This window comes from Equus quagga, chromosome 8 (assembly GCF_021613505.1).
Source record: "Equus quagga isolate Etosha38 chromosome 8, UCLA_HA_Equagga_1.0, whole genome shotgun sequence".
Classification (NCBI taxonomy): Eukaryota; Metazoa; Chordata; class Mammalia; order Perissodactyla; family Equidae; genus Equus; species Equus quagga.
The window spans coordinates 115,468,639-115,612,817 of NC_060274.1; the positions used below are offsets into that span (position 1 = coordinate 115,468,639).

A 144,179-nucleotide genomic window follows, 5' to 3' on the forward strand; every position below is an offset into this window, starting at 1 on the left:
CAGGTACCCTAAGATCACATCAAATATGGACATGTACCCTGGCCTGGAGATTTGATTTGTGTCAGACAAGTCTGTTCAGATGTGGTAAGAGATTCAGGGCAAGACTGCACCTAGGATGGTGACGGTGTGATGGGGGAAGGGGATCAAGCAAGGGAAACAGCACAGGCTTATAAGGGCTAGAATACCAGGCTGACTACAAGGAAGTTAATTAAGGATGAGGTAGAAAAGGGTAAGAAGATGGCGACTTTATCTCAGGTATAAGGAATGATCCTAATTCTTGCACCTGGACACAAGGTGCGCTTGAGAGAAGCAAGATTGGTTTGATGCTGCATTTCTTATTATTGAATCAGATCATCTTAAATCACTATGAGAGGACGGTTCACAAAGCCCATGTTGGGACTAAGTTGGCTTGTCAAGATGACATGATTCATGCTAATAGGAATGGAGGGCATAGGCGGAGAACCAGGAAGTTTATGACACCTGGTCTGCTCTGTAAATCTGCTTCACTCTCTGGGAATATCTACTCTAGATGACATTAGGCTCCCAAACCGTGAAGCAAATGTGTTATTAAGTCAGACATCCTTGGACCACAAAGAAAATAATAAGGCAACAGTGATAGAAGAAGAGAAAAAGAAATAATCAAGACAGAATATGACTAGGTGGCCAGAGGCAAAATGTATGACAGATCTGAATGGCCTTCGTTATTTCTCAGTTGGAAAATTCCAGTAACTTCCTAAGTTGTCTCCCCATCTTAAGTGCTTCACTGTTCAAATGTATCTTATAAACCACTTCCAGATAACAGACCGAAATTCTTCAAGTGTAAACATTGTTACTCACTTCGGTCTTATACTAAAAAATAACTCTTCATCGCTCCTTTCCTTTGCATTCAAATTTCTGTACAATATGGTTCAACCGTGTCAATGCTTACATCCTAGTATTGCTACTTTTTAATAGTTTAATATTAAACATAATTAAAATCTAATACTTTCCTACTTCATTTTTAATATTTCCTTTTTATTTCTGACAAGTGTTCCCTTCTTTAAAGACTTGCTCTACTTTATTTCCGTGTGATTTTGGTGGGATGTCAATTTGAAGATTATGGACTTTTGACAATGGGGGTGCCATGTGGCCCAAGTTAGGCCAACGAGAGTCCCTTTACCAGGAGGAATGTCCCTAGATTGCGAGGACACAGAGGGACCAAAAGTGATTGGAACTGTTGGGAACTCCTGGGGTGCACAGATGCTCAGAGCATTTATGCATTTTATCTTTCTTAATGTCCCTCTGATGTTCTATCCTTCCCTAGGCTCTTCTACTCAATTATTTGAGCTACTTATTATCTTTTCAAGACATTCCTTTGTGCTGACACACACACACACACACACACACTTCAGTTTAGGAATAGTAATTTCTATTGCTTGTACCCAAAGAACACTAAATGATGCAGAAATTAGTAAAAAAGCACAGAGGAGGCTGCTGGGAGAGAGTAGGGCACAGACCCTCAGAGATGATGGAGTATGTGGAATTAATTATCTAGCTAAAATGTCATAAAAAACAATGGGACTGGCATTAATATTCTAAGATGGGAAATTAAGATTCCATGGTATATAGTGGATGGCTGGTAAGTAAGGTTATGGACTGGGCTACATGGGACACTAAGGGTGACACTTGGAGGAACTGGTGGCTTTTGCAATAGACGTGGATAAACTGAACTGAGGGAATTACAACCTCAAATGTTAAAATTTTCACTTTAAGGCATGGACTAAACTCCAGAGTCTTCTTTTCACCATGCCCCAAGCATCTCTTTTACTAGTTGTCATAGAACTGAGATCGATGAAAACCAAACTCAGAGATGGATCATTTAGATTGCTAAATTAGATCAGGTCAGGTGAGAACTTTGCCACATATCTTACATGAATCTTTAAGAAAATAATGGGATATGAGCTGTTCAGCACTAATATTAGTAAGGATTTGAAGAAACCTGAACCACCAAAGTTCTTGCCAACATTCCTACTTTGCCTCTCTTGATTGAGGAAGCAGTGTCTCTCACAGGAGACATCAAATGATTCCTCTGGTGCCCAAACCTCTGTGGCACTGACCTCATTTCCAATTACTCTGATGATCTCGTACTCCTTTTCCTCTGCTGGAAACTCCTACCTTAGAGCTTTTGCACTCACTGCCCTTGCTGCTCTCTCTGCCTATAACGTTCTCCCTCTGGGTCACCACATGGCTTGCTCCCTCGCCTCCTTCAGGCTTTCACTGGCTTGAATGTTGTTACCTTCTTGGGAGGCCTTCTCCGACCATTGTATTTAAAACTGCAACACTTGCACAATACCATGCATTGCCCTTCACTGTTTTATTTTTCTTTATTGAACTTATCATCATTTAATATATATTTTACTTTTTTGTGTACTTTGTCCCCAAACATAACCCCCAGTGAGCCTCCTGGGATTCACTCCCTGTGTAGTCCCCTCCTCCAGCATCTGGGCTGGCCCTATGACTCATTTTAACCACTAGAATGTGGCAGAAATGATGCTGGGCCCATTCCAAACCTAAGCCTTAAGAAGACTTGGTGGCTTCCAGCTTTGTGCTTTGGAGAGTTCTCTGCTGCCATGTGAAAGGGCTGGTTACTCTGCTGTAGACACTGGAGAGAGAGACAATGCCGTGTAGAAAGAGTGACGCCTTGAGACTACATGGAGAGAGAAAGAGGCCTTGCCATCCATTGTCCCACTTGAATCCAATTTTCCAGGTATTTCCCCTAAGAAGTCAGACACGTGAGTGAGCCACGTTTGACATCCCAGGCCCTCAAGCTAATATCACATGAAGCAAAAGGACCAGACTGATGAGCTCAGTCAACCCACAGGGAGAGTGAAGAGATAATAAAATAGCCATTTGAAGCCTTTAGGTGTTTTGTCATACAGTGATATATAGTCATTGTGTTCATTGTCTGTGTCCCCAGCAGAAGGGTAAATTCCATCAAAACAGGGATTTTGTTTTCTTTTTTCTTTGCTGCATCCCTAGCATCCATAACAGTGCTGAGCACTTAATAACCATGCTGTGTGAAGGAATGCACAAGGTAGGTAATGAATTGAAAGGAGTCATAGCCTATGGGGTGAAATGTATAATCAGAATTTGAAAGGGGAAATATATTCAAAGAGATTTTCAGGAATTAATTAATCTATATTAATCTATACAATTAACGTCAAATGGTATTTGTTCAAATAGACTTTAGAGGTGCACTTCCTAGGAGAATGGATTCTTCTTTTGAATATGGTCGAATTTCTTGATCAGGATGCAATCGCCAGAAAGTCCGAATCCAATTTTCCAGCACTGGTTAAGTTTCCTAGTTTAATTAATACAAACCTAAACCAAACGCTGCCCAAAGAAAATTACCTCTGATGGCAAGACATGTTTCAGCTTGACATAGAGGGAAAGAAGTTGGAGGCTTCAGAAATGCTGAGTTAGAGCAATTATACACGCTTGCCCACTCTCCTGACCACATCCCAGAACAGATCCCTGATAGCTCTCTCTTCATCCTTGCTACAAGATAGTAGATTGGCAAATCTTGAAATCAATTGGTAAGAATTTTAATTATTAGCTATTGCCACCTTCCAAGTGTACAAATTTTGGATTTAGTCTAAAATTCATATTACTTATTGCAAGCATCTCAGTCTGTTGGTCATTTGTAGTGACTGGAGTATTTGTGTAATTCTTCAAGAATCTCATAAACTAAGATACTTGAAGATTTGTTTGTCCTGTGTTTGATGGATCTGACAGTCGAAAGACCAAGGGAAAAAATCATTCTCTGTGATTATTTTAGTTTATGTAACATCCGTATCTCCACGAAGAGCAAGTTGAGCGTCTGCATCCGGATCGCTCTATCTGTAGGTCTCCAAGGCATCTGTCTGGTCCCAGGACTCCAAGGATATGGCGTCAGGAGTTTCCATGCTTTCATTCGCTAATGTGAAGTTTGTGGCTTCCATGCACATTTTCAAAGAACAAAAGAAGACGTGGTGATAATCTAGATCTATAACCTCCTTAGCCAACCCCTGAGTAACAACAGAGTAGTTAATGGATATGTGCATAAGAAATACGTCAAACAATGTTCTGCCTGTTGAGGTTTTGCCCTTTAAAAGAAAATTCACTTTACAGAAATTAGATATTGAGAGCTAAGTGTTCTTTATTTTTCTTTTTAAATTAAAAAAACCAAACATATGTAGGTCTGCATTCCTTTGTGTTGAAATATTCTTTAACTACATTATTGTCCTTGTGACCCTAACGGTATTGAGCATTTTACTTTACTTTCGGTGCCTTGCTTGGAAAAGTCAAAGATTGGGTGGAATAGAAACAGCAGGGGAGGCAATGGATTTCTAAAATTATGATATGTTTCTCTCTGACTAAAATGTTCCATCTCTTTTATTTCTAGGGGAATTAGAGTCCATGCAAGTTTGAGGTCGGCATTACTTGCTGGCTGCTCAGAATGACATTATGCCGCTTTCTCCTTGTGTAAATATATTCCAAGACTCTGTATCTTCTTGGAAAAATAGGTTGAAATGCTTGATAGACCTGAAGCAGGTATTGTCTGCTGTTAAGGTTTCTAGACACAAGAAGAAAGTGTCCTTTCACTTTGTGTCTGTCTGATTGTGGCAGCCAAGACTGAATGGGGCTACAGGAGGAAAACATGGTAATACAGGGGAAAACATGGAGAGAAGTTTTGCAACTCAGAAATAACCTTGTAGACAGTGAAGAGGCTGTTTTACACCAAAGAAGAATCTAAAATTTGAGTTGACCTGAGAAGTGTTGGAAAATTGTTTCCCTACGCCCTCGCCTTCTGATTAATTCCACTTTTAAAAGCTTAAGAGTTAAAACTAACTAAATTAAAAGCAAGCCAGAAAAATAAAAAAGGAGATTGAATGCTTTGATATTCTTCTTCCAAGGATGTTGATGTTATTTTTGGAGAAGATTAATGGGAAGAAAGCCCTTTGCTCCACTCCATTAGAAAATCTCATGACTAAAGGTTGATAAAGTTCTAATTTTTATGTTTGGGAACTATTTTAAAATCATCATTTTGTGAAAGATAGCATTTTCTATTGCCTCATTCAGTGCCTCTTACAGCATATTTACCTCTGTTTTTCATTTAAAGAAGTTACAAAACAATTAATTTAAGAACTTTCAGAATTATGGAGCCAAGAGTTATATATTATGGAAAAAGATGTGTGTCTTATTCTTAAATATTTATCTTCTCAATGAGAAAAGGACTGTAATCTTTCTTTCCTTTAATATGACTCTGTACAGTAAAGGACCCACAAATAAAGTTACTTAATTTTGTTATACCCATGCCTTCTCACCCACACAATTTAATTGAACTTAATTTGATAAATATTCAGAGCATCAAATTCTGTTTGGAGTTCTACTCCTACAGAGTTAATAAGACGTTAGGATGTCATTCCAGGAATATATGAAGTTAAAATATCTTTGTCCAAGATCCTCTTCTTGATAGCATGTATGTATAATGAGTTGACAGCATTCATATATTCAGGATAAATCAGAAAGTCTACCGGGGTACAGGTGTGGAGGATGCAATCACTGAGCTGAACAAGGACACTGACCGGTCACTGAAGGATTGTTTTTGCTTGGGTTTTGGCGAGCCTCCTCTGTGCCCTCCTAATTGTTGGAAGGAAGGCTTGTCTTCACTCTAAGGCCATTTAAGGAAACACAGCTGACTTCTTTACATTTCCCTCTCTGTCCTCAAGGGTTAATGAACTTTAGAGTAAAGTTCATAAAACTCAGAACATTTGGAAAGAGAGAGTTTGCTAGGCCACACTATAATACTGATGATGGTCTGTTTTCTCCTGTTTGTGAGAATCAGTGATTTTTGAAGCTTGTCCTTTTGTATTTATGTTTTCCATACTTTAGTGAGATTTAGCAAGATGTTTAAAGCTGGGCCAGGGGTTAGAATAATTCTCGAGACTCAGAGGAAGTTTAATTTCATAACCTATGCAACAGAGATTAGCATTCCAACCCTTGCTTTCACAGAGAATCAGGGAGTTATATAGTTTGTTAGGAATCATTGTCAACAAGGCAGAGAGCCCCTGGCTTCCTGCCATGCCCTGTGAATAAAGGGGCATGCCACGATTATTTACAGGACTGTTTTTCCTTTGGGAGATTTTGTTATACTTCACCTTGGCTCATTATTGATTCATGGGCTGCTATTTTGGCTAAATGATGATGGAGGAGCAATATTAGGTGAGAGGCTAACAAAATTTGCTGCAGACTCTCACCATCCCTATTCTTACGGGACTCTGCTGTCAAAAGACCCGCTCGAGACAATGCCTTTCTTTCATTTCCTCCATCCATCCCCGTGAGTACTTTTTTCCTATTAGGGTCTGCTTATAAAAGGACTGCATTCACTATTCATGTTTCTGCCATTTGCACTGTACAAGGTACTCTGCTTTATTAAGCACCAGTCCATAAAATGTTCAGTGTATGTGCCCAGAAGTCCATTCCTTTTTCTACTACTCCCCCCGGCAGCTGGCTTTGATTTAGTGGGGAGATATGGACCCCCTCCACATTCCTAGCTCAAGTGGAGTCTTTGACTAGGTGGTAAAAACAGTTTAGCTTTGAAGACGCTTTGATTGCATCATTAGACCAGTTTGCAATTTTATGGCTAGCCCAGCATATGTTAAAACCACCATTTCTGAATATGTACTCAGATTTGTGTTGATAGATGGGTGTTTGTTTTTGAGTCTTATCACTTTAAAATTAGAGATGGCTGTTTCAAGAGAAATACTTTGAAGCTAATCTCAGCTGATTTCTGAGACGTTATTTCTCTGAATAATGGAAGCTTAGTCTTGTTTACTTAAACACTGTGCTTAGAGCCCAGCAGATAAGGGAGTTGTACAGATAGCCTTTGGCACTCATGCAATAGATAAGAGAGTAGGAATTCTTGGTTTACAGAAACCAAGCACAAACTACCATTTTGCATTCTGTCACTCTGATCTTGATTTGCACTGTGCAAGCCCAGACTTACACAATATAAGAGGAGCATTTTCTTAATTACTAGCCTACTAGACTGCTTTGGGACTAATCCATAGACTACTTTGAGACTTTCGTTCAATTCAGTAGCATAGTCTAACCTACTAAATATTGATAGAAAGTTAAAAATATATAGGTAGAGACATATAGATATCTATATCTACCTCTACATTTATCTATATCTAAATAAAATCCTCTGTAACATTTGTAGCCAAGAGTGACTAAATTAGTTGGTATGATAAATTCTCACTGCTAACAGGTTGATGGGGGGAGTGTAGGTGACAAACGCAGGTGGGTTATAATATAAATTATTACACACAAAAGCACCCTTTTTTCAGCATCACCTTGATTTATTTTCCTAATCATTTTTTCCTCAGATGGAAAAATAATTTCATCAAGAAAACAAATGTTTCTGCCAAAGTGAAAGAATTTCATGTTTTAATGATTTTTTTTTTAAAAAAAAGTCAACATGGAACTAGGGCATGCTCTGCTTCCCTCCCCCTATTTTGCTGACTACAATTTTTTTAAAAATCCATTGGCAGAAAACAAGATGTTTTCCTCAAATAGGATGATTATAATTTTATTGCTGCTTTGTTTAGTATATACTTTTCTCAATTGGGAAAAAAAGTCTAGAGAAAAAAATTACCTAAGAAGAGAAGTTGTTTACATGGTCATAACATTTAAATTGCTGCCAAAAGAAAAAAGTGTAAAAAAAAAAAGATTTTAAATGTAAAATATCACATAACTTCAAAAAACTTACCTCAATTTTCTACCATTTATCATGTACTATAAGTCAACTGTCTAAATAGGATTACAGTCCTTATTATAAGCCCCTAGTGGTACTATGGTATACATTTAAAAAATGCTACTACAAAAATTTTCTTTTCTTTTTGTTTCTGCCTATTGTGTACTTAAGCTATAGATAATTTTGAATAAAAAGCCTACGGTAGGTATAAATGCAATAGTTAACTGATCTTGCTTGCTGACGTCCTTTTCATGTTCCACAGAAGGTGGCATCTTTTAGTCCAGCATCTTCTCCTGTTTCTTGCCTTCCTTTTTCTTCTTCTTAGATTCTGCTGTGATTGAAAATAGAAGAAAGAGAGAAAAAAAGCATCACATTAGTAAGCTATGGTGGGAGAGGGATCCACTTTCCTCTTAACTGGCCAGGAATGAAACGATGAGATGGAAAGACAAGGGGTGTGTTTGTGTGTGTGTGTGCGCACACGTGCACAGGCACACACGCGCTTGTGCCTGCTTTTGCCAGGAGAGTGCCTGTGAGAATAAGCAAGAGTAATACAGTCTACCTCCATGTGAATACCTGTAAATGTCTCTCATCTTATTGGTTGCCCCCATTTGATATACAAAATACTGTCTGGGGGTCCTACTTAGAAAATAGAAACGCAGCTGGCGTCTCTGAGAGAATAAGCCAGGTCATTGCTCAGTGGAGAGCTACAGAAGCTTTGCTTAGCCCCTCACTCCCCACATTCCCTTTCCATGGGACTGTTGGGAAGCATTTTTTCTGACAATTTCACAGTGCGTCCACTCCCGATTTTCCCTCTGCTTATGTATTGGCCAGCTATTCATATACGAAGGACCAACTATCAACCATATGGAGCTTTGACCCTGTAGGGACTCCTAGTCTTGGATGAAGCAAATGGAATGCACCAACCTGGGCTGAACCATGTAAGTAAAGCCATGAAAATTTAAATCAAAAGACTCCATCCTTTTCCATTCAATCATCTTGCCATCTCCCTTTTCCTAAGCATAGGAGAATGCAGTTTAGGATAGGATAGGATATGTCAACTTTGGCTCCAAAGATGAGAATGGTAGTAATTACTGGGCTAGCACTGAAAAAGATGCTGCTAAATGTTTCTAACATCCTTTCCTCATCTGGTCCACAGTAGTGGCAGAAATGTATGGGTTAGGTACCTAGCAATGGAGCCTGACTACTGGAGCTTAAATCCTGGCTCCATCACTAAGATACGGTGAAACTCTGGGAAAGTTAATTCATGTATTTTTGTCTCAGATTCCTCACTTGTGAATAGGAATCTGACTAGTACCACTTCACAGGGTTAATATCCAAATTAAATGAGTTGTATAAAATCCACTGAGAACAGAATATGGCACAATGGCAGGTGCTCAATAAAGGTTAGCAGTTATCATTAGTGTGATAATAGACTAAGAACAAGAGGTCATATCTCTGTATAATTAATATTCTTCATCATCATATATTGTCTGAGGAGGTCATTGAATGTGTAAGAAACAGGACTACCAGGACAAAAACAGTGGCCAGCAGGGATTAGGTCATTGTTCATTGGATCATAGGGCCTGAGTCCAAGAGGGCCCTAAAGCTTATGATGAGAGGCCACGTGATGCCAACCACAAATGTTGTACAAATCCTAGCTTATACTTAAGCAGAGCTTGAACCTTGTCCATTCTTATCCTTACCACCTCTTCAGAAAAGTCTAAAGTCCATTATATACTAGACAAAGTAGTTTTTCTGTACAAAGTAATTGTTCTAAGCCTCTTTTACTAAAGCTTCAAGCTTCACACACAATTAGATCAGGGGTTGCTAAAATCCTGCTAAATTGCTGCTCACAGGTATTCATTTTGTTCATGCCTATCCTCAGATTTCCCCCTTTCTATACTGAAAAGACTTAATCTTTCACCCTCTTTATTTTTGCTTGTCATTATAAATGTGTCCTTCTCATGAGCTTTGAAAGTGAGATGACCAGAACTTCCAAGTTCAAAGATACCTAGAAGGTCAAAGAAGGTTTTCTGTTTAATTTCTAAACAAATAGTCAGTGTCTGAACATTTAGTAATTCCTAGTCTTGGGCTGACATTTTAAGCAGAAGCTGTATATTAGGATGGTATCATCAAGGAATAATCTAGAGTGTCAACTGGGATCTAATTCTGGTTTCTCTTGTCTCAGTTTCTCCAAATCCCTTACTGGGGAAGCCTCAGTAATTTGTAATCCTCTACCTTTCCAATAGAGTGGATATTTATGACAGTGATTTACATATTTTGGCTAGCATGTCCTTATTTCATACATAAATCTGAATGGCTGTTATACTAATTAGGGGTTTGTATACATTTATTTCATAAAACTTGAAGTTATTCTGAATATTGGGCACTATTTGATCTAGCGAATGTAGGTTGTCCATTTCAGGGAACACTTTGCGAATGGGAATCTCTCCCCAATTCTCCGTGGTAAAGGCAAGAGAACATCCTCTCTCTACCTGAGCCTGACCTTTATTTTATATTCATTAATTAACCACTTGATAAAAATGTCAAGAAGTCAACCAATTGTTCATTTAATCTTAACACCGTCAATCAATTTAGTTTTTGACATAACTGGCAAGTCTTCATGGCATTCCTTTGAGGCACTTCAGACCTTAAGTCCACTTTGGGTTCAAGATAAACAGAAAAATGAGACGTTTTCAGTAAAAAGCAGTGGTAAGAAGGAAGAATTTGAATTTGCATGAAATAAATTTTATTTCTCACATAACTAAGGGTTCAGATTTTTGAGAATAAAGAAGAAAATTGGGTCGGTGATATTGCTTCTAATCAAAAATAATTTTTTACTGACTTTTATGTATATATTACTGAGACTAAATGGGCTTTGTCACTATTTGTCTCTGTGGCCTCAAAAATTTATGAACGACCTCTCAAACTTTGCCCAGCCTACATGAGGGCTTTTAAATAGTATTATGGAATCTATGATCAGGAAAGAACGTAGTCCAACTATGTAATCAATGAAGAAATAAAGGCCAAAAGAGGGTCAGTGATTCCTCAAGATCTACAATGATCCAGCAGTAGAATCAGATGGCAGGCCATTCCCTGACTCTGTCTGACCTCTTCACCCAACATAGCACTGCCTCCGTTAATCATCACATCCGTAGTAAATGCCTATTCATCTTATTTTGTGCTTATATCTTGTCCATTGTTCAAATCACCTCCTTTTATTTGAGTCTCTACACTTACGCTTATTTCAAGTCCCCAAGCACATCCTTCTTTTTCTCTCCTAGTCTTTGGCCTTCAAACTCACTCTTCATACGATCAATCCCACACTTCCACTACCACCTCAATCTTCTTAATGCCTACTGTCTTTCAGGTACCAGTTTTGATACCACCTCTAGTTTGTTGACCTTTCGGTCTGAGTAGAAGCCTTTTCCCTTTATTCCCCTATCAGAGCACTTATCTCTTAATATCATCATTGCCACCAAAGTATAAGCTGTGAGAGGGCAGAATGTCTACTCACTGTCATATCCCTAGCCCATGGCATAGTGCCTAGTGCATTATATATTTATGTGTGTGTGTGTGTGTGTGTATATATATATATGCAGTGATTAGTAGATCTTTAGTGAAATAAATAAATCTGTAGCACAGCAAGAATACGTGCTTCACTGGCCCACCATGAACCAATCTTCCTTATGGTGGTTCCTTGAGTTTTCCTTGGTTATTTCCACCTCAGCCTTTACACGTAATGGCCTTTCTACCTGAATGCTTTTACTCCTACTATTTCAACTTTGCTTAGTCAATATCTACTCACCCTTAAGAGCTTAGCTTCAATTTCACTTCCTCAAGGAAGCCTTCCCAGAACTTCCAGACTAAGCAAATTCACCCACAGTTAGATACTTCCATTGTGTCTCTCATTGCTCTTACCAAAGTTAGAATTGAACTGCTAATTTTGTACCTAGTTATTTAATATGCATTTCCCCTTTCATATGAGGGTAGAGACTGCATCTATCTTTTGCATCTGTGTCTTCAGTGCTTTGTATATGATAAGTGCTCCTGAAATACTTGTTGCATGAAGAGTGAAGAAATGAACACTTGAATGGGAAATGGAAAGAGTCAGCAGATTAATATATAGAAAAATAGTATTTGCCAAGGAAAGTAAAGAGTGTAAATTCAATCAGAAGCTTGCAATATTTCAGTTCTTCTTTAAACAAAAATATTTTGTGAAGAATCAAATTACAAACATATATACATGAAATTTATCCAAATTTCTCAATACTTATTCTTGTCTTTAAAGTAGAAGCCTGAATTAACTCTGCAGGTAAAAGTAATGTCCCATTTTAGTAGCCTTTCAAGGTTACAGTGAGAGAAATCTTTACTATGAGCATGAGGGTCACGAATTGGCCTGGAGCAGAGCTCTAACTTGGTAAAGCAAAGTGCTTTGTAATAGAGGCATACAGCAGCTACTCCCAAAGATTTTAAGGGCCAGTATGATCACTGTCCTTATGTGAAACAGTAGGACACCTTAGTTCACACTGAAAAGAGCCCAGTCAAGGGAAGGAAGTATACACATGCCACACATCAAATAACACCCCAGGTTCCGCGTCACTCTTCCCCACCTGGATTGAGGCTGTGAAGCAGAAAGGAATGCAAACAGGAAATGGGCCATTGCCAAAATGTGAGAGTAAAGGGCACCTGCCTGAAAAGTGACTTATTCTTTTCTTTTGCATGATCCCTGCCAGGACATCACTGCACTGGAAACTCACAGTAGTGCCCTTGGGGTGTTTCAGCTTCCTGGGTTTACAAACCTTCTCCCTTCTCTTTGGCCAGTTTTTGAGTTGATGGAGGATAGTACTCATCTCTCTCAGGGTAGGAATGTAAAACTTTGTATTATTTGAAAAGAAACAGGTTGTTTTGTTTAAGATATGTTTGAAAGTATTCAGAAATTCTTAAAAGTTTCAGAAAGTCCTAAGACTTTCCTAAAAAGAAATACTCTAGAAAGGATTCGGGCTCCTCACATAGCTATGAGTCATAGCTCTTGGAGCGCCATCTTTACTGTATTCTTTGCAGAAAATTCAAAATTTAGCCAAGAAAATTCTTTCAATGCATAGCAACTACTGATAGTAAAGAGGAGAGGTAGTGAGAAGAATCCATAAGAATTAAGAGGAGCCATGCTACAATAAATTCTGAGCCCATATACTGTTTTATTCTGAATAGAAAACAAAACCCTGATGGACACTGAAGTCATAAGTGACACCGTGGCCTTTTGTTTAGTAAGGTTATGGGGAAACAATGAAGTTCTTTTAGAATGGTACTGGGAACCAAGTCTTCACCTAGAGAATTGGTTCTAATCAATGTCTGCCATTTAGTGGCTCTGTGATCTTGAGAAAATCAATTATTCCACATCTGTTTCCTGTAAACTGAGAATAATAAAATCGAATATCTCCTCCTCAGAGGGCCATTGTGAATATCACGTGAGACTACGACCTCTAAGATTGCATTTTACTACTACTGTTCAGAAAACATTCATTTAGCAAATATACACCCTATACCCACTATTTATCAGGGTCTGCTCTACATGCTGGGATGTAATGGCTAACAAGACACAATTCTGCTCTCACAGAGTTTACATTACAAGTAATGTTTTCAGGATTGCTCTATGTGAGGGGCTTTCAAAATTGTAAAACACTCTAAAAGTATATGTTTATATTAAAGATGACGGGTATGTGGCAGCTGTTTTTATAGTTTCAATGCCTATTTCTCTTTCTGCGAGTTACTATGACATCACTGATGCATGTTACTAGGGACAAAAAGTATGCCTATAGCCAATTTAGCATGAAGGAAACAGAGAGCTTTTCCTCTCTGAGTTATTTCGTTCTTCTTTAAAAAATATTAGTTACTTTTCTGGTTTTAAAAGCAACATAGGCTCATATAGAAAATTAAAAAAGTATATACATGTTTTAACAGAAATTACTCATAGTTTCACAATCTAGAAATAACACTTTTAACAGCAGGTTTTATTTATGTTTCCTTTCTATGAATAGATATAATATATACTTTAACTAGGAACATATTCACAGTCGATCAAGTATATTCTACTAAAAATTCTGTTGTATTATTTTCCATGCCGTCACATATACTTTGAAACATGACCCGGTAGTATTCCTTCCTGTCATTCCAGTCCTTATATTTTATAATCTTTCTTCCTTTGTTGGTCGGTTGGCATGCTCTCACTTTTTGTTATTATAAATAATGATGCAATGTGTGTTTTTGCAGACAAATCGTTGTATATTTGTCTTGCCTCAGTATAGATTATTAGAAGAGGATCTGCTGAATCAAAGGGCAGGACATTTTTAAAGCTCTAGATATGTACTGGCAAATTTCTTTCTTGAAAGGAAGTACTAATTTAAATTTTTATCAGCAACTTAGATGAGACCCTATCACAGCAAACTTGCTCTTGAAAGGCAAATGATCAAATGGCATGAATCAACTCTTCCTCATCTATTGAGAAGCCCTTCAGGAATAGGATTGCCATGTAGTTAGTACAAGTAAACATCCATTTCAATATTAGGGAAATCTGGGGGAAATGGGATTAGTAGTGGGCCTTGAAAGAAATACATCAATTTAAGAGTTTTTCAAAGACCTGTAGGGGAGATACTAGTCCAAGAAGTAGAAGAGTTGAGAATTTTGGAATAAGTTTATCTCATTTTCTTAACAAAATTTCTTGATTTGATTCCTTTTTTTTACAGATGGCCTGCTGTGTACACAGAAAACATAAAAAGGATTTAGAGATGAAATGATTGAGAGGAGCCCAGATTTTAACCAAAGTGAGTCAACTTTTGTTTGCTACCGACTTAAACAAAGTGGCTTTGGGCCATTAAACCAATGGGAAGAACTATTGATTAGAGTAGGAATAAGAGATTTGCACCTTAAGAGGTAGAATTCATATATGAGGAAGCGAAGCTATGGACACTCAGAAATGGACACAGCAGATTCAGAGGTCAAGAGTGCCAGCCAGTCAGCGATAGCTGGAGGCGTGCCATAGAGACCACTAAAGTTAACCTCTGGAGACTCCTTCAATAAATCATGAGAACCCAGTGAAGGAAAAGGATGATATCACTGTCAAAGAGTACTGTCACAATGTAAATATGTCCAAAAGCCTGAGTACCACCCAGCTGCCTTTAATGCTCCATGAACCTATTTAAAGGAATTCACCTGTGCTGAAGAATTAGCTGCCCAGTCACCTGTAAATATCTGATCCTTCTTACTATGCCAGCTATGCCTCAGAACTGATAATAAGGCTTATTTAACTCAATGTACAACTCATGATCCACCCAGAATCCAGGTACTAGTTGGCTAGGCTTCCTGACATGGCACCATTCATTAAATTTTTCAATATTTCAGTTTAAATTGGGGTAGCAGGTATTAAGTGGCACAAGAGAAGATGAAATTTCTATTTAAAAATCAAAAGTATAATCTTTTAAAAGTTTTCTTAATATATCATTCTCAGATATGGTTCAGTTCAATGTCTATGTAATAATTTTGTTGTTTCTTCTGTGACTTCTTATTTTGTAATAAGCACTTACTTCATTTTGGACATTTTGCTTCTTTTATGGACTCAATGCATTTACTGCTAGGATTATGTGTGGAACACATACATACATACATACACACATACGTATGACTGCCCCTCAGTGCTGCCCACATGCTGATATCTGGTCTTTCCTTACTGTCCACCTTCATTTTTGCTCATCAGCTTTCTGTTTCATAACAGAATACCTAGTACTCTCTCTCAACTATCTGCCCTTCTACACATTTGCTTTCCAACATCAAGTAGATGTGAATGAAAGAGTATGCATCTGTGTCTAGACACAGACTAAACATGTCTTGTGCCCGGCCCTTTGGGGAACCTCTATTTTACCCCCATATACTTTGAGAGGTGACTCAGCCCTTAACTGCATTGCCTCAAAAATGAAAGCTCAGCTATGAAGGCTAGTGAGTAATGTAGATTTAACTGAAGGTTTAGTGGAGGAAATGAGGTAATTATTTCACCAACCACACAGAGCAAGTTTGATAGACGTCCCTAAACGTGTCAGTTATTTTCCAAAGCGACTCACCCAGTATCAGTAGGTGAAGCCTTTCTCCCCTCATCCAAAGATTCCTCTCTACAGCCTTTTCAGCCTCTTTTCCTTCCTGTGTCTCCATTTCCCTTTCTTTAGGGGAAGCAATTGAGATATCTCTTAGCTTCTCCAACCCATCAAGAAAGGGACCCTCTTTAGGATGCATTTTCTTTATACCACAGAGTCATGGTGTGTTGGGGTCACTCACTGATCTGACCTACATACTTGTGTATACCAGGTAGAAAATCACCAAGTTAAACCCCTATTTTTAGCTCAACACATCTACGTCATCCTTATGTTTTAGCTACACCTATTCATTTGTTTGGAAATGTAAAAACAGCTGAACGTTTTTGTGGATTTCTCCTGAGAGTCATGAGAGAGAAGAGCAGTATCAGGAGAGAAGAACAGAATCAGAGGTGCTTCCTCTGCAAGTCTTTTAATCCAGGGCTTTCTCACTTTTGTGTAGTTATGGAAGGAAAATCAGAGGGTGTGTGTGTGTGTGTGTGTGTGTGTATTCAATACTCAGTTGCTAAATACTAAATTTTGTCTTCTTCGCCTTTGGCAAAAAATGTTTTTAAGTACTAAATAAAATTGAAGAAAGGCAAACATGGCTAAAGCAAGTGAAACTCTGAAAGAACGTATAATTTTATGTAGGTAGCTTTGAGAATTATGCCTATGCATTTGTGGGTACAATAATACCTCTGTTAGAGACTCAGCGCATGTCTGTGTGTGTGTGTGTTTGGTTTGACAGTCACTGTGTGCTGTCACACTTGGTGCTACTGCTGGCCCTAACTCCATTCTCATCTTTCTCAAGTTACTTTGAAGAACTCTAGAAGTCAGCTAGAATAGAGTAATATACTAAATGCATGTGCGCGCGCACACACACACACACACACACACAGAGAAAACTGTGAGTGGGGGAATCAATGTTTAGGTTTCTTCTGTTCAGCAAAAGCATCTGCCCCTTCTCAATTTGTAGGCCACTCTCAAGACCTTACAGCTCTTGACAGTGACCTCCCTACTCATGGATTCACTGACTTCTTCCACATCAAAGCAAAAAAGAAGAATATTTATTTCTGATATAATATTTAAATATTTAAAAGCTTGTTTTCTGCAATGATAAGGGCACAGGTATAAAATTTGTCTCATATAAATTATATTGGTAGCCTAAGTCAGAAATGAGATGTATTATTATAAACAACAATAAGTAGTTCCCACTTTACACATCATTATTTTCTATTGTCATAGCTGATGTTTAATATTATACAACTAGTGCTACTAGAAAATCAAAATGTGATTTATGAAAAAAGGGGAAAGCTTGAACTCCAGAATATTTAAAATTTTAGTAAGTACACCTCCATAAATCATTTTTTATTTGCTCCCAAATGGATTCTTCTTTTTGGTTTATATATATATATATATATATATATATATATGTATATATGTATATACATATATATATACATAATCAGTTGTTTTGTGCTGAATTATCTCCCCATCAAAAATTCACGTTGAAGTCCTAACCCCTGTACCTTAGAACACGAACATATTTAGAGATAGGTCCTTACAGAGATAACTATGTTAAAATGAGGTCATATGGGTGGGCCCTAATTCAGTAGTTCTGCTGTCCTCATAAGAAGAGGAAATTTGAACATGGACATTTACAGAGGGAAGATGACTTGCAGACACAGGAGAAGATGGCCATCTACGAGCCAAGAGAACCTAGAACAGATCCTTCCCTCGTGGCCTTCAGAAGGAATCAACCCTGCTGAAAGCTTGCTCTCAGACTTCTCGCCTCTAGACTGTGAGAAAATAAATTTCTGTTGTTTGTCACCCAGTAAACTGATACATCACTGAATTAGATTTCCCAACATCTTTCATATTTGTATATCTTTCAGAGCGCCTTCATTAGTTGTAGAGGTGTAAAATACATGTGAGTTTACAATAGCCAAGACATGGAAGCAACCCAAGTGCCCATCAACTGAGGAATGGATAAAGAAGACGTAGTACATATATATAGATACACAACAGAATACTACTCAGTCATATAAAAGACAAAATCGTCCCATTTGCAACAACATGGATGGACCTTGAGGGTTTTATGTTAAGGTGAAAAACCCAGACAAAGACAAAACCATATGATTTCACTCATATGTGTAAGATAAATAAATACACGGACAAAGACAACAGATTAGTGGTTACCAGAGGGGACAGGGGCGGGAGGGAGAGCAAGCGGGTAAAGGGGCACATATGTATGATAACAAATAAAAACTAGACTATTGGTAGTGAGCACAATGCAATCTATACAGAAACTTATATATAATAATGTACACCTGAAATTACACAATGTTATAAACCAATATGACCTCAATAAAATAATTTAGAAATATACATATGAGTTTATTGTCATTTTTTATTTGTCCCCTAGACTTTTAAATATACATTATTTAAATATGTGACTTTGGTACTATGTAATGTAGGATTTTATGTTCATTAATTGTTTCACAAATGCTTACTGCATCAGTCCTTTCCCCCATCTCCTTGTCCTTGTCCTCCAGATTTCGAACAGTGAGCTCCGTTTCCCCATGTCGTTTCTCCCATCCCCACCACACCCAGCACTCTTGTCTATGCAGCAGCAAAGGTTACATCTAAGGAGATTCCCCTGATCTTCTCTACAATTTTAGACAGTAGCCTTTATAGCAGCTTAATTTATTACTCTTGTGTGTCTGGGAAAAGATCTGAAAATAATTTTTTTCTATTTTCTGTAGAATGAAAATAATTTTCAAAAGCCTTGCAAGAACAAGCGCTGTGAATGCATTAGACCACGTAATGCATGAACAACTCTGGGTCTTGCCTCCTGTGTGCTGAGCAGTAGGACACCAGGAAAATTTTTACCTGCTTCTTACTCTTTGGATCTCTGATATGCTCTTCTAAACACATTGTTTACTCCTCTAGAAAAAACCTTTATTTTTTTCTTTTCCCCAGCTCTGTGCACTGAGCAGCAGCCAGCCCGCTCTGATTTCCCTGTAGGTTCCCGGAGGCTTTGCATCAGTGCAGAGCTGGCTGGAGTCCCGGGGAGGGTGCGAAGCGTCTCCACTGGCAGCGCTTGTTACCAGGACACCAGCGCCTCTGATCCTCGTGAAGCACCAGTGTCTCAATGAATCTTACAGCAGAGAGGAGGCAATCCTGAATCCAGCCTGGGAGGCATCTGGGTGTAACAGGTGCATCGCACTGCTATGTCTTAGTCTCGAGGACCGTAGCCCTTTTAAAGGACCTCAGCTTGATGAATGCAGCACTAGAAATTATCATTTGCTTCAGTGCAACTATTACATAAAAACAAGCTTGAGCCAAAAACTGACAGAACAATATAAATGACCCCAAACATGCTTATATTAATGTTTTAGGATTATCTTGAAACAAAAACCAAAATTATGAATTTCGTTTAGAATACCCAAAGATATCTTGTAGAGTGGTCTCAGTTTGAGAAGGATTGACATAATAGAAGAGAACTCTGGACACAGACTTGGAGTTCAAGTCCTGACTTCAAGTTCAAGCATGACCCCTCACTGGCTGAGTGACCCTGTGCAAGTTGCAACCTTGGTGTCCTTGTTTATAAGATGTGAGCAAATCTCCTAGGGGCTGCCGTGGGGATTAAGTGAGACAATTGCATGCTAAGGGCTTAGTATAATGCCTGTCATATCATAAATAGTCAGTAAATAGGAACTACTTCTATGATTCCCAAGAAATGCTGATGCCAATGGCTGCAACTTAAAACACATGGCAGAAACGCTTAATCCAGAGAAGGTAGAAAGAAGAAATGCAAAAGTTTCACTTGGGAAAAAAGAAGGTCCCTTGACTCAATAACTAATTAGTGTGCACATTGTTCTATCATGCAGGCTTCCTTAAGACTGATTATATAGAGCTGTTTTGTGTGTGAACAGCTAATGAGCCTCTGAGTGTGGAATTTACCAAGGGAGATGAAAGCAGGCACACCGTGTGAAGTAAACCCTACAAATATTTATAGTTCATAGCTCTCGATCTGTCCTGGCAAACAGGACTAAAAATTCTTTAATAAAGATGGGAGTAAAACACCCAGAGGACTCTTCTTCCAGGTGAATACAGTGTGCTTTAACAGTGATTTCTCTGTACATTTTTAAGCCAGTGAATAAATGATGGGTCTTAGTGAGCCAGACCAGGACAATTTAGTTGGACACATCATTCATTCATTCAAGTTAATACTATTCATTGAGTTCCTCTCGTGGACTGGGGACTATGAGATGTGGTAACTTACAAAGGTGAATGATCTGTGGCCCCTGCCCTCGAGAGGTTCAGTGTTGGGAGAGGCGAATTTGCACTTGCTACAGCGGAATGAACGAATGTCTCATCAGAGGAGTCAGCCGTCGGAGAGAAGGCAGCGACTTAATGCCTGGGAAGGGAAGTCTGGCAAGTTTTAACACTGATCTCTTCTAGTCTTTGAACAAAACAAATTTTTTGGAGTCTCAGGGACTTTGCACTTCCCCTCATTTCACTTACAACACTAGTATGGCTAGCTCTGTCTCCATCTTCAAGGCCAACTTCAAAAGTTACCTCTCAAAGAAGCTTTCCCTGGTTACTCTAGCTAACTTAGCTCCCCCCACAGCACCCCCACCAACTCAGTCACTCTAACACTTGGCTCTTTCGTTTTTGAGATGACTTACTCCAATATGTAGTTATCATGTTATTTATTTATTAAAGATTTTACTTTTTTTTTTCCTTTTTCTCCCCAAAGCCCCCCAGTACATAGTTGTGTATTCTTCGTTGTGGGTTCTTCTAGTTGTGGCATGTGGGACGCTGCCTCAGCGTGGCCTGATGAGCAGTGCCATGTCCGCGCCCAGGACTCGAACCAACGAAACACTGGGCCGCCTGCAGCGGAGCGCACGAACTTAACCACTCGGCCACGGGGCCAGCCCCTATTTATTTATTTATTTATTTATTTTTGTCACTATTATTTATTTATGGTGCCTATGGACTATAGCAGTAAGAGGGAAGGAAAGTGGCACCTAGCATACTGCCTGCTCCATTGCAGGCTCTTAATAGATTATATAAATAAATGAATAAATGGGAAACGGTGCCCAAGGACCATATGCTTCTCTCTTTCATAGCATTTGTCATTCTGCACAGTACATTGGCATTTGACCTCTGCTTCTCCTACTGCAGTGTAGGTCCATATAGATCATTAGCTTATCCCTGGTGCTAACTCTAGCATGTAACACCCACTCAGTAAATATTTGCTGAGTGAGCAAGCTAGGTTTTACAGAATGAAATGTATGAAGTATAGAAGAAGAGGAACAGGTTCCAGGTTTCTAGAACCACAGGTGCAGAGATACGGACGTATACAAAATCGTGGCCCATTCAGCCATCTCCAGGAGTTTGGTATGACTGAGGCAGAGCATATGGGTAATATCTGGAGTAAGGATCAGGCAAGGGCCAAATTGGATGATGTATGAGCAGGATGTCCCGCTAAGGAATCAGGATATGATTCTGTTGCTGATGTAAAGCCATGATAAAAGAGGGATTTTAGGAAGAATAAGTTGGTCTGAAATTCATCACATTTCTTAAATAAGAAACTGAGAAACCTGCATTGAATAGATACAGGGGAAGGAGCTGCAGATAGTGCAGGAGATCTACAGTCAGACCGCCTTGTAATTGAGTCCTGGCCCCTCTGCTTATTAGCTGTATACCCTTACCCCCGGCATCTAACCTCTCGAAGACTTAGTCTCCTCATCTGTAAAACTGGGGCTGATAATCGCAACTATTTCACAGAGTCTTTGTGAATATTCAGCGACACAATGTATGAGCAATGTACTAAAATATATGCAAAACATCTAGGCTCACAATAAATATTAACTATAATTACTATCATTGTAATCACCATAATTCTTTTGCCTGAAAAGGTGCTGAAACACCCAGCTCAAGAAATTCATTTGGAAGGAAGGAAATAGTCTTAAAAATACTGCACATTTATCAAGCCTTTTTACCTATATGACTTCATTTTATCTTTACAACAATGCCTGAAGTACTCATTGTAGACTAATTTAAAGGAGACAAAAAATTATCATTCTAGTAAGAAAGGGGCAGAATTAGATCTTGTCACTTCAAGTACATGGATGTATCATGGTATAAGTACATGGATGTATACATGTATCCAAGTATCATGGATGGGAAATAAAATACAGATATTGAAAGTCATTTCCACAGGCAAAATAAAAAAGAAATCAAAATCTTGAGAACAAATTGAATAAGAGAGTTTCGCTCTGATCAAAAGGACAAAATTCCCTCAAGGCACCCCAGGCTGCCTCTTTCTGGTTAAATGCAAGAGCAGAAACCATCAACCCCTTTGGGGGTCCCAGGGGGCAGGGAGCCCATCCCAGGCTAACCTGCAGTGGGATTCAGCCCCTTCACCTCTCTCAACACAGTTCAAAGTCTCTCAGCTTAGCACAGCTCATCCACAGAGTGCTGCCATGCTCATTCCTAAGGGATGTCAGAGCTCAGAAAATAGAAAGAAATGTGGGGGAACTTCTTTTATCTTTAAAAGAACTAACAAAAGAATCTCTTTAGCAGTAGAGAATTGAGAATGCTGGGAATATCACTTGACTGACCCCCTTTCCCATTTAATAATCAGCTGCCAAATGCTGTGCCCCGCACACAACTGAGTCTTGCGCTTAAACAGATGCTGTTCTTTGATCTTTAAAGATGAATTGTCAGACCTAAGAGAGAGCTAGGTAACTGTCCAAAAAAAAGAGCAATGAGATGGCAAAACTTCCAGAAATAGCTGGGAAGAAATAAAAGGAATTGGAGTGATCGTGAGCAGGGAAATATAACAAGGACCTGGTACCAGTAAAGCATGAATTGGTGGACAGGACAGCAGGAGGGATTAACATTTCCCTGGACCACCTGTAACATAGACATCCATCCATGTGCTCCTGCCTCTGCCAGTCCCGGAAACCATTTGAGAAAGTCCTTTAGCCAGACAAATTCAGAGGCTGACATGAATGCCATGCTGGCCTGTCGATATCAAAAGGAGCCTTCACAATACCCCTTATATATCTTGTTTGAAAAGTAACAGCTAATAATTTCCAGATCAACAGTAACTCAAGATTCTAGAATGTAATTCTAGATTCAAGGCGATCATTAGGCCATATCACCTGTGGCACCTGAGAAAATCGCAGCTCATTTAGGGGCCTTCCACACAAGCCCCCACCTCAGTCTCAGCTTAGATTCCACACTCCAGTGATAACTAACAGAAATCTGCCAGTGGACTGCACCTGCTCACACAGATAGGACTGTCCACAGATGAGCCCATCCTGCCAGCCCTGCTTAGCTTGGCCATCTTCTAATTCTACAGTGAACCCAGCCTCCAGGGGACCACTGAGAAACACTTGTGGCTTAGAGAAGAGTTATTTGCCCTCCAAAGGGTTCTCTGCTCTGACCTTTTATACAGTGCTGTCAGCACAGACTGCACATTTCCAACTTTCTCAACTTGTTCACAGCTCAATTATCCCTAAAGATTCTTTTCAAACTGAAAAGACTGTAGTGACTCGACAAAAAATTACTAGTGGCTCCAACAAGAAGAGACCTAACTCTCTCTACAGTGGGGTACTCAGCTGTCCCAATATAAGATTATTGTTGGCAACTTCTCCAAGAAATCTCATCAAGGCCTAATCTAGCCCAAGAGGAGAGAGAGTTAGGTCTAATGACATCCTCCAACACATTCTGACATTCCTGCATACTCCTTGGCAGATTGCTCACTAAATACCAATTCAAGATCCTTTCAGCTTCTCGTCTCATATTTACAGGTAGAGTTTGAAAGGTAAAGACGCATTTCCCAGACTCCCTTGCAGCATGACTTTATATATGACCTTGTTCCCATCAAGCAGGCACACTTATATAAGTCTTAGAGGTAGAAGTGAGCAACCAGAAAAAAGGGCCAAATTTGGGGAGATTCGCTATTTTGGCAGAAGGGAGGTGGAAGTGTCTGATTTTAGGGGACCGCTATGGTGGAGTTTCCAGTGTTCAATTCTTCAAATTATATGTGCTAAGCAGTGGGGAATTTCAGCAGGAAGGTTTCTGTTACATGTGTCCCGTGTGGTGTGATTAGACATTTCTCTTGGATCTGTTGCCTTTTGCCACAATATTGCTAGATCCAAGACAAATCATCTGGCCCTTCTGGAGATTCTGTGAGCTATATAATACCCTCAAATACACCCCTTTGTCTTTAACTAGCTAAAGTAGATCTTGCTGCAGCCAAAAACCCTGACAGAGACAGGATTTTCTTAATTAATAATATTAATTAACACTCTCAATCTCTTTCCTAAGAACTTAAAATCTCAAGTGTTCAACATAATTGCTCACCAATTTATCCCTGCTAGATTCTGGCAGCAATTAAGCAAATTCCAGTTCCAATCTTCCAGTCAGTCAATGGACTTCCCCAGGGCAATCCTGTCCCCATCCCCAGGAAAGCTACATTCCAATTACGCATCTTTCAAGTCTCATGTCTACATAAGAATATCAATATTCTCTCTTCTTCTGGGTATATAATATTCAAGTAGATGACTAAAAGCTCTCCTGAGGTTAAGTGGGGTTCCAACACAAGAGAATCTTTAGATAAGGGTTTCCGACTTGCTATGTAGTATCATCAAAATTGTGGATGAAGACTAGAGCGTAGGGTTTGTGCAAAATTGTACAATAGCAACAGGAAGGACCACTTCTGTACCTCAAGAGGTAACGCTGTTAGACTGGAGTGTGATGAAGTTTAATTTTTAACTAAAGTGAATGGGATATTTAGTAATTTCCCAGAGTTTAGATGGCAACTCTACATATTAAGCATCCTTGCTCCCCAAGCGAGTTTTTTAAATATTTTAGCCTTATTAGTAATGAAGTCACAATGCCATTCTCCAGTCTTTTCTCAATTTAATGCTGGGTGGTCACAGCCTTACCAACAGCTCTAGGTTCCATTCTAAAGTTTCAACAGCATGTTTCCTACACCACAGTGGGTTTCACACAATCCATTCCCATTTCCCAAAACAAAAGAGGCCAGAAGCCAAGCAAAAAAGTTTTATAAAACAAATAAACGGACAAGCGAAACAGAACTGATGATGTGTTTGATGAGGATAATGATGGGAAAAACGGTACTTTCTGGCTATGAGCTCAGTGACTGGACTGAAAAGGCAGAAAAACGACATCAGAAAAGAACAAAACCTGCAACTGATTCTGCTGCCAAACTATAGGATGGACTTGGCTGAATCACCGATTTCCTCCGTCCTCATTTGTTACCTGAGGGTTATATCAGATGACAGGCAAGGTCCTCAGAAGTTCTAACCCTTAATGATTCTAGACATCGAGATTTATCTAATATGGCCAGTTTCATGAGTTTATAATACCCAGAAGCACCCTGGTGCAAGTGAAAAGGAAGCAGGTCTTCCATATCAGCCTGGCTTTGAATTTGAATCCTGGTTTCCACCACTTACAAGCTGTGAAACCTCAGGCAAGTTGATTAACCTCTCTGAGCCTATGCTTTCTCATATATAAAGTACGATAAATAGAATTCACTGTATAGAGTTCCTTTGAAGCTTAAATTAAACCATGTGGAGAGCCTATCACTGTGTCCGATTCAAAATTAGTAAGTTGCCAAGCTCTCTCCGTGCTTTTCATATACTGAGTTAAAATAGGGGAAAGCATTGATGCCTTCCTTATTCTTTCCTGAATAAAGTAAGAAAATAATTTATAATTGTATAACTTTGAGAAAAATTTACTTAAATGACTTTCCTGCAGCTTCCACCAGCCTGCGGTGGATTTAGTGTGTGAAACCTTTTCTCCCTTGAGCATTTACTTATTACACAAATGTTTATTTGGCATCTACTATGTGCTACTCCTTGTTCTAAGCAGAAGGGGTACAGTAAAGAACAAAAGAGGCCAGATCCCTATCGTCTGGAAACTTTGATCCTGTTGGATGTCTTCCAGAACAGATTTAGAAATAGCGTTCTAGAAAATGTCTTCTTCCATTTGAGAGGCATCTTGCATGTCAGTATGGGGCTTTACAAAGCTCACCTTCTCCTGTTTCAGAGGAAAATAAAAACTGTGGAGGCTGGCTTATACCCATATATGATTTAGGTGAGAAATCAGCAGGGTACAAAAGAGAACATGAGTTCACTCTGTCATTTATTAGAAATGTAACCCTGGGCAAACAAATTAACCAGTGTGCCTCAGTCTCCTTCATAATAGTGTCTACTCGCAAGGATATATGGGACTTTAGGAGATAGAAAATGTAAAATACCTAGAACACGGTATGAGAGTGGAAATGGAACAATATTAAGGAGAATACAGATTCTGTTTGTTATTTGATTTCTCCTTGATCAGAAAAATATGAGCCATCTTAAGGTTAGAGACACCTAAAGGGAAAGCTGTAACATCCATTTATGGTTACTTGAGAAAAACGGTACAGAAATATACACAACCCACACATGCCACTTGTTACATTTTACTTAAACCAACAAAAGTAAGTCATGGAAAGTATGTGTGAGTCCCATTAAGAAAATCTGCTATCTGACAGATCTTCCAAGCTCAATTCCTGTGATAACATTTTTCTTTGTGCGGGGCGCCTGGTGCCAAAACGGCATTCATGAAACCCTCCATTGTTGAGAGAGAAAAGATTGGTTAATTTCTACAAAGTATGTTACGCACACAGGGAAGGTTGCATTTTAATGACCTACAAAATGCATAACTGGTAGTGTTGTGAAATAAAGAACTCATTCAGGGTAATCCCATTTCAATTAACTATATACCTCAATTTTTGATCTAGAAAAAAAATTGCAGAATGTCTACCCACTTGAAATATTTTTACCATTTTTCAAGGTGAAAGGCTGAACCAAATTTTATGTGTGTGTGTGTGTGTGTGTGTGTGTGTATAAGATTGGCCCTGAGTTAACATCTGTTAGTAATCTTCCTCATTTTGCTGGGGAAGATGGTCCCTGAGCTAACATTTGTGCCAGTCTTCCTCTATTTTGTATATGGAAGCCGCCAGAGCATGGCTTGATGAGCAGTGTGTAGGTCCGCACCCAGGATCTGAACCTGCGAACCCCAGGTTGCCTAAACAGAGCATCAAATTTAAGCACTATGCCACCGGGCTGGCCCCCTGAACCAAACTTTTAACCTTCATTACACATTGCTAGATGGGAAAATTTAAAAGTGTGAACTATCCATCAGTCCAGTTAAAAAGGTGTCCTCGCTTAATGTGTTTACTGAATATCCTGAGGGGTCTTTCTTAATCATGTCCCCGCTTTGTCTTATTTATTCCAAACTTTTCAACATTTTTCATATTCACTTAGTCACACCACCATCCACCACCTAACCACTCTCCCTTTTTTTCCCCCACCCATTAAGGTGAAGTTTCTCTCACCCATAAGAAAGAACAAAGACAGAGTGTCTGTGTGTGTGCGTGTGTATGGTGTCTGTGAATTTCACACTAGAGCAGTAATTCTCAATTTTGGCTGATATTGAAATCTTTTAAAGGAGCCTTCTAATTTTCAAAACTGCTGATGCTGATTTAGTCGTTCTGGGTTATGCCTGGGCCCTGGGATTTTTGTAAGTTCCCATGAAACATTCTAACGTGCAGTCCATGCTAAAGCATGGAGACTTCTTTAATTCCTTTTCTTTTCCACTCTATATTTACGCTGAATATTTTGGTTCTCTGGCTGGCTTAAAAATAAATTAATTTGAAAACTATATCTTTGAGTTCTTCCAGCTTTGGAAATGTTTCACTAATTTTCATCAGATCTATGTAGTTGTCTCCAGACAAGTGACATTTGCAAAGGTGGCACACTCACTCACTGCACCGACCCCAGGCACATGTCATTCCTTCCAAAAACACTATAACCAGCAGAGATTTCCATAATCTGGAAGGGCAGCCTGCATCCTAGATTTGCCATCTGTCGTCCAGCCTGCTCTTGGCCATCCTGAAGTTGGAGGTAACCATTTCTAAGGACAACTCCATCAGAGGCTGAAGCATTAGGCCTGTGAAATGAGTCCTTTCTGACCATCAGCAGCAATTTCCCTATTTTCATTTATTACACGCTTCATGGTCATTTTTCTGAGTTTCTCCTTACGGTTAATCTGGCTAGTATAAATTTTCAGGTCCATTTCAGAGTTCAGTATGAGCAGAGGCCAGGAAGGTATTTGATTTAGAGATCCCTGAGGCCCACTGCATTAGTTTGCTAGGGCTGCTGTGACACAGAGCAGGTGACTGAAACAAAAGAAATTTGTTTTCTCATAGACATGGAGGCTGGAAGTCTGAGGTCAAGGAGCTGCAGGGTTGGCTTCTTCTGAGGCCTCCCTCCTTAGCTTGCAAATGGCTGCCTTCTCCCTGTGTCCTCACACGGTCTTCCCTCTGTGCCAATCAGTGTTCTCATCTCCTCTTCTCATAAGGACACCAGTCCTATTGGATTAGGGCCCACCCATATGACCTCATTTAACTTCAGTCACCTCTTTGAAGGCCCTATCTCCAAATACTGTCATGTTTTGGGGTACTGGGAGCCAGAACTTCAACCCGTGAATTTTGGGGGGACATAATCCAGCCCACACCACCTATGAATAAAAGAGTTTAATACCCCTTGTCTTCCCTCAGGTGGGATCTTATTTGTATAAAACCGTGACCATGATGCTTGTTTTTGGTTTACTCTCTCCAGCATGAGGAGCAGAGTTTGACTTTCTGGGAATGAATAGAAAGAGAGCTATGCATAATTAATAATTCCATGATAAATATAGTTGGTAAGATAACCTACCTAATAAAATATAAAGGCTCTGAAAGAAGTATAAGAAATACAGAACCTATCAAGTTATGTGGTGGAAAAAGAAAAAAATGTAAAATAACTATACATGTGAAAACTATGTATGTTGGATAATCTAGGAGAGACTGGATTTTAAATTTTCTGCCTCATGAGCTTTGTGAATCTGTTCCTACTTGTTAAGATGTAGTCCCAATTTAGGGCTGAGAATATATAGCCACCATTCAACAACTGTCTTAATTGGCCTGTTTTGCTAAGTTGTTTATTTGTGCTAGGCGACTGTTCCAACGCCCCTATCTGTGCAGGGGACTTCAATTTGAACTCATCAATTGCCTGCTGAAAAGTACTTGTGTGATGCTCAACATACTGGGCTTTTTCATCCCTTTCTTCAGGTAATTCACCAAGATTTCCTTCTGGAAAATTTGAGTTTCCACCTCTGAAGATCCTGCCCAGGTCCATCAGTCCCTTCATATTAAAACTGTGGTGTAATGGCAGGAACTCACCTTGAGGTTTGGGCTTAGTCAGTTTGCCACAGGGCTTGGAGACGGTGACTGTCTTCTGGCAGTCAGCGTTGTGGAGGGCTCGCTTCAGACTTCCGGTTCTGGTCTTCAAGGCCGTATTCAGGTCACATTCTCCCCAGGCCTGGAACTGGTATTTGCATTCCGCTAAAGGTAGGATAGGACCAGACAGAAGTCTTAGAAAGACCCACTTGTAGTGCCATGAAAATAAAGACGTATTTTTGTTTTCAACTCTTTGTATTGAGATAATTGTAGATTTGCATGCAGTTGTAAGAAATAATAGAGATCCCAATATACCCTTCATCCAGTTTCCCTCAATTGTGATATCTTGCATAACTATAGTCCAATGGCACAACCAGGAAAGTGACATGGACACACTCCACGGAACTTATACAGGTTTCACATGGACTCATTTGTGTATGTGGGTATGTGTGTATTTAGTTCTGTGTGACTTTATCCCATGTGGATAGAGTGAACACCACCACCATTAATATACAAAAGAGTTCCAACACAAGAGTCCCTGGGATTATCCTTTTATAGTCATAGCCTGGCCACCTTCCTCCCTTCCATCTCCTTAGCCCCTGGAAATCACTAATGTGTTCTCCATCTCTATAATTTTGTCAGTTTAAGAATATTATATAAATGGAATCATACAGTATGTAACCTTTAAGATTGTTTTTTTTTTTTCACTCAGCCTAAGTTGTGTCTATCAAGTCTGTTCCTTTTTACTGCTGACTAGTATCCCATGGTATGGATGTACTACAGTTTGTTTAACCATTTACTAGTTAAAGGATATCTGGATTGTTTCCAGCTTTTGGCTATTACAAATAAAGCAGCTATATACGTTTGTGTACAGATTTTTATAGGAATATAAGTTTTCATTTCTCTAGGATAAATGCCCAGGAGTCAAACCATTGCATTGTATGGTAAACACAAGTTTAGTTTTGTAAAAAACTGCCATACTCTTTCCCAATGTGGTTGTACCATTTTACATTCCCATCAGCAATGTTTGAATGATAGAGTTTCTCTGCATCCTTTCTCACATTTGGTGTCATTTTTTTATTTTAGCCATTCTGATATGTGTATAGTGTATAGTGATATCTCTTTGGTTTCATTTCCATTCCTCTTGTGGAGAAAAGATGTTAAATATCTTTTCAGGTGTTTGTTTGCCACCTATATATATTCTTTGGTAAAATGTTTGCTCATGTCTGTCCACTTCCTAATTAAATTGTTAGTTTTGAGAGTTCTTTATATATTCTAAATATAAGTCCTTCAAGATATGCTTTTTAAAAGTTTTCATAAGTGGATCTTTAGGGTGCTCATATACAATTTAAGACCAAACATATCTGAATTTCACCATGCCTTTATAGAATTTATCTCCACTCATAAAAAGTACCCCAAAGATTATAGAAAATGAAAAAGATATAGTGTATATATTCATTGTCCTTCTTCACTGTCCTGTAATTTCTGTAGAACAGTGAGAACATTTTGGGCATGATGTCCTATCATGGCTAAGAAGAACAAAAAGTCTAGAATGTGGAAAAAACAGGTAATTTGGGTATTCAGTAGTGGGTTTAAGGTTATAAGCGTTGAAAGATTCCTTCTTAACTAGGTAGATGAGGCCAGCATGAGACTGGCAATGGTCAGTGAGAGAAAAGACTATGAAAAGTGGCTATGACCATCCTCACTGGGTTTGAGAAGTAAATCCGTGAACCAGTATAGAGGGTGGGGAAGGGCCAAAAGACAGAGAGGGCCTGAAAGTAACAGAAAGAGATCTCAGGGAGGGGGAGAATAAATAAGAAAAGTGGAAAGGAAGATAAAAGGAACTTAGAAACAGAAGAAGGAAAGAAAGGAAAGAGAAGATAGATCAATGAACACTGTCAGGAGGGATCAAGGGTCTACTTTACGTCCCTATTGGTAAGGCAGTGTTTCTCAATGAGGGACTATTTTTGACCCCTACAGGACATTTGGTAACATCTGGAGACATTTTTAGTCCTCACAGTTGGTGGAGGCGGGGAATGTTACCTGAAACTACTGGGTAGAAGCCAGAGATGTTGTTAAATATCCTAAATGCACATACTGAAGCTGAGAAACCCTGGAGTTAGGTAAGACGTCTGGTTATCTGATAAATTAAACAGTAGTAACTTCAAAAGTAACTTACTATTTAAATTAAATAGTAGTAACTTCAAAAGACATTTGGTGAAAGAATGCAAGAATTATCTCAGAGTGGAAGATTAAACCAACAGGACAGTAGGGGTGGGACTCACCTCCGAATTGCTTTTTCCAGTTGCAGGGGATCTTACATCTCTGGGTCTTCATGGTTTGTTTACACTCAGCTCCAGTCCGGGTGCCCTCCCGGGTGCCCAGCCCACAATCTCCGCTGGTGGGCACACACACGCTCCACTGCCATTCTCCACAGTCAGACTTCTTCACTTTTTTTTCTGGAAAGAAAGAAGAAAAAATAATTAACATTCAGAAAACTCCTTAAGTCCTAGATGCAACTAAGTTCATTCCTGAGCACCTTTGTAGCAGGTTCTATGCCTTTTACCTCCATCTTCAGTGTCCAATAAATAATAGGAACTTGATAGGTGTTAGCTGAAGGCTTGAATCAATGATTGACCAAGAGAAGGGAGAAAGAAAACTGAGGAAGGAGCTAGAACTAATATTAATGTAACTCCGACTAAGTGCCTGGGGCTGTGCTAAGTAATTTGCTGACATCTCCTTTCAGAAGCGAACATTTCTGTAAAAGACACAATGGTCAAAAACAGTTAAACCTAAAAAATGAGAAAACATTCTATTAGAAGTAGCAGTTGTCAGATTAGCCATTTCAATGCAAGTCCATCTTCCTTGTTCTGTCTTATAGATGGAATGGCATAATGTAAGTGTAGTGGATCACAGATGTAAACAGACTCCACAGCCTCCTTGTGACATTGGGAGTGACATAGAAAATGTGCTTTATCCTCTCTGAGTTTCAGTTTCCTCCTTTGTAAATATAAGATAAAACAAAAATTCCTGCAGAACTATTTTTGAGAAAGAGAGGCAACATAAGTAAAACTACTGATTGCTGGTTGATGTTCTGTACATAGTAGCTGCTAAGATGACCATTATGTTAATGACCACCATCTATATTTCAGGACTTACAGTGGGGGTAAAATCAGAGGAGATGTCATTTAGCTTCCTGTAAATACTTGAAGGAAGGAAGAAAGGGAGGAAGGGAAGGAGGAAGGATAGAAATCAAGTAGTTGGATTGGATGGACAGTAATCAATGAAGAGTCTTGCCTTCATAACCCCACTGCTTACCTGGTTTCTCTTTCTTCCCTGCTTCAGCAGTGCCCACAGCTGCCAAAATGAAAATGAATGCCAAGAAGGCAGCTGCGAATTTTCGACGCTGCTGCAGGTGCTGTTGGGACTGCATTCTAGGAATAAACAGAGAAGCAGAAGAAAGTGGTGTCAACCTAAGTCAGAGGAAGGCTCAGTGAACTCCTTGATGAAGGGCTCAATTTTACACTTTTGGAATACTAGATTTTGGGAAATTTATATCAGTTATCTTGGACAGAAGTCTATCTTTTCTCTCCAACAGCCGCTGAAATAAGTGCTCTTCTGCAAGCAGTCACATACTCACTGACAAAATACAACAGTTCTCCATATAACACTTCACACAACCATTTGCTAAGTACGACTCAAGAATTATGGAAGCAAAAGATTTCTGATGACATGGCTTTGAGCAGACTCCCAAAGTAAATCTTGCTGATAGTGACACTTGGTAATGTCAATAACTGTAGTCATCTTCATAACTCCTGACAATTCCTAGAAACAACCGTGGTGTTGTAGTCCACATGGATAATTTGAGTGGACACAGCGAATGGATTATCTGTGCAAGTATTATGTTTACTGTTAGCTTTAGATGCACCAATAATGACCAACATCTCTGGTTTTTTGTATTGTTTCCCATGATCGTGACCATCTCATCATTGTTGTTTCATTAATCATTGGTCCACTGAAGAGCGAAGCACAAAACAGAAGTAGAGCTAGCACACCTTTGATATATATCAAACACACATAAACTCACACGTCCTGAAAATGCTCTAAATTCTAGGATATAATGAAAAGTCTTTAAACCCACTCATAATCTGAAATTCTCCACATTTGATATGACTCAAAATCTCAAAATAACATTATAAAGACTCCCCTAGAACTTTAAGTCACTTACAAGAGCTGAGTGTCAACATGGTCACCTTGCCAAACACACTTGAGGAAGTCTCAGTCGAAGCGCCAGGACAACCCATTTCCCAATGGCTTCACTATGTCACTAGCTTCAGTAACTCACCTGGCAGTTATTCATCTTCATCTGCTGGGTTCATGATGACTTCATATAAAAAGAACAGTAAGGTTATTAGCTCTGAGGATTTTTTTCCAGAAGTGGTAATAGATTAGTTTAGATATTTTTACATTCTCTTGATTGTAAACAATAAAACCTCTCATATATATAAAGGATTGAGATAATTCTGTTCTGCAACTTCTTTTTCTCAGTCAAAAATATCTAAGAAATGATTTTCTTATTAGTTAATTTATTTCCCTTTCTGTGACATTGGAAATGCTATCCTTTATTGGTGTTTTCTTTTTTAATTGATGACTTTGAATTTCATTGCACAGACGAAGTATATTTTATTTACCAATTAAAATTAATATTTTGGTCATTTGGTTCTTTCATTGAATCCTGATTAGCTACTCACCATCTCTATCACTTACAAAAATCTTATATTGGGTGCTTTGTTCTTCCTCCTAATGCTAAATTTTTATAATTATACCTCACTGATGGTCACACAGGAAAGTTCCTATTGGTTCTTAGACTTTTCCTATGCCTTTCTTTCACTGAGCATGAATGATATGAGAAGGCAGTCTAGACCTACTGATTGGCAAGTCTTCTCACAGTTGAGTACCCTGGTGCATCTATGTGACTACATTTCTTCATCATATATTCAAATATCATTTAAAATTATTAGGTATAAAGTAAACCAAAGTGGAAGTCTTCTGTTGCTTTCTCCAAAGCCCGTCTTAGAACCTAGTAACTCAGTAACTAGCCACTTTGGAGACAGAAATTATTCATTTGAGTTTTCTTTCCTTTCTTTCTTCCTTCCTTCCTTCCTTCCTTCCTTCCTCCCTCCCTCCCTCCCTTCCTTCCTCCCACCCTCCCTCCCTCCCTCACTCTCTTTCTTTCTTTTTTGCTGATGAAGATTGGCCCCAAGCTAACATCTGTGCCAATCTTCCTCTATTTTGTATGAAGCAGAGTGCCAAATTTAACCTCTAGACCACAGGATGGGGCAGCTCCCTCAGTTGAGTTTTCCTAAAGGAGAAGTTAACTTTTCAATTCAGAACCTTTACATTTTCATGCATTCTTTCCAAGTCAGAATTTGCCTTCATCTTTAACAATTACCTACTAAAACCTGAAGTATTTAGATTGTGAATTAGATTATTGTGTGAATTCAGAAATTCCAGCTGAGAAAGCACAGCTCTTGAGAGAACCTGCTGACCAAGCAATGGGGTGATCCTTGTAGAGCCTTGTAACATACACAGCAGGAAGAGAGGTCAGGAGCACCTCAGAACCCACTGAAGCAACACAGCCACCTGGCAGAAATAGAAAGAACTCTCCCTTCCATAAATAACACAGCACAAACACAGAGTTATTAATGGAAAGATGATATCACTGGCTAATTTTAACCTTGGCATTTCTAGTTTTACATTGCTAAACTCTTACTTTTATAATTATTTTTGAAAAGCTTTCTCTTAATCAAGTTAAATGCACTTAGTTTCAAGGAAAAAAATCCCACACAGGCAAGAGTTTCCTAACCATATAAATCTTCTTTTGAGGCATAGAATGGTCTATTAAACAAGTTATCTTAACTGAAGTCTGAGCCAAGCGGAATGAAAAGGAGAAAGGAATCGGGGTGAAATTTGGAGAGTTAGTAGAATGAAAATATACTCTGTCTACTCCTGATACTACTTAGAACAATTCAGAACCTTAAAAAGTGGGTAAATTATGAATTTCAGCTTTTAGATGTTCTACGGAAAAATGCTCACAAGTCCATGTGTACAGGGAGTCACCTGTGTAAAATATGTGATCAGCAACAGGTTAGAATTGGAGCATATCTTTCTTCTCGATCTCTTCTCTCTTTCCTCCTATTTTGCCTGCCATTCTGCTTAAGCCTATATATTGATAGGTTACATTTTTCTGGGTAGAGAAAATGAATAAAGCGTATTTAAAAGAAGAGAGTAAGGAGGTTTAGAAGAGGGATGATTACAATTATCCAAAACTTCAAGTCTGCCCAAACAATACCCAATTAGCATGTTGGTGCCTTACTATTGTAATAAATCCTTAAGTAATTAGTACATGTATAGATAACAGTTCCCTGGCCTGTGGTATCTGCATAATTGATTATTTATTTGTCCTTAGCCTCAAGTAAAGGCAAAAGCTCTGGATATAGTTTCCCCCTGGCTGCTCTCCAGCAGGGTGCTAGATGAGCACAGAGACAAGAACATTGACCTTAAGGAAGTAGTCAGGATCATGACTCATTTTTCACACTGAGGAAAATAAAACAGTGGAAGAAGAAGACTTGCTAAATTGGCTCAGTTCATTTGAATAATTTACTTATTTTCACCCCCTGCTACTGCTATCTTTCCTTGTACCTACCTTGAGAGATTTAACCTTATAGGGCTTAATGGTCAAGTTGAAGACTACGATACATGGGCACTGGTGTCTGGAAATTATTGTTCAGTTATTTCAATCACCAATAAGTCTGAAGCTCAAAGTTTAAAGGAAATTAAAGTTAAACAGACCAACTCAGGGGAAAAGTGTTAATTTACTGAATCTTGATCTCTTCTGTAGAGAAATGGTTGATTAGAAGGAAGAAAGAGCTCTCCTTACCTTTAGTATTTTAATAGGATCTAGGGCTTTTTTTTTTTTTTTTTTTTTTGAGGAAGATTAGCCCTGAGCTAACTACTGCCAGTCCTCCTCTTTTTTTGCTGAGGAAGCATGGCCCTGAGCCAACATCCGTGCCCACCTTCCTCTGCTTTATATGTGGGACGCTTACCACAGCATGGCTTGCCAAGCGATGCCATGTCTGCACCCGGGATCTGAACCGGCGAACCCCAGGCCGCCAAGAAGTGAAACATTCGAACTTAACCGCTGCACCACAGGGCCGGCCCCAATAGGCTCTAGAATTTTTTAAGATAATTAACATCTAGTGTAAACACAAGACAAGGACGTTGAAATATGTCCCTTAGTGATCTTGCTGGAAAGACTAATATGGGAGTTGGAGGCAGAAGCTTTGGCTTAAACTTCAGCTCCACCGTATAATTTTCGGGATGTCCTTGTACAAATCACAATCATTTGCACCTCTGTTTTGACATCTGCAGAGTAGGATTATTTTATAACAACTACTTGAGAGGCTTGTCGTGAAAATGCAAGATGCAGACATAGAGCTAACCCAGAATATTAAGAAATACATTATTAGTTGATGAATAAAGTTAATTCACTCCTACACTAAAGTACTTCTTTTTATTGAGAAATAACAATCATTACACTCTGAACTATCTAATATTATCCAAAAGCAAAAGACAAAATAAAAAACAAAGAAACAGAGAGAGATATGATTGAATTAATATCAACTAAAGATTCGTTCAGCCTTATCGGCACAAACTCATTCTGCCTTTTGACTTCTTGGAAGGTTAAAATAAACTCAAGGATCTTCATCCCCAGTGTTTCCTTGGAGTTTGCTAAAGTCAAGAGGTTCCATCTTGAAAATTAGGAAAATCTGGATGCAATTTAACTTGTACCAGATAAAAAAATAATCTCACTTTGCAGCTGTGTTTTATGCTGATTGTGTGGCGAAACCATTCCACCTTTTTCTTTTTATTTCAAATAAAAAGCACAGGGCCCCATCACCTGGATGCCGCTCAGTAAAATTTTTGCTAATGAAAAATGGCTCCAAAACATGGCACCAAGTCAGAGGAATTAATATTCATCCTAAAATGATGTCTCAGCTTTTTGTTTATGCCATGGGATATGAAATTCACTGAAGAAATTGGACTGCAAACAACAACCAGAATCTAAAGCAGTGTCATACATACGAGAATAATCAGTGAATGATTTGCAGTGCTTCTGCATCATACATTACACATCACTAGACCTTTCTGGATATTTTGTGATCTACTTGCCTAAACTCCTGTGAAATAGTAATTTTTTGACCTTTTAATTGTAAAATAAAACATGAGAGACAAAAAAAAAACACGCAAAGCAATTACATAGCTCAGTGAATTATTATAAGATAAATTATTTTTCCAGTCACATCTGAAGGCTTTACATATTTCTCATCCTAATTATAGCCCCATCCCTCCAAAAGTAACTTATATAGCAATCACTTCTGTGCATTTCTTGAGGGTTTTATTCAAGTGTGCTTCCCTAGAAATGTCTAATTTAAAAGACAGAGATGTCTTTTACATTGCTTTTATTATACAAGTTTGTCCTCCACTCCTTTCTTTCTCTTGCTTTTTACTTTTTCGAAAACCAGGCTGTTTAATCAATAGTATCCCATTTTCTGGATTTTGATGATTGTAAATGCATGACGCAATTCAGCGTTCCTCTGTTCAGCTGCAAATTGGCAGCTGGGTGCAGAGGCTTAACCAGACTCAAGTGCTATTCCTTTGGAAAAACTAGAAGCGGTATTGTGTTCTTTCACCAGGAGTTACATAATATTTGGTCTTTGCTCTTTTGTGATGTTAACAGCCATTGGCACTCCACCATTAGTGATGGGATATTATGGACTGAATGTTTGTGGTCCCCCTCAAATTTATATGTTGAAACTCTACACTTGTCTATGTAATAGTAGTAGGAGGTAGGGCCTTTGGGAGGTAATTAGGATCAGATGAGGTCATGTGGGTGGAGCCTTCATGAATGGGATCAGTATCCTTATGAGGCTCCCCAGAGAGCCTGCTTTTTCTCTCTGCTCTTCATCATGTGAGGATACAATGAGAAGTCAACAGTCTGCAACCCAGAGGATGGTTCTCACCAGAACACGACAATCCTTGCACCCTGATCTTGAACTTCTAGCCTCCAGATCTGTGAGAAATAAGTTTCTGCTATTGACAAGCCACCCAGTCTGTGGTGTTTTTGTTATAGCAGCCTGAGTTTACCAAGACCTAGGGGCTGCAAAATGGTGATATTCTAAATCTATCCTTTCCTTTTCATTTATTATTTGAGATAATTTTAATAACAGATGAGATGTTCCCCTCATCTATTATTTTGTTATGCAGTATACAGTTCATAAGAGCAAGTGGGATAAATGCTTGATTATTTTCCTTTATTTACCTAATTTTCAAGATTATGAATTTGTTGCCCATCATAATTAGAATATGGCCAACAAATTTTTCTTTTGTGTATTATTATAAGCGCATGGATTTATTCATATTGGATGGGTTTTAAGCCATCACATTTTTAACCTTTATTGAAGCTCTAATTGTCCCATCTTTGGCCAATGTAAGCTTCATTCAGTTGGCCGCTGAATTCTTTTGACATGATCCTTGTAATCTTTGACAACATCCTTGCTATCTGGTGTGCCAAGATCTGGTGTGCCAGGTCTATCTTGCACATTTCCTACCCCAGACCTGAAATCAACCATTCCTTCAAGAAGCCTTGTTTGTTTTTAGGGTAAATAATATTTCCAAACTGAAATCTGGACGCTAGGGATGCTCGACATTACTGAGTTGATCCTTATTTCCAGGCCTTTTTCTGTGAGCAGAGCCAAGAAAGAACATAGGGCATGACAGAATTAAATATTAAACAATAAAACTATTGTTTTATCACACTATCTCCTTTGATCATTTGGCATTGATCATTTGATTTATCCCATATTACAGAAACAATAGTCTCAGAATAACAATATTAATACTAAAACCACCAATTATGAATCCTAAAAGCAGTTAAAATTGTTTTATCACACTATCTCCTTTGCCCTCATTTTCGTGGTTGCTCAATATCTATGTCATCAGAAATTTTAGCCATTGTATACTATACCATCTCCCCTTTAATTCTCATTAATCTTTGTTATAGAACCAGCTATATATTTAAGGGTCGCTACAGTCCTTATGTTGACATCTCTCTAAGCATTTTGTTGGTCTGAAACGACTCTCTAGCAGAATTCTTAGAAAAGCTGTGGAAACATTATTACTTGAGTTCTTGAGTGCTGATAACAGATTATCCAGCCCTTTTGTCCTTGAGGGTCAGTTTTGCTGGAATGTAACATTCTTGGCTTACAGCTTTTTTCCCTAAGTATCCAAAATATTATCTTCCATTTTCTTTCATCATAAAGTGTTGCAGTTGGAAAACCTAATAACAATCTAATTTTTTTCTATGTAAGTAAAGTATTATTTTTGCTGAGATGACCAAAGGATCTTTTTTCTTTAAAATGCGATAATTTTCCTAACTTATACTTTGGCATTGTTCATTTGGGGTTGATAACCTCGCATAATCATGGGCTCTTCTAATAGTCAGCTTTAGATCATTTCATTGTTTTTTATTTGAATGAGAGTTTTCAATATAAGTTCTATTACCTTTCCTTGGTTTTCTTCTTCAGGATCTCATTATCTGTGAGTTGATTCTTCCTTGACTATTTTCATTATTTGTGCTTTTATCTCAAATCTTTTTTATCAACATTTTTTAAAAAAATTAAAATAGTCTGTTTTTATCTTCGATTTATCTTAAGGTATTGTGTTTATTCGATCTTGTGTTTCTTCTAGTTTAGTCTTCATTTCTAAACTATTATTTTTATTTCTAATTCTCACATGAGTTCTGTCACCTCATTCCTGAGTTTTTCTAGTTATGATTTATGATTTTCTCTTACATCTCGTATGATTTCCGTGTTTTCTAACTCATTTTAAAATAGTATGTTACAGGGGTTTTTGTCCTGTTTTCTAGTTCTTGAGCATGTTCAGGCATACTTTCCCTGCCTTTAGGGACATTATTCTGCTCCTTATCTTCTATTTCCCTTTTTAATAGTTACTTTATATGAGATTTCACCTCAATACATTTCTCTAGCTCATATTTATAGCTGTTTTACCTTCACAAAATTCCTTCTTCTGTTCTTTCTGTATTATGGTGAAATAAAAAAGCTATCTTTCTGAGATTTCTTGGTTCTGTTTTCCTGTCCTTACTTTTATCTGAACTTTCTGTTTCCTTTGTTTCCATTGTTGCTCTTTTGATCAATTTTGATTTTATTCCCGGGAGTTCATCTTCACTGTGGGTTCCTGTCCTAGAAGGAAGTCCTGGAGGGTCAGCTTGTGTTCTCGAATTCGCTCACCATGATTTACAATGGACATGTATGGGCTGTTTTGGGGTTCTCCCATTGTCAGGTTTGTCAGATGTTCTGTTGCTTCCCTCTGCCTTCTTTTGTTCAGACACCAATAGCCTGTGGATCTTGTAGTTATAATGGTTTACTCCCACCCACTTTTATTTTGAGGTTTGTGGGGAAAACTCTGTCCTGAGTTTTGTTTTAAACATTGTCCCTGGGTTTGGTTTTGCTATCTATCAAGCTGCCCATCCGCTTTTATATGAGGATTCAGGAAGATTCTAAAAACATCCTGACACCTCCTTCCTCTCAAAATCAGCATATTACTTCATTAAACATTTTGATGGCACCTATCTATGCCAGCCATTGGGCCATATTCTTAGGGTGTAACAGTAAGAAGTGATAAGATAGATGATGTTTTTGCTTGTTCTCATGAAGTTTGCACTCCAATAAAGTTTACACTGACAAATAAATAGCCAATTATAATTCACTATTCTCTGATAAGAATTACAAACTGTCAGGAAGTATAAGAGAAGGGCAACCATTTTGCATTTCCCTTTCTTGATTGTTATCTAACTCAAGACAGGGATTCAGTTAAGGCCAAAGATTTAATTTAATAGTAGAAATTCTGTTATGGAGCATTAACTATTAGTCATGTTCCTGATGATTTTAGTCATAGAATTAAATGTCTATCTTCTCTCACTTATCATAAAGGATTTTAATTTAGTTCAAGGGAGATTTATCAGCTTGCATCAGTCAAGAAGGTACTTATTTAGTTAACAAACATTTATAGTAGTTACTATATACAAGGAACTCTTTTAAGTACTTTATAAATATTGACTTTTAATATTAACTGATATCTGAACCATCACAGACAGTATATCCATTTACTCAATTATTCAAAAACTATGTGTATGTAAGAGTTGCATCCTTTGTAGCATAAGTTGTTCTAGGCAATGGAGACAAGGAGTTGAACAAGATAGGCAAGATTGCTGGCCCCATGATGCTTACCTAATAGTAAGCAAGTTAGAAAATAGGATGTAAACAAATAAGTAAACAAATTCACAAACAAGATAATTTCTGATTGTGGCAAATTTTGTGGGAAAAAAAAGATGATGATGTGATAGAGTGAAAGAGTGACCTGAAGAAGACAATTTAGGTAGGGTGCTTACGCATGGCTTCTTTTATAAGGCTGAGAAAGAGCCAGTAAAGTATAATATGTCTTAGTGATAAATATTGTGCATCAGGGGCCCCCAATTACCACTTTTCATTCCTCGTCATTCTCTTCTGAGATGAGATGGTCTTATTTTTGCCTCCAAGCTTTTACAATACTTCTGGAATTCAAGAATTAGCCATCCACTCCTCCTGATTGACCTTGTTCTCTCCACTCCACCACAATCTCTGGATCTCCCTAAGGTTTGACCAACAGCCAACAATATCTCACTCTTATCGGCTCACTGGTAGGCAGCACAGTCAAACCTGAAATCTTGCCAGTTTATAATCTATATTAATATGTGACATCATATTTAACCAAAAAAATACAATCAAAGAAATTATAGTTTTTATGTTTACTTTCCCAAGAAAAATAATGGCCACCATTTATTTAATTTAAACATGACATCACAGAGTGTTTTTTTCTTTTTTTCTAGCCTGGTAATATAGTAGGAAATCCATTTTGTCTAAAAGCATGCAGCCTTTTCACCTCTGCCCACTATTAATCTTTCTAAGGATGTGTAGGTTTCTTGAAAATTGCTTTCTACTTCAAATTCAACTCTAAATACACAAAAGGATTCAGGAATGAGAAAGGAAAAAATAAAACAACGGAATAAATGGATTTGATTTTCCCTTTATAATATGACTGTAGTGTGAAGGTATGTTTATTCAATTATTTTTTGGAGCCAAGTGAGTTCAAAAGGGACTGGGGTTGTTTATATTATTCCTTTCTGCTTTCATACATTATAATCAAAAGTAACTGGAGATCAACTTTTAGAATTTTAGAATTTTCTAATTTCCTCTTAATCCTTTTTATATCTATCTACTGCAACCTGATATAGAAGAACAAGTAACAATTTTAGAGTAGGTTGGACCTGAGTTGGAATCCCAACCCTGGCTAGGTAATGAAGCAGTACATTTAATTTCTCTGAAACTTATTTTCCTCAGTCATAGACATGGGTATAAAATCTGTTGCACAATGTTTTGGGATAAAAGATTGGGCATGAAAAGTAAGCAACACAGTACCTGGCACATGGCCAACCCACTGGACCTTCTCTAAGGATGCTTTCCTAACTCATATTGCAGCTCCCCAACCGCTTCACTTTTAACTGTGCTAAGATAACAAATTGACATTTTGGATGGAATTTTCCTATAACAGAGTGCAAAATACTGAATTTTCACTGGGCAAAAATGGCAATCCACTTCCCTCACAGCTTACTGTACTAGCTTTTAACTCACTTTCCTGCCACCTCTCTTGTTTCCTTCTAATCTTATTCCTCTAAAGTCAAGATGTCTAGAATATCTCAAAACCTTTTTTTCTCACAGGAATCCCTTTCACTCTGTCCTCTCGCCTCCTGTACCCAATCTATATATCTTTAGCCAGAAAGAAGTATTTATAATTCTCTAAGCCCAGAAACATTGTTTTAGTCCACTGATCTTTTGCTCATGCTGTCCCATGCAATTGGAAGTTCTTTCCCAAACCCCTCTACCTGGAAAACCCTTATCACCTTCCAAGGTTTAGTTCAAGGATTTCATCTTCAATGAAGCCTTTGCTGAGGCAATATTCTCCTCTTTATCTTTGGAGGTCATTTTGCTATGCTCATTCCATAGGCTCCCATCATTCACCACCTCTGAATATACAAGTGGCATATAATTGACTCTGTAAACCAGAAAAAATGACATGAGCCTTCTAGACCATTTAGTAACCATTATTTTTTTAGGTCCCTTTAATTTCTCTTCTTTCATTGCCAGAACTAGGAGAGAATAAAAAAGCCGTCCTGAAAGGCAGGCACTGAGAAGTCAATGGAGGTTTCTAAGGTTCCTCTCTAGCTAATTCACTGGCTCCCATTCACCAGTCAAGAAGTAAATTCTCTTCTTAGGAAAACTATCAGCAATACAAGCCATGGATCTTCTGAGGTCCTATTAGAATGACTGGCATTTAGAATGTCCTCTAATGCTGAAGTTCTATCAAAAACCTTTGACATAATAGTATAATCTTCAGTGTGTGCACAGGTGATTGTGATTGTGTTTGTGTATATGTGCCTATAATAGTGTGTGTGTGTACACAAACACTTGTATACATCCAATTTCAGTAATCTACAAGCTCTTTAAGAGATAGAACACTATCTTTTTCTTATGTTCATTTATAAGGTTTAGAACAGTGTTTGACACACAGATGTCACTTGTATATTTGTTATATGAATGAGTAAAATAACAAATAAGGGAAAAAATAGCCTGGTAGCCAATATGATAACTGACAACGCTATCTAAAATAATACCAACTTCATATATCTATGTTCCCTCACCTGGCTTTATTTTTATCTCAGCACAAATTAATGTTGGATTTATAATATGTTTATTTTATTTGTTAATTATCGTCTCTCCCAAGATGGTAGGCCTCTGAAGAACAGCAGTGCTGGCTATTGAAATCTTATTGCAGACTGAAGGTGGGAGAGCATAAGAAATGTAAAAAGACATTCCAGGGGATATGCTGAGCACTGGGTGTTATCTGACATAGTAACTAAAATGCATTTTAATTCATATATTTTTTAACAGCTAAAGAACCTTGATTTTGGAGTAGCGTATTTTTTTATTTAAGTGAATTTCCTCTACCTTGCTTATGAAATGCAAAGTATTGCTGGAGGTAGTTTTCTTCTAAGTTTACAAATACAGAAACGTCAATTAGGCAAATATGCCATTTTTATTTTATCTTTCCACTTCATACATTTACTTAGGAATGGTGATTTCATTTTTTTCCTACATTACATTTGGGAGATATTTGTTCCTATGGGGGATTTAGTAACTTTAATTATATTTTTTCTTATGTATAGTTTACTTTTCTTTCTTTATTTTCACTAGCTCATCTTCAAGTCTTGAAATCCTCATATTGATTTATTCTCTAATGGCTTGATCATTGCCTTAGATTCCTGAAGTCTCACAGAACTAGGCCTTATGTTTATAATGGAATCAGTTGCTAAATCAGCCCTTCACTTTGGCCTTGTTAAGCTGCCTTATTTAAACACTAAGCAGTGAAAAGAATGTGTCCCAAGCACATGACCTCAGGTGCACTCTACTCACAGCACAGAAGTGAATTCAACAACGTGCCATCTTTGATTTTAACCAAGTGCATATCAATTAGATTGATAAAGTAGGGCATTCATTTAATTTTGTATAACTCAATGTTTCAAAAACAGGGAACTTTCAGGGCAAAATATTTTCATGGCATGGTGGCACCTGCTGGAAAAGTGTGATATTTCAGGATATTTTCCTTAGACATCTACTCACCAATTTTTAGAGCACCTACTAAGGGCTGGGTCTATGCTGGGCATGGGAATATGAGAAATGAATTTGATACATCCCTTGCCCTAAAAAAGCTCTCTCTAACTGGGAGAAAAGAGAGAGAAATGAGTATGATGATTTACTATGGTAAATATTACTAAAAAACTTTATACCGACAGCGCTGACTGCACAGGCCCAAGTGATAATTTTGCTTAGCAAGGTTGAGTGAGGCAGAGGGTTGAGGCATATTTTATCTGTTTTGGGGGAAAAAAATAGTCTTCTAAGTAAAGAAAGGAGGGAAGGAAGGGAATTTCAGGCAGAAGGGACCACATTAGCAAACGTGTGGAAATGATGTTTATAATATATTAAGTGACAAAATGTGATTAGAATATAGAGTATACAGTGGCAAGTAGCAATGGACAGACCTCAAAAGGAGAAAAGGAAATGAGTTAGTCCTGGGAGTTCAATAGTTCATACAGAGATCCTTTGCAAAGTACTTTGGTTACTCTTTGGCTTTGTTTTTGTTCATCAGTTTTGTGAATGTTTTAGGTACTTCAGTTTATTTTTGGGTATTTGATTATGATAAAAGTACTGTAATTGGGAGTCAAGCTCTAAGATTCAAAAATTTCACACACGCGTACACGCAAAAGTCCCTCTGATTTTCATTAGAAAAACAAAGTTGGGCTAAAGGAGTGACTTCTAGAGCACTGGTGTTTCCACAGAGAGGCATCAAGGGTGGTCACAAGGTAAGAGGGTCCTGAGCAGGTGCTAGAGCTTCTGCTAGAGCGCTCCTCTTCACTTTCCTTATTGGCTCCCTTGTAAGATTTCATTTGTCAAAAACGAAAAATATATTGAAAAGTCACTGGTCTAGCCAATCTCAAGGTCTATCCTGTTGAGGATATGACAATGATACAAAACAATATTTTTATAAAAAGGTAGAATTGGGCAAATGTCTCAAGTATGGTGCCCTAAATATGGACTATATTTTGAGTGTGCAAAATGCCTTTCCTGTGGTAGGGCAAATAGGAATTTTACAAATGCAGATTTTAACTATTCTATACAACAAAGTTTCACAAGATTTTGTTCTTCTGTCAACAGTCAAACACACAGCCTAACGAGTATAATTACAATTATGAGGAAAATATGACATAAAATCATAAAGCATTAGAAACGAATTTTAATACTGCGGAAAGAGAAGAGGCTTTCGAGTCAGCCAGAATTCTTCCACATTGGCTTCATCACTTATTACAGCTGTGATCTGGACAAAGGAGTCACTCTGTTTTACTCTCAGTATCCTCCTCTATGGAAATTTAGAGTTTATTATGTGGGCTCATAGTTTGTTTGAAGATTACAAGAGATAACAGATATAAAATGCCTGGCATTTTGTCAGGCACACATTAGGTGCTCCCTAGTGGGGGCTCTTGTGGTTCCTTAGAGGAAGACAGTGAAGGCGGAAGAGTGTATATCTTCTTGAAAGGATTCCAGAGGCAGCTTCATAAAGAGGGTGGCAATACCTCCTTTTAAGGGGGTTTGGATTTTGATAAGTGAGTCTAGAATGGAAAGCATTTCCAAGGAAGAAATGGAATAAGCCAAAGTTTCAGGTGAGAAATCAAGAGACCAATTTGAAGTAAGTAGTTCAGTTTGGTAATCAAAGAAGGAAGTGTGGTATAGATAAACCAGAGTTTAGTGACCACCTACTATGTGCATGATAGTAGTCTAGTTTATAAGGGAGACACAGATATGAATTACATTTGATCTCATGAGTCCGACAAGATTATAAACTTGTTATGGAGACCAAGACAATGAGAGTATACACCATATTTTTGTGTGGGATGTAAAAATGCTGTAACTAAAAGCAAAAATATTTATGATAAAAGAGGAGTATCTAATATTCTGCCAAAATCTCTTCTGTGAAGCTAAAAGGATGCTTCTCAACTTTTGGAAGTAAAAATCAAAAGAAAATTGTCCATTCTGGCAAACTGAATTAGTTTGTCAAAGCAAGAGTCTGTAGTATCAAATCATGGATGCATACCCCATGTTGACTGAAAACACAAATCCATACTCATTCAGCCTAGCTCAGTAAGAAACCACATTTAACAAAATCTGTGGATCTCAGCTTCAAATAAAAATGTATTTCTGTCAAGACTACTACCACATTTTCATACTCTTCTAAACAATTCAGGACAGCTTTATTAACTACTGAGTTCAGAGGGCCTCTCACTAAGAACTGGTGACTTTACTTCTTCAGATGAAGTGACTCAGTTAAAAAACATAATTAACAAAACAGGTTTTCATGTTCACTAAGATACTGCTAAGCATATAAAGAGTGTCCCACATTATCATGTATTTGGGCGGAGGCAGAGAATAAATGGTGCATGGTTGTATAAGATAGAGACTTCTCAGGGCAGCTTCGAGCACCAACTCAGAGAAGAAGCTCTTCTACATTTGCCATAAAAGTCAAACCTCTGATGAAAGTGCCACACCTGGGAAGTGAGAATTTTGAAGAGAAACCTAAATTTGTTTATTGGTCTGTTGCAGACTACTAAATTTGAACCAGAAAAGGAACCGAGTACTACTTTTGAGTGCAAAGAAATCACAGAAAATCTTTACCCAGTAAATCTTGATTATATGTGAGAGGCTGTACCAGGTTTCTTAACTTGGTACCTAGAATGACCAATGAAACTGCAAGGAATAGGATTCTATTTACAATTCAATGGAATCACCCCAAACTACCACAACTAAGTGAGTCAGTAATGTTGCAGGACACCAGATCAATGTACAAATATCAATTATATATATATTTGCAAAATATGTATCAGTCGAAGGATTTTTATCGAGAATATGTAAAAAACACTTACAACTCAATAATAAGAAAACACAATAAAATTATGGGCAAAAGACTTGAATATTTTTCAAAGAAGATACACAAATGGCAAACAAGCACATGAAAAGACGTCCAGGATTATTAGGAAAACCTCAATGTGATCCTACTACGTAGCCACTCAACTGACCAAAAGTTAAAGACTGACCATCCTGTGTTAGCAAAGATGTGGAATAATTTTAACTCTCATAATCTGCTGGCTACAACCACTTTAGAAGTCATTTTGGCAGTTTTTTAAGAATTTAAATATACACCAATCATACAACCCAACCACTCTACTAATTAGGTATTTTCCAAAGAGAAATGAATACTGAGGGCCACACAAAGACTTGTACACAAATGTTCATAGCAGCTTTCTTCATTTATAATAGCCAAAACTAGAAATAACCCAAATGCCCATCGATAGATAAATTGATAAGTAAATTGTGGCATATCCATATAATGTTATCCTACTAAGAAAAAAAAGAATTACTGATACATGCAACAACATGTATGAGTTTCAAAATAATTGTGCTGAGTGAAAGAAGTTATTCAAAAAATAATACATACTTTACAATTCTATTTATATGAAACTCTAGAAAAATGTAAAATTCATATAGTGACAAAAAAAGATCAAGATTAATTGAATATGAAATTTAGGGGAATTGGGAGAAGCATGAGAGAAAGATTACGAAGAGGCATGAGAAAATTTTTGGAAGTGATGGACATATTCATTATCTTGATTGTGATGATAGTCTTACAAGTATATACATAAATCAAAACTCATCAAATGGACAGATTAAATATGTGCAGTTTGTGGTATGTCAGTCAAATCCAATAAAGCTTTAAAATAGCAGACATCAAAAAATTATGAAGCAGCACATAATCAAGAGAAACTGTAGTCAGCATAAATAGATTCCAAGATGACACAAACATTGGAGTTAGCTGACAAGAATACTGTAGATATGATAAATATTGTCAAGATTCCTATGATAATATAACAATAAGTGGGGAATCTTAGCAGAAAAATGAAAACATTAAAAAGGGATAAAATGGACATTCCAGAACTGAAAAAAACATACAAAATGTTTGCTGGATGGGTTAATAAACAGCAGAAGAAAGAGTCTTTAAACTTGGAAATAGATCAATAGAAATAATCTAAACTAAAAAATTGAGAAATAAATTGTTTTTCTTTAAATGACTAGTGCGTCAGTGTCCTCTGAGGCAGTATTAAACAGTCTGTCATGCTCTGAGTAGGAGTTCCAGAAGGAGAGAAGAGAATGTGGCACCTAAAGTATTTGAAGAAATAATAATTGAAAATTCTAAAATTTGATTAATACATCAGCCCACAGAAATGAGGAGCTCAGCAAACCCCAAGTATGATAAAGATAAAGAAAGCCTCACATAGGCACTTCATATTCAAATCATTGAAAATAAAATATAACAAACAAACAAATGAAACAATCTTAAAAATCTTAAAAAATGAAACAATCTAAAACTGGAAGGGAAGTACACTGCATAGAGTGGAAAAGCAAGAATGACTGCTCACTTCTGATTTAAACAATGGGAGCAAAAAGACAGTGGAATAACATCTGACAGAAGGAAAAAAACTCACAAACTATAATTCATATATTTCAAAACTGAGGGCAAATAAACACATTCTCATGGAAAAAAATATGAAAGAATTTGGTGCCAGTCAATTTTCTTTACAATAAATTCTAAATGCAGTTGTTCAGAGTGAAGGAAAATATTATATGGTTGTGTTATACTATATATGTGTCTGTATATGTATTATACATGTTAAAATATGTATAATATGAAAAGCTGAAAGCAAAAGGATGGGCAAAGTTATTCCACAAAATCAGTAATCATAATAAAGCTGGTGTGGCTATAGTAGTATTTGTAAATATAGATTTCAAGATGGGGAGAATTAACAAAATAAAGAGGGAAATTTTATAATTAGAAAAGTATCTATTAATCTAGAAGACATTACCAAATGTGTTTGCACATAACAAAACTTCAAAAGACGTGAATCACCCATTGACAAAACTAAAGAAAGAAAGAAACCAATCCAGAATCATAATCTGAGGTTTAAAAAAAAATCTCTCTGATTAATTGATAAAAGTAGAAAAAAAATTCAGTATGAATGAACTTGACTTGATACAAAAACCTGACAAGAACATTACAAGAAATAATAGGCCAATATTCCTAATGAGCATCAACATAAAAATCTTTTAAAATAGTTAGTAAACTAAATCCAACAAATATAAAACAAAAGCTGATAAACCATAACTATTTTCATGGTTTATAAACATCTCGGTGTTTATTCTGGGATGCAAGGTGGTTTTAACAATTGAGTGCCAATCTATTTTACCGCATTAACAGACTACCAGAATAATGAAGAAAAATCATAAGGTCATCTCAACAGATGCAGTAAAAGAATTGAATCAAAACCAACACTACTTCCTGATAAAATTATGATGCACTAAAATTAGAAAACTGCTATTATAGGTTTTTTTGTTTATAGGTATAAAAAAGTTACCTAAGTATGTTTAGAGACTTTAAGGAAAGCTTCCAGAGGAGACTAATTTTGAATTTGGCATCAAATAACAGATTAGGTGAGGAGAAGAAGAACATTCAGGCAAAAGCCTACAGATTTGAATAAGTGTGATATATTCCAGGAGTCAACAATTAGTTAAATATTGCTGGAACATCAGTAAAGAAAGTTGAGAAACAGAAAAGAAACCGAGTGATAGAAGAGACAAATCTTGGTGTTTCTTGCTTGTCATATATAAGGGTCACATGGAAAATGTAGTGATGCTGTATTTTAGGAGATATGAAGAATTTTGAGAAAGGAGGACTATGATCAGCTGTGAATTTTTGAGAAAACACTCAGCAAGCAGTAAGCAGAGTGAATGGAGGACGATGAGGCTGGAGTCAAGGAGGCATAGAGAGGGCCATTTGACATAGTCCAGATGAGACATTACAAAGACTTAAGCTGTGACATTGGAAAGGGTGTGGAGAGAAGAGAAAATGAAAAGTTATTTTAGAGATAAAATTTATTGGACATATCAAATTAATTGAATATATTGTGGAAGGAGAAATCTAGAATATCTCCCAGGTTCTGATCTTCAATCCAGAGAGAGGTTCCAATATAGATAATACGGGTTCACAAATAGTTTCATAAGTAATGCATACTATTATCTATTCTAAGGACAGTATTCTAAGCATCTGCATATATTAAATGTGATTTAATTCTCAGAAAATCTGATTACTTAGGTTCTTTTACTAACCTTAGTTTTCAGATCAGTAACTAAGACTTAACGACCTACCATGACTACGTTTGAGGAAGGTAGTAAGGATCTGTTTGGACATGATGAGTTTGAGGTACTAATAGGACAGTTGAGTTGAAATCGATAGTAGTTATAGATTTGGAAGAGAGCTCTGATCTGGAGTTCAAAATTAAAGTGAAGTCAACATACTCTATTTGAATAAGTAGGATGACTTGGGGTTGCCCAAGGAGACCATTGAGTAAAAAAGACGTAGAGTAAGAATTGAGGAGGTAGGCAAGAGATGAGAATCCTAGTTCTTACTTAAGTGAATTAGGGGGAGCAACAGAGGAGTAAGAGGCAAGCAAAGGGAGATGAATCATGAAAACTAAGCAAACAGGAAATTTCGAGAAGTGAGAAATGATGCATAAGGTCAAATTCTACAAATTCTAGAGCCAAATAGGTGCCCATAGGAATTAGCAATAGGAAGTCACTAGTAACCTTAATGAGGTACATTTAAAGCAAAGAGTTGTTTCAGAAACAATCATTAAGTTAAGAGAACATTAGTTTAGAGACTGTGTCTTGGCCAGTGCATTTCTGTGTGACTTTGCCAAGTTAAGATGTTAGAAAAGCCTAATAGATATTCAACGTGACATAATGAACGGCTTGGAGAACTGGTGCAGTATAATGAAAAACACTCTGTCCAAGAGTCAAGGGACCAAACGCCTGCTGAGGAAGCTGTATGACTCAAAAGGGTGGCAAAGATAATAACTCTTGTCAGAAATAGAATCCCATGGGACCCTTTCAGGTAATTTTGCTTAAAGAGAGGAAGCTTTTACTCCTAAAATAATAAGAAAAATAAGAAAGTACCTCACTGCTTTTGGCTGTGATTCAAGGAGTCCTAGGCATGGATACTATGTGTTTTCATAAAGCTCTAAAGACGACACCCACACTATCTTCCAAACCCCTTGCTGCACAAAGTGCTACTCGAAAAGACCAGCAGCATCAGCATCAGCTGGGGGCTTGCTAGAAATGTAGACTGTCAAGCCCCACCCCAGAACTTCTGAGCTAGAATCTACCTTTTACCAAGCTCAAGATGCCCAGGTGAGCGCCTATGTACATGAAGCTTTGAGAAACGCCTCTTCTAAACCATAATTTCCTTAGGAATAAAAAAATTAAATATTTCTTAGTTGTGTGACTGCTTAATTTATAGACCAATTTCTTCCAATAATTTTAAGGTAGCTTTTAAAGACATATACATTTTAGAAAGATTAAACAATGAAAGTAAAGAAAAAGGCAAAGGGAAAATAAGAGTAGGGAAAGATAATAGCTGTCGTGGATTAAAGAGCCTTGCTCTGGGCTAAGAGCTTTTTCTAACTTTTATCCTCCCAACAACTTTGGAAAGGAGTCAATAAGATTCTAATTTTACAGGTGAGGAAAATACAACTTACCCAGATCACAAAGCGTTAGGAGTAGGGTTTGGACCTAGACTGGTTAAAACCAAATTAGATCTATGCTCTTAACCACAGAGTTGAGTGGTGAGGTTAAAACACAAAATGCCTGTTATGTACTCTTGTATCCTTCCTAAAGATTTATGCTGCATTTGGCTCTACACTTTCTAGAAGCTGATGTGAAGAGAGATTATAAGAACAACATCCATAGAGCCCGTATTTAATTCTCTGTCTATCATAACGTTATCTGTGTGGTAGAAAAGAGCTATCACTATTTTTTTAGAGGAGCTATACATCCTTGTAAAAGTGTGAATTACATAAAACTTCAATAAATTGAAATGTGTACCATGGATTTAAGATCCTATTTCTTAGTTAACAGGTACATAAAGTGTATCCAGAAATTTTTTTAATATTATAGCAATATCTTATACAAACTTTAAACAGATGACTGATAATTTATTATCCTGAACTAGAAAACAAGTGGGGGACAAGCAGTAGCATGGAAGCAGAATATGGGGCCAGGAACTAATCCCACTCCTTCATGGCCATTTGACCCATTGGTCGCTATATTCAGTGTCTAGCACAACAGGCCTTTTGGAGGCCTTCAAAAATTTTTTATGAAAAAAAATGTCTCTGAAACAAGAAAATAGCAAAAATTGAGTTCATGCTTCGTAGTGGCTGCAAAACAAACCATTATGTCAACTTCATAAGTATAATATTTAGCAATGAGAAAATTTACAATACATACTTGAAAAACCATCTTTAGGTTAGGTTTTCCTACTTTGCAGGAATTCTTGAAATATACTTAGTGATAGTCTATAAAAGAATTACTTGAAGGCAAATAATTTCAATTTTCAAAAACAGAGTTACAAATAATTTTTATCCCCCAAAATGTGTGTGTATTGAGATAGATAGATGATAGATCTATATGTATAGATGTGGGTGATATATAGCTCCTGTGAAGATATTAGAAATCCCTGCCCTTAGTATAGGTACCAAAATGGGTGGGGCTGCCTGAGTTCCAGAGCTCCTAGTTTCTCCTGTCTATAGTTGACACCCTATGCTAGGTTAGGATGGAACAGGAAATATCAAAGAGCCTGAAGGCTACCCCCTCTACCCACACACCCAACAAGTGATGTAACATCCCTTCCTACACAGTTCCCAGACTACCAGGAATTGTCCACATGGGTACTAAGCCACTGCAAGGTAAAGATGTAATGTGTATTTTCTTGCTTTAGGCTTGCAAAGGCTAGGTCATTAATGCCCAGTTCCATACCAGGAACAAAGCCCTAGAATAATCAAACAATCGCCCAGGAAGACATTTGGATTGAAGTTAGCCTCTCCTTCAAGAACGGAAGAGCTGAAACTTGCCAGCTTTGATTTGCACGCCTTTCAGCTACTATTTCCAGCCGATTCAGTTCATACAACTCCAGCTTTCATTTAGGGCTGAGCTCATTGACTAAAAAAATAAAGAAGAACAGAAAAAAAAATAAACAAGAAAAGAATTCAAGGAAAGGCTTAATTGATTATTCAGAGTGTTGCTTTGGGAAAGGGGAAAATCTTGTTAGAAGCCTGGCACATTCACTTCATTAGGGACCTAGTGACATCTTCTAAAACCAGAACATTACATCAGGTTAGTCTCAAACATCAAGTGGCCTTATAGTTTGGTAGGGGTACCCTAGCCTCCTCCATTCTGTCTGCCTCATTTTTTGCATTTTCATCATACTTTTAGCAATGATGAAAAGTTTGCTATTAAAAAATATGGTGAAAGAAATGTGACTTATTCGAAATTAGAAACATTAAAATCAGAAATTGTGATTCTGTTTACTCACTTGGCCTCTAAAAGCCCACTTTCTTTTTCTGCTTAAATGGTTATTTTTACCTCATTTCCACCATCCTCCTCTCTCATACACATACTAGTTTCACTCATTCTTCTTTCACCTAATGATTCATTCTATGCAATGTTGGTAAATGAATGTGGACGTGAGCACCAGGTCTCATACAGGTGCATGAGAATCAATTGCTTCTTGCCCCTTCAGAGATTCTCTGAAGTTCTTCTGCATAGTTTCCAGGTCAAAGAAAGAGGTTCTTTAATTTTTTTCTTCCTTTCTGTAGGAGCATCAAATGCCCCACTCAATGAACTTTCTCCTTTCCAGAAATAATTAGCCTGAGGGCTAAAACTACCATGGGAATTTTTAAAAGAGGAACAAAGAGATCAAAATGGTTCAGTCATGCCAAATAAATAGTATTTAGTTGTGTGAGAAAGTGGCTAATAATAGTGATCTTATGGCCATAGAATATCTCGGTTTCAGGAAATTTTCACACATATTCTGAAAACATACCTCTGAGTAAGACAGCGAAGTTTGAATGAGACAATAATATTATGAGGTGAATACACTGCTAGAAAACTACTATTCTGAGAAGTCAACCTGGAGTGATGCCTACAAGAAATTTATGGAAACTTCTCTTTTTAACTCTGTTCTGTAAAAAATTGAACTAATAATTGGAATGGAAACATCAAAAGGATCCTAGTTAAAAGTGCAGGATATTTAAAATTGGGGCAAATATGAAATTACACTGATGATAAATTCAACATTAATTATAATCTCAGTGGACTACAATATTGACTTTAACTAAAATTTAACAATCATAACTGCCAAGTCCTGCATTTGAATGTATTTAAATCAATAACTTAAGTAATTGAAGATAACTTGCTTCACAGTGGTTCACGGGATAAACTGGAGGTTTTATTGGACCACAAGCATAATATACACAAATGGTAAATATGGGTGGAAAAATGAAGCTAATGAGCAAATCAGTACATTCTATTTTTAAGAAGCTCAAATTGTTAGAAATTTCTTCCGTATCTTGAGCTGGAATCTATTCACTATAAATTTCATTTAATTTTTCTTAGAAATAAATAAAGTTGAATTCCTGGCAACTCATACACAGACAATAAGATACAACATTAACTGTGATCATGATATGTCTAATATGACATTGACAGCAGGGAACAACACCCAACAGATTAGAGGTTGTTACCTTGCAGTTGCAAATATTAACTAGATTTAAAGAGTTGCTAACCTAGATCATATTATTTCCTCAAAATCATACAATAACATCCTGTTTTATTAGCATGTAAATCCAGCAACTTCTGTGTCCTATATATCTTTCTACCTCCATGCTTAGCAAAGTACCCAGGCACTTGACAAACACTTATTGAATGAATGAATAAAATTTAAAAGACTGACCAACCAACTCCAATGAAACAATATCATGTGGTTGACACCCTTAGGAAATTAATCATCTTTTGAATCTTACATATAATTCTGCAGGCTTGGTCATTTGGTTTTCAGGTCTGAAGTAAATTAGAAGGAAGAAAATAAATGCTATCATTAAGTATCTTGGTATCAGCATAATAATAAAGGAAAATATGGGAAAATTATTTTTAAAAACTCAAATGTACATATGAGTCATGTAGGGTAGAGTCAAATAACTCCCAACCACTCAGTTTTCCCTGTTTAGAGAACTCAAAGGTTTCACAGCATTGAGACCTGGAAGAGAGCTAAGATCATCGAGGTACACTTATATTTATAAGGCATTATGTGATCACCAACATGGGAAAGTATGCACAATACCTTTATAAGACTACACCTACAAAGTTAGTTAGCTGAAAAAATTAGTACCTAAAGGCATAAACCCTCAGCTCTCTAGAAACACTCCAAACTCTACTATCCATGGTTAACTTGCTTCCTCTGGGATCCCGACAGCCTCAGTTTCATCAAACTTCTAGGAAGCCTCCCTAGCAATTCATGTTAGCTTCCAGCGATTCCTCTTTTCACCTCAATTATCCTAACACCTCAGAATAGAAGAATGAGGACACCATATCCAACTTATGGATATGTGAACCAAATGAACACAAAAGAAGCTAAATCAAGAGAAAGTAGACCAGTCTATTCCTTAAAGGTAAAGATTTTGTTTTTCACTTAATCATTCATTTAGACTGAATAAATTTATAATGTGGATGTGCATGACATGCCAGGCATGAGGCTGGGTGATGCAACTGTAGCAGTTAGGCAATTCTCTTGGGAAAACAGGCACATAAACAAATATTTGGAGGAATATTTTCAGAATGAGTTAAAAATCGTAAAGGTCTGATATTTAAAATACCATATATATGGTACTAAATTTTTTTCTTTAAAGCACTTTTCTTTTTAAAGCACCAGTTAGACTAAATAACTGTTAATTACTCCTCAACCCCAAAATGGTGTGATACTATCTTGTTCAATTCCACAAAATCACTGTGAGGTAACAATGGCAGGCATTTTTAATCTGCAGTTAATAGACTATGAAATTGAAGATTCAATAGATTGCATAATTTACCCCAAACCACACGGCAAGCTAATGGTGAAGCCAGATAAAAAGTTAAATTGATTTGAAACCTAATTAATTATTCTACTTATGTAACGTGTCTAATTCATGTTTTATGATAGGAAATCATCAGCTATCCCATTTCATAGATTGAAATCTCATTCTGGTGTTATGTTTACAAAATAGCATATTGAATAAATGAGGCTTGTTCCCCAAATGGTGGAATATTTGCAATTTTGCTAGTGAGGTTTTTCTGTCTCTTCTCTTGGCATTCCACATGCACAATTTGTGGAGGAATTCACTGCTGATCTACTTACAGTGCTTCTTATAAATAACTGCCGTTTCCACAGGGCTTATGAAAAGAAACTTATGAATTACCAAATCTGATTACTACATGTATTTAAGCTTGTCAGCTATTTTTCGGTTGACACGGAGTTCCTTTCTGCTTAGGGTAGTCAGGATGTGATCTAAGTACAAACAAATGTATATTTTTTCAGAGCATTTTCGAAAGAAAAGTGACCTTAAATTGATCCTTCAGCTCCTAATTCATCAACTAGAATTTATTTGGTGCTGTTATGTACAAGACCCTGTGGACATAAAAAATAAATATAATATATGACCCTTACCTATAAAGAACTTAAACTAAAACTTGAAGGTTTCCATGAAAATTTGAAAGCCTTATACTGTATGTGCTTCTCAAAATGTTTACAGTGCAGTCTACTCTGAAGCCAGAGAGATGAATAAATCTTCTTTTCTTTAGTAAAGTTTTTTCCAGATTATGAAAGGTATATATGATAATTATTATCAACTACTGACTCCCTCCAGAAGACGAACCAGAAAAATCTGTTGACTAAGCAAAGCTAATTTCACTAACCCTACTACAGTGAGGAAGAATATAACCTTGACTGCATCTTAGTGTCTCGGAAGGAGTAGGTCCAGGAGTCACTTGCAGGTTTCGGCAGTCTGGTCTCAAGTGCTTGAAGTTGAATCTTTCAAGGCAGGGAATTGAGTAAAGTTCATAATATAATAGTTGAGCGAGGCGAAGTTCTTAAAGTGAGTCTTGATAAGTGAACTGCTATTTAATAAGCTAATTGCTTACCCAGGTAAGTAATCTATTGTTCTAATAGGAGAGTACTTTGCTCAGATGAATAAACTCTGTGCTTGGATATACTGGCTTTCAGGAATTTTATGAAGCAACAAAGTTATGACTTGGTTTTACAGCCCTATCTTCCTGACCAAATACTTTCTAGAATAATGGGAGGAACTCAGGAGTTCCACTTAGCTTCCTTCTCAGTTTTGTTTCTCACTTCCCAGTTCACTTATATGTTAAATATGATTTGTGATCATTATTCATTCTTTGAAGGGTATTTGATCACATTCCAGGGGCCTCCAATAAAAACAGCACATACATTTCTTATCAAATTATTTATTTACTGTTATTGAAAGCCAAATGTACTTTTCAGTTTTTAAATTTAGCACTGTGATCTAAAAATCAAGCATATATATTTGCGTAGAGATGAAAAGAAACATTTATCTGGAGAAAACAAAATTCTCATTTGGAGTTTGCAAAGATTGGACCTATTGTTCCTGAAGAAAACTAAAAATCTCTGCATTATATTCATTAATAATGATATTATAATGGGATATCACTTTCCCTTCTTTCTCCAAAGGCAGAATCAAGCCTTCTGCTGGATGGTAGATTTAATTTTAAAATTCCAAGAGAAGAAAATAATATCAATCTGAATTTTCTTTGTTTCCCTCCCCACTGAAACAACATTGAGATTAGTATTTATTTTGTGTGTAAATGCAGGTGCTGTACTAAAGGTTTCTACACGCATAATCCTATTCAACAGCCAAGATGACCTTGCAAAACAGGTAGTATTGTCACCATTTTACAGATAGAAAAAAAAAATCAGACAGGTTAAGCACGTTGTCTGACTCAGACAGGCCTTGGTTGAAACAAGATTTGAACTTTGTGCATCAATTTCTACACCCGTTCTCTTAGGACTGCTAAGAGGAGATCAGCAAGGCTGTTACTGTGAAATGAGAACCTGGGTAATGAAATGTGGTCTCCCGGCTCCCTAGAACTCGGACCTATTAGCGACTTTCACACTGGAGGGTCTCTTTTTTCAGAGGGAAAGAGCAGTCTTGTGAATTTTTGGAAGAGAAGAGCCTTGGCTTTGGGGAGTATGGCAAGCAGAATTCTGAGATGTCCCTAAGATTCCCAGCCCGTGATGTATGCATACCTTCTCCTAATTATTCAAGCAAACAATAATCTAAGTGTTACCATAAAAGGACTTCACAGATGCAATTAGGGTCCCAAATCAATCAACGTTAAAATAGGGAGGTTATCTGGGTGAGCCTGACAATCACATGAGGCCACTAAATTAGGGTCATACAATCAGAGACAGGGGAATTATGAGAGGGATTTGACACAAGGGACGTTCTCCTGCTGGCTTTGAGATGGGGGGATCATGTGGCAAGGAAAGTAGATGGCCTCTGGAGTTGACAATGGCCCCCAGCAGAGAGCCAGAAAGGAGAGGGAGACCTCAGTGCTACAACTACAAGCAACTGAACATGACTAACGATCTGAATGAGGCTGGGAGCAGATTCTTGCCCAAAACCTCCAGAAAACAAGCCAACACCTTGATTTCAGTCTAAAGACCCTGAGCACAGAGAGCTCAACCACATCATGTCCGAACTTCTGACCTACAGAACTGTGAGCTTACAAATGGGTATCGTTTTAAGCCACGAAGTTTATAGTAATTTGTCACATGGTAATAAAAAGCAAAAACAAGAGGCTAAACACTTTTATAAAACAAAAATGTTAACCTGAGATTAGGACTTTAGTGGGTACTTCAGTTAGCTTGAAAATGGGGTTGCTTTATCTGTAAATTGTATAATCAGTTTTCTACACACACATTTGCAAGAAAACATCAATGTTTTCATCAAATAAACTGCAGGTCCATCAAATTCCTCTGGTCATCTAATCATGTGAACTTATAAATAATAATAGTAATAATAATATGTAAATGCTTTCGAGTGTTCAGTATACTTCCACATTCATTATATCATTTAAGCCTTATTATAACCCAGTAGAGTAGACAAATAATAATTATTCTTATCCTTCCTTATAGCACAAGAAATGAATACGTAAAAAAGGGCAAGCGACCTACTCAAGATCAACCACAAGAATTTGGGGGCACAATGGGGTGACCAGTAGGTGACAATCAAGTTCTTCTGATTTCTCTCAAAACCACATTTTATTCTCAAGGCTGACTTAAAATATTTTAGCAAAACAAAGGAGTAATGTTCTCTTTTCCTCCTCTCTTCCTATTTTAAGAAATAAAATAATAACTAGATAATTTTATATTTGGAATAATTGCTTTTCTTCCCACATAAAACTTTCCTACCCTTCACACAACATGGGCCATTTAAAAAGATGTTTTAACATTTATTTTTATGTTTTAAAAAAGATTTTTGTTTAAAATTTTTTTTAATGTTTAGAAAAAAACGTTCAAACATTTTGTAAAAGTTTGAACTAAGCTTCAAAATGATTGAAGCTGTAAGATAATGAAAAATTGTCAAAAATGGGATCCATTAAATACATCTATAAAATGGAATTCTATGTAGCCATTAAAATGTGATCAATAGTTATCCACATAAAAAATTCTGATATATGTTTATTCACCTGAGAAGCTGTTGATTCCATTTGTACACTTCAATCCCATTTTGTAAAAAAAATGTACATATGCACATACTAACACATATACTAAACTTTGGACAGAGGTCATCTGTGGAATGCGGAGCATTTTAATTTCCTTTTAATGCTTTTCTAAATTTTCTACATTTCTTGTAAGTATTATATTTTATAGTGTATTTTTACCATCCAAAAATAACACTAAGGTCATTTTTATTTTACAAGATAATTCGATTGAAACTCTCAGTCTAGTGGTATCAAAGCAACATGGTTATTATTAAATATCCAAGAGTCAATATGACAGCTGAGAATTAAATATGGAGCGAGGCTCTCATCTTGAAGATGTCTCCTTGTTCCCATTAATTCAGCTGTGCGCACACCTGTGTCTCTCATGCTCAGCATCAACAGCTGTATGACCAATACCTACAGATCCCTGACTGTTCTTGACCGATTTTGACTGAGCAGCAAGTGCCAATTAATGTTCTCAAGAGCATCCTAGACCTAGCCAGGTACACTGATCAGAGGAATGAGCCGGACGGAAGCTTTATCTCCCCTGACTCCATTTCTTGAAGGCTCCCACTGAAGTAACTTAAAGGGAATTTTCTTCCTTCACTTTCTCCTTCCTAGGCTGTGAAAATGCCAGACTCTTTTAAATCAAGCTTCCAATCAGAATTGCTGAAACCTATAAGTTTCTAGCCAAAGGCAGTGGGATAAAAAGGACTGTGAGTTCTTTTGACACACTTAAAAAGTAGGTGTAACTTGGCCAGGGTTTCAACCGCCCACTCTTACTGAGATTATGGCCTTTGGCATCTCCCTGGAGTGACTCAATGTCTTTCGCTCCTTGTGTCCCTTTGTGTCTGAGGAATAAAACCCACATTCTAATAAAGCATGAGGACCCTTGGATCTTTGGCCTGCCCTGAACCAATGGGAATGCACATGAATTTTGTAGTTATATGTCCATTGCCACCACTGGGAAATAGGCTATTTAGGGTCAAGTGAGTGAGTTTTGGCATTTTGATGGGGATATCTTCAAAAATAGGAAAAAAGAACTAAGCAAAATGTGGACTAAAGCAATATTTTAAAAATTTGCAGAAGAAAAAAACCCTGAATCCTTCGTCCTAAAACATTAGCAAAACAGTTTTAATGTTTAATTACCTTCAATCCTTTACCCACCTTCATATTTATTTTTACATAGTTGCCATCTCATGATACTCACAATTTTGCATTGTTCTTCTCAAAATTTAACAAGCCAAAAGAACTTTTCCATGCTTCCATGTAATGTCTTAACTTTTTCTTTAATGGCCGCATAACTCCTACCAAGTAGATGTACCACAGTTTGATATGCCAATTATTTTTTCCTGTTTTCCCAGTTTCCAAAAATGAAGATTCTTGCCTCAACATTAGGCAAAGGTACGCAGGTAGCAAAGCCATATCATGCAGCCCACTTACCTTAGACTAGCTCTTCCACACGTCACCCCAGGGCTGCCTTCCTTTTCTAGAGCTAGTCCTGGTCCTATAAAAGAGTTAACATAAACTGCGTCTTGTGATGGAGCTAAACAGCAGTTTGTTTAGGCCTAAAACTGCTTAACAGCCAAGTCAGGAGATAAGAGAGAAAAAGAAGAATCCAGAAATAGATGGTTTGGAACCAGCCCCGACTTCCTGACTCATGGGGCTAGAAATCAGTAATTGAAACTGATTCATGCTGATATGACAGGGATTCTTCTACCTCCCAAGCAGTGTAACCATTTACTGGGGAAAAAGCAAAATGCAAGCACCCCTAAATACCTTTACAAGCCATTTATCAGACAATTGATAAAGTTGCTGTGCTAGCGTACTTGACATGCTAGTAACTACTAGCATTTAGTTGTGCGGGGTGCAGAGGGAAGACAGAAATATTTTCTCTTGGGAAGTGAAGCTTTAGATGATTCCACCATGCACAGCACCACGAAGATGGCAAACTGATGTCCTGACCTTACTTTTTGAACTGAATGATTTATTATAGAAATAGAGATCAGGTTAAGAAAGGACAGGACAATGAATCTCAAGTACTATTTTTATTAGGAGTGATTATGGTATCGTGGTTATAATTTTTAAAAAGATTTCATCTTGGCATTTTCAAATGAAATAATAAAATGTCTAGGATTTTCTTGAAAGTACTCAAGGAAAAAAATTTTTGGCATATCACTCAAGCAGAAAATACTGACAGAGCATTAGAAGTGTATCTTGAGTCTGTCCTCATACATGTACCTATATAGTTACATTGCTTTTTGTTTCCTTTTATTTTATTTCCTAGAAAGAAATAATAGTCATTCATATTTAGACCAATTTCAGGTATATAAAGGGCTTCCATATTTTTGGCTTTAGCTGCAAACTGATTTTTTATTATTATTTATTCTAGCCAGAGCTTGAGTGTTAAATACAGCTGCTTAGGACCTAAAGTGGGCTTCTGGTGACCCAAAAAGTATCCTTGTACAAAATTTAACAGTGGACCTCTTCCTCCAGGTGAACACAAGGCCATGGCAGGCCCACTGGGCATGGATTTGACTACCCACCCTCGCCTTGGGTTGGGCGCCCTTGTGCAGGGCACAATTTTGCATCACGTTGCATGACGTGCAACAGTCCTGGTCCTGAACATTTATGTTTCCTTTTTTTTTTATTTAGTCTCTGGCTGCTTTGCTTGGCATCAAGTATCTAGTCAGAAGCCAAATTAGAATCACTTGCTCCGCACCAGGACATCTCCTGCCCCACCAAGAAAGTTTGGCCTGTTAGCAAGTTTCTCTGCCATTTGCTCCAGCCACCAGAAAACAGGCCAAGTTGCAGTTACTGAAAAGCCCATTATCTATTGTGTCTTTAACTTCTCCTCTCAGTGCTTCTAGTTATGTGCCTTTGTGGTATTACGCATTTGTACATTTTGGGAAGGGTGAAGAGACAAATAAAAACATTTGCCATTTCCATTAGCCAAATTATTTAGATTGTTAATGAAGGTAATAGTAATTGTTTTGGTTAAGTAAGTATGGAATTAGGTGTGAATATAATATATCTCTATCTATTTGCTCTATTGTAAGGTGACATAATTTAAATTGGAACTCATGCTTCCAGAGAGTTTGGCAAACAAAAAAAATAATTAATTAAACTTGCCCTGGGTCATACATCTAACAGTTTATGTTGGTGATACAGTCAGTCTTATATCCCCAAAACCCATACCTATCCTTTCTAACACAACAGCCGCTAGCCACATGCAGCTATTGAGCACAGGAATTGTGGGTGGTCTGAAGTGAGATGTGCTGTGAATGTGAAATACACACTAGATTTTAAAGACTTAGGAGGAAAAAAAAAGAATGTAAAAATATCTTAAATATAGTTTTCATTCATTCCATTGATAGTTCACTCATTCATTCAAGAGCTGGGCACTGTGCTAATCATTAAAAATCGAGCAATGAATAAGACAGGCTCAGTCCTGACCCTTGTGGAGTTTAAAGTCTAGTAGATATTACTCAAAGTTGTCTTCCTTGATTGTCTGGCCTTTCGCATGAATGCTCTGTCTGCACTTCTGATACTCTCATACCACCATAGCCCTGTTGCAACGTCAAGGACAGGGATGTGTCCTAGAAGTACATTCCCAACTGCCACCTGGCAAAGGTGCCATTTCTCATTGCTCTAGAGCCTCATTGTTCAATAAAATATAGCCACTTGTGCCAAGTGAACACTTGAAATGTGACTAGTTTGAATTGCGACATGCTCTAAGTGTAAAATACACACTGGATTTTAAAGACAGTATGAAAAAATGAATATAAAGTATCTCATGCATATTTGGTATTGATTACATGGTGAAATGGAAATGTTTTGTATATATTGGATTAAATATATTATATTATTAAATTAATTTTACCTGTTTCTTTTTGCTTTTTTGAATGCGGTTACAAGAAAAAGTAAGATTACATATGTGGCTCACATAATATTTGTATTGGCCAGCACTTCTCTACCCTCATTTTTTCCACTCCACCAGTGCAAATAACCGTACCAGACAGAGCTTTCCCCGCCAGGACGCTGTGGAATAACTGATGGAGGAACTTGAACCTAACTTGGGCACAGTTTCCCCTCTTTTCTTTCCCGTTTGAGGATCTTTCCTGTTTGAGTACCTTGAATAATTAGTGAACATGATTCAAAAGTCTAGGTAGCATGATGCAATGAAGAGGCAGTGGCTATTAATCAGAAAACCTTGGTTCCTTTGATCTTAGAGTTCTCACTTACTGAAAGATCAAGAGCAAATCATGAGATCTTGCAGAATCTCCCTCTAGGTAAAAACATAAAAATAATCTGTTCTCTCTGTTTCAGATAGAATTGTAGTAAGTGAGATAAATATATATATGAAAACACCTGATAAACTGCAAACCATATTGCCGTTATCATTATTTATAATAATGATCATAATAAATATCTCTATAAGCAGTTAAGAAAACTTTTGAGATGTAGAAGATTAAAATACCATAATTTGGGGAAAATTCCAAAAACAACAAAAATTCAATAAAAATATTAAAATACTAATGTTTAAATAGTAAAGTTGACAAAGGAAGAGGTGAGTTAACTGGGGACTTAGAGTGGAAGCATGTAAAAGAGTAGGGACAATTTGGTTTTGGAGTTGACATCTCTATCACTTGCCTGATGCCAAGAGATGACTCTGATATTATTTGCTCTTCCAATGAATACTCTATATATTATATATGCGACTGATTAAAAAAAAACAATAAACTCACCCTACTTATACAGTGGTCTATTGTTTAAGAATTTCTGCAGTAGCAAAAGGTGGGCGGTGGGCCTTGATTTCACACTGCATAAGTTGAAGCTTGTTGAAACAGAGGGCACTTTGTACAATTTCTGGCTTAGCAATACCAGGCACCACACCACTTAGCCCATAATTGCAAACTAGTGAGACACAGAGACACGATTATTTTTCTGGGTATCCGAGCTGGTCCCAACATTCCTGGTCTCCATCAGACCCTGAAAATCAAGGCAGATCCCATGGTCTCAGAAGTCCTACTTTGGCTGTGCTTGTTGTAGTCTGCGAAGCTTGTTGTGGTGTGGAAAATCAACCTGTTTTATGCTTACTTGACTGCACAAAAGATTCAAAAAGTATTTCAAATTGAGCTAATTTAGGTCAGTAAATACATTTTCCAATGTGCATGACAACGAGGTTGACATCATGGGGAAACAAATAGAACTGAAAGAAATGGACTTTGCCTAAAGAAGCTTCCATAAGACATGAACAGATAAATAATGTTGGATAATTTTTTTTAAATAAGGCATGTTATAAAATAGCACATGATTATTTTTTCCAAAGAACCTGTACCATCACTTTCCTGTGGAGTGGCCAGCCAGGTGAGCATAGTTAAGTTTGGTTCACATGTGGTTTTGTGGTATGAAAGGGCATGGGACATTACACATGTGGAGGTCGAAAAGCCACAGAGGACATTTAAATATAGTTAAATATAGTTAAATATAGGACATTTAAGACACAGGGAGTAAACCTGTCTGAATGGAATGGAGGTTTCACATAGAGGCATAGAGAGGAGAGTCTCAGCAGGAAGCAGATGGCATATTCGCGATTTATTGAAAAGAGTTTAATGAATGCATTATTTAAAATGCTGTAAGAAGAATTAAGTGAAATCAAGGGGAAACGTTGAAACATACAAGGCGAGCAACAACAAGGTTTTATCATCTTTAGGTGTGAGGTGGAAAGTGGAAGGCATAATTGTCAGAACCTCGAGACAGCGAGAACTGTAGGAGAAGACAGTCTGAAGAGGATCAACCTCTGGAAATTCACGAATTGCTCATTGGTGAAGGAGAGAGCGAGAAGAACAGGCAATCTAGACTCATTCTTTTCCACTTTTTGATCTCTTGACAGCGTCTCCAATGGCCAAAGCCAACCAGAAGCCAGATGGCAAAAGGATCTGTTGATGTCTACCCAAAAGGCCAGCTTTCTGTTACTCAGAACGGAATAGAGAAGATCGGAAGGGGAGCTGGAGGGGCAGAAAGAACACATCCCAAACAGCTGATAAGTTAGATCGAGGGGATATCATGGGACTAGAAGCTTTCCTATGGTGGGCAGAATGGAAACGTTTATGGGGACTTTTCCTGTCTGACCTACTTATCCTGTCACAGCTTGCTCTGAAACCATTTCCTATTGTCCACATGACAGAGGTGGGTCACACTACAAGGAGCAAAGAAGAACTGCTACAAGTAGCTATTCTACAGACTTCCAACGTGAAATGCCTAAATCAAGGATCAGGGAGCAAGAATAAACAAGAAATAGGTCCACAGGAAACATTAAGAGCATAACGAGAATTCTTAGATATAAAAATATTATTGTTCCTAATCTTGAGTTTTCGACAATCCTGAGATTTGTGTTAATCCAAATTTTGATTGAATTTTGATTAAACTAATCCAAAATCCTGTATTCATTACCTGAGTAAATATGTTTTAGATTTTCTTTTTCCCAACCCGGCCAGACCTTGATCTGAACAGTCTAAAAGCTTACTGAGTCTCTGAGTAGACAGTTAACAGAAAAACGTGTCCCAGTTATTAAATATAGTAGATTCTTTTAATGTGAATTTTTTTTCAAATTTTCTGATCTTTGGATTGATTTTAACATAAAAATGTTGGTAATTAAAGTGTTATAAACCTCTTATGGTAATTCATGTTAATAAATGCATGGCCACTGAGTGGCTGGCTACTGAGACACAGTGACACCCAGTGAAAATTCTGCACACACTCTTGGTGGCTCAGCACACCATATTGAGAACAGATTGTTTTCATAGAAGCCTACTTTATTCCTAACCCTGTTGCCCACAACTATTGTAAAGCAGGACTATTTCCTGCCTTCCTGCCCAAAATAGCAGGAAGCATCCAACTCTTTCAACCCACTTTGCTCATGGCACCGCCTCTCTGTAGGGGTTAGGGTTCACTGCCAGGAATTTCAAAAAAGCTAACTCTGTTTTGGTTTCTTATCCAGAACTTAGCTTGTGAGCAAAGAAATGAAGCAAGATCTGTAGTATATCCAGGGATTCAGAGAAAGGACATGGCTTCAGGCCTGCTTAATATCACCAGGCCAGTGGCAAGACAGCAGCCCTGGCTCTTTTCTAGGTTCATTGTGGGAATCAGTTTCAGGTGAGTCCAGAGGCGAACCTCTGACTAATCAGAAACAATCGGGGAACTCTAGAGAACGTCTTATTAAGTACTAAGAGCAAAGAGAATGTTCACTACCCATGGGATTTAATAAAATGTTGTACTGAGCCTTCCTACATGCCTCCTCTATGGGGTCATGCTATGTACCAGTGGGCATTCACAGCTGGAATATGAGTTATCAACAGGTCCAGCCCTATGTCCAACATTTGGAAAACCTCAGGACATGTTATTCAGGCATTCAAGTGCCCTAAATAGACTACTCTAGTTATAATTGTTAATATTAACTGTGATTTGTTGTTACTGTTGTTGTTTTCTTTTTTAGTTCTGAGCACAACATTAAATGCTTTGTATGCCCTTATCTCCTTTAATCCTTACCATAAATCTGTTGGGAGATGACTGCTAACCCCATTTTACAAATGGGAAAGCTGAGTTTTAAAATGATCAAGCCATTTGGCAAGTTTCACAAGGAACAGAGCAAGGGCCCCAACTAGCAAGTGCTGTACCATCCAGTGCAAAGGGCACCGTGGCATGCCCCTCTCAGAGGCCTCTGAGGGACATGTGACAGCATCATGCAGCACCGAAAGAACTATTCCTGGTGAGAGCACCAAATATGGTGGGCAGTTATCTCTAAATAGGAGGCCGAAATTGTTAATCTTACTGAAAATCATGCTTTGGTATGAAAGACACACCTCCATCAAATGTACAACCTTCGACTTTAGACAGAGACTCTGCCCTGACTCCTCATCCCTGTTTCTACCAATGTGAAAGGGACAAATGTCAAGAAACATTACACTTCTATTTTTAACATCTCTGCTTAAGAATCAGCCCTAAAGAACTAATCTTTTGATCACAGTGATCTGATCATAATGGTCCCCAAATAAAAGGCATTCTTTATCTAAAAGACCAGGGAAGCCCCAAACTCTACCATAGGATCCAAATCTGCAGAAGCCCCTTCATTGAGTCTAAGCTTAAAATCTTTTCTTGGAAGGTCCACACCCTTTTACCCTAAGTCTTGTAGTCCAGACAACATGGGGACCGAAGGCCTGAGGTGACACGACTGCCCCCGTCCAAGGTAGCAATGTCACTTCTCTCTTTAAAACTTGAATCCTTTTGATAGATAGATAGATAGGTAGGTGGGTAGATAGATAGATAGATAGATAGATAGATAGATAGATAGATAGAAAGAACATTGGTATTGCATTGAAATTCACCATCTAAACACTTTTATATCTTTTATCCCATTTGACTCAGAATTTTGTGATCATTGGAGTGGCCCTAGGGCCTAAGGCACAGGTGGTTGATCACAGCAGTATAATTTGAGAAGCATAATATGCATCAACTATTTCCAACAAACTTAAGAATTTTTCCTTATTTCCTTGCACATTCATTCTTATAAACATTTACCAAGTGCTTCGCAGGTGTCAGCCATGGTCCTAGAGATCAGAAGAAACACAGACCAAAACAGCATGGTACTTGCCTTCAAGGAGATCACAACCCGACAGAGAAAACTGACCATAAGCCAACCACAATAGAGAGGATCATGAAAACAGAGGAAAATGAGGCGTCCTGGAAACAGAGAAGAGCAAGGATCTAACTCTTCCTGGGGAGTCAGGAGTGAGTTAGGGAAGGCGTTTCAGAGACAGTAAAGCCAGGTGGACCCTGGAAGGGATGAGCAGGCATTTGCTGATCTAAAGGCAGACACAAAGAGGCACTAGGGTCTGGCAGGCCTACTCAGCGCAGTGGGTGTCCTGACCAACAGGAGGGACTATGGGGGTTTCAAGAAAGCGCTGCAGTAAGAGCACGAAGGCAGATATTCTCTGTGTCTCGGATTATCTTCACAGGGCTTTGATTTCTCCCTGAATTCATCTCACTTCAACCCCAAGGGATCACAACTCTAGCACCACCTCGACCAGCTAAAAGTCCCATTTTCAAAATCCTGTTCTGAATATGGTATAAAGTTTGTTTAACCTATCCCTGCCGTATTAGGGATTAGCACTTTTATATTTTAATTTTTCCACCTGTACCTTAAGCTGAATTCTCACTCATTCACCAATTTTTTTTGTGTTCGTGTGAGGAAGACTGGCCCTGAGCAAACATCTGTCACCAATCCTCCTCTTGTTGCCGAGGAAGACTGGCTCTGAGCTAACATCTGTGCCCATCTTCCTCTATTTTGTATGTGAGATGCTGCCATAGCATGGCTTGATGTGCGGTGCCTTTGTCTGCACCCGGGATTCAAACCTGCGAACTCTGGGCCATCAAAGAGGAGTGTGTGAACTTAACCACTATGCCACTGGGCCAGCCCCTCATTGCCCATTTTTAATGGTGTGCAAACAGACTCTTTAAAGATGTTTTGGATAATTACAAAGGAGTTAGGCCCAGGTTCTAGAGATAAAAAAATAAAAGGGTATTGTACAATATTTGTTAAAAATGTGGCTTTTGGGGCTGGCCTGGCAGTATAGCAGTTAAGTTTGTGCACTCCACTTTGGCAGCCCAGGCTTCACCGGTTCAGATCCCAGGTGCAGACCTATGCACCGCTTATCAAGCCATGCTGTGGTGGGAGGCCCACATATAAAGTAGAGGAAGATGGGCACGGATGTTAGCTCAGGGCCAGTCTTCCTCAGCAAAAAGAGGAGGATTGGCAGCAGATGTTAGCTCAGGGCTAACCTTCCTCAAAAGAAAAAAAAAAATGTGGCTCCTTTAATCAACATCCTCATATAACTAGAGTTTCCTAAACAATATCCTGAAGATTTGCAATATGTGTCAGAGAGAAATGAACCAAGGCAATGTGGGGAATGGAGTAAACACCACTGCAGTTAACGACTGACGTGAGAAAGAAAGCAGGAGGGGGCACACGCTAAGTTATGTGAGGAACTCATGGGTGGTATCAAGAACACTGAAGTGCAGGATGGGGCAGGCTGTTCGTCAGACTGTAAATGCCCACCAATCCGCCAGGAGAGAGACAGCAGTGAGAGTTGCCATAGTGCTGGAGGTGAACCAGCTCACATAAAGATTGGACTGGATGTTTAAAGAAAGGAATAGTGAGCATATTGGTCAATTCACATAGGTAAGGAGTAAATAGAAGGGTCCACAGTTTCTCTGTAGGATGCCAAGAGCAGCTGAGATTTGTGTATATAAAGTCAATAGAAATGTATAGAAAGTGTTCTCTGCACTCTATGCAGAACACTATGTGTAAGAGAAGTGTAAATTTTGGATTTTCATGGAAAAATCCAATGAGCTCCCTGACAGATGCAGAATAAGCAAAACTGTGAACTTAGACTAAAACAAACCAAGAACGCAAACCACTTTCTTGTTCTTTGAGTTCAACAGAAGCATGCTTTGTCCTGTTTGTTTGTTTTTTTGTGTTTTTTAAAAAGATTTTATTTTTCCTTTTTCTCCCAAAGCCCCCAGGTACATAGTTGTGTATTTTTAGTTGCGAGTCCTTCTAGTTGTGTCATGTGGGATGCCGCCTCAGCATGGCTTGATGAGCAGTGCCATGTCTGTGCCCAGGATTCAAACTGGCGAAACCCTGGGCCACTGAAGCGGAGCGCACAAACTCAACCACTCGGCCATGAGGCCAGCCCCTGTTTTCTCTTTTTTAATTAATGTCATAATTAAAAAATATATCTTAGCATTTGAAGATCAAGACCTAACAAAATAGAGGTAACCCTGAAACTCTTTACTCTTGATTGTCAAAAGCCCAGGATAATAATCACAATGTTAATATATGTTCCTTAAGAGTTTTGTAATTTATTATTTTTGTTATTGCTTAATTCTTCAAATAATAAATCTCAAAGGCATTCTTTTTAGAAATAAATATGATAAAAATTATTTCTGTGTAAAATAAAAATTCTCTAGGGATTTAAGAGCAGTCTATATAATAAAGACAGAAAGAAGCCTAATAAGTCCCTACATTTATGCAGTAAATTTCAAGAGGTAACCAATATCGTTGTTGCAGTTATTATAATGAAATATTGTTATGAAGAATGCAATGGTGGGTGCCAGCTTACACTTATTTGGTGCTTTTATAATTTTAAGACATTTGCATTTGAATTATCTCATTTTATTGCCCAAGTAGGTAGCTGGAATATGTAGCACGTGCCATTTAATCATAGGATCCAGTTCCATAAATATCTCAAAATGTCTTATAAAGTTTATCAGTTCAGCTCTGCTCTCCTCACTCTCAATGTAAACTGTCTGCAATCTAGTTCCTTCATAAAACAATAGCTATTACTTATATCGCCTCAAAGAGAAAGGACTTGATGTTCATGTTTATTCATTGTATAGTATTTATTGTAATCATATCAATAAGGCACTGTTTCTATGGGCCAGCTGCATGAGACATGGAAATAGCTTTGTTTTATAACACTCTCTCTGTATTTTTTTTAGTTATAATGGAATTTTGTTGTATATGGCTCTGAGTTCTACTAAATGTTTCAGAGTTTATTTGCAAAACTTATTCCTTTTTCGCTTTCCCTGCGCTATGACAGTAGTTTACCAAACAAGTTGCACATCAGAATTACCAGTTATGGAGCCCAGGAAGAAGAATTTTTAAGTCTCCTGAGTGATTCTGATGAGTTTCAAGATTTTAAAACAACTGTACTATGGAAAGTCCTTTTATTTCATTGTAGACTTATGTCGACTCATTCTATTTTGAGGATTCCATCTGATTATTGTTGTATTATTAGAATGGAAACCTGTTCCCAGACAAAACTAGAAGCCTAATCAGATGAAAACCTCTCTTAGTATGGCTCTCAATTTGAATTAGGCTCATTTGACAGAAACAAATTAATATCCCAGAATATAAAAAAAGTGCTTGAGATATTTGAAAAATTCTTAAATCTCCTTGGTTCATCATTCATCCTTTCCACACACAATTATTGAACACTGCTGAGGTTTGTGCTATGGGCATAAAGACAAATAAAATGGAGACCAAGCCCTTAAAAATGTAGTGGGAAAATTACAGTTTGATTTTGATGTTAATCCATTCCTAATCAAAATTATATTTGAAGTGTTAGAACAGCATACATAAATAAAAAAGCAAGCAGATCTCATTCACTGAAAGTAGAATTTCTTGCAGTTTAGTCATGAGACAATCACTAAGACACTAAAACGGATAAACGTAGAATTTCTTGCACTTTGGCCATGAGACAATCACTAAGACACTAAAACAGATAAACTTAAGTGTGCATCTTATACCCAATAGGACACAAATGGCCTCTTGAGTGGTCTTGCAAAGTCTCTAAGACGTGACAATAAATGTAACATGTAGCATAACCCACCCTCCCAAAAAAAAGCTTTGATGTTGCACAATAGTTTGCCACCTAATTAAATGGTTTTAAAATAAGTTGTCTATAAGGTAGGAAGGCTGTAATCTTCTGTACATAGATTGCACAGTATATACCAGGTCCAACTCTTGGGACGATATGCAGAGTGGTTCAAGGCACAACAGCTCACGTCACCAGACACTATCTTAGAAAGCACTGCACATAATGTTAACTGACCCCAGAGTTTGCATTCCTCCCCTTCTCTCTGATTCTTCCCTACTTTTTTCTCCTCCCTCCCTTTGCTTTGAGCCTTCTGACAGCCAAGTACTCGCACAGTTACTTTGGGTTACAATATGTTATCCCCAGTGGAAATGAGAAGCTTTAATTTAAAAAGTGGCCACTCTTGACCTCTGACCCTGGTGCCTCCCATCCTGCTGCTCCCCTCCATTTTCTGTCTCCATGGAACTGAATAGCCAAGTGGAAAAATGGGAGCAGGCAAACTCTATAGCTATTCACAGACGACCCTGCTCTCCCCTCCCCCCTTAAAAAAAAAGAGAGAGCGAAAGATGAATGAAACTCATTCATCAATAAGCAGGAGATGAAGAAGAAAGCCCCATTGGCTGAAAAGCAAGCCAAGAAGCAGAGAGGGCAGGAGAGGAGGAATGCCAGGGAAAGAAATGAAGAGGAGCAAGGAAGCTAGGATGGAGGGCAAGTTCTGAGTCCTCAGAAATAAAAATTCAGAAGATGAAATGCAGCCTTACACACTTCCCCAAACTGAGGTCTCTCTAACAGGCCAGCTGTTTCAAAAATGAATGCCTATTACTTGTGTTATAGCTTAAAACTAAAGAGTGCACCAACAGGAGAACCAAAGGGAGAAGCCCAGAGCCTTTGGGACTGACCTTCTTGAAGCATCGTGGTGGCTCTGTTTGGAAGCTGGGTGATATGGAACTAGGGCACCTGCTGAGAGATTCAGGAACTGAGAACTCCCATAAAACCCCACACAGATCCAGAGGAAACATTTTTACATGGCAGAAAGCAAGCTATCGCAGATATATTCTTTGGGTTACACATACAGTCAATCTTTATTTCAACAGGCTTGGCTGAGCAATTTGATGCCTCCGAGACCAGACTGCGACATAAGAAAGTGGCCCAAATCAGACTGGTGAAGGGTCTCATAGTCAACCAACTTAATAACAGAACAGAGGACGGCAAACAGAGTATTTCCTGTCAATCTAAGAATGTTAGGTGTGAGAAAAAATCTAAATTAAATTCAGATCAACCTCAAAACTAGGTAGCATTCAGTCACTCAGCCGACTTCACCGTATTTCCTCCTCCCCCGACAAGAGGTAAACATTTCCTAACATATTAATCACGTATTTGAAAATCTGTTTTGCTTTTTCACATAAGTGCTATCTCTGAGATTAGTACTACAAAAAGTTTTCATTCTCTCTGAATCAAAGTAAGCACCACATGCTTCAGATAAAAAAGGCTGGAGCAAGAAGATGTTCTGATGACCTTTCAGTCCATTCCTCTTCCCCAATAGGACATCATCTCCACCTCTACAGCTGCGGAGGAATTGTATTTGCAGGACAAAAAAGTCCTCCTACTTCTTCACTGACATATTCCAGCTACTTTCAAATAGAATTCTAAAACTATTTGGCCAGAAAATTTGGCATTGGTCCTACATATCTGTTTGCACTTTCCCTTTTTTTTCCATCTCTAGTGACACTTCTCTGACTATCTATGTTTTCTAGCACTGTCAGATTTCAACCATAAGAATATGCACGAAGGAGGTGATCTGTTGTGATTGGGAAAAATAAGGATGAGGCTGAGAGTCAAATTGGCAAGTTCACACGAGCTCAAATCATCAAGTGGAAACCTTGTGGACTTCAAGGATACATACTTACTACAGTCAAGGGCAGGGGCCTTGAGCATCTCCAACAGTCACAAAATAGGACGTAGAGATGACTGTGGGAGAATCCCCCATAGAGGAAACCATCAGAGGCTCTATCTTTTGTCCCTGTACTAAGAAGGACAGAGATCAATCTGAGCAAATACTCTTGTGATTACTTACCTCTTCCCTGCACCATTCCCTCACCTCCTCCCCTTAGAATTCTACAGATTCCCATGAAAAGCACTGAAATAGGGACTAGAATGCAGAAGCAAAGTGGATTCAATTCCTTTTGGGCCTCTGCCAGATTCTCATTAGGTCCTGGACATGTGAGCCAATGCTGATTTCCATGGCCGATCTACCCTAAATCTGCCCTTCCTGAAACACTAGCCTTTGTCCTTCCAGTCGCCGTCTCTAAATGGGGATTTGGGTGAGAGCAATACCAAAGGGACCGTCATTATACACCCATTATTATGAAATTGATGGGCTCTAAGTCTTGCTGGCTGAAAGCTCTGACAGGGTGAGATCACATTGGATTGCAGAATCATTGCTTTCCCTGGTAAATCGGGTTACAAATGAGAATTGGAGTTGGGAGGGAGGGTGAGGAGGAGGATAAAGGAAGAGTGTTTTTTCTCAAATTCACCTCACTTCATGCTGGAGTGAGAGGCCATCCATACTCACGAAAGGCTAATTATATAAATCAGATGCCCTGGCTGAGTTTCCAATCCCCCGGGAATAGCGAGAGCTAGGAATAAATGAGGTCTTCTGCAAAATGAAAGAAACCCTTTGAAAAAATGCCAAAGCCAATGGTTATACAGCTTAACTCACAAAATTCTTTTTTATAGAAACAGAAAAATCTGGACCAAGGATAACAAAAATAACTGAGTTTTCATCTCCCAGCAGATTTTGAAACGTACTCTAAATTTATTTACCTCCTTGCTAGTATTTACTAGTCTTTACTTTGCATCCCTAAATATGACAACTCCTAAGACATTTAGATATCTAAAAAACATCCTCAAAATGAAATCTGATGTGTTTTAGGAAGACCACATTTGGGTTAGGATGTGATGATGATAAGCCATTGTTGAGGTAGCCACAGCTAAATGTGGTAGGAAAATCATAGCACTAAGAAACAGGGGCACAGACCTTCAGTTCTGGCTTTGCACTCACCAGCACACAACCCTGGGCACTCACTTCACTTTCCAAGGCCTCAGATTCCTCTATGAAAACAATGGGTTTGACCTACTCTGGCAACTAGCAACTGACTTCCCGTACATGCCACAAGTAGTCAATGCTCAGAGGAAAAACTGAACTTCAATCCAGATATCAATGGTGCACTTGCACTTACTTTGAACAACAGGTTTAAAGTTTGGGTTTTGGTGGATGTTTCCATTTTATTTTCCCCATGGATAGTCTCAGTCTCCATGAAAGTTCACTCCTATTCCTGTCCCAAAACAAGGTACTGCATCCTGCTGGATCCACTGACGTACAGCATCTAAGAGCTATTTCATTCCTGACAGTAGAAGGTCCTTTTTAGAGCAGGGGAAGAAAGGTGCCTGGATTCCCAAATCTGGTACCTGGAAGTCACTCAACACATGCTTGTTAGGAGAAATCATCACATACATTTATGAATGGAAAGGCCACGTAAATATTTTTAAGAATGCCTTTAGCTGGATGGAGGGCTGACTATATTCATAGACTTTTCTTCTCAACAATCCATTTCTTCTAATTTTTATTTCTGACCAGACTAACTAATTAAAATTCATTCTTGTCTGATTAAGAACTCAGACTGAACGTATAAGCATAAGTTGTCAAAACCATAGTAGTACAGAGATGGAACAGATTACTGAGCCCATCTGGTCTACCCCACTTTAATTTTCAGAGGTAAGAGGCTAAGAGAGATGAGATGAGATGTCTTGCTCGAAATCACACATGATTATACATATGGCCTGTGTTGGGGCTGAAATCAGGACCCATTTTTAGGGAACCTAAGCCAATGATGTGTGTGTCTGTGTGTGTGTGTGTATATATATCTATATATGTATATAAATGTATATATACTTAATGTGTATATATATATCTTTAATATATATTTGATGTGGATCATCCAGTTTAGTGTTTTCTGTGTGTAATATGGCTTAAAATTCTGAGATTAGAGTTCATGGTGTGCTTCAACATATATCATCCTGTCTGATGATACCAACAACACTGACCAATAGAAAGCGATGCTGAGTAATTTGCCCAAAGTCACTGATGAAGGGCAGAGCCAGGGCCAGACCTATCTTTGAATGCTGCTGTATAACCCCCTGCACAGCTGCTTCTACTCCTGCCCCTGTTCCATGCCAAGTGGAAGAGAGGACATTACGAGATTTGCTGTGTTCTTTGGAAGTGAGAAACAGCTTCATCTGTTCATGAAATCTCTAAACTATCTAGGATTATATTTTCTGTCCTCCTTCCCCAAAAAGGAGGAGCTATAAGATCCCTACTGAGGGATACACCTATGTCTTAGCAATCCTGCTCCCTCTAACTTGCTTTCTTACAGCCTGTAAAGTCTTTATGCAGTCCAGGAGGAAGAAGAACTTACTGAACCAGTTCATTGTTATTGTTATAACGTTTATGCCCTGAGTCCCCCATGGCTTTGGAGGTCCCCACATTGATTGCTACTCAAAAGTCGTAAATTCCACTCTCTTTTGCTGTGATCTGCTATAGCCACTCTCTCTTGAGGGTTGCATGTGGTCTTGTCTAGCGGCTCAAAGGAAGAAGGGATTTAAGGAAACTGGACTTTCCAGTAGGGAAAAAACATCAATACAGAATTTATTCTTCCATTTCACATCATTACTTCATAGAAATACATACATACTTATGTACATTCATACCAGTGGTGATTAGATTCTCAAATCAGCTGATCAAAACCTATTGAAACCACTAGAGGAATTAGCCATATGCCTTATGGTGGGTTTTTTCATGGTAGGGTATGCCAAGCTGCTGGGGAGTTTTAGGATTCAGAACTTGGTAAGGCAAATTTTTGTTGAAGATATCACAATAGGGATTCCATTGGGGTAATCTGGTCATGATCAATCTATATCCCAAGATAGGTGAGCATTAAAATCTTTGCAGCAAACAGAATGACCAAGGATAAGATGGTCCTGACCTAAACTCCATCTCTCTCCAGCACGTTGGCTTTCAGTAAGTTTCCTGGAACTTAGACACTATTCTAGGGATTGTAAAGATTAGGGAAGAGCAAAAAGGTTTGAATCAACTGGCTAACCCTAAATTTACTGGATTCTCTGAATTGTCTGAGATTAATATTTTGCCACCTAACAAGTTCAAATGGAAATTGTTACCTCTAGACCTAAAAGATTCACTTATTATAGTGTCAATTCAAATGGCCATGTGAAGTTGGAGCTGAAAGAGAAGGTAAAAGGATGGGATCCAAAATAGCCACTGAAATGGATCTTAAGGCAGAGTAAAGAGTGAGAGTTGGATACAATTTCTCTGTGAACTGGATAGTTGGAGTGCCTAAAGAAACTGGTTTATATCATCAATTGGCCATGTCATACAAAGGTAGATGGACCTGGTTTTAAGATACAGGTGGTAATTCTGAAGCTCTAAGAAATCTGTAAAACCTACCAGACATTGCCAACATGGGAGAAGTGTGATGTTTTCTGATTTGAAAGACAGGATATTAACTATCATCTATTTTTGGTACCAGCAGTTTTCAAAGCCAATTTTTAAATTTTACAGTTGTAGTCATTCTCCAGTGAAAATGAATATAAATTGGGATGTGCAGCAACGAGGCAGCCAAATGAATCCATCCATTTCTCTTTGAGGAGTCTCTGCAGTGTACATTTCTCAGGACAGTTTCACTGGAAGGTACTTGACTTGTTTGCTACCAATGACGGACAGCAGGGTAAACGAGCCAGGGAACCACGCAGTGGGATGCCTACTAAAATGAGAAATGGAATATGCTCGAAGATAAACTTTGCCCGGTTGACACTTTGTCTGGGTGGTTTGTTCTGCTTATTTGCTTCCTTTACCTGATGCTTAGTTGCAATCTCCACAGTTTCTGAGCCACCCTCTTTATCGCAGCTTTCAAATTCAGTTTAAATACCTACCTTTTGAAAGACGGCTGCTACTTAATTTTTTTTAACTACACCCCCATTCCTCCCCCATATTTAATGAAAAATAGAAGCTATTAACGCTGGAGAGATTTTCAGCATCTGGTCCAAGGGAAGACAAAATAAGTAAGGTGAAGAGAGGGCCAGAAAATTCTATTTATTTTTTCACAAAAATTTTAAAATATTGAATTTTAAATTGAGTCATACTCTACTTTCAAATAACCTACTATAAAACAAACGTATAAAACACATCAATTATGGAGTGAAGAAATAGTTGATAACAACACTAATTCAACTACTCTTTACCTACTTCACAAGATTATTGTGAAAATCAAATAAAAAAAAGATTGAACATAATGAAAACCATAAACTAATTTCATCCTGTGATACATGTTATTTATACTATGATATTCTTACAAAGTGCTTCCAGGGCTTTTACTGCAGGATTTTAGTAACAATCACTCCTTTCCCTTTTGGTTCCCCATCCACCACCCATCTTGCTGAAGCCCAGTGCCATCCTGACTGCCCTCACACCCCACATTCATCTCCAAAGACATACTTCTTTGAGACTCATCTGACTTCTCTATCATCAAGTCTATACCGTGTATCGGCTTGCTCGACACCCACCCCAACCCTATTCCAGCAAGCAGAAAATGAAAAGCAAAAGCAGAAAGAGAAACAAAACAAAACAGATTTTAAAAAGAAAATTCATTTCTTAGTACATCTTACTGTTGTTTTGCAGGTGATTTAGGGAATTGCCAGTCAGATGCACTCACAAGAGACTTCATGAGCTAAGTCATGAGGGGACAAAGGCAAAGCATATGGTAACTGGTTTGTGGAGGAGGATTGTGGCAGGACAACCTGGTTCTGGAGACAGCAGCTCTGTTAGTTGCCTTGTGATTCAGCCTAGCATCCCGATTCCCTTCCTTCCTGTTCCTGACAGAAATCGTGTGGCGCTAGAGCCAGCTGCTGTGGTGGCAGCTTCCTGAATCTAGGTGTTTTGATGGTGGCAGAGGGAGCAGCTCCCACAGTGACCCAGCTCTGCAGCGTGTTTTTAAGAGTCATTCCCAGAAGTTCATTTAGAATCTATTTTGTCAGCTGTCCCAATAATTGTGGGAACTATCCCCATCCCTTAATCAATCTCTCATTGCTTAAACTAGCCAGAGAGGATTTTGTTGTTTTCGACTAAAAAAAACTTGACTTCACTCTGTCCTTCTTCAAATTCTGTGCTCAGCCAACCCTTCCATAACTGTCAAAGGATGAAATAAATTCATCTAAGATTTTTTATTTCAATTCACACAAATAACTATTCTAAAAATTTGTAAGGCAAGGTCCTCTCTATATCTAGTAAGGTTTGAAATCTAGTGTAGTACAGATGTCCTATCTGTTGAATTGAGAAGCTTCTTTTAATCCAATTAGGAACGCAACAAGAACCTATACCCTCTTTGGAATATAACCTTTTCTCAGCACTGGATGTTCATCATGCACAGGCTTACTGGACTGGGCTAGGTATAGCTTTATTATTCAGTCTCTTTAATCAGCTGCTAGGTGATGAGCAGGAGTTGGGAAATCATATTAGGAAGGCAGAAGGAAGGATCTATTTTGCAGTCACTGCAGGATCACTTTAAGGTACACAACATAGTGAAAATTTTCAGAAGGCTGCATAATACCTTAAAAGATAGAATCCCAAGACCTGCTCTCTAGAATACGGTCTGTACTGAATACTCCATTAACTAAAGCAAGTTCAACAGTATCAAGGCTCATTATTCTTTTCTATAGTTATTGGCCTACTTTGTTCTGTGTATTAGGGCATATGGCAGAGATGAGAATTACCATTGAGGTATCTATGTTGACACAACATAGACACGTATAAAGACATTTGTAGCACAATGCAAAGTGGGCATTGTAGAAGTACGTAAAAAGTTCTGTCAGAATATAGATTCCGTCTCAGGCAATTAGATAGGCTTAGAAATCAAGGACAATTATATATACAAATGTACGGTATACATTACGCCTAACTTTAAGTAATTTCTTAGGTCCAAACCTATCCTTCTTTATGCTGCTTTGTGATGCTCCATATTCATTAGTGTCTTACATTCAGTTACCTAGTTTATAACTTCACACATAGTAAACTAATATTTATTCATTCTCTCTGCTAAAATAACCAGTGTGGTTTATCTCTTAGGTGGTTCTGATTGACACAGAAAGTGATCGCAGGTATGAGATTAGGAACCAGACCCTCATAGATGGCCTTTAGGATTGGCTTGGTTGTGTCCTTAGGTTTGAACACCCTGATGGGCTCCAAGCCAATGGAAAATAGTATGCCAATAATTCTGCAGTGCAATGGCATCACACTTAATCAAATGAACACCTGTGGTTGATTGTGATAAAGTGCCTACTGAAGAAAGTGCCTTGAGAGCCCAGATGGCTGCTGTCCTTGACCATTATGACAGTGATGATGACTATGAGGGCTGTGGTGTGGGCTACATTCTTCTGAGTACTCTGGAGTAATTATTAGAAAGAAGTGAAAAGCTCGAGTCTAAATTCTTATCACAAATCACAGAAGAGAACTCATGCAGCAGCCCTAAAAGGATCTCTTATCTCTTGTAAACTCTGGGCTGATATCGCTGAAAATCAAGCACAACATTTAATTGTGTGTGTTACAGAATTACAAACTATGTTGAAGTTACAACTTCAGCAGCTCTCTCATGTGCAAGTAAGGACATTGTTTGGAAAGTAGAGTTCCTGAAATTTGGAAAGGGGAAATCTAGTTGGACTCAGACAAAACCCAGGCTCCTAAACCTCTGAGTTTCCCTCTAGTACCTATTATTGATAGCCTAACCTCAAGCCACCTGGCAAAACAGAAATGTGGTATGCACTGTCCCCACTCCTACATCACAGGGTAGAGTGCACAAGGATGAGTTTAGAGCTGAGAGGAAAGAGTGTCATATCCGCCACGTACATACAGCTAAATTGTACAGAGTTTGGGAGGTAGCATTATTCACCAGAAAGACCTACTTATACAGTTCTGTGATCTTAAGTAAGTCTCTGCCTCTGTTTCTGCATTTTCATATTTAAAATAAAATATTGGACTAGATGGGTAGTTTCACTTCTGTTTTAAGTAGCAAAAACCTCTTATCAAATAAAACCACATATAAAACTCCAATATATAAAACAGATAAAAACAAGCTGCTCTGATTATATCTTGAACCAAAATGGGGGACCTCTCCTTGCATAATACATCCACCCCAAGGCACCTCTTCAGAATCCTAAGGCTCTTTTGAATATAGTCAGTAAACATCTCAATAGAATAATCTCTTAAGATCCTTCTTACTCTAAAGGTAACTGACTCTGACATCCTCTCTTTGTGTCTAAACCACCTGATCTTAAAGCATAGTCCTCAGACCAACAGCATCACATCACCTGGAGACTTGGTAGAAATGAAAATTCTCAGGGCTCTGAACTCAAACTGTGTCGACTCAACTCTCGTCTCCCCGCTCACTTGCTGTGTACACTTGGAGCAAGGTGCTTACCCTCTGCTTTCATTCCTAGCCCTGGAATTTCCATCTTGAGGGCTTCCTCCATAGTAAGGGAACACAAATCATGTAAAGAAAATCCTTTGGGAGAACAAGCAAGTAGTGTTCCTGAGAAAATCAGAGTGAGGCATTTTCCATGACTAAATATGTCAAGTGACGCAATGGAAGAAAACTTCATAAAGACAGGCCAAGGTCATCTCACATTAATAAGAGGGGGCTCATGTCTTTCAAACAGGAGGGGGCTAATTTCAAAATGACCGATGTCAGATACCAGAGGATCAAGAGAGCCCAAAGGAGAGCAGAAAGCGCTTTCTTTGCTGTAGAAACTGGCTGGGCGATTCAGCAAGAACAATAAGCAAGGGGACTAAAGCCCTCCTGGGGAGCATTGGGTTGCAGAGTAGGCTCCCAAAGCATTACCTTTCCAACAAATTAGCCAGCTGCCAGATTTGGTAAACATCATAAATCTCTAAGAACACGGCTGCACTCACGAGGTAACCCAGGTGTTTGACCCTAGAGGAGGTTGAAATATGCAAGACCAGCACTGCCTGAGCCAAATGGGTCACAGCCGCCCCTCTGCGCTCGAGTTTCCCAGGCCCCTTAGTGGAACTGCTCACAATTAACTGCTTTGTCTGTCACCAAGCCTGCCTCTCTGTCGGACATGGGGTTCCTCTCAGGTTGGTGGTCTCTCTCTCCCTCCCTCTCTTTCTCATTTCCACACACGCATAGCAATCTTAATCAGAAATCACATCAGTCACCTAGAGCTTTCTTGAGACTGTGTTAGCGAATCCATCACTTAGGATGTCAGGATTGATGAAAGAGGCCCTGGATGAGCGTAGAGAGAGCAGAGGCTGGGAATGCAGATTCAGGCTCCTGGTCCTCTCCTCTTCGTCCTGGCCCCCGGATCTGAAGTGATTTTGTTATTCTATCCTTGAATACCCTCAGTTCAAAAGCCAGAATGTGACTTTTAGGTTTCTTCCTGTGTGGTTATTGAGAGTTAAATTTGAATATCAAGAATTTTATAAATGTCCAAGCACCTCCAGAATCATAATTTCTTCTTCAAGCTTTCTAACTGGACAGTGGGCTTGAGAATGTGGGTAAAGAATATGAGAGGAATCCCAGAGGTCCCTAACATGGCAAACGTTACACCCCAAAACTACTGACCACATACAGGGAAGTCCCAACTTTGGGAAATCCAGTTGACTTTGGAACTTTACCAACTTCCTTCTCGTGCATTCTAGAAACTTCAAAATGTTCCAGTCAACAAATGCAGTGACAGATAACCATATGCTGCTTTTCTTTCAGTCTTTGAATTGTATAGGGTCTTCTTGAGAGAATATCTTAATTAAATATGGTGAAATAATTATATGTAGAGCACTCAAGATGTAAATGATGATGCCTTGCAGGGTGTTGTGCCATATTTTTTAAAAAATAGACGTAGACTCTTCCTAGTTTACAGTCTTTGCAGAAAGAAGATGCATCAACTGAGAAGCTGAGTGACGGAGGACATGTGAATCAGGATCGACGTGAGTACCCCGAGAGCTCAGAAGTGGATGCACAGGTCAGATGGAGGGTTTAAAGAAGACTTCCTGGATAAGATGGACTTGAACGTTTCTTCACAAGAAGTTATCTAGTGGCAGGGAGCCCAGTGGAGAGGAAGCTTTGAAAGGGACCAAGAATTTCAGCACCTCATCACTCCCATGCTGGCCCTGATGATAATTCCAGCAATTCCAGAGACTTCAAAGAGGACAAAAGTCAGGTAGAATTCTACAGATTCTTTTATACAGCATTTTATCATATATGGCTTCACATTATATATTAACTTTTTTTTCAAAGATTGGTACCTGAGCTAACAACTGTTGCCAATCTTTTTTTTTTTTTTTTTTGCTTTTTCTCCCCAAATCCCCCCAATACATAGTTGTATATATTTTTTTTAGTTGTGGCATGTGGGACACCACCTCAACATGGCCTGATGAGCAGTGCCACGTCCGCCCCCAGGATCCGAACAGGCGAAACCCTGGGCAGCCAAAGCAGAGCATGTGAACTTAACCACTTGGCCACGGGGCCAGCCCCAAATATTAACTATTTATACTTCAGGCTCATTATAATTTTTGGACAACAAATGGTAGGCTCTAAGTTTCATGTAACTTTGTGTGCCATTTCAGAGACCTGATGCATAAATGTGTGTACTATGAATGAATAAGTGAAGGAAGAGCCACAGGCTTTTTCTGAATTGTGTGCTCTTCCTCTTTCACCTTTCGGGGGTTTGCTTTCATTCACCATGACATTATGATGCTATAAACAAGGCATGGATTTTGGAGTCAGACAACCAGAGTTTAAATCTGGCCTTTGCTAATTACTTGCTGATGACTTTAAGAAATCTCCCTAACCTTTCTGCGACCTCATTTTCCTTTTTTGTAAAATGGGATAATAACACTTCAAATGAAATAAGGCATGTGAAAGCAATAAGCATAGGATTCAATACATAGAATTAACTTTTCTCTCACCAGCACCCGTTTCCTTGTTTGTTCTCTGGCATTTTAGCAACTTGTGTCATTTGTCTCTCCCTTTTTACATTACTAAAGGAGAATCTTTCTGATACATCCATCTACCTACTGACCTACCTATTTCTCCATCCATCAGTCCACCCCACTAATATGAAGCTCTGTATTTCTTCTGATGTTGCATAACTGCCGATGGCTTCAATTCTGGAGTTACACACACAATTGCTTTCAAATCTCACCTCCTAATCCAAAGACCTTGTGCAGTTTACTCAACCACTCTCAGCCTCAATGTTCTCATCTGTAAAATGGCATTGATAAGTTTTCTATACCTTAGAGAATTATTGTGAGGATGAACTGAAGTCATATACACAAACCATTTATCAGAGTTCCTGGCTCAAAAAAATGTTAGATATTACAAAGCTTAGCTTTTTCTCCCTTTCATTTCTTCTCAGGAAGCTTAAGTCTCCAAAGAGGGCATGACTTTAATCCTCACAACCTGAGAGTTCTTTTTGGAGTATTTCTTAAAACTCGACATTGAATCAAGGCACTCCGAGGGACTGAAAGCGAGCATCTCTTTGTCATTTCACCAAGACAGCATCCTCCTCACGTTGCTCACTGTTCTTTTTTGGCCTTTCAGCTTCCTCTGTAGTCATTGAAATGGAAAAATCAGGATTTCTCCCCTGTAGGGTTTTGTTTCTCATTTTATCGGAATCTGACTGAGATCTCAGACTGTCTCTCAGCACCGATGAGGAGAAGGACAAGCTGCCAAGACGTCAGGACCCAGAGGCTGGGCGCAAGGCCTGTGTGATCTTGCTGAAGTAGGCAGGACATGCTGCCTGGTCTCCAGCCTCTCATGTCTTTGCTAGGACTCAGTAACGTAATATTTTTCTACCTTTAAAGTGAGGTTGAAGTGACATCAAAGGGTCAAAGAGAATGTTAAGATGGTCTGGACCATTTTTTCAGTCCATACTCGATACAGCTGCCCTCTTTGATACGCGCCCTGAAAACATATTCCACTAATTAAGAATTCACGTCTGTGTTCCCACGACATTCTAAAACGCAGAAAACAAATCCCTCCCTCTTTCTAGCTCTGAAATTCCCTTGCACACTACATGTACCCTCAATATGTGCTTGCTCGTTTAGAAGACCTAAATATATGCATTTATATTTAAATGACAACCATCGAGCATCCTCAATTTTATTATCATTATCAATTATTATTTCACACTATGGGGGAATAAAATAGTCTTCTTATTTTTTCTTTTCCTACTCATCTTTTACCACAATTTACCCTCACACTCACACACACACACCCCTCCTCCATGCTCACGCTCGCTCCTCGCTTACCTGATAGAGTAACAGCCACCCGTGAGATATAAAATCTTTAAAGAACACTATAATGTCAAATTAAAAATGGAGACTAGATATTCTAACTTTCCTATCCACGTATTGCAATTATAAACTGCATCATTTCATACTTCTAGGATATTTTGCAGTGCTGTCTTGCTCTTAGAGTTTAATACCAGTCCTTTCACTAATAACTATGTATTTATTATAAACATTATGAGCACTTTTACTTTGTCTCAAATTCGAAGCTACGGTTGGGAAAGGTGAAGAAAGAAAAAAAATCTCTGGAAGGTGTTTAGATAGGAGAAAGAGAGCTAAGGCAGGGATCAGGAGTCCTAGAGAAAGAAATATGAAGCCGGACATTGACTAGAGAAAACTTTTATAACACCATGAGGTTTTTGCAAGTTTGCATTGTCCACTTTCTCTTGATTTTCTGACTCTCGCCTGTCAATTGAGTTTCATTCAAACAGCAGTAGCCTTCACAAACCACCACTCTGGCTGCTCTGGTCCCGTAGCTCATTGTCAACCTGCCCCACAGGAGACCTTGTTATTCCTCTTCAGACAGCTTGAGGTGGTGGTTATCCATGCTGCAGAGCAAGCTGGGACGGGGAGAACCCTCTGTGTTATCATTTCTGGCTTTATTTTTCACAGACTCAAAGTAAGCTTTGAGGTAAACTGTATGTGATGTGGCTCCAAAAGGAGGATTCAACAACATACTGTGTCCACAGGTGTCCCATTCAGAGCATCCAAGCTAAGGGACAGTCAAGGAAACAGCACAGCAGCTGGTAGGCCTCCCTTGCTATCGCCAATCTTGTTTCCATGCTCCAGGCGGTGCTGAATTACTTAACACATGCACAGCTAAACAAGCGAAGCAACTCCACATTCACCACTCTCTCTCACCTCCAAACTCTAAGGTTAATACCACTTACTGCACTGGATTCAGGGCAGGCTTTATAACTGCTCACAGCTTGGATAAAAACCAAGAGAGGTTTGTTTTGTAAGAAGGAAATCCTTTAAACAAATACGCTTTGGATTTCTGTTCACCTTTACAACAGTTTTAATCAAACACTTATACAGACTTCTCTCTCTGCATATATATAGATACATATATTTCATTCCTATTCATCTATATACATCTACACTTTCATATTTCACCATCTAAAAAGGTAACCCACTGTCTTTGCTCGTGCCCACGTGCTAACTATAAAATTCATATGGCAACAGTGGCACTATTTCTCTTGTCATTAATAGTGTTTATCGTTGATGCCAAGTTCTGAGATGATAGGTGCTAAAAGATATTTTATATATGGATTTATAATTTCTCTATAACAATGTTATTTTTGCTAGATATTGACTAATGCTTGACTAACTTTTTTTTAATCAACATCAGAATATGGTTTGCTCTTCTTGTCAAAATACTGTTTCATACTCATTTCTCAGTTGAGTGAAGGCCACAGCCTTTGGAATGTAAACTTATGATCAGATTTAAATATATGTAATCAGTAAAAATAAAATATCAGTTAGTGCTGAAGTTATAGAAGAAAAAGTTATCATAGTCTTGAGGTTAAGGTTCTATTTATAAATTTAATATTAGGTTTTTAAAATTTGTTTTACTTAGTACAGGCCATACATGACTAGGATAAGTAAAAGAGTATGTTTTGATTTTCAGAAATATATTGCCCTCCAAGTTACCCAATAAGTTTGGACTTAGTCACTGAAATTGTATGAGATGTTTCACCATTGTTTTATCCCTGCTCAGGGACAGAAATGTGTCTGGTGGGAACTCCACAGGCCTTTCCTGACACCCTCCTTCCCAAACCATCCTTCCTTCGCTCGTACAAGCATAGTCCTCCTCTGTCTCATGACCCTCTCTTCTTTTCCTCAGAACCCTTACCACCGACGGAAATTGTGTCTACTTACTTGGTTCCTCATTTATGGAGAATGAAAGATCAGTGAAAGCACGTGTCTTTCATGTTCTCACCCCTGTGTTCCAGGACTTAGAAGGATAGTATGTGGGCATCTTAGAAATATTTGATGAGTGAACAAATGGAGAGATATTTTCAAGTGGTGACATCTATGCTCTATTTTAAAAATACAAAACGGATAATCTCATGTAGCTATTTTTCAGGAGTGATATATGACAGATATATACAGGCAATCCTCACTTTGCACAGTAGTGTGGTGCCATAAAATGACCATGTAAACTGAAACCATGGTAAGCAACCTTAATGATCAATGGGAAAAATTATTGTTTTTGACCTTTTAAAATTTTTGTCAAATCATTAAAAATGCTCTTACTACCAGTTGTAACTAATATAGGGAAATAAAAAATATAACAAAACTAATATTTATTTAGATACCATAATTTACAACATTAGAAATATTGAGATTTAAAGTATTTCAATTCTTGGTAAAATATCTATCAACAGTACTTTGAACAACTTTCTTTTTCTCATTTTGTAAATTACAATACAGGGGGAGCATCTCTTCCATGCCTTGGTAAATTGTCATGTATCTTTCCAGGTTTGGAGTAGTCTCTGACATTTTATTCTTCACGCTTTCAATGTTGCAAAATATACTCAAGAATCCCATTAAAGTGAGTTTTTTTTGCCAGCATCAATTCCTTTGGGACATCTTCATCCTCTTTGTCTTATCTGCTTCCCTCATTTACGTGACAAGTCTGTCTTCACTCAGTGTCTTTGTCTGCAGACCTACAGTGGCAGCAGTGTCAAGGCTCCCAACTTCAGTTGTTTCTTCTCTAACTCCATTTATTTCATTTGAATTTCACTTCTAGTGTTAAATCACTTCTCATTTCTAGCCTGCACTTTCATCTTTATCAGCCAATTTCCTCTTTTAATTATCCATTTTTGAAAAATGTCATGTGGGTTTATACTGGGACACAAGGAGGCAACAATACTACCTCCTTCACTGTCTGTGCGTAGAGTGAATAACGGATGCAGAGTGACCAATTACGGACAATGATGAAAGAGGTGATGTGACTGGTCACTGATTATAAACCAAATCTGTTATTTATGTAGGGATTTGTGGGCTGAGTAGCTAGCAGTAAAATTTATACTTTATGCAATTACTTACAGTTGATATCCTAAAGTTTGAACCATGTTGGTGCAGGACTGGTGTTAATTAACTGAACTGTGGCAACCGAAATTCATGGATATTGGAACCATGCAAAGCAAAAACTGCCTTTAATTGAAAATTTCACTTCTCTGCCAAACTTTCCTATGACCTCTAAACACCTCTATGTGTGGGAGAAGCTACTTTAGTAACATGGAAAATTGGATTTTTACCCTTGGAAGTCATATATTAAGAACAGAGAGATTATACTTTTCTTAATGTCTTCCCCTGAGAAATAGACAGGAGTAGATTTTTAGTCATCGCAGAGGTCTAGGAAAACAAAATGTTGTCACTGGAAAGTTGCATATTTACATTCACTAGCCAGGATTGGAAATGCTTAAACTGGGCGGCTCTCAAACTTTATCATGTATTAGAATTGCCTGGAGGGCTTATTAAAACAAGATTGCTGGCTCACCCTCAGAGTTTCTGATTTAGTAGGTTTGGGGCGGTACCTGAGAATCTGCATGTCTAACGAGTCTCCAGGTGAAGGTGACACTGCTGAACAAGAACCACATTTTGAGAACCGCTGACTTAAACACAATCAGAAGGGTATTCCATGGGGAGAGAGGAAAGAATCAGGAGACCAAAATCTGACAAGAGCATCGACACTGAATCAAAGCGCTTAAGGGGATATTAGAGATCTTCTAGTTTAGGTTCCTTGCTTTACAATTAAGGAAGTGGAAACCTGCAAAATTCGAGTGGTTTAATTCAAATACAAAGTTAGCCAGTCTTAGAGGCTGGTTTAGAACCTAGAATCTATTTCCAATAACTTCTGGAAGACAGCTGGCATCATAATAGGCCCTATTCTCAATAGGTACACGTGGAATATATTTTACACACACACACACACACACACACACACACACTAGAAAAGAGGTTCTTAAACTTTACTCTCTGTGAAAGTAGTCGTGTGGCCTAGTTAAAAACTAACATTCCTAAACGCCCCTCTAAAGGTTCTGATTTCTCAGGTGGAGCACGGGGCACTTTTAGATCGCAAGCCCATGAGATTCTAACACAGGTGGACCGTTCTTTAAAGCGACAGTGCTCTAGATTCGCGAAGGCTAAACGTCTTAAGCCACAGAAGCTGTTATACATCTGAAAGAATAGAATACTGACTTTTCTTTGAATTTTTTCATAAAACATAACCACAGACTATGAAAACTCCCAAAAATATTCTAGGAGGTAGATGAGGCAACTATCATCCTTCCTTCTTGGAGAAAGCCTGGACAAGCCTCCTCCAATCTTGGAGCCTCCTTTTCCTCATCTGTATAAGAGGTAAAAATATTGAAACTGATCTCATACAATTGTTCTGAGGATAAAATGAGAGAAGATATATGAAAGCCACTTGTGAATAGTAAAATATTACACGGATGTTAGTTGTTAGCTTCATTATCGAAAAGCCTAAACAGAGTATGGTTTTTTAAATATCAGGTGGGTTATCTGCAGATAAAAGAGACAATCGTATGATAATAGGCTCATCCTAGCAGAAGCTTACTGATTGATCAAAGGAAACAGAAGAGGCAAAAACTGCATGAAATCACAAGATTTCATACTCAAAGGCCCCAAATTACCCGGATGAGGACTTGGAGACTAAACTCTAATCTGGAACAATATTAATATAACACATCCTGGGCTAAATGGCTTGCTTAGAAAATATCTTGTCTAATCTCTGTGACCAGGACATTTCCTGCCTCTTCTACTCACAACTGAACTGGGGATTGGAAATGCCACAATTTTGACTTTCTGAGCTCTCTTTTCTTTTAACAAAACCGAAAAAAAGATTTTTAAGGAAGAAAAATTTAAAAGATCCATGTGCCTCGACTCTGCCCTCACTATGAAGGATTCCGCGGAGTTGGATAAAGAAAATACCTAAAAGAAAGGGAGAGTCTTCCTTCCCCAGCAGGGTGTGTGGTGAAGGAGGTGCTGACTCTGGGGAGTTAAGTGCATTACAAAACATCCTCGGGGACAGGAACAAAGAACATAAGAAACTTTCTCCCTTTGTGGGTCCGGCACATTGTTTTTCTCCACATATTTTAATCAATATTAGTGGAACCATAACAATCTGGCTTTCACCGTCACTCTGGTGTTGAGTTTCATGAGTAACGACTTTTTCCACTGGCTGCAGAAGTAATGACTGTATACATGCCTGGCAGAAGCTCATTCATCTGAGCAAAGGAAAATGAGCAGTTTCAAGGAAAGAGTGGGCACCTCAGCATAGTGAATCAGTGGGCATCAAAAACACAGTTACTCAAATTACAGAAGGCTCTTGTAGGCAGACTGATCTCTTTTGTAAGAAGTGGCTTCAAATGGTTCTGTGTACATATGAAATATCTAGGCCTGGTTATAGAGTTTTCTTCAAAGCCGATGCATCCAAGGAAACCTTAAAATAAGGAGCAAAGTAATAAAATGTATTCTCCAGAAAATAAGTGTTAACGTGGTCTTACCTCATTCTAGCAAAAGTATGTTGCGAGACCTCCTGGGGAGGAAAGTACAGTAATGAGCCAGGGAATTTGAGTTTAGATGGCAGCCTGCTTACCACTGACCAAGTGACACATGCCTGAGGCAAATTCTCATCAAACAGCCTCCCCAGACATTGAGGGTGCCCACAAAGTTCAGGAGATCCGAGAAGCTTGCGTTCCGCTCACACTCCGTTGTGAGGAGAATCCTGTCTTTCCACAATTCCTTCAGGCCCAGAACACTTCCCCCAAATCAGCTCTATCTCTAAATTTCTTCTTTTTATCTATGGCACCAGCATTCTCCCAAATTCATCAGCTTTAACATCTCATTGTTCACTCACCCTTCGTGTACCCACTTTCCATCCTAAGGTCTAGATTTCAGATAGCTTTTTATTTTCTTTCGTAGTGTCTCTAGAAAGGATTCTTCCTAACTACAAACTTACACCAAGGCACCAGAAATTCATGCTCTCTTTTTCTTTCTTTCTTTATTTCATTCATTATCGTGCAAAGGATTGGGCTAAGAGTTCCATGGTTAAGTAGGGAAAAGATAGTCATTTAAAGTAACTGTTATATGACAAGAATGAAGTAAGGATTCATACTATTGCCTCTGCCTAGAAGTCCCACTTTCTCCCTTGTCTCGTCAGTCTCTAAACATAGTCAGGAGACACTTTCTCCTGGAAGCTGCCCCGAATCCATTCCCAGTTGAATTAGGTGTCTCTCCTACAGGCTTTCTAAAGTGCTTATCGAAATCATTGCACTGACATTGCACTGATTAGATGTTTATGTGCCCGCCCCCCAACTAGACTGTGAGATTTGAAGACAGTGTTGTATTCATCTCTGTATCCCTAGTACTTAACACAGAGCCCAGCACATTGCGTGCGTGGCATATTTTTGAATGAATGAATGAATAAAAAATTATAAAAGAAAAATCATAGGAAGTTGTGGAATAGAAAAGGGAGTAAGTATTCATTTTAACTAGGGGAATAAAGACGATTTTCATGGAGGAGATGGTGTTTAAGCAAAGCGCTGAAGCGTGAACAGGATTTCCAGAATTTGAAAAGATCAAGTGTTTGTGGGGGAAGGGTGGTACACTGAGGATTACTTTCTAAAATCTAACTGATTCTCTCCATCTCCAATCTGTTACTTCTCTAAGAATAATCTTTCTACAAATAATAATACTCTACAAATAATAATACTCTACAAAATTTTCTTTCTTTCCCTGCTTGTGAGGAACTCTCCATGATTCTTTGCTCACTGACATGACAGAATTCAAGAAGGTTGGCTTGCACTTCAAGGACCTTGCTACTATTACCCAACACTTTTCTTAACTTTCACTCTCCGGCCACCCACTCTCTGCACAAATCAGGTCCATCTGTTCTGTGTCCCCCAATATCTTGCTCGTTTTCATCTCTTTGGTGTTCCTCTTTCTCCATCCTGCACCTGCAATGCTTTCCCCCTGCCTTTCTGCCATATACATTACTGCTCTGTCTTTGAAAATCCTACCCCCCTCATATAGCCTCGCTTTTCCACTTAAACTAGACTGCCTTCTTCCTCTAGATAACTTGATTGAACCACTTGCCTACCATTTATTCATATGCTACACTGTATGGTGTTCTAACCATAAGTCAGCTTTGTCCTGCCTGTGAAGACCCAACTAAGGTACCTACAGGCTAAGATAATAGATTATGTCTTTTTGTAACGTGCACAGTGTTTCAGACAAATATACTATTGATTAACAATTCTCAATAAATTAAACACTCCTCTAAGGATGTATGAGGGCTCATTATTTCAGGCAGATACCTTATTATTCAGCTACCAGGGATGAGGGTGCTTACAACAGATATGGGATTTAATTTAATGAGAAGAAATAAAATTCCACTAGAGTTTGTCTATGTTATGAAATCATTAACTTTTCCTATCTTACGAAATAAAAATTTTCTACTTCCCTCTTTCATTGGTAGAATTATAGTCATGGTTATTTTCACCACTTCCATGTAGCCAAAGTAATGACTTTTTTTTTTCTTTTACTGTGTGACTAGCCCTTTAAGATAGTTACATCTTTTTCACTGTTTTTGCCCTCATAATTGTGTGGCTCCTTCATGCTTTTCAGCCTTCCAGGCTTTGTCCTCATCAAACCACATCAATACCAGTCTCAAATCTTAATCGCTAAAAGACGTGTAGAGGGATAGAGGCTTAGCACTTGACTTCATCACACACACCAAGCTGTGGGGCATGGAGAATCCATCACCCAACCTTTCCCAGCCTCCGTCCATCTGTGCCCCACTGTTGGGTGTCCAAGCTCGACAGTGAATGCTTTCCAATGGGAAACTGTAGCAGGATTTGTTTCCCATCCTTTGGTCCCTATTGTAAGCTCAGCTGCACTGGAGCTAGCTGCTAATCAAAGCTGGAGACTCTCATACACAAACAAACACGCTATTGTGGCCTCCCCCAGGGCTGGAACACAGAAATCTAACAAACAATTTAGTCAGGTGATAGCAGCCTGGAGGAATAGATAGAGCATCTCCTAGACACCCTTCTGCCTAACTCTCCCTATTCCCTTCTTCAGCAAAAGCCAGTTGAATCACCAGGCCAGGCAAATTGGTGCTTGAGAAAACAATGGAGAATGAAACAATATACAATAACATGCAATCAAAGAGGTCTAGTCTATGACAGGATTCTTTCTCCAAGAGAGGGTATTCTCCTGATCATAGTGAGGTAGAAATAAATTGCATAGTATGAGAATTTATATTCCTGGACACTGGCTAGGGGGAAGAAGGAAATATTGAACCCAAATATCTTCATATACTCCCTGGGCCCTTGTCATAGAACATGGGATGGAGGTAGAAAAGCATGATGCTTAAGAGCTCTGTGGTTAGAAATATTTGGACTACAAACTCAATTCTACCTCTCACTAGTTTGTGATCCTGGACAAGTTACTTAACCATTCTGAGACTCAGTTTCCTCATTTTTCAACTAAGAAGGAAAATAGTGTTTATCCCATGGGGTTGTTGGGATAAGCCAGTACTGAATGTAAAGTTCTAGTACTGAGCCCTAAATATAGGAGCTCTCAACAAATATTAAATATTATTATTAAAGTGTGTGAATTGTGCCAGAAAGGAGAAAGGAGAAAAATAATAAGAAAAGAAAGCAAAGTCTTCAGCTTCTAGAAGTAGCCAACCATAAAGAACAAAGGCTGGCTCTGAAAGTTCCTATGAACAGCATCTCAGTGGTGCTGGCAGGTCCTGAACTTTGACTTACTGCTGTGTGACCCCAGAGCACATCAAGGGAAGTTAAGGATGCCAATGGCCTGCAAGAAGCCGAGATACAAGATGTCTTCATACAATAGCAGGAGGCGGGACTCTGGGTGCCTGAACGTTGATAAAGGAAATATCCCTGAGTATGAAGGATGGAGCAGAAAAGAAAAGCTGGGATACCAAAGTAAACAATTGCTCATGTCACAATTTTTGGCTAGGGCAGCCAGTTAATACAAACTGAGCACCTATTATGTGCTGGTTGCTATTTGGGCAGTGGTAAAGTAAAAGAAGAACTAGAAATGATCATCTAGCAATATAGTAGGAGCAGTGACAGGACCACTGAAACTCAGAATTAATATAGCAACTTCTTTTATTTCAAAGAACAAATAATTTAAGATGATTTAACAATTGAAGCATCTTCATATTGAAATGAACCTACAAATGGAAATAATATCAGTTAGATGCTGTCTTGAGGAATATATTCTAAGATCTGCAAATTTGCTTCAAGAAACACCAGTCAATATTTCCATGTCTTATCCTTTCTAGTATGTACTTTAAATGTCCCTCACTTGCACATGGTGCTCCTCATTGGGTGTTTCCTCATCCTCACTCAGTAAAAGTCAAATTTAACTGATAAGCCACAGTCCCACAGTTTCTCCATTTCCACCCTCTGGAAGAATTTTGTTACTTGCTCCTTAAAGCCTTACTAATTGGTCTGTACTTCACTTCCACAAATCTCACCTCTTCCAATTCAGAGGTTTCCAGCCACTCTGCAGATCTAAAGAACACTCCACTCTCACTGCAGCACTATGAGTCATAATAAGTACAAATATTTGAACATTCTTAAGGGACCAAGACATTCTTAAATTCCACCAAGAATAGAGATAAGGAATCCCATAACACATAGGATGAGCAATGAGGTTCATTCCCTTTTGAGGAAAACAGCCTCTAATACTTAGGCTAATCTTCCTCACCAAAGAAACATTAAAGTAACCCTAAGAAGAGTATACACCTGCCCCTGTTCTATGCCTGTTTTCAACTGTTGCTGAAGTTCTAAAGGGTAATGAAAAACCTGCTTACACCTTAGTATGGACTTGGAAATCAGATAAGGAAGGAGTCAATCTGAGATGGGAAGAAGACATGGGAATATTTGTTCTTCAAAGTAAAACTAGAATTTTTAATAGAAATGCCCAAGCCTGAACTTTTTCTCATTTAAACAATATACTTAACGTTACACAACTGGTAAATGGAAGTTATGGTAGAAAACTAACCCAGGAAGCTAACTGGCCTGTGTTCAGCTAAGCCACGGGCCTGGAGGGATCCTGTTGTGTCCCAGCCCATGGAAGGGAGACTCTCAGTCTCCTCTTTAATTCCCTGTCATAATCCACCCCCATGGTAGAGAAGACATGATTGGAAACAATAGAGTGTGGACAGCTTTACGGAAGAGTTGGCACCAGTGACAGAACTGGTAGCCCTGCATCCAAGATTACTCAGGTCCTATCTGAGGCAGGAACTATTCATTGGAACAACTGATATTGCTTTGTCTTCAAAAGCTTCCTCTGAGAAGATCAAGAAGAGGACAGGGTTGCCCCACAGAGCCAAACCAACTTCATGGAATAATTACACCAAGATGCATCTAGAGCCTGGGAGATCTGGAAAGCAAACAAGACAAATCTACCCCAGAGAAATCTCCTAACCAGCCCCACCAGAGCCAGATGGGCCCAAGGGACCAAAGATAGTCACCCAGCAGTTCATCTGCAGTCAATGCTATCTAATAGAATTTTCTGTGAGGTCTGAAGTTTCTCTCCGCAAATGTAGGGCTTCTATCAGATTTTTGGAAGGTTTCCCTAAGGTTTCAGTTCACGTCCACTTCTATTGCTTTTGTCTTCTCAGTTCTGCTACCTTTGAAGTTAACTGCTCTCCTTTTAATCTCTTGTGAGAGAACATCACTGGATGAGACATTAGAAACCCACAAAGTTTTCTTGCTTTTAGGAAATGTGGATCTGGTTAGGAATTGGTAAAAATCCACCTCTACCCACTTATTCTTGCTGAATTGCTTTTGATCTATTTCTCCAACCCAAATTCATCTATGACAGCCTTGAAGCACAGCTTCAAATGCCCAGGTATCACGTATCAGAGAGCAAACCCTGTGATCCCTAACCATCAGACTAAAACAGCTATTTAAAAAGGCTAAACCTCATTTCAGGCTCAAGTTGTGGGAATCTCAACCCTGGCGTAGACCACAAAAGCATTAACTTTCCCCCATCCTCTACAAACAGAAATGTGGTTCTCAACCCCAAATTTGATCTGACTCACTTTAAACTAGAGCCAATTTGTACACTCGTCATTCCAAATAATAACAAAGCAAATAAATAACTCCCCAAAGGGTGCCAAGCCCTGGAGCGACATGCATCAAAGAGGTTTGCTCCTCTTGCACTTTCCCCACCTGCAGTGCATTAGGCCCACTCCTGTCATCCCAGAACACACAGAGGTCCCCCGGGCCCCTGGGACCTGCTAAAGGGGCCAGGTTGGATCTGGGCAGGATCAGGCAGCTGTGGCTTCCCTGGGGAGACTTTACCCCTGGATATGTATCTGGAAGGGTCCTCAAGGGTAAGAATGGAAGACGATGTTTACTCAGCTTGACCTTTAGTTGGCACACACTAAGTTCCACAGGATTATTTGTTCCCATCTAAACAGCACATCTTTTGCTGGGACAAAGAACTTTTTGTTTGTTTCATGGGATTATGTCCGTTTGTTTGTATTTTTCTATTTCCAACTTTTTTATGAGAGTCCGTAACGCTAATTTATTAAGCTTTTTTATGATTTAAATTTACCCATATCAAACCAAATAAGTTGAATTTCCATCTTAATTGGCCCATTTAGTAGAAACAAATGCACATGTTAACGTATGTACAGCTATTAAAAATGTAGTGTGCGTCGGTTGTAATGCTGATTTAAAAAGCAGGACAGAAAGTGATTCCTACAACTACTTTAAAAAGTTACATCAGAAAAACTGTAAAAGTATAGCAGAGTGCTAATAGTGGTATCTATTTTGAGGATGCTTATAAGTGAGGTTTTTCCCTCTTTGTAATTTTTTAAAGTTTGAATTTCTTGTACCATGAACACATATTTTTCCTAGAATGAGAAAAAAATGATGTGTTTCTTCAGGCATATATTTGTGTTTTCCTAATAACAAACATAAGGGAAAAAAATGCTTTTCATCATTTTTCACATGGTTAAAATTAATCAACCTTCTCACAAATTTGACATGCATTGAGCTGTATTTGAGAGCATACCGTCAGAGACAGGAAATTTAATAGTGAAATGTATATTGTATACCAGAAAATAGGATAGGAAGAAAGGGGCTATTTTATTGTTTCAAGATTTAAGTACCTACACATGTTAAAATAATCAATAAACTACCAGCTTTCTTTCCAATAGCAGCTTCAGGCTTCCTCATTCACACCCCTTATACCATATTTAAAGAAAAATATTGCACACACAAGGCAACATTTTTTTTATAGAAATTATTTTTCGGAGAAATAAACTGACCCTTGCAAAAGATTCTCCAAAGCTGCAGGGTTTTTGTTTTGTTTTTTTTAAAGCCAAAGATCCAACTTCTGACTTAATATGGACACTCCATCTGGCCAGCCGGCAGATGCCCAGCGGAACCCCTCCGATGTTCTTATGCTCAGAAATGAAGGCCACTATACGTTAAAACCTCAGAAATGATTCTCTGCTACCGGGAGCAATAATTCCATGGCTAGGTTTTAGAAAAGGTCATATTATCAGCAAATATGGAAGGCCATTATGAAAACATTGTTTTAAAGTTTTGTATGGTCTCCATTTGTTTTGGCCTGAATGAAAATTTTCTCCATTTCCTAAGAGTGTTACCAAGATGTGTTCCGTATCAATTAATTCTAGACTCAGAGGCAAAAAACCCCTGCTCTTTCTCTAGGCAACCCAATGTCTCCCAGGAAGTCACACAGATGGGTGAGACCTGCTCTACTTCCAGTCTAGTTTGGAAGGGGACAACTGAAGGGAGTAATAGATGTTCGACGCCTAAAGAAGAGAATACTCCAGCACCAAGAAAACATATTACATTATATCCTTTCCATATTAAGAATGAAGTTTCCTGAACACTTCTCAATAGATTTTAAGGCAAATTAAGAAGGCTGCATTTGGATCACTTACATTCTCTCCAGGGAAAGGTCTAGAAGCACTGGTAAAGAGACCCACATACACACCTGGCAAGGGGCCTTTTACTCTTAAGAGGCTTTGGTCGAGTCAATAGCAATTCATATGGTGACTGTAAATTTCCTTTATAAATAATCAAACATTGTAAATATTATTTGGACATGAAGCTTTTGCATGTAGCAAGAAGTGTTAGTGCCAATGACTCTCATTGTTTTTGTTAAGCTATGGATGTCATGACTGGAGAGCTCTGATCCTTCTTCCATTCTCTCAAGTTTGTTGAACTAAACACTAGTGGCTGGCTACTCAAAGTGAGATCCCCAGGCCAGCAGCATAGCTATCACCGGGAGCTTGTTGGAAATGCAGACTCTGAGAGTCCACGGAGACCTACTGAATCAGAATCTGCATTTCAGCAAGACCTCCAGGTGACCCATATGCACATTAGAGTATGAGATGCACAGCTATAGCGTAAACAAAGTGTTGCTAGTCAATCGTAAAAACCTAAATTTAGTGAGAATAACTCATTGAAAACTTTGGTATGTATCCTTGACAACTCTTGGGAAGAACTATAACATAAAATTTCGTAAAAGAATTCATAACCATTTTAATTTAGCCTTTTTTAGAATTGTCTACTCACTGTTTTTTCACTATGACTCAGATTTCTTTTTCTTCACACCCGTCACACATCTTTCCTCCTACTCACTTCATCAGGTCAAACTTACCTTCTGGGATCTGAGGCAATCTCTAGGTGTCCTGAGAAAATGACAATGACAAGCAGCAGAATTGGGGAAAGAGAAAGACAGAACTGGCCCCACTGATTTTATTAATAATAGTTCACGTGTAGTAAGACAGTCTGCAGTTTATAAACATTGCATTGTCACAGTTTACCTTTACCACCAACCTGTGTAAGTAAAGCAGATAGTATCATCATCATTGTCATCATCTTATACTGAAAAGTCTGAGATTCCAGGAGATTCAATGACATCCTCAGCATCCCGTACCAAACAACAGACAGAACTGTGATGAGATAAATGTGGGTTCTTGAATCCAAACCTTGACTCCTTCCTCTGAGCTGATGCCTCCATGATGGCAGCAGGAGTCAGGGAGAACATGGTTATGGGCATCACTAATGTCAGCGATAAGGTGGGTGCACCTTAGATTGGGAGTGTTCTGTATGCACAATGCTCTCCTAGACACTATGGGACAGGCCAAGGTCAACAATCTGATTTGGGGACCCTACATGTCAAACACCCCAGGTCTTGAGCATGAGCACATGTTCTACATATTTCTTTTCAGAAGAAAGGAGTTTTGGATCTTTATTTAGAGAGAATGATCTGACAGTGTGGAGAGGAGAAGCATTTCAAGAAGCAGAGAGTCTCCCTTAGGTTTATGTTTGTATGTTTGTTAGAAAACTCAACTGGGCATGAGAAATAAAAGCCATAGAGCAGGCAGATCAAAGGGGGACTTTTATGGGGTGCAATCAGCATTTTCATCATCCTCATCACACACTCCTAGCAGTCAGACTCTTGGTTCAGTCCTTCACATTCATTTTCTACATTAACACTCATGTCAGTCCTAGGAGGTAAGTATTAGTGCCTTCATTTTAGGGACAAGGAATTTGAAGTAAGAGAGACCACAATATTTGTTGATGGTCAAACAGCTAGTAAGAAATGTAGCTGTAGCTTACACCTTGATTTCTTTGGCCTTGGAGCTCAAATACTGGAGAGTTGGGGCTAATGTTTCTAATGCATCACCTGCATCCAGATGACCTATCACGTGTCCAGGTTCCTTGATTCCACCCGTCAAATCAGAATCTCTGGGGATGGGCCCCAGGCATCTGGATGCTAAGACATGACTCTAGTTACTCTGATAATCATTGAAGACAGGGAACCACTACCAGAGGTTATCTGGCCTCTTTTGTACATACATTGGAGTTTAGGTTAGATATGAGAGGCAACTGGGAGACAAAATTAATTAGCCAAAGAAAAAGATGGCATTATATTATAGAGAAAAAAATCCCCAAACTGGCAATTTTAAGACCTTTGTTTTAAAACTAGTATGGCATTTAATGGGGTCACCTTAACCTCTCTAAGCTTAAGTGTCCACATCAATCAAAAAAAAAAAAAAAAACCCTGCTCAACCTACCTAAGTAGAATTGCTGCAAAATATGATGAGAAAATAAGTGTGAAAAGTTCTGAAAAGCAAATGTTTTACAGCTACATTGGAGTTATGATGAAAATAATGCTTCAAGTGATCAGTCTTGTAGCTTTGAATTATAGGGCTTGTTAAAGAAGAGGTAGGATTTTTCTCTCCATTATGGAGGTAGCCATGAGTCAGGAATCATAGAAGGTTTGGGGCCTTAAACTGAATGAGGTGGAGTATGCGTAGGAAGACACTCCAGAGACCTGGCAGGCATATATGACCTTTGGAATGAAGGAGTGAAGAAAAGAGAGACAGAGAGGCTTCTTCTAGAGGTTCAAGGCTGAGAATGGGGGTGCTCAGATTTAAATAGGAAATTGGTACCAAGTGATGTTTAGGGAGATTAGGTATAGAGGACAGTCAAGGTCAGTGGAACATTAAGGGCAGAGAAAATGGTATTCAGAGTCATTTATTTAGTTTTCACTCATTTGCCAAACACTTACTGGGCATTTTCTATGGGCCTATGCTAGATATCCTAGCGTTCTTGAGGTGAATGAGAAAAAGTTTCTGCCTTCAAGGGTGCATGATGTGGGTGGGGTGGAGCTGGTGGTAAAGGTGAATAATTATGACAGGTAAAAGATGTGCTCTTCCAGTGTCAACACTGCTGGGAAAGCAGGAGTTGAAGTCACTGGAAGGGGTGATGGAGAGGCCGAGAAGAAAAGAGGAGGGGACAATCAGAGCTCCATTTGGAGGGAGGATTCACCTGGGGAAACGCTCCCCGGGGGCCTTCAATCCCCTATTCATTGACAGTTTCATCCAAATGCCACAGCTGAAGTTGGAGGATTTGCTTTCTTTTCCTTATGTCTGTATTTCCACTGAAGGACAGTCATCTCATATCTGGTATAAATTTTTTCTGAAAAGAACACCTAGGGTGAACTCTCATGCCTTCAAAATTATATTTATTCTAAATAATTAAGACTGATTTCTTAAGATGTCACTTTCAATATTTTTTTTTCTGGTCTATTATGTGGCAAATGCGAAATGAAAACACAAAGGAATTGAGAGTCCAATTTCTCTTCCAGAAAGAAAGCATTAAACCAACAAAAGGACAAAGATGCTTTTGAAATAAATATTATTACCTTCTCCATTTAGCCTTTTGTGAGTTACACTTTCCTTTTTCTCATAAAAATGTTTTTTATCCCTTTGTCGCTGGAACTGCTTAGGACAAAAAACCTTGTATGCACATATCTTACTCTAACTTGTGTTGTAGTAACTTGTGTTTTAATCTTATTATTAACATATACATTGAGTAGACCATAAGCTGCTTGAAGGCATAGTTATTTTTTCGTATCCCCATCACACTCCCTGACATGTAATAGGGCAGTCAATATCTGTAGACGTGTGTTAGGGACAAGAATAAAATAATAAGAAATCCTTTACTTCAATCCACTTCCCCAACAGGATTACACTCAAATCATTCCCATCCCTATTCATTCAAAAACCACTTTAAAATGTGAGACTAAAGCTCAGTAGAGAATGGAGAAATTTGAGAGTTTTCTCAATGAAAATTGGAGTAGAAACACAAAGAGGAGTCATGATCAATATGAAAGCATTTGGAGAGAGGATGATGAAGAGAGAGGAGAAGAGAGAGAATTGAAATATTTGGAAAGGAATGTCCACATTTTGAAGGTGACGGTGAAAAAGGAAAAATCAAAAAAAAAAACAGATGAGAGGAGTGGCCAAAGAAGTTGGAAAAAAACTAAGATAATAATATGTCAAGGAGGTTACAGTAAAAGATAAGAAGGTGATGTTAGCAGGCAAAGCTGCTGCATGGTTAAAAAAAAAAAAGGAAAAAACGCAAAAAGCCATTGATTTGATGAAATGAACTGTGACTTTTTAAGTGTTTCTTCCAGAGATGGGTGAGGGTATAATGGATTTTTCATTGTTTGAGATCTCTTTTAATTGAATTTCTAATAAAAGATTTCACAGGTTAGCACCATTTGCCATTCACAAAGTGTTTGGAATTGTAAAATCGTGAGCCCTAGAGAAAAGAACCTTCTGTGTTGTATTTAAATATACTACATTGTCCAGCAAAGAATTATGCATCCTGCACATATATAACAAATACTGTTTATTACTGTTAAATTGACTTGCCATAGTAGCAAGAAACATTGTATTGTTGAGGTGGTACCTAGGAAGGCATGATGGAGATAAATAATCCTGGCTCCATCCTTTCATCGAAGTTGAGAATCTGAGAGGAGAATGAAGCCAACGTTTATTGTAGTGATGAAAGGGTAAGCTGATCCTCACCACAGACTGAGTCAAAAAGGAAAAAAATCTAGTGGAGTCGATAGAGAGTACATTGGCCCTGAAAACAAATTTGGGTTAACCAGGTCAGAAAAATGTCAAAATTCTGGGTAGCAAGGTCAAACCTTCCATGGATTCCAAGAAATGGGCAACCATTTCTGATACACATGTACATAAATGGATATATGATGTCATAGATGTGGGGATGAAATTGGGCAAGACATCCTGGGACTTCTTGGATGAGAAATGATGGCAACCAGATCAATAAAAGGAAGAAATGAGAGCCAGAGAAGGGGGAACAAGTGAGTGTAAAATTTGGAAGTAGAAACAAAAGGTTAGAAATACAGCATGCTATTTGTGTTTTTAAATGATGCTTTGGGTTTTACTAAGCACAATTCCTAGAATCAAGAGCCTAAGTATCAGTTACTATGACTCACTTCTTTCAAGATTAATATACAGCAAGAGATTTCTTTTTTTATGAGTATTATGTTTAAGAATGTAGAATTCTGCTTTTAGGAGACTCACTATGATTATCTTTTTTAATTTAAAATAAAATTTTATCTAAACCTACTGTGAAGAAATGTCTCCAAAATAAAGCCCAGTAGAAGAAATTAAATTTTATTTCTCAAAATACCTCAGGTATGAAATATCCACTGTGTTCCTTGCCTACCCTAAAGAAATAAGGATTTGTGGTGAATGTGATCTACATAATTGAATACAAATATTACCATAATGATAATACCCTCTGATAATGTTACATTATAGCTACCCTTTTAAACCACAGAAATTTTAACTTCTTGTTTACCAAACACTAAAATAGGGAGGAACAAAAGGCTTCTTATATTGGACAATCTAGAAAGATTATATGTATGACACCATGAAAACTATGCCATATAAATGACTGGCATGAAGTGCATGGAAAAATGGCCCAGTGAATGGAAACTTGAATTGGCCACAAACAGCAAGAATGGAGAACAACTTTCCAAAGTGAGGCCATGACCCAAATTTCACTCAAGCCAATTGACTCTGGATGAAAAAAAGCAGACTCAGCTCATAAAAACAAGGTCCATATCTGAATGCTATTTTACCCCAGGGCAATGACACGGCCTTGTGCCACGTGGAGACAAAAATTCTTCTGATTATCCATTAGAACAGCAGCCAGAGGAGACAACATTCCCTTGTAGAGAAGCCCCACTGAGCATCCAAGCAACGGAACAAGGGCAGTGGGAGAGCACTCCCTCAGCCTCAGCCAGATGCTCTAGAGGAAACCACACCTGCATCTGGGCTGAGGCTGAGGTGCACCCAGGTGTAGGTAGAACACGTTTGTTCCCTGATCATCCTGGGTGGTCTCAATTTGGACATTACCTTTAGGAAGGAAGTCAAGGACAACTCGCCTCATCACTGTGCCACCATATTAAAAAGCCTAAGTCTTAGGAGAACTGGAATTTGTATTCTGAATTCTGACTTCTGGCCCTCCATCTATCGTTAACTTACTACACCATTTTGAACAAGCCAACTAAACTCACTCTCTTGAGAAAATTTTGAATAGCAATAAAAACACCACATGGCAAATAGGAATACGATCAGAATTCACGTGAGACTGTATTTAAATGAGAAAGCAAGAGTAACTTCAAAGGGAAAACAAAACACTTAAAATATTTAATTTCTAAGATTTATTTTATTGATAAAAGTGATTAAACTATTTGGGGACCTTATTTCTCTCAGGTTATTTTTTTTTTTAATTTTTTTAAATTTTTTTGAGGAAGATTAGCCTTGAGCTAACTACAGCCAATCCTCCTCTGTTTGCTGAGGAAGACTGGCCCTGAGCTAACATCCGTGCCCATCTTCCTTTACTTTCTACATGGGATGCCTACCCCAGCATGGCTTGCCAACCGGTGCCTTGTCCACACCTGGGATCCGAACTGGCGAACCCTGGGCCGCCGAGAAGCAGAACGTGCCAATTTAACTGCTGTGCCACCGGGCTGGCCCCTCTCAGGTTATTTTTAATGATTAGGTTTTGTGAAAATTTAAACCAGGCCATTGGCTTTATTGGAGTAAAAAAAAAATGCCCACTAAAAAAAAAAAAAAAATGTGGGCTCTGCCACATATTGCTAAAAGTAAAGGCCAAAAAAAGGTAGTTGGAAACTTTGAACAAATTATTCCAAATATCATGGAAACCTCAGAATTACATATTATTATATAAGATTACATAACATATATAACCTGTATGATACTATACCTGCTTTAAATATATATTATTCTCATTCGGTATAATACCTCACTTAAAAGTCAGGTAATAAAAGGTTATATATTAACAGTAGTTTCATTTCTCTTGCAGCTCTAGCTTTGAAAAGATAATGCAATTGTATCCGCAAGGAAACAGCTGGAATACAGCACCTCCTGTGGTTTTGCAAGGCGTCAGGTAGACATTCCTTGCAGAGGCCTTTCACTAGATGAGGAGAAAAATGTCCTAATGGGGGACAGTAGGAGAAGAAAGATGACCTTCTCAAGATTTAAAGGACAATTAGACAACTCCAAGCATAAAAGTTTCTTAAAGCACAGAATAATGGCATTGGGGCTTTTTTCAAAAAATAAAATAATAAAAAATCTCATCCTCTGGTTTAAATGAGAAAGTACAAATATCGCCACTCTGAAATAATTCATGTCCCAAAGGGGAGAAAAACGATACTATCCACTCTGATTTTCTTTGAATGTAACTGGACTATAAATGCTTTTTTTAACATTTGGTCTTTAAAGTATATAATTTACTTAAAAAGGAGCATAATAAAGATGGAAAATACAAGATTCATTTCCTATGCTTTTGTTTCACTCCCATTACCTTGTAACATTTCTACATATTAATTCATCCCCAGATGATCAAGGGGCTAAAATGGGCTCCACTGTTTCATCAGTTTCACATTTGCCTAAGATCATGAAATTGCTTCATTCTGTTATTAGTTCAAAAGCTCTTCTTGCTAGTTCCTGAATCTCCTCCCAGGCCCTTCCCTCCAACACACACCAACACACAGACACACACACACCACCTTTCTCAACCTGGTAAAGCAAAATGCCTTCTAAGATGAAAGATGCTAAAAGACTGGAACTTTGTCCCCCACTTTTTCCATTCTCCCCTCTCATCACCACCCCTCCCCCCACACGCCAATCCTATTTTTTCAACGTATCCCCAAACTTACAAAGCAGCTGTTAACAGAGAGAAGAGTGGGCTAACAACAGAGTGCACATAAACTCGGTGTGTGTTCTTGCGTTTGTGTGTGAGTGTGCGTGTGTGTTGTGTTAAGGAGAAAGGGGGGTGTGTGTGGTAAAGAGAAAGGAAGTTGTATGTTCTGTGTATCAAATAGGGAAGGGAGTTGAATACATTCCTCCATTTAAAATATTTGGTTAACTTAGAAACATCAACTGAGAAACTAAGTATCTGGCAAATTAGTAATAAATATACACTAGCTTTACGGGGGCAAAATAAAAAGTTCAAGTGTCTGTGTACAGGGCAGTTATTAAAGTCAGCATTCAAATGAGAGATGGCGTGTTAGTGTGCCTTTTAAACTTTGGATTTGATCATTTCTAGAATAGGCAGCACAAGCAGTGCTAGATGCTCCATGAGAGATGCTCAATGTCAGCTGGTACTGGGAGAAACAAGCCCCCACGTCATACCTAGAAATGCCAGCTAAGAGTCGTCATCTGGCAAGCCCTGGGGCAACGGGAGAAGCCGAGAAAGGGTAGGAAATGAGCCCTGCTTGCTCAGGCTGCCTTACTTTCTCTTCTCTCTGAGACCCAGCCACAGACACACCTACTAAAGAGGTTTCACAGGGAGCAAAGCCCCTGCATGTTCTCCAGCTGGCAGCAGAAACACTATCCAAATGCATGCGTAACATCACAAAAGCAACTTTCGTTCTGCTCATCTCAGGGCACGCAGACTATCCTCACCTGTCTCCCCCCAAATATGCCTCAGTTTACCTCTGGAGCAAATCTGCCTTGAAAACAGCCCCACCAGCAAAGACACCAAGGCAGCCTCTCTCTCACTCCCGCCACCATCATCTGCTGGCACCCAGAAAAGTGGCAGAAGGTGAAGGGAAACTCGATTGGAGACACCTCGGAGAATCGAGCAGTCCTTTTCACTTACTTTGAGTTGCAAATGTGCTCTGGGCGCTCCGGCTGCCTTTGTTGAAAGGGGCGAGGTGGTCTGCTCCGAGTCCAGGTACCCGAGTTGCTGCTGCTCGTGGCGCGGCGGCTGCTCCCTCCCTCCTAGACGGTGGTTCACTGCTCTCTTTCTTTCCCTCTCTCCCCCTTGGATTTTCCTCTGCTCTGCGGCTTCCTTGGCGGGATTTTCGGACTGGAAGGCGGGGAACCTGATCCTGCCTTGGACTCAATCACGCCCTGACAGGGAGGGAACGGAAGGGAAATGGAGACTGGGAGGGATGAGAAGAGCGGGCAGGGAGAGGACGCAGGCAGAGCGAGGGAGGGAGCGCGCCTTTCCGTCGCGAGCTGATTGGGAAGCTTATTAAAAGCACAGTTCTCCAGGGGCAGTCTCTCCCCCTAGGAGCAAGCACACGGATTTGAACCAAGAGGCCAGGAGATGGAACATTATTTTGGTTTTAGCAGAGACGACTACACGATATTTCTTTTCCAAACTTTACGCAAGACCTGTTTTTGAGATGGGTGCATACCTCAGTTTATCAAGTAGGACATCTTAAATGGACAATTGATGGCATTTTAGGTTACAGTTTTGACCCCCAGACAATTTTTTTTAAATGACATTAGGTATGAAAAGGAACAGTCTTCAAAACCAGCCTCTTATTCCTCCCCACCCCCAAATGCCTTCCCTCCACGCAGCTCCAGTTCCTTCAGCTGTCAGTGCCATCCCACTTGCAGTCACAAAATGTGCAAAGTACTTTTTTGCGCTTGTCACAAAGAGTGACAGATGTCTGCAAGTTCCCAATTAAATGCCACTTTCTTTTAGGAGGCTCTTTCCTTTTTTGGCTTTCTTGGTGCCTTTAGTGACTTAGTTAGTGACATGCTTTTGACATCCAAGAATTTAGGGGATTAATCAATGTAGCTCAACCTCTGGGGTTTGTAAAACTCGGAGGGTGGGCTTCATGGCTTTCTGGAATTTCTATTTTGTTCAACTGAGGAAAGATACTAAGGTAATATATCCAGGACTGTTTCAGTAACACATAGATGAATATTTATGATATATATGAGATAAAAGTATTGTGTAAAATGGTTAAGTATGAAACAAGTTTCCCCAAGTATTCTCAAAAAGTAAATTTTGAGATTTTCTCCACTCATCATTCTTTCCTGCTCCTCATCTTGCTCCTTTTTCTTCCTTCCAGCGTATCATTTGATGATGGCCACCTCAAATATGGTTGCAAAATTTACTTCCGTTTCCCATAGTTCTGAGGTTACATCCCTTCAGTTCAATTTGATAAATGTCTATCACATGCCTTATATAAATTTACATATGCTTCGAACCATACCTAAACCTCAAAATTAAAAGCATTGCTTTGTGACAAGTAGTTCTCGGGGACTTGGGGCTCTTATATTGACTGCTACCTGGACAAATGTCCCAGGGAATTGCCAGCTGGGGACAAAGAGGTGTCTCCACAAGTAGAGCTTTTAATCAATCAATCAATCAATTTTTTCAAAAAGAAGGCATCAGAAATTCAAATACACACCTCCAGTGGGAATCCATAACCAAACTCTCCATCCACATGCCACACACCAGCCTTGAATGGAATAAATGAGGAAGGAACCACCTGTCTTCCTTCTACACAGACTTCAAGTTGCCTGTTTTCTGTCTGTGATTCCATTGTCCCAATGATGCAAGCAATGTTTGTATTATTTAATCTGGTTTCACCTGCATAATTTATGGAAGAAGCCACACTACCATTTTATTATTATTATTTTTCCAAGGCCCTTTACCGAAAGAGACTTCTCAACATTCACGATCACTCCATGGGGATAGAGTTTCCAGGTCGTTAAACAAGGGCTCATCCATATTCTATTTCTTCCTAAACTTTATTTTAACATCTACAAATATAGCATGCTGCTACCCATTATTGTGGTGCTTATCTATAAAGTTGATAAAGTAAGCATGAGATCCCTCTGATTTCCACTCCATTACGTGTATCATATCAAAAATATAACCCTTCATTCAAATAGGAATATATGAAAATTATTTACATCAGTGGTTCTCAACCAGGAGCAATTGTGCCTTCCAGGGGACTTCTGACAATGACTGGAGACATTTTTGGTTGCCACAGCTTGGGGGAAGAAGTTGCTACTGGCATCTAGTGGGTAGAAGACAAGGATGCTGCTAAACATCCTACAATGCACAGGACGGCCCCACAACAAAGAATTTTTTGGCCCAAAATGTTAATAGGGCTGAGTTTGAGAAACCCTGACTAACATTATTAACCATTGTATTTTAAAAATATAAACGAAGATTAAAGAGGTTTTTTAAAGAAATAGAACTCTATGAGGTTGGGGTTAGTCATAATTTAATTCAACCCCCATTTACACCAAAGTTTAAGTAGAAAATATTTCCTATTGCACTCCAAAATGTTCAACTTCAAATCCAAACTTTGTCCTATGGCATAGTCATGGGTCTGTTGATTCAAGATTTCAAGGCATTTCATTCATTTAGCCAATATGCTTTGAGCACTTAAGCTTTTGAGTGAGTAGAGCTGTGAACAAAACCAGATGAAAATCCCTACTCTCATATAGCATACCTTTTTGTGTAAAAAAAACAAGCAAACAAAATTAATTAATTAAATTTTTTAAAGGTGTGATAAGTGCCACAGAAAAAAATAAGACAATGCAGGACGATAGAAGTGCCAATTTGAGGGAGGAAAGGCTCCCTGGGGTGAAATTTCAGTGAAGATTTAGAAGAGTTGAGGGAGCTGGCCTAGTAAGCATTTGGGAGAAGAATCTCCAGGCAAAGAGATCAGGAAATGGGAAGATCTGAGCTCTGACCTCGCCGGAGGTGTTACAGGACCAGTAAGGAGGCCACTGTGGTGGGAACTCAGTGACAGGGAGGTGGACATCCAGCCCAGGCAGGTCACAACTGGCCAGATCATGCCTTTGTCTAACATAAGGAATTCTACTCTTACTCTGAATGAGGTGGGGAGCCATTAAGAGTGACAAAACCTGACTCTGGTTTAATAGGGTCTCTCTGCTGTGTTGAATGGACCACAAGAGGGAAAGGATGGAAGTCAAGAGCCCAGTTAGAAGGCTACTGCGATCATGCACTGTCCAAAGTTCTTCCCCTTGTCCCTATTTCTTGTGAAGAATAACTCACTCCAAACTTGCCCTTTCACACTCTCTCTGCCCCACAAGCTTCCACCAGCAGTTACTTCAGCTTGCTAATGCTCACCTTCTCTGCCAGTTTCCAGCCTCTCCAGGTGTAATTAATGAGCCCCCTGCGTGAGGGCTACCAGGCTAAAACATAGCTAATGCAAGGTGATTTGAAATCATAGAAATTATAACATGTCCTAAGGGTGTTTTGAAAATGAGGCGGCTGATTTTGCAGCGACAAATACAAAGAGAAGTGTGATCAGCATGAAGTTTAAAAATGTGAAGGAACCTGATGAAAAATTTGTCAGCATGTCTCTTGGAATGCCTTCTTGGCAGGATGTTTAGATCCTTGATTACCACTCCAAGTTCTTCAATATCCCTGGAATGCGAAAGGACAATTCATCAAGCTCTCACAGTGTGAGGGAAGGCCCATTAATACATCTCTCTTCTTCCCTCTGAAAGATTGAAGGGAATAAAAATTTTATTTTTTTGATCACTGTGATTAGATTACAAAACTTATGTTTATTTTAGGTAATTTTTGTAATGGTTATGCTATTTTTTAATTTAAAAAACAGACAACTCAATTAAAAATAGATTAAATAATTTAAGAATTTATCTCACAAACAACGCAGGTTGGTGAGGTCAGTGTTTCAAAGTCTTCAAGGACCTACGTCTTTCCATCTTTTGACTCTGCATCTTCAACTTGTGAATCAAGGCTCTTTAATATGGTTTCAAGGAACTTCAGGCATATTTGGCTTAAAGAAAAGACTCAAGCCCCGGTGCAGAATGCGACAGCTTCCCTAGTTACATAGCCACACAGGCTATGCCAGCAAAAGAAAGAGGTAGAAAGGATTTGGGAAGAAACCAACAATGCCTGCTAAAATTTCTTCGTGAAATTTTATAAACTTGCACTTTATCAATCTCTTATGAATGTAAGTAGTTTGCTGTAAGCCCCTCAATCCTATCTTGTCAAGAACTACTAAAACCAAGGTTCTAAATTGGCAAAGCTGGGGAGCGTGACTTGCACAGTGGCCTCACTCAGACTCACTCAGAAAATCACACCTGAAATACTCAAAGAAGTTTGATCTCACATTATAAGAAAACAAAATCTAACAGGCCAATAGCCCTCATGAACATGGATGCAGAAGTTCTTTAACAAACATCACTCAGTCAATGCCAGTAATGTATAAAAAATATAATACTGAACATCATATTGGATTTTTATCCCTGGAATGCAAGTTTGGTTTTACATATGAAAATCAAATAATCTAATGCACCATGTTAACAGATGAAGGAGAGGAACAAAAGGCACATATTAATATATATGGGGAAAGCATTTGAAAAAATTCAATACTGCTTCATGATAAAACTTCTCAGCAATTTAAGAATATAAGTGAATCTCCTCTTCATCCTATAAGACACACCTACAGAAAGTCTCCAGCCAATGTGATTCTTCAGAGTGTAAGTGCATGCTTTCCATCTAAAAATAGAAACAAGGAAACAATTACCATTCTTACCATTTTTATTTGATATTGTACTAGAGATATTAGCCAGTAAAATAAAGTCAGAAAAAGAAATAAAAATAACACAAGGGAAGAAGTACAGTTGTCTTTATTCTCTTATGGCGTGAGTGTGTACATAGAAAATTGTCAGGAATGCACAGAAAATCTCCTAGAACTAATAAGTGTCTTTAGGTGGGTACAAGTTTAAAATCGATTTTATGTCTAAATTCTATCAAAAAATTGGAAAATGAAATATTAAAAAATGTATATTGAAGCATGAAATACTTGTGGGATAAATTTAACGAAATGTGTTGAAGGCTTATACACTGAGAAACACCAAACGTTTCTGATAGAAGCTATAGAACATCTAAAAAATGAGAGAGATTCATTATGTTGATTGATTTGAAAATTTAAGATTGTTAGGATGTAAGTTCTCTCCGTATTTATTTATAGATTCGATGCAATCCAAACCAAATCCCAATATGCTTTTTTATAGAAATTTACAAACTGATACCAAAATTTCTATGGCAATGCAAAGGATCTTGAATAGGCAGAACATTTTTGAAATAAAGAACAAAGGTGGAGGACTCATAGTGCTTGGTATCAAGTTTTACTATAAAGCAAAAATAATCAAGACTATTGTGCTGTGCTGGTGTAAAGACAGACTTAGAGATTAATGGAGAACAAAACTACCAATTCATCAATAGACTTACATACACTTCAATGGAGAAAAGATAGTCTTTCCAACAAATGGTCTTGAAAGAACTGGATATCCATATGGAAAGAAAGAAACTTTGACACTGTAGAGAAAAATTAACTCAAAATGGATTATTGACTTCAATGTAAACACAAATGCTATGAAATTTCTAGAAAAATAATAGGAGAAAAGCTTTGTTACCTTGGAGTCGGGCAAAGATTTCTTAAGCTATAAAAAGCACAAACTGTCGTCAAAACATTGATATACTGGAGTTTTTCAAAATTAAAATTTTGCTCTTTGAAAGCCTTTATTAAAAATAATAATAAGGCAATCTGGCGAATGCAAATAAATATTCTCATGTCTGACTAAGAGAGTGATCCAGGATATTAAAGATTTCATGTAACTCAGTAATCAGAAGTGACAACCCAATAAAAAGTGGTCAAAAGATCTCAACATACACTTCACAGAAGAAAATATGTAAATACCAATAAGCATATGAAAAAATGCTTAGCATCATTTGCCCTGTCAAGGAAATGCAAATTAAAACCCCAGTGAGATACCATTGTATAGCTACTAAAGAGCTAAAATTAAAAGATGACAATCCCAAATGTTGGTGGGAATATAAAATACTACAACCACTTTGGAAAACAGCTTGGTGACTTCTCATAAATTAAACATACATCTACCATATGACCTGGAGTTTTTATTATTGACTTAAGTTAAATAAAAAATATGTATCCCACACAAAAGTTTGTGCATAGAAGTCCATAGCATCTTTATTCATAATAGCCTTGAATTGGAAATCCATCAATTGATGAATGTGTTAATAAAATTTAGTAGATCCATTCAATGAGATATTATTCAGCAATAAAAAAATACACTACTGATATTTGCAACAATATGGATTAACTTCAAAAACATTACACTGAGCAAAATAAACCAGAAACTTAAAGAGCACATACTGTATGCAATTTTAGAAAAAGCAAATCTAATCTATATTAAAAATATCATCAGTGATTGCCTGTGACTGCAAATTGAGGTTGGGGAGAGCTTGATGGAACCACCAAATATTCTATTGATGTGGTGGTTATGTAGAAATACACATTTGTCAAAAGTCACTAAACTATGTGCTTTCGTGGCCCAGGGTTCACCTGTTCGGATCCTAGGAGTGGACCTACACACCGCTCATCAAGCCATGCTGTGGTGGCATCCCACATAGAAGAACTAGAAGGACTTACAACTAAGATATACTACTATGTACTGGGGCTTTGGGGAGGAAAGAAATGAAAAAGAGGACGATTGGCAATAGGTGTTAGCTTAGGGCCAATCTTCCTCACCAAAAAAAGCATACCTTTAAAAAAATATTGAGATTGGATCCATGTGAAAAAGACATGTATGTTGTGAAGTAACAAGTCTTTTACAGATAACCATTTCCTTAAGAAAAAGCTGTATTCTAAGACTCTCATAAGTAAACTCCTTTATTTTAAGAAATCAGTTTTTCTTTGCTCTTTTCCCAAAGTAGGTTGCTAACTCCTATTGTTAATAGATAGTCAGTCGATTGTCAACCCAGAAGGATGTCTGCAGTACGTAGGTCCCTGACTAGTCAACCCTCTAAGATTCTGCTTCAGGACCAGCTCATCTAGGGCAGAACTTATGGCTAGAGATACACAAGGGCAAAAGGACTTGTAAAGACGTGTGCCCTGACCTCAAAGAGATTATTCCTATGGCATTACTGACAAATGCCTATGAGTTTATGACGAAAGGTCATTTCCTCAGTTCACAGGAAAAAGCACTCACACCAAAGCTTAGGAAAAATTTAAAAACATTTAATAGAAATAGAAAGTTTTATATGTACTGGGTTTTGAAGAATGGGTTTTATAAAAGATGATGAGTGGAGTCTGAGATGGCAATTATTCCAGCCAAAGAAGCCCGCAAAGTCTAGGACAAATTCTGGGTATGGTTTGTAGACAATTTCCACTAAAGCTCAAGGCCAGAGCTGGAAGCAAACCTAAGTTGGAGCGAGGTTCACGTTGTGGCAGATCTTGGATTTGCCTGTATTGTAGACACTACAGAGACATGCGGGCTTCTGAAACAGACTGATGTGGTGGAGACAGCCTAAAAGGAAGAAAATCTTTTAAGAACTTATCATCTTGTCAGTCTTTCATTCAAAAATCAAAAGTTTTATAGCATCAGGTAAAATTTCTTAAAAGATATCATCTAAAATTCGTCCTTTACTAATGCATTTAATTTCTTACAATCTCCAGTGAACTATTTCTATTGTAGCGAGGTGGCTCTCCCAATGGCCTCGGTACACAACATGCTTCTTTATGCCTCATAGGTTCTTGTTTTCTGTACCCATAGGGTCTTCCCAGCTCTACAACATTTACCTACATCTTATCCTTCAGTCAAGTCCTTTCTACACCATGAAGCCTTTCCAGGATTACACAGTGACACTGAGCTACCCCACAACCTCTATCACCTCTCTCAGAGCTCAGTATTTGTTTATTAGGAAAACCAATGAGCTGTCCAGTTGTCGTTTGTCAGGAATGCAGACACAAGAATATGGAGTCAAAAATGAGTAGAGTTGAATTCCCCTGATCTACTGCTGATTAGTTTTCTAACTTTGGGTAAATCACTAATGGCTCTTGATCTTCATTTTCTTATCTCTAAAATACAGTAGAACTAGCAGTCTAAGATTCTTGCTATTCTGAGTAGGAGATTAGACATTTTATTATACTTTTAGGCATTTGGAAGCCTTTAGTTAACATGTATTCCCAGAAACAAAATGCATCTTTCTTTTAATTTTGCCCCTTAAATATTGCCATCTTCAAGTGCTGCAGCAACCCTACTTTCTTTGAGTAATATAGGTTTTATAAAGTCTTTCACATATATTCTCTCATTTGATATACATCAGGAATCCTATAAGCATAGATATCATTGTAACGAATTCAGAGCTGCGGAAGTTTAATCCTCTAATGAGAAGGGTAATAATTTTTCAAAGGCATTCATTTGTTATCTTAGCATTCTCTCTCTCTCTCTCACTGACTCCCTGTGCTATTCAGCTGGTTCCAGAAAATGTACATATTTTATACTTGAGATTAACTAATTTCTCACTAATGGCAGATCCACAATATAATAAAAAGGAGCAAGGTTATGCACATGTACTCAATGTAGACCCACTTTAAGACATTAATATTTCTTTTCTCATATCAGAAGATTTTTTAAGGGAATCAGGCAAAGAGATGTGAGCCTGACTCATTCTGTTATGATATGTTGGGGCTCTGAGTGGTTTATTTTAAGATAACTTGCTATTTAGCAATTCATGGTCCTAGTTTTATTTTGGAAATGACTTTCAGTTTCCACTGGGCATGAATATTTAAGACAAGATTATTATTAATTGAGACCAAAGTTTATCCTATGGAATTTAGCAGAACATTCTCTGAGACTCAAGTAGCATGTGGCTATAGGACATATTATTACATATGGATTCTGAAAGCATATACCACATACCTGCACACAAATGCACAATTATGCACACACATGCAAAGGAAGGAATCAAAGGAAATCTGTCAACAAATGATATATTACAGATGGCCTCTTGGCAAAGGGTTTATACGTACACGCACACACACACACACACACAAACACACATGTAGAGAAATTGAAGGAAATATGCCCATAAATTATGTTTACCAAAATTGCTCCTTGAGATGAAATTTCAGAGTAGTCATTAGTTCATTGAAAAGAAAGAGAAGGAGGGGATGGGAGAGGGAGAAAGCAAAAGAAGCCATAAGATACTGAATACCTTGTTTGTCCAAGGTTAACTTGCAGTATCTTATATCTATAAAGCAATTTTCCTTTCAAGGACATACCAGACTATCCATTTCCTGCTAAATGTGCATAACGAAATAAATACAGATGTTGGATAACTGAGTTGGAAATGGAAATTTTCTTCTTACTCCTGGGGTACAAGAGCTCAGAGTTTGCAGCAATCTCTGCTTCTGCTGTCTCCCCCACCCCCTGCACGGGTTTGGGTTGTGCATGAAAAGGGAGATTCTGTGACTAATATCAATGAGACAAAGAAGTGAAAGCTCCCTAATCCCTGGGCCAGGTGCCAGCCGTCCCACTGTACGGGGCCATTGGCCAGAAATCCCACTGTATGCTGGGCCCAAAGCCAACCAGGATTGGATACAATGAGTTTCACAGCCACCTTTTCAGAGCTGACAGCAAATGTCGGGGCACCAACAGCCTTTGATAAGAGGTCCAACTTTCTCTCTAACATTTCTACCCCATAATAATAAAGCTTTTTTATTTATAAAGCGGTACTCTCTTGAAGATTGCTTAGTGCTTTTAAGAGACACAAACTCATTCATCTCAATGCTTATAGTGAGAAGGGGTGGGGCTGGTGGCCAAGACTGGGAAATCAATATTCTCTTCCTGTTTTGAGAGAGCGGGAAAGATAGAGAGAGAGAAAGAGGGAGAGAGAGAGAGGGAGAAAGAGAGGGGCACATTACTTCATGCAACAGTTCCTTCTATTATTGAAATTTCTAGACAAAAGTCTCACAAGAATATTCCTCCTTAAATTAAATGTGTTCGTCATGAGCTAACTAAACCTTGCTGCGTGATTCCTAATGAGTTGTTTACTTAGAAAGTCTTCTCTCCTCCGAAGACTGGGGGCTTTTGGAAGGCCAAACACATACACAAACCAGTTAATACCGGCACCCCTTATTGGACTTTCTGGCTGTTTCAGATTTAAATATTGATTTCTTTCTCTCACTCTCCTTGTCTGTTCACAATGGCAGCAGCTGTCAGGAAGTTGGGAACTTCATGCCAAGAAAGCACCCAAGAGAATTTGAATGCCATTAAAATATTTTTTACCTTTTACTTTATTGTTGTTCTCTAAAGCTCTTGAGCAGCTAGATGAATATTGGGTAACCAAGAAAGGCTGCTCCTCCACTGGGAAAACATTGGATCTGATTTCCATTAGAGATTCTGAATTATTTAGTGGGAACTGAGTGCCCCAATCAGCTGCTTTCTGAGTGGTTGCCTCTTGGCGCCCATTCACATTCAGTGTGTATTGAGGCCTTCTTCTCTTGAAACTAGAGATGCACAATTTGCAATTTGTTCACTTTCGTTTCTAATGGTTTGGGGAAAAACTTGCTTTCCAAGAATTAGGTTGAATATAATACATATCTAGTATGCAAAGTGGGGCCTAGTAACCTGAAAATTAAAAGAATTGTGAGTACCTCATTTAATCACAATCTGTTCTCATTTAGAAATCTTGTCATAATGTATTCTGGCATATAATTTTCAGATTTTGCATTCTTTCAAACTGTAAGCGAATGGTAATTGCTGTGGGAAGTTAAGTTCCTTGCACTTGTTACCTTACTGACTAATCAGTTTATATTTAATGGATTGACATTTTTGATTAACACTGGTAGGAATTGCAGTGGAAATCTAGGCAAGAAAATAAAAGTTTGGGTTGAAGGAAGAAGTATATATATCCCTTTCTGTCTCTGTAGATGGGTGAAAGAGTAATCAAAACTAAAACAATACAACTGACCACTTATTATAGATTTGCTATTTTCTTCATTACATAGTATACTTAGAAAGAGATTGTAGGGGACAAATCTGAAGAGATGAGCATGGTAAGATCTGTAGATAACTGCTAACATTCTCAAGGAAGTTAGAATTTATTTTATTATTATAGGCATTCCTTGATATATTTTAAGCCATGGAGTACCGTATATGAGATTTCCATTTTAAAGATCTCACTCTGGCCACATTGAGTAAACAGAGTAGAAAGAGTGAAGATGAAGCATGGATACCAGTTAAGATATTTCAGGTGGGAAATCATGTGGTTGAGTAAGTAAAGCAGCCATGGCGATGGAGGGACAACAGATTAGAAAGAAAATAATTGACAAAAAGCAGCAGATGACTGGCTATGAGTGGTGGAAGGAAAAATGATCAAAATATAACCTCTAGGATTCCAGCTTTGTGGATGACAATGCCAACCTGTGAGACAGGGAACAGGATTGGACCACTAGGAATAAGTCCACCTTTAGAAATGTTGAGTTCGGAGGTTTATGCGAGATTCAAGTGGAGAACGAATTATTTAAGAAAAATTTAAAAGAAGTATAGACCATGGCACAAATTGACAATTTTAAATTCACCTTTTATGTTTCTTCATAGAATGGTCCAAAACTAACGGCCACTTGCCTTAATTAGTCAGTTTATAATGCCTCCCTAAATCAATTTGTGCAAGAAACTCTTAACCCTGTAATAAAAATATTTCCAAACTGGAGTTTGCGCTTTCAAAAGGGGTGGGTTTTTTTTCTTCTTCTCCTCCCCAAAGCCCCCCAGTACATAGTTGTATATTCTAGTTACAGGTCCTTCTAGTTCTGCTATGTGTGACACCGCCTCAGGATGGCTTGATGAGCGGTGCTAGGTTCACGTCCAGGATCCGAACCGGTTCAGTGAAACCCTGGACCAGTGAAGTAGAGCGCTCGAACTTAACCACTAGGCCATGGGGCTGGCCCCAAATTTATTTTTTGGATGCTTCTATGTCCAAAGTGAAAAGGAGAAACTTTGCTAATGACTAATTCTTTGATTTCTTCCCCACTTGGAGGTAACCATCATTTGGTGGTTCCTCATATCAAAGTGACTGGAGAAAAGAGAAGTCATGCCTTTGTTTAAATCAAAATCTAGTTAACTGCTACTTACATGATAAAGTTGTAGCTTAACTAAGCCTCGTTTCCCCACCTCAATCCTCTCCCCAAATGCCCTTCCCTTATCCATGTAAACAATTTCTCTAATGAACATTTAGTAAACTTACAAGCAGATTTTTGCTGTTGGCCGATGCCTGCAATTTCACTGTCTTAAATTCTGCTTGCTTTTTGTTTTGTACGCGTTTGTGAGTACTCCTTCTTGTTTTGTTGTTCTTTTCTTTTGTTTTGGCTCTCTGTGTACATGAGTGAGAGCATCAGTGTTACCTTGACTTCTGCTCCATTCCTCTGCTCCAGCTAGTTGAAATTTCTCTGGGATCGTTTTTACCTGCGTAGGGCCAGGTACCTGTGTCCAGTTAATTTTACATCCCTATCCTGTACCCTTCTCCCCCAAATTACCTTACATTACACTAATTCTGGCCTCATCCTAGTTAGATGAGTGAGGGAAAGTTTGGTAAGAAGAATGCAGTAGTTGGTTTGTATATAATATCTAAAAACTTTGTCACCAATGGGAATTTTGTCAAATAGAAAAAATAAGTATGTTTGAGAAGTAAATACAGAATAAAGTTTTCCCGAAAAACTGGAAAAGTGCAGGTTGATATAAAGAAGATGAGTATAAAATTGAACATTTATTTTGCAAGTTAACCAGGAGTATAATGCAGGCTATAATCATTTTCGTCTTCCAGGCACTGGGGTAAGCAATTTACAAATATCACCCGTAATTCTCACAACAAACCTGAGAGGTAAATTACTCATTATCTTGTTTTTTCCATGATATCACACAGCTAGAGGTGGTCAAATTGGAGTTTAAGCCAGTTCTGACCCAGAATGTACTCTGGTCTTTGGTCATCATCTGCCCAAACTTTTCATTACACTTTTGTCACATCATATAACATTTTGATCTGTGGGAAATGAATCATTGTGATTACTTACCTTTTCAAGCTATAAATTTCTGGAGAAAAATCATGATGGAATACAGATAAGAAGATAGATTTCTATCATAAACTGTGGTCTCCATTTTTAGGAATCCTTTCAGCTTCAAATAATAGAAAACTCAACTAACAATGTCTCACATAACAAGACTTCTGGAAAGAAGTGGTTGCTGGCCTTGATTCAGTGTCTCAAAGATTTCAAGCCTGTTTGATGTCTCTGTCATCCTGTTGTCCTATATGTTATGTTTACAAAATGGCTACGTCTCAGAGGGTGGTGCTGGGCAGAAGGTTTCTTCTTGAGTGTCTCTTTCTGATAGGGAAAAGATAAATCTTGCCAAAGGTCCCAAGAAAAGCCCTCCTTACGCATTATTAGCTGTGACAGGGTCATATGTGACCTTACCTGGAAGGAAGATTAAGTGGAAGATGCGATTTTTTTCAGTGCCTGTAGTGGGAGGCAGGGAAAGGAGATGGAGGTTGCAGAAGGCTATGGGGTAGACAACACACACATCTGCTACAACCATGACATGACACATGTAGTTTTTTTCCCCCTCCAATGTGATGAACAAATTATGATTTCATGATCTAGTCCCCAAAGACCAAATATAGTTACTTGCACCTACCTGGGTTTTTGTTGGTGGTATTTTCTTAATGTTGAATTTCAGGTCCTTCATCTGTACTCAATTTTACCAACATTTTAAATTTTCTATTTTAACAACAATGGACTTAATAAAAAGCTGCTACAATGGAAAAATAATTATTTTACTCTTCATTTCCATCAGAGCACTTACCTCTGCCTATGCCAACAGTTTTTAAACAGTTCTATTCTTTCCCTTATATATTTTATTTTCAGTCTCTCCCTTGAGAGTTTTTGGTTGATCTCACCTTATAAACTCTATTAATAACTAATTCGTGTACACTGAAATTAACTATGTATTTTAGATACTAACATTTTAATTTCGCTGGTTCAAGGAGGAGGAGGTAAAATTAGCAGGTAAGAAATACAATTTCAAGCTCTTTTTCTCTCATAATGTTTAGAATAAGAAAATACTAAGAGCATAAAATATATTCCCAATAAGTGATACTAGTGCCTCATTCAGCCAAATATTTTATCTCCAACAGTGGCACAAAAGGTGTGCGTAAGGCCAAATGTTATTAAAGGAGGGATGTATGATAAAAAAAGATTAATTTTTCCTGACCAACCAATCGTATATCTCTTGATGAATTTTCTAAGCCCCAATTGTTCCAATTCATATTTCTTTTCCACTTTAAGGGTAAGGAGATTTGTGGAAACCACATGTATTGCCATTCCATGGGCTGTGCCATTCCAGAAGCCAGTAATAGGAAGCCCACTTGTCCTTTCATATGAGCGATACTTCCAATATCAGATTTACCAGTAATAAAGGGCTCCTACTTGCTTTATCCTCTTTTATTTTTATTTACTTATTTTTAATTTCTCAATTGTCTTAGAATTTAAACAATAAGGTGATGTGTTGCTTACTGGGTCTTTCTTGAACACCATCAATAAACAACTTACGAACATAATTCCTTCTCTTTCACACAATAACTACTTGACTTTATACAAGCTACTTAAATTCTCAGCCTTAGTTTTTATAATCAATCAAATGGGATTGCTGATAGGCACTTACTGCAGAGGGTTGCTATGAGGATTAATATTGAGAAAACAAGTGTAATGTGTACTCAGTGCAGATTACAGAATATAAAAGGCATTCAATAACGTGTCTTTTGTATCAGAAGCTGAATCTTGCATATAATCCAATTAATAAATACACAGGGATCTCATTATCTGAGGATAATTAGAACCTGGAAAATATCTATTTATATAGGAGATGAATATTTCATAGTTAATGGGGATTTTTCTATGGAAAACTAAAACAAATATTTTATATTATTTAACAAATTAGATTATAATTAAAAATAAACACTGATTATTAACCCAAAGAATAAATCAAATGTTAATTTTTTACATTTTGTTTCTGTTTTTCCAATGAAATTATATAAAACAATATAATATGCATTTGACATGTTAATTCTGCAGCATGATTATATTTACAATAATACAGAAAGCTTTCATCAATTTTCCAAAATTCCGTCTTATTCTTTGCTATTCTTCTAAATTCCGGAGACTACCCTGTCATTGTCCTCTATCTTTTAAAAGGTCTGTGATTTATCTCTGCAATTTATTTTTGTTGTATTACGTTGTGTTATTAGGATATCACAGCATCCAAAAAAATCAGTAAGAGACTGACTAATAAGATCTTGATTAACAGTTGAGGATAGATGCTAGCATCAGGAATGGAAGGCTTTTTGAGTAGAAACTAATTTTGCTAGTGGTGTGTACAAAAGTTAATGGTTCTATGCCATCGCAACTTTTAATTTACATCTTTAATTTACAACTTATAGTTTGCATCTTCACACCCACAGGGACTTGAATAATAGTAACTTGAGTAACTAGGATATTACTGGTCAGCGACCTTCAGTTTATTTTAAACTTGATAAAATACATCATAAACTATTTTTTTAACCTCAAAGATGTATCATAAAAGTGACCCTGAAGTATGAAATAACTTTTAATAGCTTATCTAAAGTCAAATTTTATGATTCCCCGACCGCATAGTTAGAGGCTTATCAGACTGGCATAACTGGGATTTAGAAACTCGCAAATGATTGATGTGCTCCATCTTTCCTAAGAGCTAAAGCAGCTCTTCATCAGAAGCCTAAAAGGCCTTTAAGTCATCGAATGATTGGTTTTGTATTTAAAAAAAGAAAGGAAGGACGTGGGGAGAGAAAGGAGAGAAGGACGGGAGTGAGGGAGGGAGAGAGAGAGAAGCAAAACAAGAAGGAAAGAAAGAAGAGAAAGAAAGGAACGGAAGAAAGAGAGAGAGAGGAAGGAAGGAAGATGAGAAAGAAAGAGAGGAAGAGAGAAAGAAAGAGAGAAAAAGAAAGAGAGAGAGAGAGAGAGAGAGAAAGAAGGAAAGAAAAGGAAGAAACTAGAGTCCAAGTGCCCTGAAAGCATGAGACTGCAGTTTCTTAAATGTCTATCAAGACTTGAAGCAGAGTTCTCAAATCAGGGCTTATTGAAGCTAAAACATTCTGTATTAGGGAGCAAAGGCTGACACAGCTGCTTCTTTGATGAAGAGAGAAAGTGGCTAGAAGCCATTTTCCTGCTGATAGATTCTCAGTCCTTTCTCTCACCCTTTTCCTTTCAAAGACTTGATCATCAGCAGTTACTATGTCCTCTGATATGGATATAGCCATGGAACTGGCAGCTTTAGATTAACATTGCCAGAAAAAGTAAAATAATGAAAGCAAATTAATTCACATTGACCTGGCATTTACTATGTCCTGATGTTGTTAACAGTGGTCCACCTCCATGATGGTGTTGGAGATCACTGGAGTCAACACAGTACAGATTCTGGAAGAATCAAAAGACTTGAATTCTATTCCTGGCTTAATTTTTCTGGACCTCAATTTTTTTTTTAATTTTCAAAATGGAGAGTTTGAAAATACAAATAAATGTCTCGTGAGGTCTCTATAACTCCATAATTCTATGATTCTATAGTGTAGTTTGGGCCACTACAATGACACAAATTCAAATATTGGTTGGGCTAAAAAGAAAAAATATGTACAATTCCCTCCCCCTGTTCCTCCTGACATAAGGGAATGGGTCTCAAATAGCCAAGCTAAATGGGCTGTCTCTTTCCAGATAGTGACACTCTGATTCAATTACCTATGGTTGTGTTGTAAACCACCAAAATTTAGTGACATTTATTTGCACATGATTCTAGACCTTGGAAAAAGTTTGTCAAGGCAGTTCTACTCTGCCACATGCTGGAACCAGAATGTCCCAGATGTTTTCTTCAATCATACGTCTAATGGATGCCTCAGCTGGGATGGCTGAAACTGATGGGGGCTTGCTAGATGTCTTTATCTCTCTGTGTGCCTCTCCACATAGCTAACTTGGGATTTGTCATAATGGTGCTGGGTTTCAAGATGGAGCATACCAAAAGGACAAGCCCCAATATGGAAGTGTCTATCAAACCGCCACTTGGGTCACACCACCTAATGTTCCATCAGCAAAAAGGACAAACCCAAAGTCAATGTGGGAGGGACTATACAGGAAATTAATATCAGGAGACAGGGTTCACTGAGGCCATAAAATAACGGTCAACCAGAGACACCAACATGGCATTTCTGGTTCAAATAACTTATACCAGTGAGTTTACTAGACCAACTTCTGAGCCAGTCTCCTACAGCCTATGTTTTGTTCTTTGAAAATAAAAATTATAATAGAAATAATAAAAGATCTCTGAGAGATTCAGTTTTCTTTAGTGGACCTGTGAAGTCAAGTGACTAGCATGTTATTCTGCTGTGGACCACATGGATGATATTTAGTATTTGTTCCTCATCCAACCTTTACTCCCTACTTCTTTGTAAACAAGATATATAGAATGGAAAATATGAGTTGGGTTTGGGTTAGAGCTAGAAAATTCCATTCCTTCAGTAGCACCCTTCTCTTCATAGCCTAAATGGCCATTTCACATTTGGTGATTAAGTATGTGCTTTGTCCCAGAGGCTACTGCTCATGGAGTCGAGAATCCTGCTCCGGATTGCCTCTGTCAAAGGAACGAGTGTGTCATTGGCAGACAGAGCAGCTGTAACCTCTTCTTGCAATGAGCCAGCAGCTCACTAAGCCAGTACAAACTGCTGCCATTGATTTTTCTATACAGATAATTGAAAACAGCTCGTATGCCTGCATTTCATACCCATCACTGGTGACAATGAAAAGGCCCTAATTCATGTGAATATATCATAGTCCTCATTGCAAACCTTAGGTTTGGGCTGAAGAAGCATTTTCCTTTCTGTGGAAATACAAAAAAAAAAAAAAAAAAACTGAGCTAAATTCAGAGGAGCCAGGCCAAACATAATTTCAGAGCTGAGTTTAAAAGTTATGGTTGGAAGAAATTTAAAGTGAGGCTTCAAGCACAGGACTGGACACAGAAAATGAACCTTCTGGGATATCTGGAGTACATATAGAATATTACTACAACTTAAATATTGTCAGAGGTTTCAACATTATGAAACAATCTTCAAATATTTGGCTCCATATCATCTGAGTTTGGAAATGTGGTGATTCTCAGAAGAATGAAGATGGTTTTAAATAGACAAATTTAAAACAGGAAAACTATCCAAAGACTAAAACTAAACTGTTAATACCGGTTGTGTGTTCGTGCATTTCTGAAAGTACCGTACAGTGGTTTCTTCTCAAATCAGTGATGCCCAGAGACTTACGTAATCTGAAACTAGACTTAAGACAAGATGATGAATTGTTTTTCCATTTCATTTCAACTTTTGGGTATATTTATTCCATGTTTTCTCTCAATCTGAGTTTCAGAATTGTAGCTTATGTATCACTGTGAAAGTTTTAAGACATTTGTACAAGCCAGAGAAAGTAAAAAGGATTGAGGCAAACCTTAGGTTAGGACTTTAACGTCAAAGCAAATAGGATGAAGTAAACTGACTAAGCCATCCAAGGTAAGAACGCACACGTACCTCTCCTTTGCTGGTCCGGTGCCCCACACTGCAGAGAACAGTGCTAGAAACATGATAAGCATTTCATCAATGTAATCAACCCCAGCATACTTTCATAGCTACAATTTATTGAGCACCTACTAAGTACTGGGCATAGTTCTAAGTATTCTTTCAGCCAGTATCTTATTTAATGTCCACAACTCTGTTTGGTTGGTGGTGTCGTTTTCTATATTTCTGGTGAGGAAACTGAGGCTCAAAAAGAGAAAGCATGTAATGTGACCAAGTTCACCCAGGTTTTAATCAGTAATCTAGGTACCAAACCCAGGGCTATCCACACTGATTCAGAAAATGTAAGCAGAAAAGAAGCCCCACGACCTAATTAGATTGATCAGTGAAGGAAAACCTCCTTCCTCATTATCATTACCATCTCCTCCATGTAGTTGTAACATATAATAGTTATTAAGCATCTGTTCTCTGTGTAAGTTCCAGTCCTCTCCATCTGTATGAAACTGAGCTAATTATCTCTCTGCCTTTGAAGTGATGGCCTGTATAGTTGGAGAACTAGCACCCTGAGGCTCACTGTACCCATCTCTGAAAATAAGCACATACTCCAAATCTCAAGGGTTGAATCCTCCAAAACGCCCACCAGTTATGAATGCTATGGCAAATATTGCTCAAACGATATACTTTGGGGATGGTTTTAGCAGAGTTTTCCAGAGGGAGGGCCTTGAACAGAGGTCTTTTAGAGCTTTTCCCATCTTTATAAGTCTTCTATTAAAAGATCCCCTTCAGAGAATCCCCACACGTGAGAGAAGAAAGAAGCCCTGAGACCATTAATTGTACAATCTGGTTTTACAGGTAGGAAACTTGGGCCCAAGGAAAGCAAGAAATATACCCAGCTCCTCCAGAACAGAGCTGGGGCTAGACTCCAGTGTATTCTCTTCTACCACAAATATCTCTTTGTTTCATCCTCACAGTGCCTTCAGGAGGCACCTAAGAATTTGCACTTGGCATTGCCAAACTAGTTGCAGATGAGGAGCCCCTGAGCTTTGGTGAAATCTCCCTGTCACTGGTTAGCTATGTGATCTTGGGCAATGTTTTCATCTCTTTGAACCATAGTTTTCTCCTCTGTAAAATTAACTTGTTCAACATGATTTCTAGAATCATTTTTCTCCCCAAACATATGACTCTATGATTTTAATCTATTTGTGAATTAACTGCTGCTTTTCACAAAGCACACAGGCCTTCTTATTCCTCATTAAGATTCTCTGGATTGCTAATGAAAAATGATGTTGGAACCAGAATCCCAAAGATGAACAAACTCTAGGTAAAGAACAAAACAGACATTTTCAGACAGGCAAGAACTCAGAGAATTTATTCTGCTAGTGTCTACTTTTAAGAAGTAATTTGTGACTATACTCCAGCTAATCAAGAAACTAAGAAATATGTGAGAGTCAAGAAGTGATAAGACAAATACGGAAGTCCAAAGAAGAATATCTTAAGGTGATAATTGTATAGCATGCCTAGGAAACAATTCATCAAAATTAAAACAGAAAGCCCACGGACTCTGAGCAGAATGCCTTCAGGAGAAGTAACAGAATGGATTCCAAGAGTGATTAGGGAGCTAGATGATACTAGCGACATATTGAGAAAAACTATGTGTGTGTATGTGCATGTGTGTTTTATCTTTCAACAAGAACAAAGAAAAATAACCAACACCAAGAGAAAGAAGTTCATAAACACTATATCAAAGATTCCACATATGAAGAAGAGCAATCCAAAAAAATGTAAAAAAATAGAAGTTATTTGAGCTAGATGACAGGAACGTTGTCTTTCATTGGGATTGGGGTCATAGCTTTGAAAGGTTCAGAAAAAAAATGTAATTGTAGCATAGTATTTGCCTCTGCAGTACACATTAACATGCCACGCTAATGAAACTCCATGTTCTCGGCTTTTGAGTCTCAGAATTAAAAAAATTGACAACACATAGAACTTTTAACATTGCTACAAAATAGAATGTAAAAGTTTACCTCTGTGACAGGGCATACAGTTAAGTTGAGAAGTGGAAGAATGGAGAAAAGATAGGGATGTGCTAAGATCCACACAAAAACATCCTAGTGATTGCCTCCATGACCAGAGATGGGGAGGAGGTGGGAGCGGAGTGGGAAAACATAGGAGGCTGTAAAGCTTCATTAATAAATAAAAGCTGTGGGTAGAGTAGACGGTATGGGTGCAGTGTGGTTAGTGGCAACAGGCATTCTTCCCAGCCTTGTGAGGGCTGATGATTGGTCTTTCTCATCATTTTGGATGATTCTTTCTCCAGTCTCAGTTTCCTCATGTGCAAACACTAATAAGGATTTTATTGAATACTTAAGGGGGCATCTCTGCAGAGCTGTGTGGGGGTCATTTCTCTGTGCAGCTGTTTCCTCTCTGATACTCTGCTCCATAAGCTCTGGTTGCCTTCGTCTCCCAAACTCTCAGCTGTCTCCACAACTCTGGAAATCTGCCAGACTGTACCTCAATTTCCCCTCCCTGAGTCACTGCCTGGAAACTCTCTGAAGTCTATAAAATGGAGCAATCATAGAGCTTATCTTGTTTGATTTCCATCTCTCAAGGATTACTGTCTTTTTTTTGCCTGAGGTCCAATGTCTTGACAATCATTGTTTTTTATATAAATGTTTTTTATTCAGGTGAGAGTAAATCTTGCCTCTGTTAGTCCATCTTGAAAGCAGAAGTCTTTTTTCAAAAAAATTTCCGCCTTCTCAGGGATCCCTTTTAGTTTCTGCCTTTCCTAAACAACCAGCTCTGCTAACCTCCTAATTTTGAAAATCTAATTTAACCACTGTTAAGGACAGTATTCATACCAACTACAACTAGCAGCCAGTAACAGAAGAGAAGAAACTAATTATATTTCTTAATTTTTATTCTGTACATTTCCACACAATTCACAATACAGAAAAAGTGTCCAAAAAGTTACTGTAACTAGTCAATTTCTTTTTCAGAGATTAGTTCAATCTCCCAAATTAATTCTATTGAAAATCTCTGTAGAGCAACACAGTGATCAAGATACTTTATATAAATAGGAAATGCAAGAAAATTAGGGAAAAATACTTTATGACTTTGTTACAAAAAACTCCATTCTTCCCTTCCCCCCCTTCCCACCCCCCTCCCTCCATTTCATATTATCTGGATCCCACTTTACCTGGAAATAAAACGTCATCATCCTACTGCCACAGCTGCTACTTTTTTTTGGTGTTTTTTGGATTCCACCTGCCAGCTGGCTGCTTTGCAAAAGCATGGCTCTGGGATGTGATAGGGCAGAATCAGAAATCATGAAAGAGCCCTTTATAATGTGACTGCAACTCTCCGAGCAGATGTGGCCTTTGAGAGTGCGCTACCCAGAGCCAAGGGTACTCCGGGTGCCCAGGAGCCTTTTCCCACTCAGAAATCAGATTAAACGGAACATATTCATTCTTACGGAACTGAGACTGTCCTCTACTCCTTACTTCTTTACAGGAATGGTTTTCCTCACTTTCAATCAGCTATGGTCCATATAATATTCAGATTCACAGTTGCCCATTTAACCATTGGTAATTTAAAAAAAAAAACAAAAACAGCCTAGCTAACCTTTACTGAGACTAATTTGAACCCTAACTTTCTAAAGATGTGTTTTGCAAAATATTCTATTGTGCTAGAATATTTTGTCTATTAAGGTTCCAAATCTCATTCCCCAGGATGGCAAGAACCCCCACTTCCCAGCCCGCACTCCCGTGTTAGCAAGCATCAATCTAGTTCTAGTTGCACTGGAAATTGTTCACGTGGTCTGAGCCTCAGTCCAACCAATGGGGTCATGGGGGGCAGCAAGCAAAAAAATTTATTGTTAATATAACCCAAAAGTTCAGGAAACATTTGGATTCATTGTACAAGCTGCAGTAAATATCAAAGCTAGAAGGTATTTTAAAAGTGATAAATCTCACCAACATATTTGAGAGAATTACCTATAAATTTAAAACAAAAAATAGTGTAAACCAACTTAGGGCTGTCCTTGTTTATTTTTATAAATAAAGACAATTTGTAAACACCTCCTATCTCTATAATTTTTAAGAAGAAATGTTATATGTAAATCCCAAAGTAAGAAAGTCATAGTCTTTGAATTTGTAAAGATTGACTATATTTAGATTTGTGAAAAATCCCCTAAATTGTCCTTATTTTTCTCAAATTTTATCATAGACCACCACAAGTCTGAGGACAGGTCTAACCTCCTATGCGTACTTGGAGAAACTCCTTCGAAAAACAACCCAGGGGCTGGCCTGGTGATGTAGTGGTTAAATTCGCGCACTCCACTTTGGCTGCCCAGGGTTTGCAGGTTCGGATCCCAGGCACATATCTATACACTGCTCATCAAGCCATGCTTTGGCAGCATCCCACATAAATTAGAGGAAGATTGGCACAGATGTTAGCTCAGCTACAATCTTCCTCGCCAAAAAAACCAAAAACCAAAAAAACAAGCCAGTACTTTAGAAAACTCTATTAGAAAGTTCTTCTTTCTATTAGCAGAGACCTGTTTTTCGCTAAATTCCACACATAATCTAATTCTTCTAAACTGCATACATTGAAAATTTCATAATGATACTCCTTGAAGCCATTCTGAACAAGTTTAATCTTCATCTATATCTTCTAAATTTGCTTTTCACGTGGATCAAAGTTTGCTGAGGGTATATATTATTTATTTGTGGGTTGCCATGGCTATTTGTGTTAAGACCAGAGCCTTATTACTGTATTACTCTTGAGAATCTTTTCACCTTTCCCCATAACACTGCTTTTCTCTTTCCTTCCCAAGCCAGGGGCAAGGAGTAGGGTGGGGAAGGAAGTGGAGTGGGAGCAGTTCTCTGAGCTAGACTCCAGATATGGGCCCATTTCTTACTACCGTCTTAAGAGTGACTCCCCCCCCCCCCAACTCCCCGGCCTAGCCAATTTGAAATCTAGGAACTCAGGCCCATTATTATGGAAGTAAGGGAAGATTGGCTATTAAAACTGTAGTCCACAAACGGAAACATCATAGACACATTAGTCCAGTGATGGGAGGTTGTCTTATTTAAAGACAGTAAGTTATAGAAATTGCCTCCGTGCTTTACCATAAAATATAGAGATCTGCACACCTCCAACAACAAATGGGTAGAAAATATGAAAATGAACACTAGATCCTTTGTTTTCACTTTAATTCCTGAACTTGTGACTGTTCTGACTTAGTAGAAACATATATCTTATTCAGGAGATTTGGGAATTGGCTAGCCATTGGGTAAAGTGTATGTGCATGTAAAAGGAAAGCAAATTTTATTTTAGGGTCATGAAATACCTGCTTCTAAATGATCTGGGTTATATTTTCAATGACTGGTGTTTTTACAAAAATGCTTTCATTGTCATCTACGTGGCAGGAACCTGGGGGATGGGGGAGGCTGGAAAAAGGGCCCTAATTGAGTTCTGCTCTAAAGTCATAGAAAGCTAACCCTGGAGAATAGCACAGAAGTCTTTTAGTCTAAGCTCCCTCCCCTCACAAGTAAGGACCTGCTTTTACATGATCCCTGATTGGGCTGTTCAGTTTTCACTTAAATACTAGAAGAAACACTAGCTGCAATAAGTTCACTCTGTCTTTTTAGAAAGTCCAATCCATTTTCTCTGGATGTAATGTTTAAGAAAAAAAAAATCCTTATATAAGTAACAAGCCTACCTCCTTTTTATTTCTGTTCCTGATTGCTTCTGTCTCTATTTTATTCTGCCAATTGTCTGCCCTACAGAACTTGAATATAACAGTCCTACTTAACCTGTTTCCTCCAAACAGTCCTATTCCTAATCCAATTTTGTCTTCTTTCCAGATCAAACATCCCTCTTCTACATATTCACGAATCTGCTCATCGAGATGCCTTGTAAAATATGAGATTCAGAATTGAGAATAGCTCAGGCCTGTTGGTTCTTTCCACTTCCAGCGCAGCATGACTTCCCATAGCTATACTGGACCTCTATGTATGTGACTATGTATGGCAGACTTAGCTGTGCATACCCAGCCATAAACTTAAAGCAATGGAGTCTTGAATGGCAAGACCATTTTCAACACTTTGGTGCAGCATTCTGAAATAATATCATTCCAATAGTGACTTCCAAGAAGAGAAAATAGTACTAACATTCTTAAATGCTGAGAATCATAAAGCAGAGAAGCCAAGAAGTCATCCTTGGTGTTCATTTCTTCTTGTGAAATCCACCTCGGTTCCAAAACATTTGACCTTTTTTGCCCTTGAAATATGTCCAAGCTGATAATGCTGTTGAAATCTGTCTGATAGGAAAAACTCTCCATTTTTAACTCCATTTTCTGCCTCAGTTCTAACCAACTCTTGGTATGGGATCTTAGGTAAATATTTTTTCAAGGAGGCGCCTTCTAAATTATGGAAATTGGAATGATTGATGTAAAACAGCATTGAAGCAACGGTGAAAAATTATCTACTTAGAAAACATCTATTGTATACACGTTTGTCTGCTAATATCTAAGCTCTGGAGGCGGTTCTACCACTTACTATACGAATCTGCGCAAGTTGAATTCACTGAGCAGAGATTCCATTATCTGCATTATCCACCTCATGGGTTTGTAATGAAGCTCAAAAGTGTCAAAAATGCTAAAGCACTAACATTTTAAAAATTACCGAAATTGTTATTAATAAACAGTATAGATTTGAGTTGTTTAAGCTATTTTCGGTTGAAAGCTATACGTGTTTCACTAAAAGATTGAGAAACAAGAGAGTTTCAGCTGTTCCCACAGTTAAAGACTCCCATTTAAGATGCCATTTGGCTCAAAATATTGAAACATTGGAAAATGGGGAAAAACCAGAGTCATCACTTTCTTATTTCCATGGGCAAGCCCTCCCTTGTAATTATCATGCCAGGAGCAGAAGCCAAGGCATTTTCCATGATTGCTTTCACATACATTTACTTGGATCCCAAATATCTCTCAGGCAGAATTTTCTTCTGTGGTTATATTAGATTACATTTAATTCTAAGAATATCAGATCACAGCACTTTTTTATACTGGACAGACAGTAAAACAGATTTCTAATAGGACTTTGCTTAAGAATGCCTAAGAATATTCATCAAAACCCTTAATGCTTCCAGGAGTATTTTGCAGGAAGTTATACCTCTTAGTATGTTTTTCTTCACTAGCTCTTAAGTTCATGCCTAGTTGGTTTAAAAATTTTTAAATCTAAAGGTCACTCTCCCCCAAATTTTAAAGCCTCGCACAAAGTGATGTTTTCAAGATTAAACGTCAAGAGTTTCATAAATTTTTAAAATAAAACCCTGCCATTCAACAATGTCATTTTAAAAGAAAAATTTAAAAATTCACAGAATCAAATTCCAGGTTCCTCAGATACACTTGTTTATCACAATGTCCCTCCAGGTGGTCTCGTATATTCTGTTTAAATACTGCCAGTGGCTGAAAGTTTTCAACTCCATAAGCGTGCCCCCTCTACTGTTTGACAATATTTATACTTCATCTTCATGTTTATTCAAAACCCACTGCAAATTTTGCCCATTGTTTCTGGTTCTGTCCTTGAGATACAGGATAAATGAGTTTTAGCTCTCATTTTAGTAGTGTTTCTAACTCTCATCTTAAAGTCTTGGTTTCAAATGCATTTTGAGAACAGTTCCAAGACTCCAAGAAAAAGGAAATGCAAAATGTCATTTCTTTCATATTCCTATTCTCATTTCATACTTCCAAGTCTACAACATTGCTGGCTAAAGTGTGGCTGGTACAATACAGGCTTGACTGAACCCTCAGTTCATGTTCCCCTAGGACCTTGGGGTTCTCCTGCACAAAACTGATCCCATCGGAATTTGTCTTATCTCCTAGACTGCCAGCTCCATGAAGCCAAGAGTTTTGTCTCTTGCATTCATTCTTATATCTTAGGTATGGTGACTGAATGAGAGTAAGTGATAAATATATTTTTAAATAAATAATTAACTACAAGAATGTATGATTGATTCATGAACATGAATGCATGCTGAACAACTGAATACGTATATAAATAGACTCTGGAATCTGTCCATGAGGATACCATCCAATATTCAAATCTCTAGTTTAAAATGAAATGCTTTAACAGCCTAAGAATTATTCTTTCTGCTTTCTTTTTGAGGCCAGTTCAGTGACTCTCAGTGTCCCAGGAGCACAGGGTGTCCAGGGGCACTACTCCCTGTTTAGTTCCTACTTTTAGGTTTCTCATTCAACTGTGGGGAGACAGCCTAAAATCCACAGATGGCCAGTAGGAGTATAATATATATATAATCCAGTCATCCAAGTGACTTGAAGGAGGCATATTGTTTATATGGTTGGATGTAGAAGAAGCTGCCATGATTGTGTATTCTCATGGTGTGACTAAGAAATTTGCTAAACCTATCTGTCAGATTACTTCCCAGAACAAGGCTTGTTATAGCTCTGTAAGATGATGAAGGTCAGTGAACGTGTATTTGTCCTTTGGGCAAAGCGGATACTTGTCCCAGAGGGTAATTTCTTTTTCTTTTTTTTTTTTTTTTAAAGATTTTTTTATTTTTTCCTTTTTCTCCCCAAAGCCCCCCGGTACGTAGTTGTATATTTTTCGTTGTGGGTCCTTCTAGTTGTGGCATGTGGGACGCTGCCTCAGCGTGGTTTGATGAGCAGTGCCATGTCCGCGCCCAGGATTCGAACCAACGAAACACTGGGCCACCTGCAGCGGAGCGCGCGAACTTAACCACTCGGCCACGGGGCCAGCCCCAGAGGGTAATTTCTTTTTGATCCATTTTGAGCATAACATCTGGGGGAGATTTGGGCATCTGTGTGACAAAATTATTGAAGGTAGTGGCAGAAAGTCCAGGAGCAGGACTATTGCCATAGTCAGACAATTGGAAAGACTAGAGATGAGTGATGACTAGGATACAGAAAAGAGATGGGGCCAAAGTCAATCTGAGAGGCTCAGCAGAGAGAAACCTATAAGACTTCCAGTCAGCTGAACGTGGAATTCAGAGAACGAGAAAGTTGAGAGATTCAGGGATGGCTCTATTAAGACCTGGGCAGAAGCTATTTTATACTAAGTAAATGTTAAAGATTAATTAGAAAACTCTCTAACAAATGTTCTATTTTTTCCCTAAAATGAAAATAATTCATTTAAGTAGAGCAATTCGTAGTTTTATGTGATGGTTATGATGAGTCATTTTAACAATGATCTATGTTATTTTTAAATAGCATAATTGAATAAAATATCATGCTGTTCTCAGTGATTTCATTAGCTACTCCTACTGGAAGGAAGCCAAGCTACTCAGACCCCAGCCCACATCCAAGTTATTACACCTTCCTGGCAGTAGCTTGCCCTAATTAAATATCATTAGGTAACCTACTGAATGTTAGCCCTATAAACTCAGCCTTGTAAAGAGATGTCAGCATCACAGAGGAAGGAACTCTCCACTTGAGATCCAAAAGTAGCAGACAAGTCTCTGGGCTCAGGTGGGTTTAATGCTTCATGAAAGGTAGCATAAACAATTATGAGACCTCTTGGTCATGGATTTTATGACACAGGCAATAACAAATACCATGTGCAATTGGAATGCTGCAGTAATAGAACTAAGCTTAGTAACAGTAGAACCAACAAAGAATAAATGAAAATTTTCTGTTACCTTATCTTTGTCTGTTGGTGTTAACTACACATATATAGATGATTGGCATGCTTCTAAAATGTTTTATCTTTTTTAAACCTATGAAAAATATGTGTATATAGTATATATACACATATATGTATACAAATAAATACATTTCTATATGTCGGGGGGGGGCTTGTGTATGCAGAGTATTTTTTGCATAACATACAAGCAACAATGTTTATCAGTGTTAGCACTTTATCTCTAGGGAGTGGAAGTGAGGACACTACACCAGCACTGAGGAACATGTTGACTTTGCACATGATACTCATCTATGGTATTAGAGCTTTTCATAAAAAGCATGTTCTACTCTTATAACTAAAAAATCCAAATATTTTAAATAAAGTTGACATGTTAAAAAAAAAAAACTGCTGCCCCACATTTTCTAAGACTTGAATATTATGAGGAGTCTAGTAAATAAATTTCAAAATGCTTTAGGCAAAGAAACTGCTTCTAGGTCCAAACAAAAAATAACCACCTGTTGAGTATCTCTCAGTGCAGACAGATCTGCCTAAGCACTGAGGGCAGCTATGACGAAAGGATGGGGGGGGCCACTGGAGATGAGAGGCTTTCCATCAGTCATCACTAATTTCATGGCTGTGTACTCACCAGCTAAATTCTCTGTTTCAGAAATTGTGTTGGTTTTAGGGTATAACCTCTATAGAGGTAATCAGAACTCTTACAGCGAAATTCCCAGCCATGGTGTTTATTCCCTTCTTGGCTTCTGTTCTTTCTCAAGTCCTTGAATGTGATAAAGCACAGCTTAATGGGGTTCTATTTCAGTAAAGGTGGAATACTGGAATATAAGGCTTCAAAAATGACTAACTTTAAGGTTATGTGATGTTGTCTTTTAAGAACACTCCATTTCTCATCCCTCTATCCGCCTAATCTAAAAATGGAATCCCAGAGCAGACAATGCCACCACACAAAGGGCTTTCTTCTAAGCCAAACACAGAGGAAGGTCAGCTTAGTCAGTCACTCTTTGCAATACTGTCTCAGTAGGCTTTGTAGAAAATATTTCTATAGGTATATAGTTTTCAGTCTTTCAAAGCTATGTGGGTTTTCAGACCAGGGCCAGACCATTTGCTTCTATACTCCTGGTGGCCCACTGAAGGGGATACTATAAATGTACGCTGAGTTGGAAACTCCTGGAGCATATGGTCTTAGCTCTTTCTAAAGCCCAGGACTGTCACACGCAGTGATCAATTAAAAATAAAACTGTCGCAGGAGGTAGATTTAAGGTTTAAGCCACTAAATACAGAACTGTTCTGTTCATTTTTGATGTTCTTCTTCTGGAAAGCCCAGGTCCTCGGGGTATTTGCTTTTTCAAAGAGATATTTGCCTTGGTCATATATCACTCCCCATCAATAACGTAGGACTTTAATATTTTTTGTTTTTTGTTTTTTTTTCAGTTTGGAATGATTTCCAAATGTACCAGGACCCCTACAGTAGTCAGTACCTCATCTATTTTCATACCAGGAATTTACTTGTGACTTCAACTGGAGCTATTTGAATTGGCTCAGAGCCACCTGTACCCTAAATTTTCTCTGGGCTGCTTTGAGCATCACAGAGAAATATGAGACAGTAGTTGGTGAAAATAGACTCCTCCATCACACCAATGGCAGCTGGGTAACTGACTGCGTGGTCAAATGTTTGGCTCTATCTGGGGAATGGAAGGCACCATTCAAAGCCAGATTCCAGTCTGTTTTAAGGATTATATTTCTGTCATCACAGCATCTCCTTGACAGTTCCACCAACTGAAAAACTCCCAATAGAAGCCCAGTGATTAAATTCTCCTGGAGCATATTTTTTCCAGCTTCTGGAAACAATCTACTGTACTCCCTCCTTCCCTCACCATAAAACCCAAAAGATAGTTCCATTTCTAAGACTGATATATGGAAATAGATTACTCACAACCAACCCATTCTCCCACAGCTGGAAATAATGCCAACAATTTGGTTTTGGAACGACTAAGGAGAGACTTAGTCCCCATCCACTGAGAGGCTATTCCTACTGAATATAGTATATCACTACCTGTACTTTCAAAATGATATGAGGCCAAATGTGATTCAGAAAAGCAACGCAACATCACTGGACCTTTAAATTAAATGTGGAGAAATGATCATTTATGTTCACATGCAGAAACACTAGGGAAACACTTTGTTTGTGTCTAAGAGCAAAATGTAAGAAAGTTCAGAAGACATCAGTTTTAGTATGAAGCAAAACCCTTGATCACCCACTTTCATTTCTGAACTATACTCAAGTCAAGTAGATATTTTCACCGAAAGTTAGAAGACTTTTTCTCCTGATATTTTAGTTATCAAAGAGTCCCTAATAGAGGTACCCGTAAATACCAACTGATCTGTGGCAGGATTAGAAGTTGCAATTCCACTGCCAGAGAGATATTTCTAGCTAGGCTCCCACAGTGGTCTGCACTAAGAACTTTTTGGTAGGGGAAAATAGAGAAAAGAATATATTAGACTACCCCATACATGAAAAGTGGGGGTATAGTGCTATCAGGTATGACCTTGGAACCTGACAAGTAATAGGTGAGGCATCCATCAAAAAGATCCAGCATCCCAGAAATCTGGTAGTGAAATTCATAAAACAAGCCTCTGTCCTTGGGACCAGCTTACTTGGGGTAATGAAAACCAAAACCTTAGAAGGAAAATCTCAAATGGGCCCCCTCTCACCACTGTACCCAAGAGTATATACCTATTAGCCTCTGTGCAACATTCCAGTGACTGCTTCCTTGCTTAAGTGAGTTATTTTGACATATGTTGCTACTTTTGCTTTTGCTGTTTTATTTCAAGTCGATCAGCCTGCTTTCTATTATCACTCAAAAAAGTCTAGAAGTAAATGCTGTCCTAGTGCTCCATTTCCTGTAACCACAGTTCCCACACATGGTTTTCTGCTCGGTAATTTAAACAGCACTTAAAATTGAGTGGTTCTGCAAACTAGCTACGGGCCTTTGTTTAATCCATTGCTCATCTCTATTGCAGCAAAAGGCAAAGATGGCTACACATAGGCAGTACGGAGCTGTACAAACAGCCCAAGCTGACCCAGTCCTTCATGGCTACTGGCAACAGCCCTGTGACCTGGGCTGCCCCTGGGTTACCTCTCTGAGGTACCTCTGCACACAGACAACTCCCATGCCACCTCACCATACCTCAGAGATATAGCACACAAGTTGACATTATCCATGTGGCACTTCCCAGCTCCTATATAATGAAAAGGGATAGGGGAGGGGAGGAGGCATGCAAAAAGTCACTAAGTAGTCATGGTATATTTAGTCTTGGAAATGGAAGCGGTTTTACAGTTATATTTCTGCAGGACATCCAGAGGGTTTTAAAAGACCTTCAGATAGTCTTGTGGTCTTCAAAGACTGCATGTAAAGAGAACAGATCATATCATATTTTTTCAATTGATGGGTTATCACAGTGGAATTGTGCAGTACAGGGGAAAGATGAATGCAGAGAGGGAGGAGGGAGCAGTGCCATTTATACAAACATCCTTTGAATCTTTAAAATAAATTATACAGGTGAACACAGAAGTTCATGCTACTTGCTGGAAGCAATAAGGACCAAATTTCGTGGAACTCGTATTCCACACATCCAGATATTCTGCCTCATCGTCAGTGGGCTATCTGTTCTCTTGTACATCTTGGGAGCCCTTAAAATTGGTGGCATGGTCTCAGATAGATTCTTGCAGGAGACAGACTTATGGTTTCCATCGGCTTCTTCCAGGGGAGCTGCCCGATCGCTGGGAGGGCACAGGTGATATGCTCGCACAGGTTCTCATCGCCCGTCTATCAGGGTCAAACAGCAGTTTCCAGGTCCTCATGGCCAATGATCTTATAGTTCAGGCGGCTTTCTAAGTAAGCAGCCAAATCTGGGTCTCCAGCCTGCTGTGCTCTGTCTTGAGGTGTCTTGCCCTATAGGTAACAATGAAAAAGAAAGAGACACAAACACTTGGGATGAGACCAAAAAAACCCCCACAAAATTACAAAACAGAGCTGCTCAAAGACTACTCACTAATAAGGATCTTTCCATGTTTACTGTTTTAGAGTTCACAAGACACTTTGAAATCTATCATCTTATAAGAGCATCACATCAAACATGTGAGGCAGGTAACTTCAAGAGAAAGAGATGATCACTTTTGACAGGTGAGGCTTATATCTAAGGAAACGAAGGTTCACAGAGTAACTGAGTGCCCAACAGGAAACTGTGGCATAGTGAGTTTTGGCACTCTGATCCTTTGTGGAAGAAGGCGGATAGAAATCACTGAATAGATAAATAGGGAAGCAGGCATTCTGATTTCTAGTTCGGACTCTTTCTGTTATACTGAACTCTGGGAAGCGACAAGCAGAACCTGAGAGGAAGGAGTGCTCATAAACGACCTTAAAGGGTTTCTTTGTTGGTTTCAAAGACTTCAGTTAAGTTCTCCTCAATTTAGCACTCTCATCTCTCCAAAAAGTAACGTAGTATTACCAGTAATTCCACTACACTAAGATAACCGTTGTAAACCTTCCATCGAGTAATTATTTCACCTTTTCTTATAGCTATATAAATAATTATTTTTATAAAAATAAAACCATACTTTGCTAATATACTGTAATATAACATGATTTTTCACTGAATAATATATCAAACTTTTTAATGTCACTAAATGTTCTTCTACATCATTTTAAATGATCATAAAATTTCTTGCAGCCTACTATAATGCTACATGTATACTTGCATACACACACATGCGTGATATTTTTGAAACGAGGTCGATGAATAGAAGTCAGCAATAAAAGGAGGAAGGGTGTCTATTCTCTTGAATGTTTACAGATATTATTTAACACTCCTGAAACTTCCAGTTTTTGTTCAATGATACTGTTTTATCCATTTAAAAAGTGATATTAAGTTCTAAGGAAAGGGTAGAAGCAGTATCATCATACCAAAGAAATAGCTCCATGTATAAATGCATAAGAGTTTTACAAAAATTATCAAAGACTGCTCATTCTCCATCTCAGCTCTTGCAATGGACAGCGTTGACTTCAATTAAGCTGACTCCTGGTAGCCTAAAAGGGTATGTGGGGTAAAGGATTAAAGGGAAGTAACAATGGCTCTGGACGCTTTCTAAAATTTTACTCACTTGGTTGGGATTCAACATTTAACCACTACGTTAAAGTTCCTATAATAATTTTATTCAACTTGTTTACAGTATTAGTAGACTATCTCATCTTTACATCAATATTAACGAGGTTGGAATTCCTAGCTTCCAAATATTCAGAGAGATGGACTGGGGTGGGCCTTTGAGTCGTTTTTTAAGGAATTGTTCTATCAAGAGAAATTCTTAAGATATTGCATCTCTCCAAAAAATTCCAAGAGAAGATCCAGTCATAATTGTCATATTCTGCTTTCACCTAGCATCAAATTACAGAATGGAAAAATTAAAGGATTCCTGAAAAGGAGGAAGCATAAGTATATTACTACTTCAACTGGTAAGATCTCTAAAACATAATTTTGGGTAAAAAGTGATACAATAGCACATATAGTATGACTTTATCTACTTAAAAAAAATGAGAAAAACAGACATTCACGTGAAGAGAAAGCATTAAAATTTTAATAACATATAGGTCCAGATAGTGGGATTTCTAGCAATTTTTACTTTTGTATTTTTTGCATTGCTAGAGTTTTCTATGTGAGAATACACTATATTTATAATCATAAAATAATAAAGTTATTTGTTTGCATTTTTATAAAAAGTATACACATAACACAAAATAGGAAGAAATCTCAAGGAACATCAAGCCCATTCATCTGATTCAGAAACTCAGATAGATAAAAAAAGAGCAGTGTGCTCAAGGGCCAGGTCACATGTCTAGTCTTTTGTTTGTCCCTCTATTTCATGTTGCTCTTCCCTTTCCTTTTACTGTATTATCTGAATTGAGTGTAAGACCAGCTTTTGTGTAGAAATAAGCTGTAGTCTGAGTGGCCCCAGCAAGGCCGAGACTCTTCCTTAAATCAAAGCCTCCACTGATCCTGTGTCTATGGTTTGTGTTTCTCAATCAGATTACATATCAAAGCATTTGCGTGTAAATATCACCTGGGAAGAATATCACACTGAGCAATCATCTGCCGTTTGAAATCATATACCCAATTAGCTAACCAGACAGGTAACAGACCAGCTGGAAACCAGGACACAGTTTAATGTGTTTGATAGCCCAAGGAGGAATTGAGGCAGCCAGGACTTCAGTCACAGAGCAAGGATCTGGTGGGTTGCAAAGGAGATGCGGATTCATGCAATGCAATATAACTGGCTCAGAAAGGAGAAAAAGGTCCACATAAGAGAAAAAGTTATTTCACGATGGGCACTGCAGTCTGAGAAAACTTCAGGGTGAAAATTGCGTATAAGATGCTCATCACTGAAATAAGTCTAATGGGGTTTAAGTCATATTAGGCTTCCAAGTCATCTGTCTTTTTCTTGCCTACATTCATTGGCCCAAAACTTAGGTTACTCGGTACCTGCTTAACGAAGTCCGCATCTATATATTAGAATTCTTCTCTGCAACCCTCTCCAGTTAAGTGGCTTGTCCTTTCCTGGAGTCTACCTAGGTACTCTAAAACTCTCAGAGTTGATCAGGCTCCTCTGTGGGGTTGATCTGTATTAACTTCTCTCTCTCCCCCAAGGGCTGTAGTCCTAGGTCAAAGTTGCTAAGTTACAACAACTCCTTTACTCCAGCTTTCACTCCTTTCCTTGGCTGTCCTCTGTAAATTGGAACAACTCATGGTGTTGCCTGATTTCCCATCCTGGGAGTGACTGGTAATCACTCATATATGGGGTCAAATAAATCATAGATTTTTAAACTATCCCGGATTAAGTAGCTGAAGGAGAAATCCTAAAGGGTCTTCTCTGTAGCCAGGCCAATGTCTTTTGAACACTGTCCTGACCCCTTCTCCTAGGGCTTTGAACCCCACCTCCCCACAATTTCACTGCTGGCATTCGGCAGGAGGAGAACCCCGAAGTCCCAGCACGTCCAGAAGTTTAGAAAGCCCCATAGGCAAGCACACACCCACCCTTTGTGCTTATACATTTAAACTGCAGTTTCTCTAAATGAAGCACTTTATTTTTTCCTCCTTTTTCCAAAGCCCCAGGCACTTCCATAAGCACAGAAAGGATGCCTTTGCTGTGGGCACAAGTGAAGGCAATGGTGCCGGCGATCCTGCCCAGCGGGAAGATGTTTGCACTTGCTCATCAAGTTACCTTGGAGTCCGTCTTTCTCAGAGATGCTCCTGCGTCCACGAGAAGCTGGCACACAGCCCGGTTCCGCTGGCAGGCAGCCTTGTGCAGTGCAGTCTCACCCCTAAATCAAAGATGAAATGGGAAACCACCCATAAAGGGGATGGGGGTGGGAGTGGGGGTGGCAGGGAGGGGGCCGAGGGTGGCATCCCACCCCTGCTGCTGATGTCCTGTGCTCCTTGGCCTCTTTCCCTATCTGTGCTGAGACCAAGGCTGCAGGGCACATTCTGAGGAGGTGGGCAAGGGGGTATCTAAAAATGCCTTGAGTTAGTCATCAACTAACCATAAAATCTAACTCCAGCCTCTTTTTCAAACACTGTTGGTTAACTAGGCTGACTGCTCCTGTTTTAAACTATTAATGTTTGATTTAGATAATATCTAATGACACTACTAAATAGACTGATGTGCGTAGATGTGTCTGAACATGTGAAGCAA

The 144,179-nt window shown here is 38.4% G+C and overlaps 2 protein-coding genes across 2 annotated transcripts in view; both read right to left on the bottom strand.

Annotated features, from left to right (window-relative positions):
* Positions 1-7,372: 7,372 nt before the first annotated feature.
* Positions 7,373-108,414, bottom strand: PTN (pleiotrophin; the record flags this gene model as incomplete). The annotated part of the gene is made up of 5 exons (XM_046668949.1): positions 7,373-8,108; positions 29,213-29,374; positions 31,495-31,668; positions 32,527-32,643; positions 108,168-108,414. Coding segments are annotated over 5 exons (756 nt in total), but the record flags the coding sequence as incomplete, so codon positions are not given.
* A 31,261-nt stretch (positions 108,415-139,675) lies between these two features.
* DGKI (diacylglycerol kinase iota) overlaps positions 139,676-144,179 on the bottom strand; it is a 424,575-nt gene continuing 420,071 nt past the window's right edge. The window contains exons 32-33 of the mRNA XM_046669970.1: positions 143,709-143,808; positions 139,676-140,388 (exon numbers count right to left, since the gene is read on the bottom strand). Of these exons, the coding sequence (XP_046525926.1) occupies positions 140,272-140,388; positions 143,709-143,808 (217 nt within the window). The 3' untranslated portion in view covers positions 139,676-140,271. The remainder of the gene's footprint in view (positions 140,389-143,708; positions 143,809-144,179) is intronic.